The sequence below is a fragment of the Curcuma longa genome, chromosome 5 (assembly GCF_044706935.1).
Source record: "Curcuma longa cultivar G26 ecotype Majalengka, Jawa Barat chromosome 5, ITB_CL_G26_1.1, whole genome shotgun sequence".
Lineage (NCBI taxonomy): Eukaryota > Viridiplantae > Streptophyta > Magnoliopsida > Zingiberales > Zingiberaceae > Curcuma > Curcuma longa.
This window is the reverse complement of record NC_133865.1, coordinates 4,530,245-4,653,616: the sequence shown is the minus strand read 5'-3', so window position 1 is coordinate 4,653,616 and position 123,372 is coordinate 4,530,245. Positions and strand designations below refer to the sequence as shown.

General features: G+C 36.2%; 9 protein-coding genes and 1 pseudogene across 20 annotated transcripts; 4 read left to right on the top strand and 6 right to left on the bottom strand.

Moving 5' to 3' along the window:
* Positions 1-1,865: 1,865 nt before the first annotated feature.
* On the top strand, positions 1,866-3,659 carry LOC141829613 (cytochrome P450 703A2-like). The gene has a single exon (XM_074717127.1). It carries the CDS (start codon positions 1,910-1,912, stop codon positions 3,473-3,475), a length of 1,566 nt encoding a protein of 521 aa, XP_074573228.1. The 5' UTR covers positions 1,866-1,909; the 3' UTR covers positions 3,476-3,659.
* Positions 3,660-12,033: 8,374 nt separating this feature from the next.
* Positions 12,034-12,972, bottom strand: LOC141829742 (uncharacterized; annotated as a pseudogene).
* Positions 12,973-15,403: 2,431 nt separating this feature from the next.
* Positions 15,404-17,037, bottom strand: LOC141829973 (AAA-ATPase At3g50940-like). Its single transcript, XM_074717431.1, has 2 exons — positions 15,939-17,037; positions 15,404-15,852 (listed from the first exon to the last, which is right to left on the bottom strand). The coding sequence occupies exons 1-2, from the start codon at positions 16,935-16,937 to the stop codon at positions 15,475-15,477; spliced, it is 1,377 nt and encodes a 458-aa protein (XP_074573532.1). The 5' UTR covers positions 16,938-17,037; the 3' UTR covers positions 15,404-15,474.
* A 9,525-nt stretch (positions 17,038-26,562) lies between these two features.
* Positions 26,563-28,098, bottom strand: LOC141830135 (AAA-ATPase At3g50940-like). The gene is made up of 2 exons (XM_074717621.1): positions 27,066-28,098; positions 26,563-26,979 (listed from the first exon to the last, which is right to left on the bottom strand). Exons 1-2 carry the CDS (start codon positions 28,062-28,064, stop codon positions 26,596-26,598), a joined length of 1,383 nt encoding a protein of 460 aa, XP_074573722.1. The 5' UTR covers positions 28,065-28,098; the 3' UTR covers positions 26,563-26,595.
* A 14,552-nt stretch (positions 28,099-42,650) lies between these two features.
* LOC141828814 (protein EXPORTIN 1A) lies at positions 42,651-73,491 on the top strand. Its single transcript, XM_074716204.1, has 32 exons — positions 42,651-42,961; positions 43,406-43,522; positions 47,282-47,374; positions 47,478-47,549; positions 47,698-47,805; positions 47,872-47,954; positions 48,983-49,121; positions 49,249-49,317; positions 49,530-49,607; positions 49,734-49,796; positions 49,901-49,945; positions 52,172-52,279; positions 52,361-52,459; positions 53,220-53,423; positions 55,004-55,063; positions 57,610-57,720; positions 58,626-58,723; positions 58,804-58,912; positions 59,278-59,343; positions 63,959-64,057; positions 64,158-64,238; positions 64,317-64,406; positions 67,650-67,735; positions 67,864-67,944; positions 68,041-68,223; positions 69,789-69,855; positions 69,928-70,038; positions 71,746-71,853; positions 71,931-72,068; positions 72,131-72,268; positions 72,350-72,454; positions 72,923-73,491. The coding sequence occupies exons 1-32, from the start codon at positions 42,866-42,868 to the stop codon at positions 73,043-73,045; spliced, it is 3,228 nt and encodes a 1,075-aa protein (XP_074572305.1). The 5' UTR covers positions 42,651-42,865; the 3' UTR covers positions 73,046-73,491.
* A 459-nt stretch (positions 73,492-73,950) lies between these two features.
* On the bottom strand, positions 73,951-79,693 carry LOC141828813 (protein phosphatase inhibitor 2-like). Of its 4 annotated transcripts, none has more exons than XM_074716201.1 (5): positions 79,514-79,693; positions 75,288-75,352; positions 74,704-74,819; positions 74,464-74,622; positions 73,951-74,257 (listed from the first exon to the last, which is right to left on the bottom strand). In XM_074716201.1, exons 2-5 carry the CDS (start codon positions 75,290-75,292, stop codon positions 74,094-74,096), a joined length of 444 nt encoding a protein of 147 aa, XP_074572302.1. In that variant the 5' UTR covers positions 75,293-75,352; positions 79,514-79,693; the 3' UTR covers positions 73,951-74,093. The 4 variants fall into 4 exon arrangements, with proteins under 4 accessions (XP_074572302.1, XP_074572303.1, XP_074572304.1 ...); XM_074716202.1 differs by lacking the exon at positions 79,514-79,693 and adding an exon at positions 79,340-79,506; XM_074716203.1 differs by lacking the exon at positions 79,514-79,693 and adding an exon at positions 78,400-79,318.
* Positions 79,694-84,347: 4,654 nt separating this feature from the next.
* LOC141829438 (adenylate kinase 4) lies at positions 84,348-89,406 on the bottom strand. 2 transcript variants are annotated; one of them, XM_074716900.1, is made up of 7 exons: positions 89,191-89,406; positions 87,305-87,450; positions 87,098-87,217; positions 86,813-86,980; positions 85,505-85,594; positions 84,539-84,654; positions 84,348-84,434 (listed from the first exon to the last, which is right to left on the bottom strand). In XM_074716900.1, exons 1-6 carry the CDS (start codon positions 89,303-89,305, stop codon positions 84,556-84,558), a joined length of 738 nt encoding a protein of 245 aa, XP_074573001.1. In that variant the 5' UTR covers positions 89,306-89,406; the 3' UTR covers positions 84,348-84,434; positions 84,539-84,555. The 2 variants fall into 2 exon arrangements, with proteins under 2 accessions (XP_074573001.1, XP_074573000.1); XM_074716899.1 differs by having other exon boundaries at positions 84,348-84,654.
* Positions 89,407-90,512: 1,106 nt separating this feature from the next.
* LOC141829461 (3-isopropylmalate dehydratase large subunit, chloroplastic) lies at positions 90,513-102,253 on the bottom strand. Of its 5 annotated transcripts, none has more exons than XM_074716931.1 (17): positions 102,144-102,253; positions 101,823-101,974; positions 101,642-101,708; positions 101,438-101,560; positions 101,178-101,348; positions 99,595-99,747; positions 99,443-99,511; positions 99,245-99,361; positions 97,718-97,792; positions 97,515-97,592; positions 97,352-97,447; positions 97,102-97,151; positions 96,765-96,819; positions 96,465-96,596; positions 91,242-91,289; positions 91,003-91,161; positions 90,513-90,903 (listed from the first exon to the last, which is right to left on the bottom strand). In XM_074716931.1, the coding sequence occupies exons 3-17, from the start codon at positions 101,687-101,689 to the stop codon at positions 90,763-90,765; spliced, it is 1,515 nt and encodes a 504-aa protein (XP_074573032.1). In that variant the 5' UTR covers positions 101,690-101,708; positions 101,823-101,974; positions 102,144-102,253; the 3' UTR covers positions 90,513-90,762. The 5 variants fall into 5 exon arrangements, with proteins under 5 accessions (XP_074573032.1, XP_074573037.1, XP_074573033.1 ...); XM_074716936.1 differs by having other exon boundaries at positions 101,438-101,557; XM_074716932.1 differs by having other exon boundaries at positions 101,823-101,968.
* A 2,105-nt stretch (positions 102,254-104,358) lies between these two features.
* On the top strand, positions 104,359-111,958 carry LOC141829990 (argininosuccinate synthase, chloroplastic-like). 4 transcript variants are annotated; one of them, XM_074717456.1, is made up of 11 exons: positions 104,359-104,557; positions 104,650-104,725; positions 105,664-105,713; positions 105,815-105,896; positions 106,021-106,183; positions 107,613-107,661; positions 107,865-108,047; positions 108,745-108,819; positions 108,896-109,081; positions 109,844-109,932; positions 111,176-111,958. In XM_074717456.1, the coding sequence occupies exons 2-11, from the start codon at positions 104,671-104,673 to the stop codon at positions 111,726-111,728; spliced, it is 1,485 nt and encodes a 494-aa protein (XP_074573557.1). In that variant the 5' UTR covers positions 104,359-104,557; positions 104,650-104,670; the 3' UTR covers positions 111,729-111,958. The 4 variants fall into 4 exon arrangements, with proteins under 4 accessions (XP_074573557.1, XP_074573556.1, XP_074573558.1 ...); XM_074717455.1 differs by having other exon boundaries at positions 105,655-105,713; XM_074717457.1 differs by lacking the exon at positions 105,664-105,713.
* Positions 111,959-120,831: 8,873 nt separating this feature from the next.
* LOC141829121 (putative fructokinase-1) lies at positions 120,832-122,347 on the top strand. Its single transcript, XM_074716535.1, has 4 exons — positions 120,832-121,233; positions 121,341-121,673; positions 121,914-122,030; positions 122,139-122,347. Exons 1-4 carry the CDS (start codon positions 120,841-120,843, stop codon positions 122,265-122,267), a joined length of 972 nt encoding a protein of 323 aa, XP_074572636.1. The 5' UTR covers positions 120,832-120,840; the 3' UTR covers positions 122,268-122,347.
* Positions 122,348-123,372: the final 1,025 nt, after the last annotated feature.

Sequence of the window (123,372 nt, the reverse complement as noted above, 5' to 3'; positions counted from 1 at the left end):
TCCACAAAATCATATTGGTCCATTAAGGCTCTAATATCCAACAAATATATCATTTGTTGTACAATGAAGTCAACATTCTGTTTCAAAATTATTATAATTGGAGACCATTGTTTAACATTGCCTTTTGATTTTGGAACATTCATCTCTTACTCGATTCATTAGTAAAGCAATGATGTTATTAAGAACTTTATTTATAGTTTACTTATATACAAAATAATAAGATCATAAATGAAAATTAATTTTAATAATAATAATTTATTAATATTGATATATATTTTTTTACAATTTGACTATCTTTGTAAAGAAGAAGTGTTTTGACATAATGATAAAGTTATTATCGTGTGATCTAATAGTCATAGAATTAGAGATGTTCATATTTTGACATTTATTTATTAGTTGACCAATTACATTTTTTTATTGAGTACATAAAATATATATAATTATGAATAATTGTATTGAATAGAGATATTATGAATATACTTTTGATATAATAGTCATTACGAGGAATTAGAGATGTTCATATTAATGTAAATGATTTAATCTAAGATAAATATAAGATGTTGATGTCTTCAATTTATTTAAAATAGTGGGTATTTAAGGTGTGACAACTTTCTTATATGAATCGCTCAGAACGTTTGCTGTCGCACAAACCATTTTTCTGATGTATAAATTGGATGGTCTATTTGATCTTTACGACTAATTAGTCTTTGTGGCTATATGATCTTTGTAGTTTGATTTGGACAAGTGAGAGATGTTGGTAGTAGGAGTAGTAGAAGATGTGGGTAGTTATCAAAACTATCCATTTACCTCACCACTTACTCCACTACTCTCCCTTTATTAAAGGGTACATGTAAGTTCTTGAAAGAGGGGCTCCTGAATTTTTTTTAGAAGCTGTGTGTCTTTTATAAATCTTTTTGGTCGGTCTGGTCCCACGGAAGGAGGAACATTCATTATGATAGATGGATTGAAGGAGGAACATTCATTTGTTTGATTCGTCATAATAGTTCTTCAGATGATAACCATAAAAAAATAAGATCAACAAAAAATTATTTCTCATTTTTATTTGATAATTTATGTATTCAAATCAACACTTCCATGGCCTTCGATTGAAAGGCGCCGGAGGAGATCGATACAGAAGAGGCGTTCCAATTGACCCTGCGCAAAGAAAGCCACTGCGGGCTATGGCGCGGCCACGTTTGGCGCCTTCCCTGTTTCAGTGACCGACGATTTAGATGGAACGAAATAGCTGAAATAAATAATGGAAAACAATAAAAAACGAATTACTTTGAGATAAATCAATCATATGATATGACGGCCCACCAACATAAAGCTGACTTCTACTGTAATGTAACATCAATTAGTAGTACTGCAATCCTCGTGTTAATTATGAATCATGACTATACTCACAAATTTCATGTCGCAAGGGATCCCACCAAGTCCTTTCTCGGCGCTTTCTTCTTTCATATCGATTTCTTCTACAGACATTTCCTCACAAACCTATTGATCGTCCTTTTGTTTTTAACACAGATGTCCGAAATTCTCCCATAATGTTAGAGTTAAATCCACAGCACAATTTGTACTGCACTGTAGAATTGATCTTCCTTTATTATTGTTATAGTAGACATGTCCTTCCCATCTCATCTAATTTCCTTTTCTATGGGCTCATTCGTGTCTCCGGATGATTGTTCATCTGGTTCATGATTAATGCAGAACAGAAGAACAATTTTAATTTTTTTATTATTTTATTAAGTTAAAATTTAAAGTTATTTTGGTTTGTGATATTAGAGTCGTTAATTTATTTAAATTATTATTATGTCACTCATCTCCACTTTCCCAATCATCTGTATATAAATCTAAATCCAGAGGAGTTCAAGGCAAAGAGCATAGCACGCTTGTCCGAAGCTAAGAAATGGAGATGGTTAATTTCGGAGACATTCCATTCTCAATTCCTCTTGTTCTAATTCTCATGTTAATGTCCACTCTTCTGCTAACGGCTGCTGAGAAGAGGCGTCGTGTCTCCAAGTTGAGGCTTCCACCAGGGCCAGCAAGGTGGCCGATCGTCGGTAATCTGATGCAGCTGGGCCTTCTTCCCCACAAGGACATGGCTCGCTTCTGCTCCTCCTACGGCCCACTTGTCTATCTCCGCCTCGGCGCCGTCGACGCCATTACCACCGACGACCCGGCCGTCATCCGCGAGATCCTCATCCGGCAGGACAACCTCTTCGCATCCCGCCCGAAGTTGGTGTCCGCCTTCCAGTTGAGCTATGGTGGTAGGAACATCGCTTTCGCTTCGATGGGCCCGCAATGGAAGCGACTGCGCCGGACCTGCGTTGAGCACCTCCTCACCGCCAGGCGCTTCGAGTCTTTCGCCAGGAATAGGGCACTGGAGGTGCTCCACCTCATGCGCGATGTCCGAGAGAAGGCGTGCAAAGGCGAAATAATTGAAGTGAGCCAGGTACTCGGCGCCTTCATGATGAACAACGTGACGAGGATGCTCCTGGGGAGGCGGTACTTAGGGGCTGGCCCAGACGAGGCGGCCGAGCTATTGGACCTCACACACCAGTTGTTCTGGCTTCTGGGGTTGGTCTATCCCGGCGACTACCTACCGTTATGGAGGTGGCTCGTCGACCCCTTCGTTGGAATTGAGAAGAAGATTAGGGAGGCTTCCCGGAGGATGGATGGGTTCCTGCAGAGGGTTATCGACGAACACCGGCAAGCCATTGAGGCAAAGAATCTAACAGATGGTGAGCATGGCGCGGACAGGGACTTCGTTGATGTCTTGCTTTCCTTGCCAGGGGTGGAAGAGAAGGAGCGGATGGATGTTAGGGAGATGAAAGCCATAATGTCAGATATATTCACGGCGGCGAGTGATACTTCTGCAGTGGCGAGCGAGTGGGCGATGGCGGAGGCGATCAAGAACCCAAAGGTGCTGGAGCGGGCACAGGAGGAGCTGGACAGAGTGGTCGGACGGGATCGTATGGTGCGAGAGTCCGACTTGGGAGATCTGAACTACCTTCGGTGCATCGTCCGGGAGACCTTCCGGATGCACCCTCCAGCGCCGCTTCTGGTTCACCACGAGTCCACGCAGGCCACCGAGCTCATGGGGTACGACATCCCGGCGAAGACGCGGGTGTTCATCAACGCGCACGCATTGGGGAGGAACAAGCGCGTGTGGGGGGACAACGCAGACGAGTTCTTGCCAGAAAGGCACCTCCTAGCAGACGAGGTGAGGGTCGAGATTCTCCGCAAGGGTGAGCTCGAGATCTTACCCTTCGGCGAGGGGAAGAGGAAGTGCCCCGGCGCGACGATGGGAACGACGATGGTTCTGTTGGCCCTCGCAAATCTCTTCCATGGCTTCGACTGGGAGGCGCCGGAGGAGATCGATATGAAAGAGGCGTTCGGCTTGACCCTACACAAAGAGAAGCCGCTGCGGGCCATGGCGCGCCCGCGTTTGGCGCCTTCTCTGTTCCAGTGACCGACGATTTGGATGGCACGTAAGTAGCTGAAATAAATAATGTAAAAAAATAATAAACGAATTACTTTGAGATAAATCAATCATATGATATATATATGATGCCCCACGTACGAATGTAAAGCGACTTCCACTGTAATGTAACATGAATTAGTAGTACTGCACATCCTCGTGTTAATTATGTGAATCATGATTATACTCACAAATTTCATGTCACATGGGATCTCACCAAATCCTTTCATGGCGCTTTCTTCTTCCATATCGATATCTTCTACAGCCATTTCCTCACAAACCTATCGAACGTCCTTTTGTTTTTAACACAGATGTCCTAAATTCTCCCATAATATTAGAGTTAAATCCAAAGCACAATTTGTACTACACCTGTAGAATTGATGTTATAGTAGACATGTCCTTCCCATCTCATCTAATTTCCCTTTCTATGGGCTCATTAATTCGTGTCTCCGGATGATTGTTCATCTGGTTCAAGAATAATTTTAATTTTTTTATTAAGTTAAAATTTTAAAGATATTTTCGTTTGTGATATTAGAGTCGAGAGTTATCAGTTGGTATCAGAGTCGAACTGATCTTTTATCAGTATGTCATCGACAAGATATCAACACATCGACAACGCTTTTGATTGTGATATAGAACAGTGATTTCGAAGAGGTAATTGACAGATGGTTTGACTTAGTTGTGAATCAACTAACAGAGAAAATGACAGCGATGTTGTTGGAAGTCAAAGTAGAAGAAATTCAGCCCAACGCAATAACAATCACTAGACAAACTCGAATGCGGAGGCAGGTGACAGTAAGGAGGAGGATGTTTATGACGAGGAGGTTCCCTGTAGGCTTCGCATAACAGTTATGAAAGAGGATTGTAGACATTGGGAGATAGATATGAGAATTGAATTTTGAGTTTCATGACAGCTTACAATATGAAGCGTTTCTGGAGCTAGTCTCTCTAGAAGAAATTCTAAATTTTAAAGAGATGACAAATGACAATCGTGTGCCTCTAATTGCAATCAGATTGCGTGAGAGAGCGATTACATGGTGGCAATAACTGAAATTGATCCGAAATAGATTGGGTAAGATAAAAATAATAAAAATGACTAAAATTAATCTTTTATTCTACATCATTCACTATATCAGATGAACCTACTGATCCTAATTTGCCTATTTGTTTGGATTCAAATAAGGAGGTCAACAATCCTTTATTAACTGTGTAAGAAGACATTGTGGAGAATGATGATTATGAAGAAAGTGTAGAAGAGTTCATAGGAAATCCAATGTGTGATGAGGAGGTCATAAATGAAGTAATGTTGGAAGGAGATGTCAAGGCAACATTGGTAGTTTGGCGTTCCTATTTGATGTCAAAATTAGCAGTGAACAATAATTAGCTACGGAGTAATCTATTTCAATCGACGTGTACAATCATTTTTGCTCCACAGGTTGATGCAGTTGGTACTTGCATGAGTGTTTGTCACAATGGGTCTTGGTGTCTGACCTCTTCCGTGCAAAAGGGTTCTGCATTAGGATTAACACCCCTGGTGATTTACCCCTTTCAAAATGTGTGCAACCATCCTGGAGGGACTGCTATGTTAGTGTGTGCACCTATGTGCCAAGACACTCTTATGTATTTATGGATAATTATTTCATAAAGACAAATATTTATTGTTAATCATTTACTTTTCTATATGTATGTGATTAATGATAAAGTCCCATAGATTAATGGTTATATTAATCTGTAAACTGTCCTTGATCGGATAAATATCTAGAGGGGGCATAGATATTTAGATCAACGTTGAGTATGACTAGGTCGAGATAGACTGAGGGATGGATATCCAAGTTACTTGGGGGTGCCTCAAGTTTAGAGGTACACTGGACACAACCCACTTGAGAGAAGATCACATATTAAGCATCATTAGTCATTTCTCTTATGAACAAGTGTAACTAATCTTTTGACTTGAGATTTTCATTTATTCTATGCATAGAGTTATAATCTTTGATGCCGTTAAAAGTAGTCTTTAATTGGATTATAATTTATACAGTTGTTGGGTGTATGACAAAGTGTAGAGAGAATAATATTGAGTTAATATAGGATTCATCGCTCTCTTGGATTAGAGAGTTAACATCCTGGCCGCTTGATAGAGATATTAGTGACTCGAAATTCATGGCTATGGGGGAATAATTTATCATTCAAGAGGAGTCTATTATGACTTGGAAATAATTAAGGAAAATAATTAATTGGTGATGATGCATAGTGCATTGAATTAATTGAGATGTAGTCTAGATGAAAAGATTGAATTACATAGTAATCGATTCATGGTGGTTTATAGTTTATGACTAATATTTTATCATATTGGGTGACTAAAAACTATTGCTAGATGGTTACCTTAGTCTGTGTATGGATTTACACTGCCTTCGTATATAAAACCTAGAGGGTCACTCATATAGCACATAGATATGAACAATATATGTAATTGATTATTTTAGTAGATATCTTTATTTATTATATCTATCTTTTAATGGATATTCAATCTTTATCGTCGAATATTCTATCTAAATATTTTATTATCATCTAGATTATATTTTTATTCAAATTTAAATTATTTGAAGCTATGAATATTTATTAAATTCTTAAGAAAATAAATTTTAAAAATTAAAGATAAAAATTAATAAATTAAACATATAGAAGAAATAATAAAATATTAAAAATAGTTTATCCAACGTCATCATCTTATAAAAATAGCATCAGTTTATATAAAGATTTTTTTTCATTCAACTATTATTATTTAACAAAAATATATTAAAATTAATATCATATCAAAAAATATAATTAATAAAAATGAATTAAACATTGATAATCTAGTATTAATTTAGTCATATTATACATCATCATTCATAAAATAAACTAGATCAGTTTCAACAACTAACTAATCATAAATTTCTTTCCTATAAAAATTTAAAATGATGAAGAGAAATATAAATAATTGACATAATAATTCACTTGACATTGTTAGTAAAATTTGGATTTTATTTGAGATTTGAAAAAAAAAAAGTAATATATATATATAGTCCCGATCAATACATCGTGGATGATTAAATCATCAGTTCACGAACTGCTGATATGCACGCTCCTCGAAAATAGTCACTCGAAGAGATAAAAATACCTAAAAAACACTCAAAAGAGAGTTAGAATAGCGTTGGGAGTAAGTCCCAGTAAACCACTTCGACGCTCAAGTTAGGGTTTTACATGAGAAAAAAGTTTAATGACTTAGAAAAATTAGGATTGATGTGTGTATACCTATGCTCATGGGTATGAGGCCTCTTTTATAGAGTTGTTAATATTTATTTAAGAAATATTTTTCTTATTCTCCGAGCGAAACGGTCTTAGGATTTCATAATCTTAAGAATGAATTGGCTTTATGACTTTATCCCGTATAACACATGGCGGTAACAGATTTTCGTCACATCACAAGCATCCTCAATTAGCCTAGTCGAAGGAGACGTAGTCCGACTAACTAGACTGTGCTGAGTTATCATCGGGATACCTTGATGAGGTGTCATCGCTCTGCCCCATATGGATGAAATGGCCATAACAGGATCGCGAGCTCGGGGCTCGGTGTAAGGGTATGTCGCGAGCTCAGGGTTCGGTGCTCCAAGTCTGTCATAAGACTAAGTCACAAGCTCAGGGCTCGGTGCTCCAGGCTTGTCATAAGACTAAGTCGCAAGCTCGGGGCTTGATGCTCCAAGCTTGTCGTAAGGCAAAGTCGTGAGCTCGGGACTCGGTGCTCCAAGCCTGTCGTAAGACAAAGTCGCAAGTTCGGGGCTCGGTGTTCCAAGTCTGTCGTAAGATAAAATCACGAACTTGGAGCTTGGTATTCCAAGTCTGTCGTAAGGTAAAGTCACAAGCTCGAGGCTTGAGATTCCAAGTCTGTCGGGAGCTCGGAGCTCTATTTTCCCGGCATGTTATAAGGCAAAGTCGTGAGCTCGGGGCTCGGTATTTTGGGCTTGTCATAAGGCAAAGTCATGAGCTCGGGGTTCGGTGTTCCGAGCCTGTCGTAATGCAAAGTTGCAAGCTCGGGGCTCGGTGTTTCGGGCATGTCGTAAGGCAAAGTCGCAAGCTCGGAGTTTGATGCTCTAGGCTTGTAGTAAGGCAAAGTCGTGAGCTCGGGGTTTTTTGTTCTATGTCTGTCGTAAGGCAAAGTCGCGAACTTGGCACTTGAGCTTCCAGACCTGTCGTAACGCAAAGTCGCAAGCTCGGGCCTCTGTGTTCAGGCCTGTCATAAGTGAAGTCACAAGCTCGAGGCCTGATGTTTCAGGTCTATTTAAGGCAAAGTCGCAAGCTCGGGGCCTCGATGTTCCAAGCCTATCGTAAGGCAAAGTCGCGAGCTCGAGGCTCAATGTTCCAGACCAATTTTGAGGCAAAGTCACGAGCACAGGGCTTGGTGTTCCAAGTCTATCATAAGACAAAGTCACGAGCTCGGGGCTCGCTGTTCCAGGCCTATCATAAGGCAAAGTCGCGACCTTGGGGCTCGGTGTTTCAAGCTTGTCGTAAGGCAAAGTCGTGAGCTCGGGGCTCAGTGTTCTAAGTCTATCGTAAGGCAAAATTGCGAGCTCGAAACTTGATGTTCCAGGCCTGTCGTAAGACAAAGTCGCGAGCTTGAGACTCGGTGTTCCAGGCCTATCATAAGGCAAAGTCACTAGATCGGACCTTGGTATTCCAAGCCTGTAATATCTTGGATCATCATGGAAAATATTTGATAATATTATATTTCTAACATTGATGAAATGGTTTAAATATGTCGAAGCCCTTCATTGGCAGTGTCGGTTCATCGTCAACTTCAGGCTTTAGATTCGCTAGTAATGAGAGAGACCACTGGTTTTTGCGTTCTGTCCGCGACAATTTTCGAGTCTAGGGAGGTCGGACCCTGAGAAAAGTAATTGCTGATGGATGTCACTGGTTCGAGACTAAGAGAGTTTTTGGAAGTACCTGAGAGTTTCTAGAAATATTTCAAGTGAACAAATATTAAATGAAGCAATATTATAAGCATTAGTAATCTGATGAATAAATTATAAGATAAAGAGTGTTAAAGAAAATATCCTGATGATCCAAAGAGAAGCTTATGCTGAATATTGAGGCTCTACTTCAATAATGGTAGGAACGACTCCTTGTCTGATGACATTTGCTAGATAGTATATGTCTTGAGCCAACACTGTCACAGTTGCAGTGATAGCCAAATCATTTTTTTTTCTTCTAAAAAATTACACTTCATTTAGATCTTGTAGGGAGTATTCTCCAACTTATTCGTTATATGTGTGGCATCATTTTGGAGCTATAGAAACTGTTAGATTTGAGAGGTGTCCTAAGGCAATCGCCTTACGGTTATACTATTTATTAGATAAATAGTAATTCACTATTTGAGTACACATTCCATATGTGTTTGATCGGATCTTAAACTTGAATACTGAATATCCGCAATACAATTCATAGCATGAGAGAATTTGTGATTGGATCACAACTCGTGAGCATCTTTACATGTGCAATTATGAGTGTATTGAAATTATCCCTAGTCAAGGAATTGATGAGCACGGACGTCATCGATTCTGTCGAGACTAGCACGTTTTGAACTCCTTGGTTAGCCAAGCAGCTGATCTCACTGCTGTCAACATTAGATGTTGAGAGTTAAACGTGGATGCTGATTAAAGGTAACTGGTTCATTGGAGTGACTTGTCTTGAGACTTCATATGGTTCTATATATATGTCAATGAAGATCTCAATGCAGCTTAAGTGCGAGTTTCCTTTGACTTGCGGTATTCAAGTCATCTTGGTCATGGAGGCTTATACTTTAACATCTTAAGTAAGCATCTCTGAGGAGGTGTGGATCCGAGATGATTGGGTATAAGTCGAAGTGTCCGAAGGTGTTTAAATAGCCCATAGAGGATTCACCGCTCCTTGACAAAGGAGACGTATACCTTGTGGCCGCTTGTCAGGATTGTTACTAAAAGTCTTTGGCCAAAGCATTACATGTCAAGAGTACGGTACTCTTGGATACGTGTACGAGTAACTTGAATCCACAGGACAAGAAAGCAGCTTGGGCTAGGTGTGACGTAGTCCGCCTAGTGGGGACTGACACATAGACCATGTCCTGAACCAAGCGGGTATAAGACGGTGAAAGGAACAAGGCACGATTCAGTGTAGCTGCTGAAAGGTTTAGAACTGTTCTGAAATCAATCATTGATTTTTCGGTCAATTGGGGTTCATCTGCAAAAAGGTGGATCTGCCACCTTACCGGCCCCACACGGTCGGCCCCACGACCATCTGTGAGGAGGTAAATTGAGAAAGTGCAGTTGATTACGACGCAGGAGGGTATTGCCTGGCTTCGCCACGTCAATTGGAGTTCATGATATACTACTAGGTGTCACTCATGATCGTTCCGTAATTAATGGTTAATTACGGACGGCCAACATAACCGAGAACCTATTGGGTGACACGCACAACAAGTTCTCCAAAGGATTTAAAACGAGTTTGAGAATTAGATTCTCAGAACGAGAGAAATAAAGTCTGGTTGGACTAGACAATGGACAAAATGATGGAACTCGTCTTACGAAGACGAAACGAACGAAACTGATTTCATTCAAATCAGAGTTCATTTGGTTAGTGAACCAAGTGATTTAGTTTTGAATCAAATTGGATCAATTTGGTTTGGTTTGAACCAAACTCGAATTAATCGGTATATGGGTTTCGGATATCGAGCTACGAGATGGGGTTTAGGATTGGATCCAAACTTAATATAAGATGTTATATATGATATAACATTAAAAAGAAATGAACGGTTGAGATCAAAATCAATTTAATCACAACCATTCAATTATCCATCTTTAGCTACAGTAACCCTAATTTATATGTGAACCGGTTACAAATTTTGGTTTGGTTTTTTTTCACGAGAAAAGGTTTTAGGGCCGGCTACTGTAGCTGGTCTGTCGCGCGACAAAAACAGGGGAGACCCTGTTCGTCTCTTAGCCGAAACCCGCAAGCCACAAAAAGCCCTTTCTTCTCCCTGCCACATGCCTGGTCCTTCTTCCTCGCTGCGAAGCGCCGACGCTTGCCAACCACTGGTGCTGCTTGGCCGCCGGAGAAGCGAGAGATTGGGACCCTAGCCGCGCACGAGGGATCTTCTTCCTTGGGAGCTGAGGTGCGCCGTTGTCACGCTTTGTTCGCGCGAGGTTAGCTTCTTCTCTGCCCCGCGACAAAAGCAGAGCACTGTTCTTCTTTTCATGGTGGCCACGGCGTCTCCTTCTTCCTTGCTGAGATTCACGAGGGAGGGGATCGCGGCATCCAGCTCACAGCGGTGGCTTCCGGTGCTCGCGAGCTGGCTTCTCTGCTCGCGCGAGGTGGCTTCCCTGCTCGCACGAGAGGAGCCTCTGTCGGAGAAACAAAGTGCTGGCGATGGCGACCGCCGTGCGTGGAGAAGGAAGGAAAACCCTAGGGTGGCTGGCTTCTCGTTGTAGCTGTTTTTCCTTCGCCGGATGTTGGAAACCTAGGACACTGCTCGTAGAAAAGAACTGTGGCAGATCTCTCTTCGCTCTCTGTTCTCTGCCACCAAAGCCCGAACTAACCTCTTCTGCCATTGGTTGGTCTCCGGAGGAAGTCATCGCCGGAGAGGAGCTTCTGCCGGAGTTGCTGCCGGAGAAGACCGTGAGAGAGTGGACGAGGTTTTGTTCGTGTGATATTGTTCATGTTTGGCTTTGTGGGAAAAGAGAGAAAGTTTGTTCTTGTTCGGTCATGTAACAAATCTCGTTCGCGGAAACTTACGAAGTTTCCGAAGAATATCCCATCTTCGTCGGAAAGGTTCCGATCAATTTGTCCTGAATCGGCGGTCAATGTTTGACCACCAAATACTACATCGGGAATACGATTCTCGATGTTAGTTAGAAAGCTCCGGAATGATCGTAACACACATTGTTGCGTAATTTTCGGAATAAGGCTTCTCTCGATTCGATCGTCATCAATCATCGGCTAGTACCGAAGACGATGACGCGACTCGTGGCTTCCGAAGCCGTCCAAACGGGAGCTTGGCGTGGATCACCAGTAGAGGCGGGACTCGGACGAGGATCGCTCGATTAATTCAACATGGCTCAACATCGTTATCGCGAGGTACACGTTTAGAATAATTTTATTCTGTAAATTTTAATTGTGCAAGTAGAATAAATTTTATTCAGAAAAATTTTAATTTCCTGCCATGCCTTGTATGCTATTATTTCCTACTATGCATGCGTGTGTATGATAATAATTAGTTTAATTATTTGTTATATTTTTGCTGCGCACGTTTACGAAACGTGTAGACACGTTTACTGAATATTGAGGCTGTACTTCAATAATGGTAGGAACGACTCCTTGTACGATGACATTTGCTAGAGAGTATATGTCTTGAGCCAACACTGTCGCAGTTGCAGTGATAGCCAAATCATTTTTTTTTCTTCCAAAAAATTACACTTCATTTAGATCTTGTAGGGAGTATTCTCCAACTTATTCGTTATATGTGTGGCATCATTTTGGAGCTATAGAAACCAATCGAAAAGCTCATGGGCTCCCTTTAGAAGCTCCTTATTCCCGTTGCAGGAGTGCACTATCCGGGACTGCTCGATGCTGAGTTTGCGTGTGATCCACACGACTTAGAAGTATATATACTGGGAAGGTGGGAGGTAGATCGACCTTGATGGCATCGACCTCTAGCCAAATCAGGACCGACGGACCTTGACTCCCTTGAGGTCCTTGATGCCGCCATACCTGACAACGCTATAGACCTTGGTCTCATAGTAGATTAGACACTCGAAGTCGACATAGCAAGGGCCGTCGAGATCGACAGAGAAGCTTCCGTTGGAACTCAGGGAGAAGGACTTGACCATTTCGGGGAGGAGGCCCGAGGGGAGGCTATATTGAGGGAGGAGATCAAAGATGGTGGTGCCGTTAGAAACCGAGGAGTGGTCTTTGATGGAAGCGAGGGAGAGAAGAAGAAGATAGGAGAGGAGGAGGAGAAAGAAGAAGTGAGAAGAAGATGTTATATATTTGATGTTCGGCGTGAGCCGAATGCGGGTAAAAGCACCGAGCCGACTATTAACGTTTGGACTGGCGTCCAGATGAGACTCGGATAAGGAATCGTCCTAAGGGAAGATTTGGTTCGAGGGAGGATTCGACTTGATGGAGGACTCGGCTCACGTGAAGATTCAGCTTGAAAGAGAGGATTCAGATTGAGGGAGGACTCGGCTCGTGAGAGGATTCGGCTCGGGATTGTGCCTTGGACACCGAGGAGTCGGCTCCGTATTCCATATTCAAAACGCATCCGGATGCAGAGAGACTCGGCTCCCGGATAAAGGGATCCTGAGTCAAGGACTGACTCAGGCCAGCCTTAGGGTCGATAGAAATGGACTGACACGAGAGTCGGGTCGGATGTCAAACCGCTCGATCAGCTCCGTCTGTCTATACCGACAACCACCCATAACAGTTGATTTATTCAAATGGACCATGCAACTTTTGGCGTCCATATAATTGTGACTTGCACTGAACCTATTTGTTGTCTTTTATATTTTGTTTTAATATGGGTTTTGAGGAGAAAGGGAGCTTTGATGGATAAAGTTACTATAGTGTGATCTGGTGGTCACAAATTTGAGTCGTATGCTTCCCTAGGACACTGAATTGGCGGATTTGGTGAAAACTTCATATATCAAGTTGCCCTTTTTATAAGTTCTAAGGAGTTCAATAATAGCAGAATAGTTGTCGATCAACGTAGTTAAACAGATGTGCCTTTTTTTATGACAAGTTATATTAAGATGTTTGGTAATATCAAGCCGACTGTATCTGTGCTTAGTTTTGAATAAAAATTATAATGAATTTTACACGGCATTGGTTGAGTAGAAAAATCAAATCAAAGGGGTGGATTTTCATGGATTGAGACAGCTTGATGGGTGCGTTATCCTTTTGTTTTGTGTTCATCTGTTTGAAATGAACAAGCATAGATATATAAGAGCAAGAGGGTTATGAAAGGATCAGTAAATCTTAAACCCAATCTAGTAAGCATAATAGATGTGCTAGATTGGGCAGTCAGGATGGCTCAGTTTATTAGCTTTCACTACAAGACTTTACGTACCAGTTTCTGTGGATGTAAGCATACATCTAATCCTCTCTCAGTTAAAACTGAAAATGTTTTTACGTAAGTCTGATAATCAGTTCATCCATGAAGTAGTAGATGCTGCATCTCCACTCTGTAGTTCTAATATGGTGTTTAAGCTTAAATCTGCAATATCCTCTCTTCTTCCGCTCGTGAGCACCTTGTCTATTTATGTAGACTGCATGGAAAGACCAAGCAACATCTTTTTAGCGATCTATCTCTATAGATCTTAATACTGTGGATTTAGGTCGCTTCTCTCATGTTTTTCACGGAGAACAATTGACTAACCATAATTTGACTGACTATAGAACAGATATATCGTTTCCTTTTATGAATATGTTATCAACATATAATTACAGGAATACGATTGCACTCCCACTAACTTCCTTATACACAAAGGGTTCGTCGGATTTTATGAGAAATCAAACTCTTTGATTGCCTCATCAAAACGAATATTCCACCGAGTTCCTAACTTGGCATTAATGAAATCTGTTTCCGACTTCATGGTTGTAAACCATTTATCCCTTTCTGAACTTTTCAGAACTTCTTCATGATCAGTAGTTTACTCATGCTCGATGAGTAACACGTAATCTGATTCACTTACGAGAGATCTATATTTCTCCGGAATATTACGTGATCTACTGGATCCATGAAGAGGTTGTGTCTCAATAGGTTCAGTCGATAGCTCATCACTATGAACAATCGGTTGTGGTTCGCGACTAGGTGTCTCATTTATGTCTATTTGAGTCTTTTGAACTTCACGAAGTTCTAACTCAGCTCCCACTGTTTCCTGCAAGAGAGGCTCTTCCAGGAATATGATATGACGTGAAACAAACGCTTTTGTTCCACGGGAGACTATAATTGGTAACCCCTTGTTTCCTTAGGGTATCCAATAGACATTTATCAGATTTAGCATCCAACTAATCTGACACAGTCCTCTTCACATAAGCGGACAACCTCATATCTTCAAGTAAGATAACCGAAGATTTTACTACTCCATATCTCGTATGAAATAAAAGAGACTACCTTGGTCGAAGCTCTGTTTAACAATTAAACAGTTATCTCAAGTGCGTTCCCTAAAATGTTCTTAGAAGAATCGCATGATTTATCTTTAACCTAATCATGTCTAATAAGGTTCGGTTCCATCTCTCAATACCCCGTTACGCTTGGGTGTATACGACGAAGTCTATTGAAACAATATTTCATTGACTCTAAGATAATCCTGAAACTCTTGACTCAAGTATTCACCACCTCGATCGGATCGAAGTGTTCTAATACTCTTGTCAAACTGTTTTCTACTTCAATTCTGAATTCTTTAAACTTTTCAAAATTCTCACTAGACCCATTTTTGACATCCTAATGTTGCCGCGTGTAAGTTGTTCACTTCCTCACTCACTTTATTGATCTTTGTGCCAAAATCATTAACACTTCAATTGTCATCCTCCTTGTGCCCATTCAACCTTGTCACATTGCACACCCATCTTGATAATCGATCATCGTTGCTCCTCTCTTCTTCTGTCGTCTTTGTGCTCGATCATCATTGCCGTTGTACATGATCACCTTCATCTGCTGATTGCCTCCCTTTTGAAAGTGGGGGACATTCTGACGGAGCCGTCGAGGTAAACAAGAGAGAAGCTCAGAGCACCCAATGCGCTTTCCTAGAGTGAACACTCATCGTTTCATTTTGACAAATTGGTCAAGCAATAAATTGTGAAAATACAAAATAAATTTTACAAAATAAAAAAAAAAACATTAAAGTGCTTATGAAAATTGCGTTTTAATTCGTGGGTATATGACCAGTTCGATCTGATACTATTAGTATTAATTGTTACTCTTATTCTTTAATGGCATTATCAGTTTTCTCCTTTCTTTTGATGTGAAGGAGCTTGATCAGCCCCTGGAATGCTTCATCGGCTTCCTCGCTCCTCATGAGCTCCCCCGCAACCTCCGCCGGTGAGACATCCACCTCCTGGATCAGCGCTTCGATCTCGGGGAAGAGCGAGTGGTCGTCGACCGAGTGGTAGTTCGAAGCTAGGATTCGGAAGCCGCAGGGTGTGCAATAGCCCATGTGGATGTGCATGTCCATCCGACCCGGCCGAAGCAACGCCGGGTCCAGTCGATCCTTGTAGTTGGTGGTGAAGACGATGATCCTTTCGTCGGCGGCGCTCGACCATAGCCCATCCACAAAGTTCAGCAGCCCAGAAAGAGTCACCTGTAACAACGATATGATCATTTAGATTTTGTTTCTACATGATAAAAAGAAGAAAAAGGTGTCTCTTTTATATGATTGTCGATTACCTTTTCTCGATCCTCCTCGGCTGCGGGTGTTGTCGTCGTTTTGTCTTCTCTGTTCTGCTGCATCTCCATGGAGCAGTCGATGTCCTCCACCACTAGTATTGACCTGTTCGTCGTCGACATCATCAGCGTTCGTAACTCCGAGTTGGAGGTCACCTCCGACAACCCCAAATCGTAGACATCGAAGTGCAAAAAGTTGGCCATCGCCGCAATCAGCGACGACTTGCCAGTCCCCGGCGGCCCGTACAGCAAGTATCCCCGCTTCCACGCCCTCCCTATCTTCCGGTAGTACTCCTTCCGCCTCGCGAACCGCTCCAGATCTTCCACCACCGCCCGCTTCATCTCCTCCTCCATCGCCAGCGTTGCGAAGCTCCCCGGGTGCCGCAGAGTCGCCTCTCTCCAATTCTGGTACTCGTTCGTGTACAGCTTACGCGTCCGCTCCTCTTTCCGCATCGCCTTCGACCGCTCCAGCACGTGAGGAAGGTACGATTTCAGGCACGCCTCCTTGTGCCGCTTGTGGCAGCTCACCTCGAACGACCGCTCCTGACGCAGCGGCGCCTCCGCCCTGTGGTACCCGAAGTTGCCTTGGCGGCGGCGGGAGGAGAGGGTGGCGTTCTGCTGAAGCAGAACCAGGCGCCACGTGTAGCGCACACCCTCGTGCACGTCGACCACTTCCTCGCCTCTCTCCATCGTGACCCGGAGCGCGTCGGAGTCTTCTTCCTCCGGCCAGCCGACGCGGAGGCGGCGAGTGGAGGAGGCGACTTGGCTGAGGCCGCCGACGTAGATCTCAGCAGCCTTGAACATCTTGTTCGACGCGAAGCCGTCGAACTCGTCGACAACGACGGTGATAACAGAGGAGAGTCGACCAAAGAGAGATGCGAATGAGGTGGACAGATAGTCCCGCAGGTCGTCGGGGATGAGGTCGTTGGCGATGGTGCGGACGAGGACGGCGGAGGCGGCGATGGAGACAGCGGTGGAGAAAAAGGTTTTGGTGGTGGCCATATTTACTCCGCCACCGCCGTCACCTGGAGAGGATTGGAAGGGGAACGTCTACTGGGGAACAGAAGCGAAGCGGAGGAGGTTACAAAGGCGGTGGCGCTGATTGTCTACTGGGGAAGAGAAGCGAAGCGGAGGAGGTTAGGTTATAAAGGCGGTGGCGCTGATTGCTTGTTCAACAAGGATCAAACGGCCATTGTTGACGGTTTGGAATACAAGTTTCCTCATTTTTATTAAAAAAATAATTGGTCTAAGTTTCTGTCGTTTCATAAATTTTTCAATCCATTCTTACAACAGTCCCATGTGGTTGACAGCTCAGCCTCGGTCAGCAATCTTATATCCTCAATTTCATGATTATCTATAAAAAAAATAAATTAAAAAAATTATAATTAATCATCATGAAAAAAATATTATTTTAATTTTATTAAAATTTGAATTTTTATTTTTTTTATAATTTTACTTAATCGTAATCAATTCACCTATGTCCGATTGGTCGCTTTGTTGAAAATGCTGGTGAGATTGGAATATATTGCGTGTGATGTGACTGTTTCAATGGCTAGAGTCCAAGTTGGAACTGAAATTTCGAGTCGATGTGGTCTCTAATTTGCTTCTTTAATACGTTCCTGATCTGCTTCTTTGATACTTTGGAAAACATGAGGGAATAGAGTATGATTGCCTTCGTTAGTCACATTAATATAATATGTAAGAAAGCTATAACTGTATTTTTTTTTATCATAATCAAATTAAATATTTTTTATGTAAAATATTTATTTATATATTTGATGTTCGGCGTGATAATTGTTCGGCGTGAGCCGAATGCGGGTAAAGACACCGAGCCAACTACTAACGTTCGGACTGGCGTCTAGATGAGACTCAGATAAGGAATCGTCCCGAGGGAGGATTCGGCTTGAGGGAGGATTCGGCTTAAGGGAGGACTTGGCTTGCGGGAGGATTCGGCTCGAGAGAGAGAATTCGGATTGAGGGAGGACTCGGCTCGCAGGAGGATTCGGCTCGAGGTTGTGCCTTGGACACCGAGGAGTCGGCTCCGTATTCCATATTCAAAACGCATCCGGATGCAGAGAGACTTGGCTCCAAGATAAAGTGATCCTGAGTCAAGGACTGACTTAGGCCAGCCTTAGGGTCGATAGAAATGGATTGACACGTCGAGTCGGATGTCAAGCTGCTTGATCAACTTCGTCGGTCCATACAGACAACCACCCATAACAGTTGATTTATTCAAATGGACCATGTAACTTTTGGCGTCCATGTAATTGTGACTTGCACTGAACCTATTTGTTGTCTTTTATATTTTGTTTTAATATGGATTTTGAGGAGAAAGGGAGCTTTGATAGATAAAGTTACCATAGTGTGACCTGGTGGTCACAAATTTGAGTTGTATGCTTCCCTAGGACACTGAATTGGCGGATTTGGTGAAAACTTCATATATCAAGTTGCCCTTTTTATAAGTGATGCGGGAAGTCAAGGCGGGTGACGTGGCTCTTCCGTAAGTCTTCCCAAGGTCAAAGCTGAGACCAAGGTGTTGCCCGTGGCCTTTGTCTCATCTCGGCCCACGGTGTTCACTTCGTCCTGGCCCCCCATTGCCACTCTCGTCTCGTCCCCCGACATCTCGGCAAACAACCCCTCTCGGCAAAGGAGGACTCTCGTCTCGTCCCCTGACATCTCGACAAACAGTCCCTCTCGGCAAAGGAGGACTCTCGTCTCGTCCTCCAACATCTCGGCAAACAGCCCCTCTCGGTAAAAGAAGACTCTCGTCTAGTCTCCCGACGTCTCGACAAACGACCTCTCTCGGCAAAGGAGGACTCTCGTTTGGGCCTTCGTTGGTTAACCCTACTTCAGCTGTTCTCTCTGAGTCAACCTCACTTCTGCATACGAACCCGGTCACTCTACTTCTGTTAGGCTAGGCTTTAGCCTCAATTATGACTCCCTGACACTAGCTTTAGGTATTGCTACTGTAAGAGGGATGTGTCAGCCGATAGCGTAAACATTGTTTCTCCTAACATTGGTCCTTGCTACACCACCGCATTAAAGGCGCATCAAGTCATTATACGTGGTCTCTCCCTCTAACCTCGTGGCTTGCATGCACTACCAAAAGGAAGATATGGGGAGTCAGACTCGAGCTTCTTCTACGCGTCTCCCCTACGCACACAGCTAAAAACAGAAGAGACAGAATGAAGGTCCTTTCTGTAATTGTGTATGGGCTCGATGCGTACAGCAGCCGACTTTACGTACGGAACCCTAAGGTTGGTTATAAAAGGAGTAACTCACCACCATGCAATAGGTTGTTGGTGCAATAGTTGCCCCAAGTGCATTGAGTTTCAATGTTTGGCTAAACCATGTTAAAGTTAGGCAATTCTTGTTGATCTAACATGTGTGATGCAAGTTTGCAGGAAAGTCCAAGTGTAATCTTGGCAAGGAAAGTCCAAGCGTGGTCTTGGCAAAGGAAAAGTCCAAGTGGGTAGTCTTGGCAAAAGAAAAGTCCAAGTGGGTAGTCTTGGCAAGGAAAAGTCCAAGTGGATAGTCTTGGCAAGCAAAAGTCCAAGTGGGTAGTCTTGGCAAGCAAAAGTCCAAGTGGGAAGTCTTGGCAAGGAAAAGTCCAAGTGGGAAGTCTTGGCAAGGAAAAGTCCAAGTGGGTAGTCTTGGCAAGGAAAAGTCCAAGTGGGAAGTCTTGGCAAGCAAAAGTCCAAGTGGATAGTCTTGGCAAGGAGAAGTCCAAGGGTGGTCTTGGCAAGGACTTGACATGACGAAGCTGATGGAAGCATCTCAAGCTAGTGCAAGGATGATGGAGCATCCAGGGAAGGCATGAGGCTGTGGGAGATGTTTGAAGGCCGAGGTCTAGGTCAAGAGAAGCTGAAATGTGATTTTTCAGCTTCACCAGTCGACTGGCCCTGCCAGCAGTCGACTGCTCATAAATCAGACGCACACAGAAAGATCAGTCGAGTCAGAGGAAGACAGGAGTCGACTGGACAGTCGACTGGTGTTATGGATAGTCGACTGTTGCCAGTCGACTGGTCTTGGACAGTCGACTGTGATTTGAACGTTGCAGAAAATTAGCAAGCATTTAATGGCATTTAATGCAAGATTTTGTTGCCGATTGAAGGCATCAGTCGACTGGCCCTGCCAGCAGTCGACTGATGTTGCAGAGATTATAAAAGAAGCCTGCACGAGAACAACTTATCTTCTTCGCTATTTTCTTATTACTTTGTGCTTCTTCTGAGAACTTGTCTGTTCTCCATTCTCTGCTTTTTTCCTCTCCTCTCAAACAGTATTTCGTATTATTCTTGAGGAGATCGAAAGAGTTGTAAAGGTTTCTCCGCCTTCGAGGTTTTCGAGAAGGAGAAGATTCATAGTGCATCGGGTGTGTGCGTGCGTGTGGATCCTTGGATTAGTCACCTCTGCGGAGGTGGATACCAAGTAAACAAACCGGGTTAGCGTTGATCTCTCTCTTTCTCTTTTATATTTTTGCTTCCACTAATCTCTGTGCAGAGAAAGATCAAGAAAAATCGAGAAACGCTATTCACCCCCCCCCCCCCCCCCCCTCTAGCTATTCAACCGATCCTAACATAGGCCTGTTTTCTAAAACTCTCTCACAACTTTTCTTATTTGTTCTTGATCTCTTGCTCTTCATCGAAATCCTAACTTGAGCGTCGGAGTGGCTTGTCGGGACCCTCGACGTCAGTCTAACCGCTTCTGTGAGTGCATTTCAGGAACCTCTTGGCATTAGCTCGTTTCAGAAGTCCCTCGTCTGGTCTGGTCATAGGATTGTCTGCGTCGGACGGTTCGTTGACTGATGGATTGACCATCCGTAGTATTTAGCCGGAACAATAAGTTCTAAGGAGTTTAGTAATAGCAAAATAGTTGTTGATCAACGTAGTTAAACATATGTGCCTTTTTTTATGACGAGTTATATTAAGATGTTTGGTAATATCAAGCCGACTGTATCTATGGTTAATTTTGAATAAAAATTATAATGAATTTTACACAGCATTGGTTGAGTAGAAAATCAAATAAAAGGGGTGAATTTTCATGGATTGAGACGGCTTGATGGGTCCATTATCCTTTTGTTTGTGTTCATGTGTTTTAAATGAACAAGCATAGATATAGACGAGCAAGAGGGTTATGAAAGGATCAGTAACTCGTAAACCCAATCTAGTAAGCATAATAGTCTAATAGATGTGCTAGATTGGGCAGTCAGGATGACTCAGTTTATTAGTTTTCACTGCAAGACTTTACGTACCAGTTTCTGTGGATTTAAGCATACATCTAATCCTCTCTCAGTTAAAACTGAAAATGTTTTTACGTAAGTCTGATAATCAGTTCATCCATGAAGTAGTAGATGCTGCATCTCCACTCTGTAGTTCTAATATGGTGTTGAAGCTTAAATCTGCAATATCCTCTCTTCTTCTTCTGTTCTGAAATTTATGCTCTTGATCTCTTGTCTGTAGTTTTAATATGATGTTTAATCTCAATCTGTATATCCTCTCTTCTCTTTTTTTTCTGAAATTTGCAAATTCTCCACCGTTCCCTTTTTGGTGTATGTGGAGTTCAAGGTACTTGGCATTATGATGTTGTTTGATTTTTTTTTTCTAGAAACCTTTCTGAAGCAGCATTAATCTTTTTGATGGAATTTACATAGCTCTCATTTTTTTTTGTCATTGTTTTCAAAATTGGTTGAGCCCATCGCAGATTGCTCCAGTTATTGGTTTTATCCTTAATCTGGAATTCAGCCGCCGGAAGAACCCTCGCTGAAGGGTGCTATTGTGTAGCAGATGCTCGGAAAGAGGGATCATAGCAGTGGGCAATGAGGAAGCTGAAAAGAGCTTGAAAATAAAAATGAGAAAAGCTTGCACCATAATCTCGATCTTGTGAACAAGTGATGATGATCTAAGAAGGATTCATAAAAAGTGATTTTTGAGAGGTGAAGAATGGTCATGCTTATTCATTATAGTTTTTAAAGTAAAATTTAATTTAAAAATGGTATATTTACTTTTATAAAAGGTGGAATTCACTATCCAGCGGTCCCACACGATCAATCCTATGACTATCTATAAGGAAGTAAATTGAGAAGCTGCAGTTGACTATGACGGAGGAGGACATTGTCTCGGCTTCGTCGAAAAAAATATATATATTTACACTCACATGCTTCGTCGTTCATTTCATTGTTTAATGAAAACCGAAGCGCAAGTAATGATTGTATGGAATTATAAATTTGTTCTATTCAAATCATTCCTTCACCTGCAAGCCTTTTCATTTTTCCACCATGTAACTACTAAAAATACTCTCCTCGTTGTTATTGCACTCATCCTCATCCCACTAGTGCTTTGATTAACTCGCTACTCCATGCCATCCAATACCTTCCGATCAAAGATCGTAGATGAATGAACCACATGAGATTAGGTGAAGATGGTGATGAAGGCTTTGACTAAGGAAATGATTTTTGGACTTGAAGGATTGAGAAAATTAGATTGAAATGGGGTTAAGGTGGGCCTTGACAGAGTCACTCCGACGTCCTGTTGTGGTCCCTCCACATGGGCCACACTTGGGCTTAGGGTAAAAGCCCACTTTAATTTGTTTTTAATGTGGAAGGCAGCAGCCGCCGCATGCAAGGTGTGCGTGAGAAACAAAGCAGCAGCAACGTGAGAGAAAGAGAAAGAAAGAGAGAGAGAAGATTTTGCAGATTTTTCCAGCGCAGTCTCGGAAAAACTCAGTTTGCCGGAGTTTGAACCGTTGGATCATCGTCAAATTTTGACAGCGTGTTCGTAACATCTTGGGCATCATTCTGAACGGTGGCGATCGGATTTTGACATCTGTAAGTCTGTCCGAATTTAGAAAAACGAACTGGAGAAATCTAGGATTTCCACAATTTTGTGAGGTTCTTCTTATTCCTAATTATTCTCTTATATTCATCATGGTTATGATAATGATGATTATGCTGCTGTATTGAACATTGGAGTTCCCATTATTATTGTTGATAGTGGAAGATTTAAGTGGCCAACTCGGTCCCGTGGTTTTTACCCAATTTGGGGTTTTCCACGCTAAAATTGGTGGCGTTCTAAATTTCTGTTTGATTTAGCTATTTGTTATTGTCAGATTTGATTGACTGGTTTGCATTGTCTATTTGATTACACAAAGTGGGAAAAAGAATTATTATTGTTCCGCTGCAAATTATCTGATAACAGGTTTATTGAGATCATTCTTTCCCAACAAGTGGTATCAGAGCCAGGTTGATTGGCTTGATATATTTTTTGTGTTAATCAAATGGAGGAATCAAGTAATAACAACAATACTATGATTAAGCTCACGGCTACCAATTACTCAATTTGGAAGTCGCGAATGGAGGATTTATTATGCTGTCTTGATTATGAAGACACACTTTTAGGTGATAAAGGCAAACCTCAAGATATGTCAGATGCTCAATGGGCTAAATTGAATAGAAAGGCTGTTGGTAAAATTCGACAGTGGGTTGATAATAGTGTGTATCAACATGTTGCTAATGAGACCGATGCAAGTGTATTGTGGAAAACTTTGCAGGAGCTATATGAGAAGAAGAATGCACAGAACAAGGCTTTTCTTTTCAGGAAATTGATGTATCTCAGGTACAGGGATGGCACCTCAGTTTCAGAGCACTTGAATGTTTTTCAAGGTATAGTAAATCAGTTGACTGGGATGGCGATACAGTTAGATGATGAGATACTTGCTCTATGCTTAATTGGTTCTCTACCTGACAGTTGGGAGACACTTGTTGTTTCACTTAGTAATTCTGCTCCAGATGGTAAGCTCACTGTGAAGATGGTGAAAGAAAGTATGTTGAATGAAGAAAATAGAAGAAAAGAGCGAGGATTAACTATGCATAATCAAGCTTTAGTTACAGAAAAGCGTGGAAGAAGCAAGAGCAAGACACCAAGAAATTATGATAGTCGTGACAAGTCACGAGGTAAATCTCATAGTAGATACACATTTAAGTGTTATTATTGTGATAAGCCAGGGCATAAGAAGTCTCAGTGCAGGATATGGAAAAGGGAACAAAGTGAGAAAGGTGAAGCGAAGAATGAAGATGTTAGTACAGCAATCGCTACAGATGGTGATGTGACTATTATTTGCGATATTAATAACATTAATCTCACATGTCAGGATTCTCATTGGGTAGTTGATTCTGGTGCATCATATCATGTCACTTCTCGTCGTGATGTGTTTTACAGCTATACAAATGGTGAATTCGGTAATGTGAAGATGGGGAACAATGCAGAATGCAAGATTATAGGCATTGGTGATGTCTACATGAATACAAATACTGGGTGCAAGTTGCATTTGAAGAATGTGAGACATGTTCCTGAAATTCGCTTGAATTTGATCTCCACTGGTATACTAGATGATATGGGGTACCATAGTTTCTTTGGTGAAGGTAAATGGAAGCTCACTAAAGGAACTTTAATAGTTGCCAAGGGAAACAAGTATAGTTCCTTATATGTGACAGAGGCTAAATCTTATGGGGGAGAAGTGAATGTAGCTGGTGATTTGTCTGCTCAGCTATGGCATTTGCGACTTGGACACATGAGTGAGAAAGGTATGCAAATGCTCTCTAAGAAACAAAATATTCCTGGCTTGAAGAACACAGATTTAAAGGTATGTACACATTGCATTACTGGTAAACAACATAGAGTTTCTTTTAAGACATTTTCTCCGTCTAGAAAGACAGATTTGTTGGATCTAGTACATACTGATATTTGTTCTATGGATACTTTGAGTCTTGGTGGTGCTCGTTATTATATTACCTTCATTGATGATCATTCTAGGAAGGTTTGGGCTTATGCTTTAAAGACTAAAGATGAGGCTCTTGAAAAATTTAAGTATTTTCATGCATCAGTTGAGAGAGAAACTGGTAAGAAGCTGAAATGCGTTCGTTCAGACAATGGTGGTGAATATCGTGGGCCATTTGAAGAATATTGCAGAATCCAAGGAATCAAGTTAAAGAAGACAGAACCAAAAACACCTCAGCATAATGGAGTTGCAGAGAGAATGAACCGCACAATTAATGATAGGATTCGTTGTATGCTATCTCATGCAAAATTGCCAAAGTCTTTTTGGGGAGAGGCAATGAGATTAGCAGTTGATGTGATTAATCTTTCTCCATCAGTTCCACTAAACCATGATGTACCATTGAGGGTTTGGTCAGGAAAAGATGTCTCATACAGTTATCTGAGAGTTTTTGGTTGCAGGGCATTTGTGCACATTCCTAGAGATGAGAGATCTAAACTTGACAGTAAGACGAGACAATGCATTTTCATCGGATATGGCCACGATGATTTTGGGTATAGATTTTGGGATCCAGTCAACAAAAAGGTTATTAGAAGCAGAGATGCTATTTTCTTTGAAGATCAGACCATAGCAGATTTTGAGAAGTCAGAAGAGTCAAAGTCTAGCTGTGAAGGAGTTGATACAGGTATGGTGCGTCCACCTATGGTTTCTATTGATAATAATAATCATGTACCTGTTGATGATCCGACTTTAGCTGATGGTGAGTCAGTTCAAGAGAACCCAAATGAAATGCCAGTTGATCATCAGATTATAAGAAGAAGCACAAGAGAGAGACAACCTTCTACAAGATACTCCACCAACGATTATGTGATGCTGACTGATGGGGGAGAACCAGAGACTTATGAGGAGGTTTTGTCTCACGAAAAGAAAAGTGAGTGGTTAGCTGCTATGCAAGATGAGATAGATTCCTTGCATGAGAATCACACCTATGACTTAATGGAGTTGCCTGAGGGCAAGAGAGCATTGAAGAATAAATGGGTGTTCAGATTGAAGACTGAAGAGAATATTTTGCAACCAAGGTACAAGGCAAGATTGGTTGTGAAGGGATTTGGTCAAATAAAGGGAATTGACTTTGATGAGATTTTCTCACCTGTTGTGAAGATGAGCTCTATCCGAGTTGTTTTGGGATTAGCAGCTAGTCTGGATTTGGAGATTGAGCAGCTTGATGTGAAGACTGCATTTCTCCATGGTGACTTGGAGGAGGAGATTTATATGGAGCAGCCTCAAGGCTTTAAAGTTAAAGGTAAGGAAAATCTTGTTTGCAGGTTGAGAAAGAGTTTATACGGGCTTAAACAAGCGCCAAGACAGTGGTACAAGAAATTTGATTCTTTCATGGAAGCAAATGGGTACAGTAAGACTACTTGTGATCATTGTGTATTTATGAAGAAATTTTCTGAAGGTGACTTTATAATTCTCCTGTTATATGTTGATGACATGTTAATTATTGGTTACAATCGGCTCGACAACCATCTATAAAGAAATAAATTGAGAAGTTACAATGAACCACGACGAAAAAGAATATTATTTCAACTTCATCAAAATTCAAACTCTTATCTACTTTTATAATTTTATTCCGTCATAATCAATTCAATTATATCCCTAAATCCTATAATCACCATTATAATAACCAAGAGAGAGAAGCTCAGAGCAGCAATGTGCATAGTGTGCATTGAGTGAACACTCATCATTTCATTTTGACAAACTGGTTAAGCAATAAATTGTACGTCCTTTGTAAAATACCAAATAAAATTTAAAAAAAAAACATGTGTTTATGAAAATTGTGTTTTAATTTGTGGGTATATGACCAGTTTGGATCTAATAGTATTAATTGTTAATCTGATTCTTTAATGGCATTATCAGTTTTCTCCTTTCTTTTGATGTGAAGGAGCTTGATGAGCCCTTGGAATGCTTCATCTGCTTCTTCGCTCCTCATGAGCTCCCCCGCAACCTCCGCCGGTGAGACATCCACCTCCTGGATCAGCGCTTCGATCTCGGGGAAGAGCGAGTGGTCGTCGACCGAGTGGTAGTTCGAAGCTAGGATTCGGAAGCCGCAGGGTGTGCAATAGCCCATGTGGATGTGCATGTCCATCCGACCCGGCCGAAGCAACGCCGGGTCCAGTCGATCCTTGTAGTTGGTGGTGAAGACGATGATCCTTTCGTCGGCGGCGCTCGACCATAGCCCATCCACAAAGTTCAGCAGCCCAGAAAGAGTCACCTGTAACAACGATCATTTAGATTTTGTTTAATTTCTACATGATAAAAAGAAGAAAAAGGTGTCTCTTTTATATGATTCTCGATTACCTTTTCTCGATCCTCCTCGGCTGCGGGTGTTGTCGTCGTTTTGTCTTCTCTGTTCTGCTGCATCTCCATGGAGCAGTCGATGTCCTCCACAACTAGTATTGACCTGTTCGTCGTCGACATCATCAGCGTTCGTAACTCCGAGTTGGAGTCCACCTCCGACAACCCCAAATCATAGACATCGAAGTGTAAAAAGTTGGCCATCGCCGCAATCAGCGACGACTTGCCAGTCCCAGGCGGCCCGTACAGCAAGTATCCCCGCTTCCACGCCCTCCCTATCTTCCGGTAGTACTCCTTCCGCCTCGCGAACCGCTCCAGATCTTCCACCACCGCCCGCTTCATCTCCTCCTCCATCGCCAGCGTTGCGAAGCTCCCCGGGTGCCGCAGAGTCGCCTCTCTCCAATCCAGGTACTCGTTCGTGTACAGCTTACGCGTCCGCTCCTCCTCCCGCATCGCCTTCGACCGCTCCAGCACGTGAGGAAGGTACGATTTCAGGCACGCCTCCTTGTGCCGCTTGTGGCAGCTCACCTCGAACGACCGCTCCTGACGCAGCGGCACCTCCTCCCCGTCGTACCGGTAGTTGCCTTGGCGGCGGCGGGAGGAGAGGGCGGCGTTCTGCTGAAGCAGAACCAGGCGCCACGTGTAGCGCACACCCTCGTGCACGTCGACCACTTCCTCGCCGCTCTCCATCGTGACCCGGAGCGCGTCGGAGTCTTCTTCCTCCGGCCAGCCGACGCGGAGGCGGCGAGTGGAGGAGGCGACTTGGCTGAGGCCGCCGACGTAGATCTCAGCAGCCTTGAACATCTTGTTCGACACGAAGCCGTCGAACTCGTCGACGACGACGGTGATAACAGAGGAGAGTCGACCAAAGAGAGCTGCGAATGAGGTGGACAGATAGTCCCGCAGGTCATCGGGGATGAGGTCGTTGGCGATGGTGCGGACGAGGACGGCGGAGGCGGCGATAGAGACAGCGGTGGAGAAAAAGGTTTTGGTGGTGGCCATATTAACTCCGCCACCGCCACCGCCACCGCCACCGCCACCGCCTCCGCCTCTTGGAGAGGATTGGAAGGGAATCGAAGCAGAGGAGGTTATAAAGGCGGTGGTGCTAATTGCTTGTTCGACAAGGATCAAGCGGCTATTGTCGACGGTTTGGAATACAAGTTTCCTAATTTTTATTTAAAAAAAAATAATACTCTGCTCTCTCACACAATAAATTTCATGATTATCTATAAAAAAAATAAATTAAAAAATTATAATTAATCTTATATGTTCCCGTCAATAGTAGCTTCTGGATGCGCGACCTTTTCTCAGCACCACTCCGGAATGAAGGTGGGTGGAGACACTAAGGATCACCGGGGACTTGCGAATACAGACACCGTGAGAAGGAAGGCCGGGATGACCGGCGCGACCACTCCGATGCCTAAGTCAGCTTCTGGAGGTGAAAAGGAAGTTAAAGGAAAGTGACTAGAGAATAGAGAATGCATACCTCCCCCGCTGAGGGGGGTTCTCCTTATATATCGGAGACGAACACCGTACCACGGAGAAAGTGAGGTGAGGGTTACTCCTGGGGTGAGGGCCGTACGAGTAGGGGAGTGGCGCGCGAACTGCGGAGGACAGGTGATCGTACTTTCCGTGACGGAGACGTACTTCGGACGACGGATTGACATACCTGGCAGGGGAATGTCAAACTACAGTACAAACGGATGAGTGGTCGATGGGATAGGGAAGCATGAGGTGGGGGGATTGGCTCGGGTGACTCGAAGACGTTGACTGGCGGCCTGGCGAGGAGTCGGCTCGGAGATGTTACTCGGCAAACTGATGAGTAGTCGACTCGGTAGTGTTATCTATCGGGCTGGTGAGGAGTCGGCTCATCGATGTCCTCCGAATCCTTTAATGACGAACTGGCCTTTCGGACCCGGGTCGAGCCCCTTCAGGGAGCTACCCAGGGATTCGAATTCGGGTTGCAGGGCCCCGGTCGTACGCTTGAAGACTGTTGACTCGGTTCGGGTGCCCCTCGCGATCCAATCCGCCTCCGTATCCTTACGACCGTAACATTATATTTTACTGAAATTTAAACTTTTGTCTTCTACTCTAAATCTGCTCGATCTATATTTGGGGGCGTATTTTCCCCGTCTATATTTGGGGGCTTCTTTTCCTCAATTCAATTGGTCATTTTGTTGAAAATGTTTGTTAGATTGGAATATATCGCATGTGATGTGACTGTTTCAAGTAGCCGGCGTGGGGCGGGTAGAGATCCGTAGAATTAGAACTGAAATTTGGAGTCCACGCGGTCTCTAATGTGCTTCTTGAATATGATTAGGAGTGAATAAAACTTTAATTAAATACTGATTGAATTAAAAAATTTAATTTGATTATTTTAAATTTTTAATTATTTTTTAAAATTAATTAATTCAGTTAATTCATTCGATTTCGATTTTAAAATTTCTTATTCGATTAAATCGAATAAACTGAATTATTCAAATTTAAAAAAAATAATTTATAAATTTTAAGTAAATAAATTTATAAATCCTTAATTAATTAGTAAAATTTTTATAATATTTAAAAAATTCAGTTAATTCGGTTAAAAATCGAATTAACCGATAAAATATCGGTTTGATTTGTTCGATTTTTATTGGAAAATTTGATCGATTCGAAAATAATCAATTTATTCGATTTACGATTTATTCAATTCGATTTAATTCGATTTTAACCGAATACTCATCCCATTCCTGATCTGCTTCTTTGATACTTTGGAAAACATGAGGGAATAATAGAGTATGATTGCCTTCGTTAGTCTCATTAATATAATATGAAAGAAAGCTATAACTCTATTTTTTTTCATAATCAAATTAAATTTATTTATATATTTGATGTTTAGTTAGATAATTTTATATTTTAATTATTTTTAAATTAATATAATTTTTAATTTGACTTATCTATTTAAGAGTTTGAGTAAAATTATGTGAGGAATTGAGTTCATGAAATTGACTGGGATTTGTCTTTTTTTTTTTTTTAGTAAAATTATGAATAAAGAGGCTTGGAGATAAGAGAGTGATGAACATAATGCCATATTCTCATTTGGCTGTTTCAAGTGGCTAGCGTCGGGGGCGGGTAGAGAGCCGTCCAAGTTAGAACTGAAATTTCGAGTCCACGGCGGTCTCTAATTTGCTTCTTTAATACGCTCCTAATCTGCTTCTTTGACACTTTGGAAAATATGAGGGAATAGAGTATGATTGCCTTCGTTAGTCACATTAATATAATATGTAAGAAAGTTATAACTGTATTTTTTTTATCATAATCAAATTAAATATTTTTTATGTAAAATATTTATTTATATATTTGATGTTCAGTGTGATAACTGTTTGGCGTGAGCCAAATGCGGGTAAAAGCACCAAGCCGACTACTAACGTTTGGATTGGCGTCCAGATGAGACTCGAATAAGGAATCGTCCCGAGGGAGGATTCGGCTTGAGGGAGGACTCGGCTCGCGGGAGGATTCGGCTCAAGAGAGAGGATTCGGATTGAGAGAGCACTCGACTCGCAGGAGGATTCGGCTCTGGATTGTGCCTTGGACACCAAGGAGTCGGCTTCGTATTTCATATTCAAAACGCATCCGGATATAGAGAGACTCGGCTCCCGGATAAAGGGATCCTGAGTCAAGGACTGACTTAGGCCAGCCTTAGGGTCGATAGAAACGGACTGACACGAGAGTCGGGTCGGATGTCAAGCCGCTCGATCAGCTCTGTCTATCTATACCGACAACCACCCATAACAGTTGATTTATTCAAATGGACCATGCAACTTTTGGCGTCCATGTAATTGTGACTTGCACTGAACCTATTTATTGTCTTTTATATTTTGTTTTAATATGGGTTTTGAGGAGAAAGGGAGCTTTGATGGATAAAGTTACTATAGTGTGATCTGGTGGTCACAAATTTGAGTCCTATGCTTCCCTAGGACACTGAATTAGCGGATTTGGTGAAAATTTCATATATCAAGTTGCCCTTTTTATAAGTTCTAAGGAGTTCAATAATAGCAGAATAGTTGTCGATCAACGTAGTTAAACATATGTGCCTTTTTTTATGATAAGTTATATTAAGATGTTCGGTAATATCAAGCCGACTGTATCTGTGCTTAGTTTTGAATAAAAATTATAATGAATTTTACACGGCATTGGTTGAGTAGAAAAATCAAATCAAAGAGGTGGATTTTCATGGATTGAGACAGCTTGATGGTTGCGTTATCCTTTTGTTTTGTGTTCATCTGTTTGAAATGAACAAGCATAGATATATAAGAGCAAGAGGGTTATGAAAGGATCAGTAAATCTTAAACCCAATCTAGTAAGCATAATAGATGTGCTAGATTGGGCAGTCAGGATGACTCAGTTTATTAGCTTTCGCTACAAGACTTTACCTACCAGTTTCTGTGGATGTAAGCATACATCTAATCCTCTCTCAGTTAAAACTGAAAATGTTTTTACGTAAGTCTGATAATCAGTTCATCCATGAAGTAGTAGATGATGCATCTCCACTCTGTAGTTCTAATATGGTGTTTAAGCTTAAATCTGCAATATCCTCTCTTCTTCTTCTGTTCTGAAATTTATGCTCTTGATCTCTAGTCTGTAGTTTTAATTTGATATTTAGTCTCAATCTGTAATATCCTCTCTTCTTTTTTTTCCTAAAATTTGCAAATTCTCCACCGTTCCCTTTTGGGTATACGTAGAGTTCAAGGTACTTGACATTCTGATGTTGTTTGATCATTTTTTTTCTAGAAACCTTTCTGAAGCAGCATTAGTGTTTTTGATGAAATTTACATAGCTCTCGATTTTTTTCATTGTTTTCAAAATTAGTTGAGCCCATCCCAGATTGCTCCAGTTATTGGTTTTATCCTTAATCTGGAATTCAGCCACCGGAAGAACCCTCGCTGAAGGGTGCTAGTGTGTCCCCAACGGCTCCACACAGTCGGCTCCACGATTATGTGTGAAGAGGTAAATTAAGAAGTTGTTGTTGACTACGATGAAAGAGGGCATTGTCTCAGCTTCGCTGAGAAAAAAAATATTTACACTCGGTGAGAAATGGTTGTACTTCGTCGTTCATTTCATTGTTTAATGAAAACCGAAGCGCAAGCACGAGTAATGATCGTATGGAATCATAAATTTGTTCTATTCAAATCATTCCTTCACCAGCAAGCCTTTTCATTTTTCCACCATGTAACTACTAAAAATACTCTCCTCATTATTATTGCACTCATCCTCATCCCACTAGTGCTTTGATGAACTCACTACTACATGCCATCCAATACCTTCCGATCAAAGATCGTAGATGAACGAACCACATGAGATTAGGTGAAGATGGTTGTGATGATTCGGCTTTGGCTAAGGAAAGGATTTTTGGACCTGAAGGATTGAGAAAATTAGATTAGAATGGGGTTAAGGCGGATCTCGACAGAGTCACTCTGACATCCAAGTTAGTAAGAGATTCTTTTATATTAGTATTGATCTTCACATTTCCTTTGCCCACACCGTTACCAACCACATTTCGATCGTGGGGGAGGCAGTTACGTTGCCCCATGTTCTTTGCTTTTATCGTGATGCAAGTAGAATAGTGCTACGTCCTCTTACATTTTTCATATTTGGTGCAAGAAATAACCAAGTAAATGGTCCCAGGATGTAGTTGTGTGTGAAGGAGTTAACAGGCTCAGTGTGAGGGGTGTCGATGCGGCCGAAATGAGGGTTGTTAGCCGAACTGGGAGATGTTGGACGTAGCTGCAGACGAGTTGAGGGTGGTCGATTGAGGTGAGGATTGTCGATCAAGCTGAGAGATATCGAGCGCAACTGATATGAGAATTGTCAGCTGAGCTAAGAGATGTCGGATCTGATCAAATTGAGGGTTATCAAGTGTGACTGAGTCACTCTAAGTTCCTTGGGTATTGAGAACAAACCCGACTAATTTGATTCTCTAGATTAGATTTGGCTTTGACTGAAACAGATTGACTTTGACTAGTCCGATTTTTGAATTCCTAATGTTCCTCACGCACTTTATTGGTCTTTGTGCCAAACATCATCAACACTTCAATTGCCATCCTCCTTGTGCCCATTCAACCTTGTCACATTGCATACCAACATCTTGATAATCGATCATCGTTGCTCCCCTGATCATTGTTGTCTTTGTGCTCGATCATCATTACCATTGTACATGATCATCTTCATTTGTTGAGCTCATATTTGCCAACATGATTAAAGCATATGGTTCCTACAAGACGATACAGGTGTCGATTTCTAACATATGCAAAAACTCCACTAATTGTATAAGGTGAAATCTGCCATCCAACGATCCTACACAATTGGCTTGACAACCATCTATAAAAAAGTAAATTGAGAAGTTGCAATTGACCACGATAAAAAAGAACATTATCTTGACTTCATCAAGATTCAAATCTTATCTACTTTTACAATTTTATTCTGTCATAATCAATTCAACTATCTCTAAAATGGTGTGCTTAGTGTGCATGCCTTTGTAAAATACAAAATAAATTTTTTAAAAAACATGTGTTTATGGAAATTGTGTTTTAATTTATGGGTGTATGACCAGTTTCGATCTGATACTATTAATTGTTACTCATCAATGAAAGCTATTCCATAAAAAAACATGTCCACACGCGGACACAAGCATCGTCCCCTGCACTAGCCAAACTGTTCTCATCGATGAAAGCTATTCCATAAACCCCTCCTTGGTGAGCTCCTTTGATAGTGATCCGACTTGATGCAGGCTTGCCTAATTCGTAAATTATAACACAAGTGTCCAGTGAGCTAGTGGCAATCAAATGGCTATCAAGAGACCAGGCTAGACAATTTATTCGTGCAGTATGACTGTATGGTACAGCATGTTGTTCAGCTTCACCTGTATACGACAAATGTTATGGTAACAGGTTTTCGCAGCATATGCACGACAATGAGAAATCACGAGTGGGAGAAATTGACGAACAGAGTAGAGTCAACAACACAGCAAAATCAATTCACCTTACAAAAAAACTGTGTATGTCAAAACTTCAAAAGAAAAATGCACAATATCTGATGTCATAATTGTGCCTCAGAGAGTTGGAACTTCTAGTTTGTTGTACAAATTAGCTCATGATAAAGAACAAGATTAATATGGCCTACCTCCTACTAAGAAGAATCAATAAATTAAACAAAGAGACAAGTATCTTAGTGATTTTCTGCTTTGGAAGCCATCAAATTGTTTAAACTATTGAAATGGATAGTAAACCCAAATTGTTTCAAAGAAAATGTATTATTTTATTCAGTAGAACATGTAGCTTTCAAACCCATACTAGAAATGTGAGCCATGTGGGGAAAGGAACATAATGGTTGGAAGATGTAGCTGCCTTTCATTATATCCGTTACTGTTGGTCTGCCAGTTTGAGTGTGTTTCTTTCCTGAGATTTTATCAACTTCAACGAATCCGGCCAAGTTGCAGGAATCCACATGAAAAGCATATGCAACATTTGCATGAGAGCCAATAGTGCATGTGACCAAACATGAACTTAAATATGAAAACAGAGTGGTTTCTCCAGATTTGTCTACCAAACCAGTATATATCATGTTTTTGAAAATATATCATTTTCTGTCCAGCATAAGTAAAATTAAACCACAGCAGTCTAAAATCCATATCAACCTATCATGAAAATACAGCAGTTGCAAGTATTTAATTAAATTGTAAAGAAGAAATCAATCTTATGTATTATATAAGCTAAATAGACAAACAAATAAATCTTTAAGCAATGAAGCAGTGAAGTAATGGTTGTGAAGTAAACTGGCTGATTCTTTGAAGTAGCAAACAAATAGCAATGAAGTAGCAATGAAATAAACTGAAATAATGGTTGTTCATCAAATAAATAGCAAACAAATAGCTGATTATCGCAATAAATAGCAAACAAATAGTAAACTGAAATAATGGTTGTTCATCAAATAGCAAACCAATAGCAATGAAGTAAACTTAAATAATGGAGCAGTGATTATCGCAATGAAGTAACTAGCTGATTCTTTGAAGTAATGGAGCCGTAATTATCAAATACCAACTGAAATGAAGCACCAACAGCAACTTTTGATGCGGGGATGAACGGAAAGAAGCACCAACCGACGCGCAGCTCACCGGAGGATCAGGACAGAAGCTTTGATGCGGGGATGAACGGAAAGAAGCACCAATAGAAGAGGGCTCGCCGGAGGATCAGGAGGTAGGCAGTAGGCTAGGCTAGGGTTAGGGTTAGGGCTTGTAGGGATGAACGGAAAGACAGAAGAGGCTCGCCGGAGGATCAGGAGAGGCTTCGCTCGCGATCAGAGCTGGGAGAGCAAGTTTTTTTTTGCTCGCGATCGGAGATGGGAGAAGAGGCGTTCGCTCGCGGGAGAGGAGGCTCACGATCAGACGGGAGAGGGGGCTCGCTCGCGGGAGAGGAGGCTCGGGATCAGACGGGAGAGGAGGCTCGCTGGCGGAAAGCTTGCGGAAGGAGGTTTTCGCCGGAGGATCAGGAGAGGGGAGAAGAGGCGTTCGGTCGCGGGAGAGGAGGCTCTCGATCAGACGGGAGAGGGGGCTCGCTTGCGGAAGAGGAGGCTCGCTCGCGGAGAGGAGGCTCGCTGGCGGAAAGCTTGCGGAGAGGAGGTTTTCGCACGGGAGAGGAGACTCGCGATCGGGGACGGCTGCTCGCGGAGGGTTGAGGGTGTAGGTGTAACGCCCGAAAAATCTCAAAAATAGTTTTAGAAATATTCTATGATTTTTCTGGAATTTTAGAATATTTTTCTGAAAATTTTTAGATTAGCGGAAGTAGCAAAATTAAATAGGAAGAAAAAATATCCAAGGCGAGATTCGAACGCACAACCTATAGGAATCTACAATTCTTTAGATATTTCCAATAACCAAAAACCCAACAATTCCGTTCCAAAAAAGAAGGAACCGAAATTTAATTATAGGCGAGTTAGTTTAAAATAAATAGGAAGGAAAATGTCCAAGGCGGGATTTGAACCCGCAACCTTTAAGAATTTGCAACTCTTAAAATATTTCCAATGACCAAGAGACCCAGCAAGACTGTTCTAAAAAGGAAGGAACCGAAATTTAATTATAGGCCAGTTAGGTCTACGAATCACTTAATATAAATAGGAGGCTTAAGAGAGGGTTTTGATTATCTTCGAAAACCCTTCCCTCCCCTCTCGCCCAGAACGCCGTCGCCCTCTTTTCTCCTCTCTCGGCGCCCCAAACTCGAAGAACGAGGAGTCCGTTGCCCAAGATCACAAGGAAAGTTTTCGGAGAACTTCTTCTACAAGGACGCTCCTCTCCGCGGTAAGAACGCGTAGATATAGGAAGATCACCGAGAAGATCTTCTTCTCTAACGGAAGAATTGTAAGGAAATTAGCGCAAAAGGTAAGTACATCTCTCACCTGCAGTATGGAAGTAAAGCATGATAAATGATTGATGAAAGGACAAAGATATAGTAAGTAAAAGTATAAGAACTTTATGATATGTAAAGAAATGTATTTTACTTTTAAGAGGCGAGTATCGGGCCAAAGGTTCGCCCACAATGAATTCCGGGCCAAAGGCATTAATATAATAGGTAAGAAAACTATAACTGTATTCTTTTTCATAATCAAATTAAATATTTTTATTTAAAATATTTATTTATATATTTGATGTTTAGTTAGATAATTTTATATTTTAATTGTTTTTAAATTAATGACTTAATCTATTTAAGAGAACGTCTGAGTAAAATTGTGAATAAAGAGGCTTGGAGATAAGAGAGCGACGAACATAATGCCATATTCTCATTTGGCAATGCAATTTGATGAAGGTTAGTATTATATTAGCAGCAGATTTATATTATTGTAATTTGTTTTTGTAAAAAAAAAAATGGTATTGTCGGTGTGATATTTGATCAATATTTATTGATGAAAATGAGAATCGTGAAGAAGGAACGTTTGTTAAAAAAACAAAAAAAAATAAATAATCGGTGCAATCGAATTTAATTGATAAAAATTAATGTGAATGTGAATGTTTGAATAAAAAGTTAAATAAGTTAAGATTCATCATATATTTTTGACAGTTAGAAATTTAAATGGATCATGATTGATTGAATATTTAATAGTCGAAAATTTAATAGAGAGTTGTCAAGTGGAAAAGTCTAAGTGGAGTCATGTTTGATTGAAAATTTAATGGTTGAAAGTCCAATAAGAAATTGATAAAAGCGAAGTCTAATTAGATCATAGAGAACTGAACACTTGATAAATGTGAAATCTAAGTGGATCAACGTTAACTCGACACTTAATAAAGATAGAAGTCCTTACAAGTCATGAAGGATTGAATGTTTGATGTAATAAAGAACATTCAAACATGTCAAGGAGAATAAGATATTTGGCAATGGTGAAGTTCAAACAGGTCAAGAGGACCGACCGAATGTTTGACAATGACGAAGTCTTTGTAGGTCAAAATTGATCAGATGTTTGACATGAGATGAGAAATTCAAACAAGTCAATGAAGACCAAATGTTTGACAATAACGAAGTTCTGACAGGTCAAGATTGACCGAATGTTAGGCAGATAAAGTTTCAATATGTTGAAGTCAATTAGATACTAGATAAAGATGAGATTTTAGTCAGTCAAGGTTGACTTGTACTAATTATACAAGGAAATTTCAGAAACATTAGAGCCCCTTGCATAAGGAATTTTGGTGTGAACGATGTTTTTTAACACTATGAATACTTTATCAGTTGACTGATGAACAATATCAATCGACTAATATGAATAGTATTTTTTACTATAATATTTTTTATCTGCAAACTAGAGGGTTTAAGGGGTTTTGTTGTAGATCAATTGATTGATGAGTTAAATCAATCGGTTGATGGTACTATAGCAACAAATTAAAAGTTTAGAACTTGGCTGATCAACTCGATTGGTTAAGATTAACCGATTGAAGACAATAATAGTCAACTATTAGCACTGTTTGTAGTGAATACAAGATTTCTGGATCAAATTGAGAACTCAACTAATCGTCATCAATAGATTGACGGAGACCATCAATCAACTACTTGCTACTATTCGAGTGAATAAAATATTTACAGTTTGACTGCTACACTCAATTGATTTAGGATCAAATGATTGATAAATAGTAATAATCAATTATTGTGGTGAAAGTTGAGTTGGAAAAAGCAGTTCTGCAGATGTAATATTCAAATTCAACAAAGTAATTGACTGATAGACGATATCAATTGACTATTAGGTGAATAGCCCCGACTTATCTATAAATGAAGAGTTTCGTGGCTTGCATCGCTCCAACAAAAGTTGCTCTGCCTTTAAAGAGTTTTGGTTAAAATTATTCTTGTAGGAAAAAATGATAACGTTCATCCTAAGCACCCCTCATTGTCGGACTTATAACGATTTGAAGGGAGGTAAATCACGGTGATTAAGAGAGCTCTTCAGGTGGAAGAGATTTTATTTCCTAAGAAATTATTTTCTTGAAGATTAAATCTTTACTCTCTTATGACAATTTATCACTTGAGTACCAATTTAACTATGCCCACGAAGACTATTCTAAGATGACGAAGCATTGGTCAATTTCTATGTTAAGTATTGTATGTATCAAATTATACATGAAATATTTTAATAAATTTTAAAAGAAAGGTAATCTTCTAACCATATGAATAATTAATTTTTTTATTCATGTTTTTTTACCTAATAAATAATAGAAAATTTATAATTATTAAGGGCATCTCTAGTGGGGGATATTTGTTAGAGTGATTTGGAGAAATATCCCCATGGACAAATATCCCCTATTATGGGGGATATTTCAGCGATGATTAGAAATCACCCGACACAAATTTGTGCCCAGTGATTTCTAATTTTTTTAATCATAAAAAGTTAAAAATATAAAGTAGTATAGGTCTAGTGGTTTTTATTCGTTAGATTTTATTTTATTTTTAACTTTTCGAACATTGGCTTCCAACAGAAATATTAAGTTGGGTAACGTATATATATATTTTCTATATATACATCAACTTCTCTTCCATCCTTCATCACACAAGAAACCATTGCATACCAAAAATTTAGAGAGTGATGGATAAAAATTTCAATCATTATTTTAGAGATTTGTTAGATTCTCCAAATATCGATGAAAATTCAAGCGGAGAAAATTCTTGAGTTCATCCTAATCTCTTCGATCCTCAATTTTAATTCCCCCCACAACACCCATATAATTTTCAACCTTTTTCATACCCATCACTATATTATCAAAATTTTCAAAGCTATCCAAAATTTTCAAGCAGCGACCATTGAACTCCAGTTTATACATGTCCCTTGGAATATTGGCAGAGTAGCTAATATTCCATACAAGCTCCATCTAAGGGAATTAATCCGCTTCACTCACCAAGGATTTAATCAAATGAATTGAGAAGGGCTAGTGTTGATGCAAGTAATAGCACAGGTGAGGGGAAAAAATACCTTATGCAGTCTCTTATTCACAATTTCCTTTATTCTCAACAGAAAATAGGGCTTGACAATATTATTTTAGATCAAGCAATCGAGACGAGACGGACAACGAATTCGATGGAGATCATAACAAGCGAATACTATGGAGAGTAACAGATGATAAGCTTCTTGCAACAGCCTACACAATCATGAGCGAAGATCCAGTAGTTGGTAATAGCCAGAAGAATGTGTCTTTTTGGAAACGGGTGGTGGCATACTACAATACCAATCGAGAGAGAGGAGCTAAAAAGAGAATTGCGGATAAAGCAAAATCACATTGGGCTTTAGTGAAAAAGATCGTGAACAGATATAATGGAATTTACAATAAATGGTACAATGATCGACTAAGCGGATGGAGTGATGAAGATTTGATGGTGCGAGCTTATGAAGAATACAAGAGTACTTTTAAATCTACTTTCCAATATGAACATGTGTGGAGGATTGTGAAAGATAGTCCAATGCACGCTCCTCAATCTTCAGGGCGACAAGCTACAAAGAAAGCAAAGATATTAGAATCATCAAGTACACATACTGACTCTTCTAATCCTAACACAACTATTGATGTGGATGATAGAGAAGTTTGATCTCGTTTGATTGGACAGAAGGCAGCAAAGAGAAAGGGCAAAGAGAGAGTGAGTCTAATTGATGAATTGAATCAGGCTATGCAATAATCAGTAACACATTTGGAAGAATATAATAACAGTAAGAAAGTGAACCAACTCATCTAAACACATCAACTTCTCGTAATGGACACACGAGGCATGATAGATGAACAACTTTAGAACCATCTAGCAATATGTGAGCAGTTGAAGAAAAGATTGAATATGTAGGGGTTTTGTTTGTTTTATTACTTAATATAGTTTGTCATATCTATATTTTATTAATTTAATGTTATTTGTAATTATTTATTTAGTTATTTTAATTTTAAATTTATGAAATATTTGTATTCCTATATTGTATTATTTAAATAAAATATTAATATTAAATTAATTTTTATTTAATATTAATATTTTATTTAAAAATTATAAGTAATTTTATTTAAATATAAATTAATAAATTGATATTGAACCCATAAATATTTTGTTGATGAAATATTTAATTATGAAATTTAGAAATGAGATATTTGATAGGTGGGAACCATAAATATTTAGTTTGTGGGATATTTTATTATGGACATTAGGATATTTGAGAGATGAGATATTTAATTGATGATGTAGATATAGAGATCACAAATATTTGATGAAAATATCCTTAATGGCCAGTTTATTCTTATATATTTTTTACCATTTTATATGAAACTTTATCAAAAAAATAGATGAAATTAAATTTCTTTATACTTATATTTGCTTTAAAAATAAATAAAAACATTCAATTACTTCTCTATTTTCTATGTTTTTGAACATTTTATATGGAAACTTATAAAATAAATAAATGAAATTGAATTTCTTTATACTTAACAAAAATAAATCATTTTCTATTGTTTAGGGTGACGATCATAATTAAGGGATATGAGACTGTCAGAAGAGAGGATGGGAGTGATGGGGCAGGGCACCGAGAGGTGAGATTCATATGAGTCGAGTCTGGGCTGAGACGGTGGAATCTGACTGACGGAGAAGAGTCGACTCAGGGTCAAGAGTCAGTCTGAGGATTCGGACTTGGCCTGAGTGAGGACTCGGACTCGGCCTGAGGAGTCTGCTGAGGACTCTGCTTGAGGACTCGGCCTGGGGAGTCTGCTGAGGACTCGACCTGAGTGAGGACTTGGACTCGGATTGGGGAGTCTGCTGAGGACTCGGCCTGAGTGAGGACTCGGACTCGGCCTGGGGAGTCTGCTGAGGACTCTGCTTGAGGACTCGGCCTGGGGAGTCTGCTGAGGACTCGGCCTGAGGAGTCAATTGAGGACTCGGCCTGAGTGAGGACTCGGACTCGGCCCGGGGAGTCTGCTGAGGACTCTGCTTGAGGACTCGGCCTGGGGAGTCTGCTGAGGACTCGACCTGAGGAGTCAACTAAGGACTCGGCTTGAGTGAGGACTTGTTGTCGAACATGTCAATCCATGACAGGATGGATCAATTTATTAGAAATTCATCATATGATTGAGTAAGACGGGTTGATTCATCAACTTGATGGGTTGAGAAATCTCCGACCCAATTCAATCTAAGATGAGTTACGGATTAGATGGATCAACTCATGAGTTTGTAAAAAAATAAAAAATATTAAAAGTTTTAAATTTACATTATAATTTAAATTATTTAAATTGAAAATTTTAAATTTGAATTATAATTTAGATAGATTAAACTCATTAATTTAATAAATTTTTTACTTTATTTTTTTAAAAAATTTTAAAAATAATTTTTTTCAACATGTGGATTAATTAAGTTCATCACAGATTGATTTGGATCGCAAGTTTAGATGAGATTTATCTGAATCTATTTTAAAATAGATAAATAAAATTTTAATATAATCTATCTAAATTATTTGATATCAGTCCGAAAGGTCCGTTTAAATCGACGACTATATCCTTATACGTACAACTGGTCGTTCGGTCAGAGCGGTCGTGTGCCAGACCGCAGTCTCAGAGCATAGTTGTAGTTCCTTGAGCTCCCAAGGTTGAGGTGTCATGAAAAAAAAAAAAAAAAGTTAGCATGTGGAGCCGCTCTCAATTTCTGCTATTTTTTAAATAAAAAACTTACGTGGCAATGGCTGCTAACGATGGAGATTACAAAAACACTTTACAAAGGCTCCTACCGTTGGAGATGCTCTCGCGTGGCAAATAAATCTGTATGCTGAAATGCCCAGATTACCCCCGGCTCGGCGCCTCCAAAAAGGACGCCCCCGTACGGAGTTATGCCGGCCCCTTCCACAGGCCACAGCGTTTTCGTATTTCGCAGTTCCCACCAAGCCAGAGTGGCTGTATCGTAATTAGCTCCCAACGCCCTGCCTCTTTCCTTCATCACAAAACCCCAAGCCCAAGGCCGCTCCCCCAATCTCCCACGGCCACTCTATTTCGCCTCGAGTCCGCTCTCATTCGTTTTGGCGACCACCGAAGACGCGGACGAATACAAAGGGAGATAGTGAGAGAGAGAGAGAGAGAGAGAGAAGGCGAAAAGGGTAGGGAAAACCTTTCGGCATTCGAATCCAATCCGCGCGCGAGGGGGAGACAAAGAGGAGAAGGGCTAGGGTTCGGGAGACTCCCTTGCTCGTTGTTCTCTTCACCACTCCGCCCGTTTCGAGATTGCTCAACACTTCCAGGGCTTCTAATTGTGCGCTTTCTGAATTTGTTCTGGTTGGATCTGCGGTTCGGTGTGATGGCGGAGAGATTGAGGGATTTGAGCCAGCCAATCGACGTGCCCCTTCTTGATGCGACCGTGGCCGCGTTTTATGGAACGGGATCCAAGGAGGAGGTTTGTTTGCTCGCTTGTGATTAGTGTTGTATTTGTTTGTGTTTGTTTTTCTTTTTTCTTTTTGGTTCTCCGTCGTGTGAGTTTTTGACGGAGTTGCTGCTCCTCTTGTGGGTGTGTTTGCTACTTTATCTTTTAGTCCAACCAACTTAAGTGTAAAGGAATTTCTTCTAGAATAATGCCACTCGTTTCTTGTTTTCCTTGCAACGGTCTAGTACATCAGTTGTTTGAACTGTGCATTCAAATAAATTTGCATTTTATTGTGAGGATTTAAATCTGAATAAACGTGTTATTGAAAAAGATGCTTTGTTTACGCTTGCAGTCTTTTGAGTACTGCAATGAGCAATTGTTCTAGTTGCTTAGTTAACTCATCATTCTATTCTAACATAAACATTGACTTGTATTAATAATAGAGCTGATTCATGATTGTTTGTTGGTTTTTCACAGAGGTCAGCTGCAGATCAGATATTGCGAGAATTGCAAAACAACCATGACACCTGGCTACAAGTGGTCCACATTCTACAAAATTCACAAAACTTAAATACCAAATTTTTTGCCCTACAGGTTAGTAGCAAACTGTTGTTTGCTTCATTTTTTTCATATGCTTCTTAAGATGGTACAAAATTAGACTTGTCACATGTTGGTGTCCAACTCTGATATGTTTATTTCACGTTACATATTTCTCAAGTTAATGAAGAGTCTACACCATCTAGTTACAATTTTAATGTTTGCTTGAATATTCTTATTTTTGGTTTTGTTAGGATAAGATAATATGGTTTGAAATTCTGTGTTGTGCTGGGTGGCATAGTCAAAATGTTCTAAATCACCAAAACTCGATGCTGATTGGCACAGATAATCTCTTGTGTCATCTATACCGATTAGTATTGTACTATGCTGACACAGAATTATTTTAACTGCTTTTTCTTTCATGTGATGTTATCATAGAGCAAAGCTTAGTTTGACACACTTCTGCAGCCGTGAATGGTGCTAAGAAAAGCAGCTATAAATAATGGTCTTAAAAACTCAGAAATCCTAAAACTGACTCCAACTTAACCATCCTCGGTTTTGGTTTTAAATCTTTGGTTGATTATATTAATTTTACTTTTAAGAATTGGTACAGGTCTGCTTTCTTTCTTCCTATCCCAGCTTGACAAGGATTAATGTTTTTTTTTTCATAAACCCGATCTAATCTAATCAATTTTCATACAAGTAGAGACTTTGACCTGAAATTGACTTGGACCAATTCCATAGATATAAAAGAAACTTCACCAAAAAGTCAGCCAGTTAAACTCAACTTGAAACATAATGTGGAACCTGATTCAACCAGGGCGTCCTGCTTTCCTCCAGTCTCAACTGAGATTGCTTAGATTTGGACTAAACCTGACAGCAGCTGCAACTAATGCTAATTGGAGTCAGTGGGCAAAACAATGCATATAATATCCACAGGGGCAATCTTTAAAAAATAAAGCTTGCAATCCATTAAAAGCACTACACATGTTGCTAGCACCATTATACCCTTGACTTCGCATATTATGAATTTCTAGATTATATCTAGTGAGGACATCACATATTTCCTTTTTAAGTGTTGCAATTGTGTTGTCATGAACATGCACAATTTGGAAAAAATGCTCCTGCAAAAAAAAAAAGAACTAAATGCACTCGAACTTGGTGTGAAGATGCTGACTCAAAGGTGGCTTTGTCCTTGACAGAGAATATAGGTGCTTGATCTGCAACCCTTCTTGGAGGGGTTTCGCGCCCATGTTCGAGTTGGGGAGAATGAAACGAGTTCCTGGAGGAGCTCTGTGCCCATGTCCGAGTCGGGGAGAATAAATAAGTCGACCCTTCCTGGAAGGGCTCCGCTCCCACATCCGGGTTGAGGAGAGAAAGTGATGACTCTATCTGGGATAGAGGAATTTTTGGAAGTACTTGAAAATTTCTAAAGTCACTTCAAGAAGACAAATATTAACGTTAGCATTCAATAATGCAAGGATTAGTAAATGAATAAATTATAAAAAGGGTTAATGAAGAAATCTTGATTATTCAAAGAGGTCAAAGTTAGGAGAGTAAGTATCGATCCCAAGATCTAACACTTGGAAAAGATATAAATACCTATTATAGCATCAAACCATATTTCTGAAGAAAAATTTCCTTTTTATCATAATTTAAATCCCTGTCTCAATCAACCACATGTGGCTATCTGAACTCCTCTTGAATTAAGTACTTGCTTGCAACAAGAGACCACCGATCTTTTTCTCATGAGCACAGTAATTCTCCTAGTTGGGAACTTCATATGTGGACATGAACAAGAGACAGTAAATCAATATTTTAATGCACATGATGCAAGCACATGATTGTTGATTCCTCTTCAATGGATAGCAGGTCTTTGAGCAACAAAGATGTCAATAAATTGATTATATTCTGAAAAGCTTCGTGCAATAAATATTTGTCTTGCAAATCCCATTAAATTATATATCAATACTTGTTTTAGTATTGAAATTATAAATGCACGTTACGAACAATTCATAACTAAAAAGATTGAAAACGAAAATCTAACCAAACATGATGCTTGAATTTTGAGTTTCACTACCAACAACTTCTTAAACCGGCGAACAGACGAGACGACCAAGCCGATGGAGCAACCTATGCTAATATGGGCAGTATTTGATTCACATATGGCGTAGAACATCTTTTCCACAACCTTGTATAGAGAACCTACAAACTAGTAGATTTTGCTATTCTTTGTTTGGAAACAACATTACCAGCTTTACCATATGCTTTCTTCATGGACAATGGAACAATAAAGGCATTTAAAGAAAATTAGTAAATGGAAGAATTTGTCACCGTCTCATCAATAGCATGAGTATTGTGCCCTCTGACATTCTACTTATCATTTCATCATCATCTAGCAAGTTATCTCATGTATCTCATGGACAGAGCACGTTTACCTCATGGATAATGAAATCCCTTTAGGTGTTGTCGAAGGCATCTATGAAGTCTCCAAAGATGTACGCCATGAATGGGATGGCCATGTCGCTTCCCTAGGTGTCGACCGTCCTTGCAGGAAGGGTGTTGCGCGACGGGGTCGGGTTGATGAGTGACCCTCGAAAGAATCGGAAGAGGCATGATCCTTTCTCTCCTTAGCTGACATGATCTTGATCGCAACAACATCTCCTTGTCAAGAATTTCCCGTTGAGATAAAAAGAATGATCCAGAAACACTTGGTAGCAGTGCCAAAACAAGTATGCAAAACACCGCCGAAGTTTTTTGGGCATCAGCAGACCACTGTGAAATTGCTCAACTAATACCCATTGATGAGCGAGAATTATCAAACATTGTTGAAGTGGATTGTGCTTCTGATAATTCCTTAAATTTGTATTTCTGTAAGGGTCATGCATCTACTATAGGTGCCAAAGGCTTCTGGTACCACCTTGAGCCTGATACCCTGAACTTCCAGTAGCTTCGTCAAACTTGTGCTGGATTTTTACCACAAGAGTATTATAAACAACGATCACAGTTATTCCTGAAATTGCCACAAGACCCACAGAATTATAAAAAATAGTTAAAGAAATGAAAAGGTGTGATATCATAGCTCATGCTTGTTGAAACCAATAAGGATATCCTTGTGCATAGTTTGTCAAGTAATTACCATTATGCTTTTTGAAACTGTGAGCACGTCTAGTCGGAAATAGTTCTGGGAAAAATTGGCAAAAGTATAGTTCCCTGGAAATTTATAATAAGCTAGGAAAGCTTCTGCGATATGGTCTCGATAGTTGAGATGTTTTATATATATTTACATGGTGAGAGTTAAAATGGCTAAAACAGAAATGGTTAATGAGTAACAATTACCATAGTGTAATGGTTACTTTGCGTTTGAATTATTATATATAACTAATCTAAATAATGAACGTACAATTTCTTTTAAATATTCAATAAGTAAAAATAAATATACCTGTAATCTTAAAATAACCATTACTAGTTTTGATGATAAATTAAGAACATAAATTTGTGAAGTACCATCTCAAATATTCATCTAATTGATTAAACTAATATTTAAGAATAATATGAGGTTGCTGATATGGGGCATAATGAAGTTAAAATATTATAAAAATGCTAAAGTGCATGTGAGATGCACAGATGGTGCTTTCCTACAAAATCTTTATGAAGTCCCTTTTGGATGAAATTATTTAAAACTAGTCAAATTAGCTTTTGTGGACAAATCACATTCACACAACTTAATTTGAAAACTAATGTGCATTTCCAGGTATATTTTCATGCAGTACTGAGCCTGTTAACCAATGATTTTCTCCTATACCCATCTCTTAGGTACTAGAAAATGTCATTAAATACAGATGGAATGCCTTACCAGCTGAACAACGAGATGGAATAAAGAATTACATATCTGATGTCATTGTACAGGTAAGTATCAATTTGTTTGTGAATGTCTGTTTTCTCTTCTTCACTTGCCATTTTAGTCCCAACTGTTCTTAATTGTTTATGTCACTTTTGAACTTTTAATCAGCTTTCTAGTAATGAAACCTCTTTCCGGAAGGAGCGATTGTATGTTAATAAGCTTAATGTCATATTAGTGCAGGTAATCCACTGATTCCTCACTATTATATTTTCCAATGTTAGTCTTTTTGACTGTTGCTTTCCATTTTGATAAAGGATATAGTTGGTGAACTGGCCGTTATTTCTATATTCCCCTCATTTCCCTCAATCCCATGCATTTTTCCATGCAGGTTGTAAAGCATGAGTGGCCAGCCAGATGGCAGAGCTTCATTCCTGATCTTGTCTCAGCTGCTAAGAGCAGTGAAACAATTTGTGAAAATTGTATGGCTATACTAAAGGTATATAGCTCCTTAATAATTGCATTCTGGCAACTATGAATACTAAAAAGGTTGCCATTTATACAGCTTTTGAGTGAAGAGGTTTTTGATTTCTCGAGAGGAGAGATGACTCAACAAAAAATAAAAGAACTAAAGCAGTCATTAAATAGGTATGATTTATATGATCTTTGTTTGGCTTCCTGTTTGTCTGTTGTATAAACTCGTATTATGGTAATAAAGGGTATCTTGTATTACCTCTAAAATGGGAGACAGGAACTATTGATTAATATGATTGTTATTTTTATGTTCTGATTGCAGTCTCTTCTTATTTGGGATCTCTGTGGTACCAGTCAGGAGGTTATTGCTTCCTGTACTGGAATTCTTAAAATTGACAAATGTTAATCTGGATCAGCTCTGCCAATCTGGGTTTGTTTCGAGGGACCAAACATCAAATATCAAATATCAGCCTATATGCACCATGAGGCTCATGCTATTACCTAATTCTAAAACTTTTAAAAATATAGAACAAACAATGTTGGTGAATTCATTTAGGGTTTAGAATACCTTAATGTACAGGACATTATTTAGTGGTTTGAGCAAATGTTGAGAGATGAACTGCCCCTTTATGGGTGGTCTCCAGGGAATGATGATTTGGTATTCTTGCGGTGTGGCCTTACACGCAACCAAATAGAAGGAGAAGTTATATATATCTGATTCCAAATTATTGTGATGCATGGAAATAATCTTGGTTTAATATGCTAACATGTTTAGTTGTTACTGAAATCAACATTTCAAACAAATATTTATTATTGTAAATTAAAAGCTAAAATAAAGAAATTGCGATGGAATTGCATTCAAATGTTTTTATCCATTGTTTGGCCTACCAATTAAGATGCTTCATTTGGTAGACTAAGATCTTTAATCACATAAAAAGTTGATATTTATTAACTCTTGAGTTCAGTTTACACTCTTACACATAGTCTTCTCCTTTACTTGGGATATCAATTTTGAAATTACTGCTTCAATGAAACTCTCCTTTGTTCACTGCATGATTAAGGTTATTTCATTGAATGTTGGAATGACTGATAATCGAAATTCTATTTAATTTTGCTTGTCATTCTGTTGCAATGATGTCATGTTGTTTTTTAAAAGTTTTACCACCTTATATTTTGTAATGAAATATACCTTTTCTTTTCAGTGAATTTCAGCTCATCCACGAGTTGTGCTTATACGTGCTATCAGCCTCTCAAAGAACAGAGCTTATCCGAGCTACTTTGGCTACGCTTCATGCCTTTCTATCATGGATTCCACTTGGCTATATATTTGAATCTCCGCTGGTTTGTTCTTTGATGACCACTACTGTTTTATTCATCAATGTTTTTTGTCATGTGGTAGAGGATGCAACAAAAATTTTCAAAAAAGTTGAGGTGAAAATTACTATAATATTTTGATAATATTTTTCAGCTGGAGATACTTTTGAAATTCTTTCCCATGGGATCGTACCGGAACCTTACTCTGCAGTGTTTGACAGAGGTTTGTGCCTTATATAATTTCATCTTACACTTAGTTTATGGTGTCTTTATGCTACTATCTAGTAAAGGAATAGTTAATCTTCATCCATGATCAAACAATATTTAGGCTAGTGTCATGAATTTGAATATGTAGTAGTGATTAGGTGGTTATCTTCACGGCTACTGATAATTAGATTTATTTTATAATGGTATCTAATTTCTCCTAATTTATAGGTTGCAGCGCTTCAGTTTGGTGACTTTTATGATCCACAATACGTGAAGATGTATACAATATTTATGGCACAATTACAGGCATGTTTGTTTTAATGGTCTTTTTTTATTTGTTTTTCTTATACCTTTGATTTCTGTTTTTTTTGTGTTGTCTATTCATTCTCACATTTTGTGGACAGTGATAGTCTTTACTATTTTAACATGTAGACTATTATCCCTCATGGTACAAATTTCGCAGAAGCATACACCAATGGTTCTAGTGAAGAGCAGGTATATCTTTATTTCCACAGGGATTAGTTGTGTAAATTTTTTTGCGCTAATAGTTTAATTAACTATTTCTGTGGACAAACTATGCTAACTTTATCTAATTGTAGGCTTTCATTCAAAATCTTGCGCTCTTTTTTACTTCATTTTTCAAGGCAAGTTTGTTCCTCTTTAGCTCTGACTTCTTGAAGTTGATTATTTATTCCAGTACTCAAATTGTATATATATAGCATAAGGATGGGAATGTTCTATATCATCTCTTTTAATACAAATTTCTTGGAAGGTGGTGGCTTTCTTTGTTTGTTTAAAAACGTATTTGAGCTAACTTGATTGTGTTCATTGATTATTTACATCTAGCTACAAGATTTGGATCTCTGATGAATAGGGCAAACAAGTTGCCATTAGAAAGGTTACACAATTTTTTCAGATTAAGCTTGGTGTCAATTTCAATCTTTTGAGATTGTTCTAATTTGGTCATTTTTAACTTATCTCTCCCTTCGCCTTTCTCACTCCCCCCCTCTCTCTCCCTTATGCTTTGTTTACTTAACCCTAAATCCTCAGGGTAAAGGAAATGTATCCTTTACTTATTTACCTTAATTGAGGAAGCTGAGTGAGATCAATCCATTAAATTGTTTATTTAGAACAAAGGAAAGAAAGCTAAATTGTTTATTGTCCAAAATACCCTGTCATTCCTAAATACTCAAAAACCTTTATTTTTTTATTCCTTGAAACACATTCAACGAATGACATAATTTGAAACATTTTTTATATATTTATTCGTCAAGTTTTTTCTTAATTTATATTTACCAAAAGACATTTGATATTTGCAAACTAGATAAATTTAAAATTAAACGGAGTTTAGGTGCAATTGGACCCGTTGGTTCACTTTGTTTTTTTGTTGATAGAGATTGTTGTCCGTCTGGTAGAAGACGTTGAAGATCCTTGGCGGCTGGATGCGTGGCTGTGCAGCATGGTTGGAGAAAGAGGAGAAGAGGAGAAAGGGTCGGCGGAAGAGGATAATAGGAGAAAGAAAAAAAAAGATGATAAAACCTAGGGTAATAGGGTTATATAAATTGGTGATTTTATTATGATAGAAGGAGATTTATGTAATTGTTTTTTTTTTTTAACTTTCCTTCCCCTTTCTTTCCACCGAATTTGGTGGACTTGAAATTTTCCCTCAAAATCATCCACGGAAGGATGATTTTTACTATACATCCTAAATTTTTGATAAAGTAAATAGGGGAAAACTTTCGACAAAGGAAAATTTTCTCCAATTTTACTTTCCATCCTTCGGGGGGGGGGGGGGGTTAATGACAATTTTGATCCTTCAACGTTCTAATTGTTAGTACCGATGGAATCAAAATATCTCCATAATGGTATGATATTGTCCACTTTGGGCCTAAGCCCTCATGACTTTGTTCTTGGGCTCTTCCAAAAGGCCTCATACCAATGGAGATACTTTCCATCCTTTTAACCCCATGATCTTTTCCATGTACTTTAGATGTGGGACTATGTTTGCACCCTTGCAACCCAACAATCCCCCCCTCAAACAAAGGACCACATGCCCCCCCCCCCCAACGTTGTTTTGATGTTTGAATCTTTTTTGCCCCTCGGTCCACCCGACCTACTAGGACTTCCTACCTAGCCGCAGCTTCTAATTTCTAGTCGCAACTTTGATCACCTACTAGGACTTCTCACCTGGTTTTCTCTTTCAGATCGGGAGCACCCACTTTCTTTGTTTAAGGTTCAAACCACATGGTCCATGGTAGTATGCGGTCTCGCTCTGATACTACTTGTTAGTAACATATCTCCACAATGGCACCATTGGGCCTAACTCATTTCCTCTCCCAAAAGGCAATTATGCTGGTGGGACATTGTGGCAATTTTCCATTTGCTTGATGCTTGCACCATTGGAACATTTCCTGCAAGCTCCATTGTGGCAATCATTTGTTTGCTGCAACATCAAGTCTGTTTATCTCGTTTGTTCAATGCTTTAAATCCCATGAAAGATTAGGAGATTTGAGGTGCAATTGGAGATTTAAAAAATCATTTAATCCGCAAACCAAGTGGCAACCTAGTAGGTGGATTTAGTTGGAGGACATCAGAGCAACTAGGACTAATAAAAGGATCACAAAGACAAAGTGGAATATTCAATGTTGTAACTCTGACCAAATTAGATTTTCATTCAATGATATTAGTTTAATTAGTTTAACATTTTTTCTTGCTATGTGCCTTGTAGAACTTCTGTAAAGTGTGTATACTGGAATGAGACTGTATATGCAGTCTTCTAACCAAGACTTTTCATTGTTATCTCCATGTGTCAGTGAAAACAACTTAACCAAGTTGACTACTTTCATGTAACTCTCTTTTTCTCTTTTCAGTCTCACATTCGTGTACTGGAATCAGCTTCTGCAAATAGAGGTGGACTATTGATGGGTCTTGAGTATCTTATTGGTATTTCATATGTTGATGACACTGAAGTTTTTAAGGTATCACAAATTCATACTCACACTTGGCAAAATTTTTGATGTGAAATCTTATATTGTTCAACCTTTTGAATGTTTATGCAGGTTTGCTTGGACTATTGGAATTTACTAGTTCTAGAGCTGTTTGAAGCGCATCACAACTTGGAGAACCCTGTTCTTACTGCAAGCTTAATGGGTCTTCAGGTATCCTTACATGCATGTATAGTTAACCATCTTTTATTCTTTATTCTTCACCTATATATTTTTTAATATATCCCTTGAAATATTTATAAAAGCAAGGTGCATCCATCTGTTCATCTCCATTTTTATAGCATACTACTGAAAGATCTTTTGCTGAGGTACCTAGGTCTGTTTCCTATGATGTAATTTACAGTTATCAAAACCTGTAGATGAGTATTTCAAATAGATATTCTATTATGTTATTTTAAGAAAATTCTGCAAAAGTTATTGTTTGTTCATGTTTAAATAGTGTCATCCTCACCTCTAAATAAATGCTTGGCATTTTTTGCATCTAATGCCTAAGGATTTGTTCTGTCATTTTAAGAAAGATTACATTTTGAACTAATGGGACAAGGTTTGCCTACTCCTTTACGTAATGAATATTTTAGATTATTGAAGCAGGCTTGAATACTTTTTGTAACTTACATGACACTTACACCAGCATCTGTACGGATGATGGTAGTTAAATTACAAAGACATTCCACAAATGATCTTTAAGCATCGATCATGTTCAGTGTGCTTTTGTCATATTGTTCAAGTATCATTGTGTTCATTCCTTGCATTCATCTCCCTGCGATCTGTTCACCATGACTATCACAAAAAATCTCTTGGTTAGTTTTTAATTTCCATATCTTAGTTTATATCTTCTTTCACATTATCACATTGTTAAGTTGCTTACACTTTTTGCAATCCATTTAACAATGACATTCACTTTTCTCTTTAGCCTACGCTCATGCCAGAGGTGGTTGATGGCCTTGCTTCTCCTCTTATTCAGAGGCGGCAACTTTATTCAGTTCCATTGTCCAAGTTAAGAACACTCATGATTTGTCGTATGGCTAAGCCAGAAGAGGTTTTGATTGTTGAAGATGAAAATGGAAACATAGTTCGTGAAACTATGAAAGACATTGATGTTCTTGTTCAGTATAAGGTTTGTGGTGGAATTTTTGCATGGAAAATTTATTTTTTATAGTACCCTTATATGCATATACAGTCCTTTGCCTCACACTGGTGCCACTATCATATGCATATATTAGTCCATATGCTTTCAATTTTCAATTTGATTGTACAGAGAATTATTATTTACTAATTCTCAATGATTAAGATATCATTTAATTATCAATAGAGACTGATGGTAACAAACAGTTCGACACTGTTATTGAGGCCAGAACACCTGCTGAAATCTAAACATTATGTCGAAGGTGGCCAATGAAACTTTTATGCCACAAGATCTCATAGTGGATCTTAGAGTGGTCAAAATGACCTTTTACAAGTGTGAAACCTTGGTTGCGAGCAAGCTTCCATGGTTAGTGAACTTACATGGTAGCATGAAGATCTTGTTCTTCTTCCTCTCAGTTCTGCTGATGGGGCTGATACTATCTTGTACCTACATACGTATGCTGGTGGCAACAAAAACCTTTACTTCTTTGCCAACAATTGGAACCAGAATCACTACTTCAAACCTTCATTCAGATAAGTTAGAGGAAATTTAGGTGGCAAGCAAGCTCCAGTGGATAGTGATTGCAAATGGTAGGATGAATGTTTCCTCTCATCCTCTTGATTGGGGCTGATTGCTATCTAAGTATATCCTCCTGATTAGGGCTGACACGATCTATTACCAACACAGTTTGCTGGTTGGCAACAAAACCTGCCATCTTCCCACCCAGTATTCTGTCTTTTGATTGGGGCTGGCACTATCTTGGCACTTCCTTCTTTTTGTGAATGACTTATCTGGTACCAATCCACAATATGCTGGTTGGCAACAAAATCTGTCTGCCTCATCACCAGAATCGTCTGATATTTTGAACCTTGATTTTACCTAACTTATATTTTAGAATAGACTCGATGTGATTCAGTTGCATCTTCCAATATGACTACTGAATTGCTGCTGCAAAGTAATACAGAGTTAGTGAAATTTTATGAAGATTCAATCATGATTCAATTCGTAGTGAACAACTTCGAGTTTACACAACTGTTGCAGCCTTTGCACGTCATTTTATCCATTAATTTTTCTTAGTATTTCTTTTCCCATATTTTGTTACCCGTAATAGATGTATATTACTTGTGTATTAATTTTTTATTAAGTTAATAATAATTTAAGCCATATCTTGATGAATGAGATTCAATTTGAAATATTTCTTAATGAGGAGTAGTTATGCATCAACATTTGACCACATATTGCATATGGTAATCCCACCACATTATGTCAACATACACTTTTAAAACCTTGGTCATTTTGTTCCCAGTTTGAAATTGCTTTTGTGCAATTGCATTTCAGTCTAAAATTTATGTTTCTGTTTGCTTGAATTTTCTTTCAAAAATTGATTTCTGATTTAATGAGTTCACAATAGTGAATATTCTCTTAATGTTCATTGAATATGTGTTAAATTTTTAGTATCAAAATGCAATGGTAATGCAGAGGGGAGAACACTCATTGCATACTTTGTAGTATACGGTATTTTGATTTCTGTAGTTTAACTTTGTTTGAGATTGTATGATTCATTGTTGCAGATAATGCGAGAAACATTAATATACATGTCTCACCTTGATCACGAGGACACAGAGCAACAGGTACAGCTTACGATTCCTTTTTGTCATCTATTTTGTTTGAGAACCTATTTACTATGCATAATATCTAAGTCATAGCATGTCTTAAAATTGATGGTCACTTATGTCAATCGATCTTGGTCTATGGACTCCATAAGTAATCCAATCTTATGTTCATACATACAGTATGGCCAAACTTGGTGAGCTATAAAGGATACTTTTGTAGGAGTGGATTTTTGAATTTGGTACCATGATTTTCCATAACATTATAATTAACACGTACTTCCCTCTCAATTCAACTTGAAACTGTGAAATTTGGCTATATTTATTTTGATCATTTAATCAAATTCCATATTAATTTTTTTTATCAAAGGGCATATACAACTTGAGATTTCATATGGTGTAGAGATCAGATTGTTGGTTATACTTCCATTTTGTCACAATTACTCTATTACATTTTTCTTTCCTTTCATCAGATTATCCTCCAAAGATTTTTCATTTTTTGAACTAATTGCAAATAGAATAGGGTTTATTTGTAAGCCTATGTAACCTAGCGATCTAATGTAAAATTGATAAGGCAATATACATAAAGGTATAAGGAATGACCTTAAGGAAATAGTCTTTATAATTTTTCCTCGTTAGCATGGTTGCAGGGCACAGAGCTTTATTGAGCAAATTGGTGCAGTTCATGTGCAAGGCTATGAAACTGATGAAACTTTCATTCCGTTGTTGAGAATTGCAGGATTCTGCTCCTCGTGGCACTAGATCTAGTTGAGAACAGCTTACTGACGTTATTGAATTTCAGTGATCTGTTGGTTTCATTCCATTCACCTCAGCTTTGCTCGACCTCGCATCTCATCCGTGCAATCTTTTCATCCTCTGCGCAAAAAACTTTTCTCCTCTTTACTGTGCCACCTCATTTCTTTCGTCTTTGCACTATTTCTCCTGTGTTTTTTTATTAACAATGTCATCCCTTCGATCCAGTTGCTATTTGGCTTTGTGATCTATTTGCAATTCTTTTCATGTTTGCTTCTATGCCACTGATTTATGATGTTTTTACTCTTGGTGCTTTGGTTGATTAGAATAAAATTTTTGGTGCATTTTGTAGATTTTGCTTTCATCTTAGTTTTTGGCATTATCTACAAAAGATGGTTCCTACTTACAGAGTCTTAAGTATAAAATTTTCAACTAGGTAAATATTTTCAATTTCCATTCCCTATTCAAATCACAAAGTGTCTCTACTCCTTTTCCTTAAGTCCATTCTGATGTGTGGAATACCTAGTTGTGTCCCTCTGTGGTTGGGTTTTAAGTATTTTGTAGTGTTCTTCGATGATGATTCACACATGCCATGACTTTTCCTCATAACAGAGCAGTCTGAAATTTTCTCTATTTTCTTTAGTCTAAATAAAGTTTTTTAACCCTTGTCCATGCATTGGAAAGTGAGAATGCTAGAGATTACCTCTTTAGGACTTCTCAATCTTTCTTTTCTAGTCAATTTGGTCAACAACAGTGATCTTGCTCTTATAAATCTCAGCAGAATAATGTGATTGAGAGGAAGAATAAACATTTCTTTGAGATTGCAAGGGCAATACGTGCGAGGATTCCTTTGCAATTTTGGAACAGTCATTATGACATCACGTCATCTTATAAATCATGCATTTTTTTTTTGTTTTTTCATGGTCATGTTCTTTCAAATCCTTTCCTTCGTGATACATGATACATTATACATATACTCTTCGACCATGTATATTGGGGTTCACTTTTTGGTTCATGTCTCATCTTCATGGGTGCCTTAAGTTTATTGTGTGTCTTTGTTGAGTATTATATGTTGCAGAAGAAGAGTTATGGTTGTTATTCTCCTGAGTTTATAATTTTTGTTACTATTGTTGTAATTTTCTTTTAGTCCATTCCTTTTCTCTTCACCTATCCTTTCATTTCTAAGATGATAGCTTAGATACTTCCCATGCTTGCTTTTTTATTTATTATACAATCTTCTGCTCCTTAGGCTTACTCATTAATCTATTCCACCATCTTAGAGATTTGGCCATTGCACATGGTAGATGACCACATTCCAAGCCAGTTGCGATTGCCCCATTATAGCACCTTGGACCCTTACCCCTTCACATTCTTATGCTTCTTTGGCTTTACGTTGTTTTTCCTTTACAAGTTTGGAATCTGATAAGATTTCCTAGATGAGTTGATGACATCTCCTGTTTGTTCAATATGTTCAATTTGTCTGATTTAAAGCTTGGTCAGTCCGAGAGGGAACACACAGTTATATGATACACCTGTCTATGGTATTGATTAAATTGATATATTCTCTCTAATGGCTTCAATTACTTCCTGTCCACCTCTTCCTTTCATTTGTTGCTATCTAATACTGGCGAACACTTCAATTAGATGTTAAAATGATCTTCATGGTGTCTAGATGAGGAAGTGTATATGGAGAAACTTTGAAGTCTTCTTGTGCATAAACTGAAGCAGTCTTTGTATGAGTTGAAGCAATTTCCAAGTTTGTGGGTTGGTAAAATTGTTTCTATATGATAACATATGTACATTTCTCATTGCAGATGTTGAAGAAGTTGAACAAGCAATTGAGTGGAGAAGAATGGTCGTGGAACAATTTAAACACATTATGCTGGGCCATTGGATCAATATCAGGATCAATGATGGAAGAGCAAGTATTCCCTCTCTTTTGGTATCATTAGAAATTACTTATATCTTTGATACAAATGTGGGCTGCAAGTGCTTTAGAAAGTAATTTAATTGCTCTTTAGCATTTTCAAAATTTGCTTATTTATATTGATACTTGGCGCAACAGTAAAGTTATTGCCATGTGATCATGGTCATGGGTTCAAGTCGCGGAAACAACCTCTTGCAATACATGGTAAGGTTGCATACAATAGATCTAATGTGGTCCGAGCCTTTCCTAGAACCTCACATTGGTAGAAGCTTCGTGCATCAGGTTGTCTTTTATTTTGATAAGTCACACTGATCGTTAAACTTTGAAATTGTCTCCCAATAGAGATTTAATTTCCACTTTCATGTCCGATTTTTATTTTGATTTGTTTATTTTGGTCTAACTAGGTTTGTGATGTTCTAACTAGTCAGAACATTGTATAGTGTTACATATTGCTTTTATTCTTAGAGAAGTACTATATTATGTAATTATAGGCTCATGCTTGTTAATAGAGGTTAGGCATGTTCTTGCAGAAGGTATTAAAGATCATAGGCATGTTCTTGCAGAAGGTATTAAAGATCATTCATGCTGTTGTAAACAGTGTTCATCTTCATGCAGACTGATAGAAAATATGTTTTTGTAATTTTCAAACATGATTGTTCAGAGCAGAATCTAGCTTGCAGTAAACCTGGGATATATTTTCCTGATTAAACCACATAATGTTGTATTTTTGTCATTACTAATTTTGTTTCATAGAATTCTTAGGAATAATTGGTCAAGTTTCTGTTTAGATGGTTGAAATTGCTTTGCATTTTTACCTTTTTTTGTTTAATTAATACTTTTGTCATGATTTTCTTTATACAGATTAACTACTTATCTCGTGTCTAATATTTTTGATCATGACAGGAAAACAGATTTCTAGTAATGGTCATTCGTGATTTATTGAATCTTTGTGAAATTACAAAAGGAAAAGATAACAAGGCTGTGATTGCGAGTAATATAATGTGAGCAAAGTTCTTTGTTGTGTGGTTTCTTGGTGTCATATATTTGGTTTCTTTACAATTTATTGTGTTTTGAATTTTAGGTATGTTGTGGGACAGTATCCACGGTTTCTCCGAGCCCATTGGAAGTTTCTCAAAACAGTAGTGAATAAGTTATTTGAGTTTATGCATGAAACTCATCCAGGTGTTCAGGTAATTGATTTGCTTGTTACTATTTAGTTTTACTATTTCTTAAATCATTGTCACAGCATTCTACACCATAGGTTTTTTTATTTGACTGGTGAATGTCAGGTTACAGCTTAAGTAAAAATCTTCACTAAATATGACCCCTTGTAATTTGCACAACTAGATATTGATGTTGAATATGCTCTTTAACCTACATAAGTCACATCTACGAGGCATGGTGCTAATACTGATTTTTAATTATTCTGCTTTTGTCTGGAAAAATGGGTAAATTTAAGAATATGTTTTTGGATGAGATTTTTTATTTTAAGATCTCAGCTGGGGCCTGTTGGTTAGTGGTCCTGCTGAAGCTGTTGTGAATTTTTTGTTTCCAGGACATGGCTTGTGATACTTTTCTGAAAATTGTCCAGAAATGCAAGCGCAAATTTGTGACCACCCAGGTAACTATGCTTATTAATAACTAGTTCAAGTAGTATATTTACATTTTTGTGTTCTTCAGATCTGTTTGATCCACTTCTATTGTAATTTTGGGCTAGTTGTCTGAATAACATTCAAATGATAATAATGTTATTCAGCTGTGTGACACATTTGGATGACATGGTCTAGATAAAAATATATCTTAAGGGATTTGATCATCTGTTAAACCACATGAATCTTTTTATTTTTTGTCATTATTTCTGCTTCTCATTGTTGTCTGTTACTCTTATTCCTTGTCATCCCTCTATTTTTTACTTTGGTCTTTTAAAATTTTTTACAATATATAATTTTAAATTTTTAAATCACTTACTGTGCTGAATATCTGACTTGCACATTGAGCAGTTCATAACTTAGTATTGTTGAAGTTAAGATTTATGAGAACTTATTGTTTGGCCAGTTAGATTTAGGACAGTTTTTGATAGTTAATTTGCATTGAAATAATGAAAGTATTCTTAAAATTAATGAATATTTAAAATATAAATTAACAAGAAACTTTTAGATTAAAAAATATCATAAATTCATTTGCATAAAGAAACATATCATATCATCTGACCAACATGCAGAATAAGTACAAGAAGTGGAACCACTATACTGAACTGTTTAGTTAAATTCTCCCTACTTTTCGTGTTGAGACACAAAATACTATCCTTCCTCTCTTAGGTAGCACAAAACTTATGTCCATTAGTCTAGTTTGGAAGCTTATTCCTCCACAGTCACTTGTGTGAAGTCTCTTTTCTCAATAGCCTCCCTCCAACATCGTGAAATAGCCATGATAGTTATTTGGATCCACACTTGTAATAGATACTTATATCCAAGATTGATAACATAGCTTTATACAATGATTTAAGCCTTAATTTTAGTAGATGCTCCATAGTAATGGATTGTGAAGATTGCAGCTATTGATGGTTGAAAAGAGTTTTGTCCAATTGCATCCTAGATACCCTAATTACTCCATTGACCATTTCATTAATTAAACAGGGAGAATATTGAATTATAATTGAAAATAAATTTACAATCAATATAGTATAACATATAAACATGTTATTATATATGATGCAATAAATATTTTGCAAATAATCGATAATATCTTTTTATTTAATTATATAATAATACAATATAATTTATTGTATAAAATATATTAATTCTATGTTAATAATAAATATATGAATCAACAATGAGGTTCTAAAAAGTAACTTATATTTGTTTTCTACTTTTCATGTTAACTTTCTCTTTTTGTTATTTTCATGATATGATTTTAAAGAAGTTAATTTGCCAAACACATTGTTCAATATCATTTCCTACTTGTATAAAAAATTGAAGTTGAAATAAGGGTAAGGAGATCCATTGAAGCAGGGCCTAACATGTGCATTTGATGTTCTTGATATAAAAGCCTACCACCTCAGTTTAATATTTCCTGGACAAAATGATGCGTATAGAAATCATTGAAATATGAAATTAGACGGGATAGTGGAATAAATTCTTGTTAGATTATCAAATATACAATATGGTCTTTATAATTAAGTTTTACCCGATGTGTAGGTAGATTATGAGTTACTTGTATCTACAAGTTTTAAGTATCTAGGATTGATTTTGTAAAAGGATGAAGCGGTCGATAGAGATGTTTTACATTTGATATAAACAAGATGATTGAAATAAAGGAGATGTTAGGTGTTCTTTGTGATCATAAGGTATCCTTAAAATTTAAAGGGATGTTCTACAAAATGGTAGTTAGATTTGTTATGTTATATGCAGTTGGATGTTAGGTTATGAAGCAAGCACTTAGCAGAAGATGAGAATTGCACAGATAAAGATGTTAAGGTGGATGTGTGGACATACGAGGATGAACATCAAAAGGGAGCCTAAAGAAGACTTGGTTAGCAATGATAAAGTAGGATAAAATTCATTTATATATATATAATGATGATGATATATTAGGGATTGAGCCTAATGACGTAGGAGAATTTATATAGCCGATCCTACTTAATGGGATAAAGACTTGATTGTTGTTGTTGCAGTTGGTTGTCAATTTGTGGCTATGTTGATTTATTCAAATGGACCATGCAATTTTTGTCTTCCATGTAGTTGTGACTTGCTGCACTAGACTTGTTTCTTGTCTTTTATATTCTGTTTCAATATAGAATCTGAGAAGAATAGCTTTGGCGCAATGGTAAAGTTGTTGCCGTTTGACCTGGTGGTTACAGGTTTGAGTCGTGGAAACAGCCTCTTGCAATGCAAGGTAAGGCTGCATACAATAGACCCTTTCCCAGAATCCCGCATTAGCAGGAACTTTGTACACTGGGCTTAACCTTTGTATAGGTTCTGAGGAGTTTAGTAATAGCAGAATAATTATCCGTCAATGTAGTTAAACAGATGAGCCTCTTTTTATGATGAGTTATATAAGATGTTTGTTAATATCAAGCAGACTATATCTGTGCTTAATTTTGAATAAAAATTATAATGAATTTTACACTGGCATTGGTTGAGTAAAAAATTAAATTAAAGGGGTGAATTTTCATGGTTTGAGATTGCTTGATTGGTACATCGTCCTCTTGTTGTGTTTCATGTGTTTTTTTATGAAAGGATTAGTAAATCTGAAACCCAATCTAGTAAGCATAATCAATGTGCTAGATTGGGCAGTCAGTATGACGCAGTTTATTTAGCTTTCACTACAATACTTTACCTACCAGTTTATGTGGATGTAACATACATCTAATCCTCTGTCTCAGTTAAAACCGAGCATGTTTTTACCTTAGCCTGATAATCAGTTCATCCATGAAGTTGTAGATGCTGCATCTTCACTCTGTAGTTTAATATGGTGTTTAAGCTTAAATCTGTAATATCCTCTCTTCTTCTTTTGTTCTGAAATTTATCCTCTTGATCTCTAGTCTGTAGTTTTAATATGATGTTAAGTCTCAATCTGTAATATCCTCTCTTCTCCTTTTTCTCTGAAATTTGCAAATTCTCTACCGTTTTCTTTTTGGTGTATGTAGTTGGTCATGTTCTTTATACTTGTGCAAATGAAGAGTTCAAGGTCTGATGTTGTTTGATAATTAATTTTTTCTAGAAATCTTTCTGAAGCAGCATAAGTCTTTTTGTTGTAATTTACATAACTCTCATTTTTTGTCATTGTTTTCAAATTTGGTTGAGTCCATCCCAGATTGCTCCAGTTATTGGTTTTATCTTTTATCTGGAATTCAGCCACTTGAAGAACCCTCACTGAAGGGTGCTAGAAACATAAAATTGTCCTGAATAACTACAAATATGGAGGATATAAGAGGAATTTAGGGAACGATAGTTGAATCAGCCGAATTTCCTAAGAAATTAGATGTGATTTTACTCAACTTGGCAGTTTCAATATAGAAATTCTGCCAATGTGTAGCAGATGCTAGGAAAGAGGGGTCATCCTAGCAGTGAGCAACGAGGAAGCTGAAAAGAGCTTAAAAATAAAAACAAGAGAGAAAAGGATGCACCATAATCTCAATCTTGTGAATGAGTGATGATGATCTAAGAAGGATTCATAAAAAGTTATTTTTGAGGAGTGAGAAATGGTCATGTTTGGTCATCATATATTAGGGTTATTTATTTATTATTAAAATTTAATTGAAAATTGGTATGTTTACCACTCGGTGACAAAATGCTCTTCCATGCACTACTATATCATCAGCATGCTATTTCTTTCCCCTAAAAAATATCAGGCTGGTTAGTTGCATCTATTTGTGGTTGGCTGTTAAGTGTGGGTCACAACATGCTAGGGTTTAATTATTTATATTCAGGATTTTTAGATTAATTTTGTAGTATTAATATTTAGGATAAATAGTACTAATATTTATAAGTTTAACATAATGTATTGTACTTATACATAATACAAAATAAATATTCAGTATTAGCAACTATTATTTTTGGAATTTCACCATACATATGATAATATGAACTAATAAATAAATAAATAATTTAATGTATAAAATTTAAATAAATTATTTTGCTTTTTTGGATTTTTAAACTTTTATATTAAATTATTATTTTGGTGATTTCAATCATGCAATCAGAGACAATCATTTACATTCATGGCCAAGCCCATTTTAGTTCTATTTGCTATATTTTTTATAAAAAAAAAAAAATATATATATATATATATATATATATATAGAGAGAGAGAGAGAGAGAGAGAGAGTGTGTGTGTGTGTTGTTTTGTTAGCCAAATATGATCACTTTGCAATGTGATTAAGTGATTAATTTAAACCACTACTGGTTTTTATTTTTCTTCACTCCTATTATACATGTTGCTTAGCTTCTATTTGTTGATCACAATGGTGATTGGACTGTTTTTCTTTCCAACTCATGATGCTTGGATATTTATCTTGATAATTGTTGGTCATTTAGGTATAAATTTCAAAACACTACTTTCTCAGCCAAATCCTGATGTTTTTAGAAGAAATTCTAATTAGTAAATTTGCATATATAATTTTCCTGGAACTAAACAATTTTTCTCGTGTCCTATACTCATTAATTTTTCCACCAATATCATAAATTTAGAAGCTTATCAAAATCTTATGGAGGGAATTTTGTTGGATGATGCAGGTGGGTGAAAATGAACCATTTGTTTCTGAACTTTTATCTAGTTTATCAATTACTGTTTCAGATCTTCAGCCTCATCAGGTTCACTCGTTCTATGAGTCTGTAAGTATTTTATTCTTCCCTCATAACTTCTTTGTACTATTGTGAATGTATATTTTATTTTTTTTCTAGATTCATTAATTTTCTATTATTCTAAATGCAGGTTGGTCATATGATTCAAGCAGAACCTCTTCCTGCCAAGAGGGACGAGTATCTGAGAAGGTTAATGGATCTTCCAAATCAGGTAATTACTAAGGTCTTATGGTATGTCTTGAAATTCTCTTATCACATTAATGGTCTTTATGTGATGATAATTTTTTAGAAATGGGCTGAAATCATTGGGCAAGCTAGCCACAGTGTAGATTTCCTGAAAGATCAAGAAGTCATAAGGACAGTTCTTAACATCTTGCAGGTACACAATCATAATCATAGATATCATTTTGCATACGACAATCTGATTATTTGCTAATATTAGGTTACTATGCTTGTTTAAAACTATTACTGTTGGTTATTTTCCATCTCTTATATGGATGCAACATAATGCTCAATATTTCTTGTTTGACATAACTTATTTTGGAATATAATTTTTTTAACCATATTCTAGTTGAATTTGATGTCATGTTGCTTTCGTATTTTATTTGTTCACTTTGTCTTATACAACAACAACAACTAAGCCTTATCTTAGTAGGTGGGGTTAATTATATGAATTCTTTTACTCCTTTTCTATTCCTTATTATATCATTATCTGTAGTTAAATAAAATTTATTTTATTTTATTATTGCTAATCAAGTCTTCTTTGGTCCTCTTCTTCCTCGTTTAACATGTATATTTATCATAATTTCACATTGTCTAATTGGAATTTTATTAGTCATGTAAGTACATATTTGTATCTTCTAAAACACGTTTTTCTAAATTTTTCTCAACGGACGCAATCTCAATTTTTTTCTCTGATGTTCTCATTTCTTATCTTATCCATCTTCGCATGTCCACTTTGCCTTATACTATTTGTAAATTAATTAATCTAGAAATTTAGTAATCATATTGTGAAGTTTCTACAAAGAGTGAATAAGAAAAAAAAAATCAGAGATGAACCTTTTTTTAAAAAAATCTACATGGACATCAATGATGGATGCTATTGTTTAATTAGTCAAATAATTGAGAAAAAACTATATAAGAACTGGATACGACTTTTATTCACTAAAAATGATCATGATAGTTCCTTGTTACTCTAGCGTCTTGCAGAAAAGTAATGAGCAGGGTTACTAGTAATTCAGACTGTTCAATCAAAAATACTTGGGCAAGTCAACTTGACCAAAGGATTGAAAATTTGAAACCTAGAAATTTGTAAGACTATGGTGTGTCTGGCTGTTTTATAGTTAAAATGCTGGGAAGTAAAGAAAGGATGCATACCAAATTACTGTAATTTGCATGTGTTTGGATGTGTGATTGTTAGGAGAGAAGAAATAGAAATGTTATTTTATGTGAGCAATTATGTGTAGCATCAATGGATGATAAAATGGGAGAAATAAGGGATGGATAATTGAAGTCCTATAGATTTCATAATTTCATTAATTAGAGTTGAAGATCCTAGGCAGAAAGGAAGAGAGAAAGAACAGAAAATAATTTGAAGTACTTAACAACTAACACATTAAAATCTTCCAAGTGATTGAGACATTATTAGTATCAGATTTATATAGTCGATTATAAACAATTGGGATATACAGTTTGTTTTTGTTGTAAACTGATGATTTATGCCTTTAGATTCTATCAAAGCACACCAAGAATGGTTCTGACTTAGCACCTGATAAGGAATCATCTGTGAAGTTAGAAAAGCTGAATGAGGCTGGTGACAAGTTGAAATTGTTTTTTTTATTCACCAATGCCTGACCAAGAAATGAGTTGATGAAATCTCATGGTTGTCACCTTAGCAGGGATAGCATTTTTCCATTCTTGGTGTTAGGAAGTAAAGAAAGGATGTATATCATAAGATACATGTGTCTGGATGTGTGATTTCTAGGAGAGAAATAAAAATGTTATTATATCTCAGCAATTGTGCAGCATTAATGGATGATAAAATGAGAAAATAATGGATGGGTATGTTTCACAGCTTATATTCAAAATTTAATTAATTAGAGTCAAAGATTTTAGAGGGAAAGAAAGAGCAAAAGAGCACTCAAAATAATTTAAAGTACTTAACAACTATCAAAAAAAAATGATCCAAGTAAAATGATCCAAGTATAGTTGATTCTAAACAGTTGGAGGGTAAATAGCTTGTTTTTGTTGTAAACCAACGATTTACGCCCTTGGATTCTATTAAATCCCACCAAGAAAGGCTCTGACTGAGCATCTTTTAAGGAATCAAATGTGAAGCTAGAAAAGCTGGAAGAGGTTGGCGACAAGTTGAGATTGTCCTTTTTTGTGACCAATATCTGACCAAGAAATGAGCTGATGAAACCTCAAGGTGCTCTTACCAGGGATAGATTTTTTTTCTTTCCATTCTTGGATGATTCATCCTGCTATTGCTACTGCCTATAGTTGTTCCATAACAGATGGTGTTTAAATAATTTACTCATATGCATAACAATAAAAATCATATATCAGGTGGAACATTGTTGGATACATCAAACATTTTGATTTTCTTTAGGTTTCTACTAATACGTATGATTCTGCATTTCAATTAGCCTTTGCTCACTTATTACTGAATTGACAGGAAATGGAAATTAACAGAAAGAAAAAAGAAAGTAAAAAACGAGAAAAACACTACTTGACTTTCAGACTAGTTATTGGATTCTACTATCATGGTCGTCATAATTTGGTCTATGCAACCTAATATCTGCTAAATCCATATTATTTGGAAAGCTCTGGTCATAATTTGGTCTATGCAACCTAACATCTACTAAAATTTAAAAAAACACAGCCTGGCGCACGAAACTTCTATTAATATGGGGTCCTAGGGAAGAGTCAGACCACATTGGATCAATTGTATACAACCTTATCTTGCATTACAATAGGTTATTTTTGTGACAACCCCATGACCATAAGGTTACAAAGCAACAACTCTACCATTGCACCAAGGCTCTAGTAAATCTATATTATTTGGAAAGCTCCAGAACCTCTAGACTGTGTTTTTTATTGTTCATTATCAATGTTGAGATCTTTCACTAATGCACCTCCCAACTGCTCTATTTCATTCATTCTCTTTCATTGAACTACAACACAAATATACTGTGGGAGAAAGTCAGTTATAGCTTGTGTTATACAAAGCAATGGAAGGAATTTTGCATTTCTTTAATTATCCCTTGTACTACATGATGTATGACCTTGCAATTTTCATATCATTCGGGCCAGAAGTAATTGTTGTTTGATTCCAACATTGATATTCACTATTAAATGCCCATTAAATTTGTGATCTTTCTGTAAAGAAACTTTTTGGGCAATCCTTATTTCTTGACATTTTATTTGATAGTAACATGTATTTTTCTAGTGGATATTATAACAGATCTGTACTCTTGCATTTTACATGTAGAAAATGACTATGTTAGTTACATACAAATAATTCATATATAATTTCATGATGCTCGTTAAATTTTGTTATTGCATGATTGAAGTTCATATCACATGGAAACTAATCCTATTTTTTGATGGTGCTTGGCAGACAAATACTAGTGCTGCTAGTTCTCTTGGAACATATTTTTTCCCACAAATTTCCCTCATATTTTTGGATATGCTTACGGTCTACAGGTGCATTTTAGTGTTTTCACTTTTCTGTTTTTTGAGGTCTTTCGTGTTTTACCATACAGGAATGAGTATTATAATCAATTTTCTCCTTAAACTATACTAACATGTTCATATCTGACTCTTCTCCACAGAATGTACAGTGAATTAATATCTAACAGTATTGCTGAAGGTGGTCCTTTTGCTTCAAAAACATCTTTTGTTAAGCTTTTGCGGTATGCGCCAATAGTTTGCTTGTCTTGTTGCATTAGATTTCCTAATCATTCAAATTCCGAAGAATTAGTCTTTTTTTTTCGAGTATGTTCTGTCAGATCTGTAAAACGGGAGACACTCAAGCTGATTGAGACATTTATAGACAAAGCTGAAGATCAACCACACATTGGCAAGCAGTTTGTGCCACCTATGATGGATCCTGTCCTTGGTGACTATGCCAGAAACTTGCCAGATGCTAGGGAATCTGAAGTATTATCACTATTCGCAACCATTATAAACAAGTATGCATAACTCTACATTTTGTCTGCATTATTCCTTGTATGTTATCTGGTTTTCTTTCAATGGGCAGTTCTACTTCGTGTTTTTTAGCCAATGATTCTCGAAGGTTTAGCAATGAACTGTAGACCTATTTCTTCTTTCCACGTGTGGAACTACTTTTGCTATGTTATAGTTTGAGCAGGGCATTCTTTTCTGTCCGATAAACTTCTTATTTACAAGACATTTATCTCCAGGGGGTTTGTTTAGTTTTTTTAGATAATCAAGAACTGCAATCAGTTTGTTAAATTGTATGGTTAAACTACGAGAACACTCATATGGACCTCCATCCTAGTTTGGTATGGCTATTATAAAGTAAGGTTTGTATCTTTTGGAATAGTTCAACTAAAGAATGAGCTAATTGAACTGTTTCATCTATGATGTCACAGTCCCAAATCTTTTTGGTTTGGTTTTGATCACTTTTTTACCACTTATTGTTCTTCATCCCACCTCTTTTTCGGTTATACTGTAGCTGTTCAATATTGGGCATCATCGGCTTGTACTAGTGCATAATGTTTACAGATCAATAACTAAATTACATGATGGAAAATTATCCTCCAAATCCTGCTGGATTATGGATTATATTATTTTTAAGGAAATTGCATACTTTTCCTAGCACTTCTGATCTTCCAGTGTCCTGTCCTGTCGAATTTCTTAACGGAATAAAACAGATATTGTTGCATTTGTGGGGGCAACAAGCCTTCATTGTCACCTCTGTTTTGGCATCTCTATGTACCACATCTGCTAACCACTACCCACCCTTCATTGTGGGGCTTCTTAGTATACACTACTACTGTTTTGGAAGAAACTAAAATTGGTTGAATTTGATTTTGACCACCATACCTGACCTTTTCTGCAAAATTTCCATAACTTCCAGAAAATGTTAATCTGCCATGCTGATTTCAAGATTTCTTTTAGTTTGCACAACAATCTAGAATCTTCAATACAGCTGATTAAAAAGCTGGCTGGCCCACCACGTTATAGTCAAACTCCTGCTACACAATGTTGACTGTTGACTTGACAGCTTGTTACAGGGGTAAAGTAAAAGCAAACTTGAAAATCTTGGTGTGAAAAGGGTGGTGGGATAAAATTTCCCAGAAGATATTTTGTCATCTTCTTCTGTACTGTAGTGCATCACAAAGATGTTTCTGCTGTGAACACAAAGATGTCCCATAAATCTATTCCTTTTAATACTGCAAGTAAAAAGTATTTCTTGCATCAAAACTTTATGTATTTTTTATATAAATCATTCGGTGATCTCAGATAGTGTGGTGTACATGTTGCCATGGTCTCTATGTTTATATTAGACATGTATCCTTCTATCTCTTATGCCTTTAACAGATTTGACTCATCCAACTATAGAACTTATTATTGACTTTTGAGCATGGGTTGGTTGTTCACCTAGATTAGCCTGCCGTTTTGTAGTTTATATTGTTGCTGCCTTGTGTTAAAATTTGTTGGCTTGTCACAAATGTATTTGAGCAGTTACTATCTGATTTTGTACTTTCTCATTTGAATTGGTTTCTTGCAGGTATAAAATTGTGATGATGGAGTATGTACCTCGCATATTTGAAGCTGTATTCCAGTGCACTCTCGAGGTGCATATGCACTTAAAATGTATGTCATGATTATGAGATTTTCTCTTCTGTGAGACCCCCCTTGTGTTGCAGATGATCACCAAGAATTTTGAGGACTATCCAGAGCATCGTCTTAAGTTCTTCTCTTTGTTACGTGCGATCGGTACCCATTGTTTTCAAGCTTTAATTCAACTATCAAGTCAAGTAAGCCATGATTTTTATTTGTTTATCTAACTACTTTGTGCATTGAATATTCACTAACATGTATGTATGCCATTGTTATATAATTTGAGTGTTTTTATTTTGTGTCAAATATTACTTATCTTATAACAACAACTAAGTCTTATTCCACTATATGGAGTCGACTATATAAATCCTTCTACGTCACTATGTTATATCTTCTATTATATCATCATCTATACTTAAATAAATTTTATCTTATTTTATTATTGCTAATTGTCTTTTTTGATCTTCCTCTTTCTCGTTTGATGTGAGTATTTATCATAGTTTTACATCGCCTATCTAGAATATTTATTGATCGTCTAAGTATATGTCTGTACCATCTTAAACGTGTTTTTCAGAGTTTTCCCTCAATAGATGCAACTTCGATTTTCTTTCTAATGCTTTCATTTTTTATTATGTCCATCATCTTATGTCCACACATCCAACTCAACATCCTCATCTCTGTAATTTTCATCTTTTGCTCATGTGCTTGAGTCATTGTCCAACATTCAATGTCATATAATATAATAAGTTTAACTGTCGTTTTGTGGAATTTTCTTTTAAGTTTTAGAAGTACTTTACAAAAATGATCTTAAATATTTAAAGTTCTCAGTTTTAAACAACTCGCCATCTCCTATTTTAACAATTATTTCATTACGTTTAATATTGTTAAATTTAAATTTCATATATTCTGTCTTTACTAAATTTAAAATTTTTCACTTTTAGTATTTTTCGTTAAAATTCTCATTTAATATTTACTCCTTTACATGTCTCATCTACTAAAATGATATCATTTGCAAATAACATGCACCACAGTATTGTCTTGAATGTGTTCAGTGAGTTCATCCATGATTAGTGTAAAAAAATAGAGACTTGGAGCTGATCTTCGATGTAACCTTATCTTGATTGGAAATGCTTCAGTTAATTCGTCTGAAGTCTTTACTTTGGTCGTTATATTCTCGTACATATCCTTAATTAGTTCAATATATATTATGCTAATATCTTTCTTTTCTAGAATTCTCTATATAATTTCTCTTGAGACTCTATCATAAGCTTTTTTTTAAGTCAATGAGTATCATGTGTAGATTTTGCTTTTGTTTCTAATACTTTTCAATTAGTTGTCTGAAAAGATATATAACTTCTATTGTCAATCTTTCAAGTATGAATCCAAATTAATTGTTCATTTTCAATCACCATGGTCTCCTTAATCTTTTTTATATTACTCCTTCTCAAAGTTCATGGTATGACTCATTAATTTAATACCCCTATAGTTTGAATAATTTTGTGCGTCTTCCTTATACCTATATAAGAGAACTAGAGTACTTAAGTCATTTATATTTTATTTCCCTAAGCACTTTCATACTTCTATCAGAATATCATATTATCCAATGATTTTTTATTTTGCATCCCATTTAAAATTTGATCTAATTCTGAAGTTTGAATTCTACGATAAAAAATTTAAATTTTTATACTCATTTAACATACTTAAATTACTTAAGTTGTTCACCTAAACGTTCATTAAAAAGTTGATGAAAATATCTTTTTCACCGTTTTTTTATTTCTCCATCATTTATTAGTACTCTATTACATTCATCTTTAATATATCTTATTTGGATAAGATCTTTTATCTTTTTCTCTCTCATTTTAGATCTTATCTTATGTTTTATAATTGCTTTTGTTTCATCTTAGCAATTGAAACTTGTGATGGATTCAATCATTTGGGCTTTTCGCCATACTGAGAGGAACATTGCTGAGACTGGCCTTAATCTTCTGTTGGAGTTATTGAAAAATTTTCAGGTCAGAATTTCCAGATCAGGTCATCTTATGATTTGGGCAGTATATATTAACAATTTAATATTCCTGTGTACTGACAGGTTTCGGAGTTCTGTAACCAATTCTATAGAACATATTTTTTGACAATCGAGCAGGAGATCTTCGCTGTCTTGACAGACACATTCCACAAACCAGGCTTCAAGCTACATGTTTTAGTGCTTCAACATTTGTTTTGCTTGGTAAAAAGAAATTGCTTTCTTATTAGCCCTTGTCTTTAAAATTTAACTTGGTTAAATTTCAGGTTGACTCTGGTGCATTAACCGAGCCACTATGGGATTCTTCTACAGTTCCATATCCATACCCAAACAATACAATGTTTGTTCGAGATTACACCATAAAACTACTGGGATCATCATTTCCAAATATGTCAGTTGCCGAGGTAGAGATAGAGTTCTTTTCGTCTCTTTAATCTCCACCTTTTGTATACTTTTACTGAACGTGTTTTTTTGTTCTTGCCCAGATAACTACTTTTGTTGGTGGATTATTTGAGTCAAAAAATGATCCTCCAAACTTCAAGAATCATATACGAGATTTTCTTGTCCAATCAAAAGAATTCTCTGCTCAGGTATTTTTGCCTGTTTGTTTAAATTTGCAGTTACTTTATCTTGATGGGCCAATTAGTTAATTTGATGTATTGATAGAGGTCTGTTCCTATTCTATACCTGAATAGCCCTTGCGAACTTGGTAACTAGTTTTTGTTTGTGCCTGTTGTTCAGAATGCAAAAACTGCAGCATCTAGACTGTACTATGTAGGGCTCTAAACTCTTGTCCAATGACTGAAATTCTTGGGATTTGAATCCTAGGATTTGAAAATTAAGGCTTAGTAACAGTTCAATTTAAATTATTTGGCAAACATTTGCCAAAAGATTATTGCAATTTGGTCAGAAATAAGTAATTTTTTAAAGAGTTAAACTTGTAAATTTATGCAAAAAAGTAGGTATGTAAAATCAATCATGTGCATATACACATTGAAGGGGACTGTATGAAAATGCCTGCACGTCACTAATAATTTTTTTTTATCTTGTTTCCACAGGATAACAAAGATCTTTATGCAGAGGAGGCTGCAGCACAGAGAGAACAGGAACGCCAGAGAATGTTGTCCATTCCTGGGCTCATCGCCCCTAACGAGCTTCAGGACGAGATGGTGGATTCATAGTAACTCATATAACTTTTCAATGCTAATTTCATAATTATTATCTGTTTTCCAAATCTCAACGAATGCCTCACACTACTTGGCTAATTCTCTGCTGGTGGTGATGTGAGGATGTCTATTTCTAATTTGACGTCCCTTTTTGCTGATTTTATTTTTATGAGAAGGTAGAGGAAACTCTAGCTTGCCATAGAGAGCTACTTGGACTGGTGATATTTTCAGGCTTGCTCCATAATCTGGTTGAGCCGTAGCTTCTTGGTAGAATGTATTTTACTAGTATAGGGCTAGCATGGTGTGTAGCATACCTCGGCTTAATGTATTTAAGTATAGGGGACTTGATGTTTTCATCCCAAGTTTTTTTCATAGAAGAATCATTGCCTAAAATCTCTTATGGTCAGCCCTAACAATGTCATGTGAATTACATTATTGCAGCTGGATCTTCGATTTTTTAATTATGGAATCTAAATAATTAACAAGATGAGTAATTACTTCTGTAAAGTGCAGTTCACAGGTTGGCTGGTGACCTATATGTGCTAACCCATTTTGATCTTGTTTGGTTGTGGTTGTTTTCCAACATTTAATGTTCCAGGTGTGGCCAACTTATTTTGGCTAGTCCTGTGGGTTTGCGTGGCATAGCCAAACAGATTCCCTGCCAAACAGTGATGGTATGCTGCGATGGTATAGATGTACAATCTGATACTAAAAAGCTAGCACCAAACACTACTACAGCAGAGCTGCACACTGACAGAGCAAAGGTCAAGTGTCACCATCAATTCTCACACCTTTTCTTGTATCAGACAGTACATGTTTAAGAAACCTTAGGATTAGCAAAAACTTAAACAGAATCAGTTGTGAGATACAGATTGTAGCTGTAGTTCAGTACGAATAAGCTTTAAATGCACATGGCGATGTTAACACACTAATAAAAATCATCTCATATGTTTAACAGATAGTAACAATCTCAAAGAGAAACACCTGCTCAAACTTTGAACAACACAATGGAAAGTTTACCAAGTTGTCTGAGAAATAATACTCACTCGGATGTGTCATGCTATCAAACACTGTCATTGGTCGTGTTTTCTTTTCCAGTGTCATCTTTAGTTGGCACAATATCTGGGAGGGATCCTGACCGCATGAGCTCCCTTACCTTTCGAAATTCATCGTAGTGAGCCTTGCGGTGCTCCTTGAAACTTAGTCTTGATTTATATATTTCAGAATCTGATAGGAAATGAATAGTAAGTCACATAGTTCACATACCAATAAGTCTCTTAATCTACATGCATTCAGATGTTATGTGTCATAGGGCATGAAAAAAGTTTCACTTTTCTTTATTGTACCATGCCCTTGTTTTTTTTGTTTTTTTTGCTACTCCATAAAGTCTATGCAACTATGTGATAATAAATATGAAATTAGTAATTGTGAACCTTCATCTTGCTTCGTGGCACCAGATTCAACTCCCATAGATGGCTGGCCCCCATTCTCTGAAAATTGTTTGCTTGGAGAAGGCAAATCATCTGAAATAGTTCCCATTGCTTCTTGGTCATCCAAGCATTCATCAAAAGCTCTTCTTGGTGATGAAGAACCTGCATGCACCTGAACTTTATGATTTATGCCCCATGGAAGTTGTCTGAATATAATATAATCGTCGAGGTCTGAAGACCTACCATCATCGTCCACCATAGGATGATAGGGCGTTTTAGGTTCAGTTATTTTCTGCCTCACTGGTTTGTTGGTTTCAATTTCATGCAAGTTTTCCTCATTCCATGTCACTCTAGGCTGACTGAAAGATGTATAAAATGTGCAACTCAAGCTTTATATTATCCAAGATGGAGAAATACATGCATCTGTTTCAGAAACAAAAATGGTGGCAGCTAACAATTTCAAATAAAAAAATCTGCATAATTTCTAGATACTGAGTCTTGTAGTAGAAAAAAATAAATTTTGCTTTGAATGATCATGAAGCCAATTTCCTTGTAAAATAGACAAGAAAACCTAAAAGATCATGAATTATAGGGTTTGTGAATTTTCAAGCCAATTGGATTAAGATCAACTAATTTAGGAAAACAAATTTTGGAAATCTTGTTTGTACAGACATCTAGAATGGCGAAGAAGACGAAGGAAAAGCAAAATGGCATGCATTAAAATATTTTCACAATTTTCATGCCACTTGTAAGTTGTAACAACATTTAAGTGGAATAGAAAAAAAAATATTACACATGATAACACCAGGCAAATTGCTAGTACTAACCTCATTGTTCAAAATAATATATTTCCTTAGCTATCAGTGAAATTCCTGATTGCTCTATGATTTCCCTGTGTATGTAAAAATAATTACAAGTTAAAACTGTTAACTTCAAATACAAATCTTGAAGCAAAGAAATGATTATTACAAGTAGCGCAAGCTTAAATTTTAAAGCATCGATTCATGAATGCATATAGCAAGGCTGCGTGGTAACTTTAGCAGGGGGGAAAAAATTGCAGCACACTTCCTTGAAAAGAAATGTCATGACAGGCCATTCATTAGAAAGTACATAATCAAACAAAATTCACAAACTTCTAGTGGTAAGTTGGAAAATACTTGTAAAGAGGATGTGGAAATTATAATTAAATTAAATTAAAATATTTTTGATAGTTATAGTCAACAGATCCCACAAATTATCTGATCTAGGTCAATGCCAACTTGTGCCAGTATGAAAAAACTGTGGAATAGTGGGTTCCATTAGAGAAGGCACAGCAAAAGATGAATTTGTGCTACTTATCAATAGTTTCCATCAGTCCCAAGCCTTTACCAATTTCCTTCTTCAACATGTAGATCATCAGGAGTTCACATCTGGTTCCTAATTTGTTCCTGCTTATTCAGCCATTCCAAAGTGAACTCAAGAAACCCAATTTGGACTGACATGGGACCCAAATCCAACAAATCCATGTCTTCCAATTCCAAATCAGGCATACTTGACGAGACCAAAGTAGCCTAGAAACCTATAAGATATTCATAATTGAATTTGCAAATACTCCTAGAATTGTTGACTCAGCAGAATCAACATCTTGTATACATATGATAAAGAATAATTGATCAATACAGTCGAGCCTCTTAACACTGTGGTCAGAAAAAAAAAATCTATAATACACATAGCAGTTATAACATTTTAAATGCTCGAGATTAGAAAACCATAATTACACTTTTATTGATATTTGCTAAGGAATAATGTTAGTAACCAATCCACAGAAGCTTGAAAGTAGAGAAATCTTCTGCGTGAACACTTCAGATATAATTTTGGATGGTGCATAAACTCTGAAGTTTGCATATGTGCGCACAATAGTGGTAACAGTATGCGTTTCATATATGTAAACATGTTACATATATAGAACAACTTTGAAAATTCGGACCATCTGATATCCATGTTTACAGATTTAAAAGGATATAAATTTTTTACACGGAAATGTGGTTCTGTAAGGCCAATCAAATCAAACATGAGTATCTCCATGACTCCATCCTCACATAAACAAGGAGTCTAATTAGCAATGCACTGTGAACATTTGAGTGAATCCAAAGCAAAAGAGTTTATTTGATTTATAATCAGGCAACCGACTATATAGCACTATCAAATGAAATGAACCCAGATTCTTATTGTAATGGGAAAATTCTTGTGCTTAATCGCAAGGCAATCCTTTCTACCTATGTTTATTATTCATCAACTTAAGCTTATTCTAGGTCCATAACACTCTCTCCCTCATATGCTAGAACCCCTTAAGGATTTATTTAGAAAATCTACTAAAAATGAAGTGGCAGCTTGATTATCGCAGTACAATTTCATAGGCTCTATAAAAGCATGTTTCAATTCGGTCACACTTATTGATCTAAATGTTATATTGTTAGGACCATAGCCTTATACTTTGCCTCTACCACCTGATCTACCATTATGGTCTATTTCTCTCTTTCAATAAATTAGATTATCTTTCAGAAAAGTATAAAAGTCCAATGTGAATCATTAATCTACGGGATAAGATGATGAGATTGTGGTAAAAGCAAGCATCTCCATGTACACATACAACATGAGTGGAATGGGCTCTAATTTAAGACAAATAGTGTGTAGGGACATACTTGAGAAGTTTGCCAAACCAATCCTACATCATCTTGACATTTGAAGTGTTCTTGAAAATGTGTTTACAATCATTTGTAAAAGCCTATATTCAATCAATATGAGTGCTATTTCAATGTCTAACTGTCATGGAAGAGATTATGAATTAGTCATAAGCCCAAGATACATTACTCGTATACAGATTCCTAGCCTATGTCCAAATCTCATAGCAAAAGAAGAAGCAACAAAAAATGCTCATAAGGATAAGATCAATGAACAACCAAACTTGAACCATTGCAACCCACGAAGCATAGTTCTTCTGTCCAATTTCTCTGTAGTAATCATTATGGAGCAATTGAGGCTCTAAAGGCCAATGGTAGGAAGCATCAAGGAGGTAGCCAAAAAGTCTGGCATTTTGAATTGAAGGTAGCCCTTGAATAATGCCCTCAAAAGCTGGAAAATTGATTTTGTTGTGCGAAGGAGAAGAGACCAAACTTTTGTTGTCTAACCAAGAGAAGTAAAGAAGAATCAAAAGATTTTGCTATCTAGCCAAGAGATCCAAATCTTACACCTCCTCAAAACCAAATAGGAGCAGATTGCATCATGTCACTCTACAGTTTTGGTTGAGCACCAGCACCTGGTCACCAGGTCCAGTCAAGCAGCAACAGAAGAATGATTGCAAGCAGAAGGTGGCTAGCATTGCTTGCACATGGAGAGGGAAGCGAGCTCAAGAAGATGCCACCAACATGGTGTTCAATTACAGATGGAACAACTGCAATCTGCTCTACAATACCACATATAGGTACTCTCGTGCATGGCACGAATTAGATGGTTGGCATTCAAATGATAGGGGAATGCAAGGTAGGAGATCAATTTTGCTTTGAGACCATGTAATGGGAGCATCCGTAGGGTTAAGTCTCCTCCATCTATGTTTATGATTCATCACTATAAAATTACAAATAGATCCCTAATATTATATGGTATCTACACTTAGGTTTCTAGATCCATAACACTTATATTAAGTTTGACAATATGAAAATAACAATGGGAAGAGTATCCTCCCTTTAGCACTTCAACCTGAAGTCATTCTGCATGAACAAAAAACTTTCAGTTCTTATTATGGAAAACATGACATCTATTTCACATTGCTTTTTTTGAGCATTTGTGTTAGCTGTCTCTAAATCAGGAATAAATGCCGGTTAACATGGGGATGTTAGATGCTTGTAAAAAAAACAAAGAAGCTATTATCAAGTAGACATTGCCAGTTCAAATAAAGTCCACCTGCTAAACCCAAATGGGTTGTTTATCAAAATGGTTAGCAGACCTCTGAAAAAAATAACAATATTGCATAATTATTATGGAGATAACATAAGCACCTGTAAAATAATGAACTTACTTGTACGTGTCTAGATAATTTATTCAAAAGGAAAATTTTAAGTGAGAAACAATATTGCATAATTATTATGGAGATAACATAAGCACCTACAAAACAGTGTATTTCTTTCAAAATTATACTCCATTATGAAAGATAGATTGCCAAACTAAATTGTGAGCATAGAACCGAACTGTAGGATCATGAAAATTAGTAAAAAAAAATGTATACTAGAAATAGATGATGGAGGTGAAGGATTATTGCGATTTCATTATTTTCATCCAGCATTTTACCATGTAAAATAGGTACCCTTCATTACAAACATTCTATAACTAGATTGAATGCACAGGCAACAAATAAAACACATTACAAGCAGGAAACCCGCATCTCTGATAGAATTAATTACTTATCACTGCTTCTGTAACACATTTCCAGGAAGGTACTAATAAAATAAAAACAATTAGATTAAAAAAGAGAGATGTGACTACGCATAAAAGAAAGCCTTCAACAGTTTTATTCCTGGAAGTGATAAAAAAGACATCGACAGGCCTATATTCAAGAGCGCATGAGCTATCCAACTGAAGGAATGCAAGACTAATTGTCCCGAATTCAGCAAGAACAGTTCAAGCCTATTTTAGAATTATCCATGGATGAAAGAAAATATACTTTTCATCCTACATGATGCGTAGAAAAAACAATCCTCGATAACAGTTTAATTTATGCAGATCATAATAACTGCCACAGAGAGCATATTAAGCAAAACTGGACCAGAGGAATGCGATATATGTGTATATATATTTTTTCATCATACATGAAGCATAAACACGAAGAAGTAGGTAAACCAGAAACCTATCCAGATTAATTTGAGCATGTTGTTTCTCGTCAAACAAAGATCCATCAAAATAACGCTTTTCCCCCACATGAATCTTGGAAAAAAAATCTAATTCTTAGTGATTCTCGAAGGAAACATAAGACAATTAGACGATGAAGCCGACGAACCAAAAAAAACAAGGGAGAAATTACCTGAGCGAGGAGGGGATGCAAATGGAGGGCAATGATAGCCAGCTGGTGGAACTATTTGTAGATCTGGAGATGCCAGTTCTTGAGAACAAGTGCTGTCCGCGTAACCGCGTCGTCAACGAGAGGCGAAACAGTGCCTAGTGCCGGCTGGCGCAGCTCAGAGCCACGGACGACTGAAGAAACAGGGAACGGGTCAATTCTCTCGAACTACTCTCGGGGTCCTTAAATAAAATAATAATAATAATATTTAAGAAAATTTAATTAAGTTTTAAATTAAAAAAATATTTAATGTATTCTGACATTATTTTAATCAAAACTCAGTTAAATAAAAATAAATAAATTTTAAAAATGATGCATTTTATGTTTCAACTTTTTAGACACATTTAATGGAATTCAAAATAGAGTTAGCACATAGATAAGATTAAGATGACTAATGATTCTTTTGAAATATTATTGAGCCAATATTGAATCATGTTTTGACACTAAATATTTATCGAAGCCTTTTTTTTTTGAATTACTTTTCCTATAATTGATATGTAGTGGTAAAAGATCATTTAGTATTCTTAATGTCTATTATGAGTAAACGTGGATCACATTGGGAATTTGTTTAGGATGGAGTGATGGTTGCATGCAATATACAACTGGCTAGAGGAGGGGTGAAAGGTTAAAATTCTAAAAATGGATTATTTTTTTTTGTAGACATAAAGGATCTAAGTATTAGATGTTTGTGAGATGCTCCTAAATCTAAATTGTATATGTAGTGAGAACAATCAGAATGAAATTACATAATGCTAACATAGGTTTTACATTGTTTACAAACTTTGTTCATGATGGTCTCTTTTCTGTTTACTCGGGCACTTCCTCTCCTCAAAGCTGCAATCGCCTCTTGCTATCTGAACTCCAATGGCATGGGAGGCAAAGTAGGTAAAAGTTGGTCGATTGCACATCCATTTCAATGAAGTCAGCAATGAGTGGAAGAATAGAATCCTCACATAGATATGAGATAAAAAGAAAACGAGTGCTAAAATAGAAAAAGAGCTTAGGAGAGAAAAGTCACCTGTGCTGGTGAAAAGAAAATTATATCTCTCTTTTACTTTCTCCAGTGACTAAATAGCCGACGGAAAAGGAATATCCATGTCGGATGTTACGCACTCCTCTATTATCATGACAGAAATTGATTAGGAGACCAGATCCAACCATCATTATATAAAATATCATATGACCCTAATCTATTCTCACGATGGATGATTAGGAGATCATATCTAACCACAATTACAAAAACTTCCTTATAAGTTGCTATATGTCCATCGGCTATTTGTCAGTCGTGCGATTAGGGGACCAGATCCAACTGTGGTAACCAAGAGTCGAACGTCGAGTACTAGATGGGCCAATTAGTTGGTCCTAGGTTGTGTCTTCCTCGTCTGAATGAGAGTGGGTGCTCAGGCATGCCAATTTGTTTTCGTACTTGGGCCTACCACCCCTTAGTGCTCGGGCATGTACATTTGAAGATGTTAGTTGGTGCTTGGGGATGCCAACCAACCCTTGGTGCTCGAGAATATCCATTTGAAAATGACCCTAGTGCTTGGTCCTACCTCGTGTCCAAGAATTAAGCCAAAGTGCTTGGGGATGTATGATGTTCGACAATCAAATCTGATTGATCGAAAAGTGAGATCGGCTACTCGAGAAATGACTCAAGTACCATCAGCTCCTATTGTAGGGCCTATTGACTTATCTAGTGAATCACTTCCATAAATCTACTACCAGTGGCTCTTATACAAGAGGTGATGGAGCAAGTCTACAATCCAAACCTTTTGGGATGATTATAATGAAGTTTGCTTTTCAAATAGAAATGAGGTGTAAAGCTAAGAAGAGAAGATTACTCAAAAACTTGTTCATTAAAGGCTTCCAACAAGAATCGTAAACACTTTGAGAGTTTGAACACTTGAGGAATTGGTACAAAAAAATACACAATATTTTCAACACCCTTGCCTTACCAAGCCAAAAAAATCCTCCAAAGTTTATACAAATGTTGCTTGAATGGGCACATTTTATCCACCTTACCAATAAAATAAGCTCTATCAACTGCTCTAGCTAGCATAGATGACCATTGAACAACCAACAACTATATATACCATTAGATGATTATAAATTCATTTCATTTGGTCGCTTGACTATTTTTCAAATATAATCTTTATGTTCACTAAGACTCTTACATCCAACCAACTCCATAGTTTATTAAACTATCCAATTCATTGAGATTCCCCTACATCATTTCTAAGTCATAAACTACCACTAGAGACCTATTATCCCGTATGATGCGGTGGAGATAATAGGGAGCATGTGGCAGGACTTGATTAGCACAAGGGCCATGTGATTAATCTAAGACTTGGTCAACATAAATTTTACGTGATGTGTCAACAGTCTTCGACCCGGCGAGCAATTGGATCTGCAAGCACTTAACTTGTCGACCTACAAGCAGTCTGACTTTTCGACCTCTCAACGTCCCAACACATGAAGAGGCATGGCAGTTATCAATATGAAGGGACATTATGGTTACAAGGGTACCTTGAAAGATGTGTGTCTCTTGAGTTTCTCTCCATAAGGCGAATCTCTTGAGCTTCTCTCATTATTTAAAGAAGCAAAAGCTTATTTCGCTCACCTCAAGCAGTTTAGCATAGTCGCCCCACAACAAGATACAAATAAATAAATCAGATGTGCAATAGGCCCCTTGGAGGGAGGGCATTCTACAGCTATCAGTCCTATGAATAGAACCTGTGCCCAAGGAAGCAAGTCTGCCTTCTAGGAACCAATTGCACTACGCCCTAGGGGAGGAGGACTCAAAGGAGGTATCATGATCATATAAGCTCTTCTACTTTTACTCAGTTCTTTACTCCCTTTCATCTTTTATTATATTCTTTTGAGACTCCATGATGATTTAGAGATCGGAGAGATATCACCAAAATAATTTATATGTGTCCTTTGACACGTGTTATTCTCCGCAGGATCAATTACACCACATTACAAGAAAAAAACAAGGAAAAGACTTCAACATCATCACTTTTTAGTCCAAAGTAGGCTCCTATGGTCGTGTCATCGTGGTGAGGCTTATGTCCAAAACACCGTAGATGGATTAAGACTTCAATTAGACCACCATATAGTTTATTATTGCATAGTTAAACGCATCATCTCTAGACGATATTGCTTAAAAGAAAAAAAAACAAACTCAAGATTAGGCATCATTTATAATTTCTTATAACTTTCATAGTTTCCCGTGTCTTCATCCACCCTAAAGACCTCTGATACCTCATCGTGATAAATACATTATCAAATTTTTAAAAATCATGTCAAAAATTCTAAATAAGGATGCAATACATCATCGTTATTTAAGATTTATTTGACACTTAAAATTTTGACTAGGTCTATTTGACATTCAAGGTTTTGACAAAACTTAATTGAAAGTTAAAATATTTTATATAATATCGAAAATCGAATTCAGGGCCCTAAACAATCACAAAATGCATTATTTTAAAATAAATTGTTTAATTCTCAACTACTCTTTTTTAATTTTCTTTTTTTGTGTGTGTTGAATTGCTAAGTAGGCATTAAAAGAATAATATAAAAGAAATAAAATAAATTATATGTGAAATGAATATGTAAAATTATTTTTTAAAATAAAATATTAATGTGCTAGAATAGTTATATATGCCTTAAAAAAAAGATACAATTAGACAAATAATTCAACAAAATTTATAATATAATTATATAAAGTTTCCACCGGAGCTGTATAACTAACCGTCTAGGTGAGTTATACAAATTGAACTTAATTTGTTTCTAAACTTCTATAGTTTGTAATAGTTAAGTTGGTTACAACGGACTTACTGAAGTGAATAATGATTAAATATTAACGAAATCGAAACAATGCTCTCTTCTGTTGTGATCAACTGTAGCTTCTCAATTTAATTCCTCATAGATGGGCTGTTAGTATAGCGAATTTCACGTTTTGCTAAAGTAAGTAATTGATGGATTAACTAAAATAATAGTTTATAAGTAAAAATACTTTAAAATTAATCTTTAATATTAATCACTTTTTTTTGGCATAGTCTGTGTGTGAATGAAATTCATTGATGGATAATGGACGTTGCAAAATTCGAAAGGCAGATCCATAAATTTTTTATATTATTTAAATAATAAATAGTAAATTAATTTAAATAAACTTGGACAAAGTTTAATTAAAAAATAAAATCAGAGATAATCTCATGATACTCTCAGAAGTTGAATTGATTAGTACGAAACAGAATTACTGAAGTGGATAAGGATTGAATCTCAACGAAAACAAAACAATATCTTCTCGATAATGGTCAACTGCAACTTTCCGATTTTACTTTCTCATAGATGATCGTGAAATCACTCGTGTGAAACTGCTAAATGATAGATTCTATCTTTTACTGAAAAGATAACCACGAGATAATAATGATAGTGAAGGATGATGATAGATCGTTTTGAACAAAAAAAAAATTGACAAATTTCAATTTAAATATTCCTAAGAACGAGAATTTCATCCTACATAAATTTCTGCTACTAGAAAATCCTGTTCCATAATATAATGCCTAAGAATGAGGTGCAAAAATATAAACCACAGGGGTGACTGATTTTATGCCATCTGATGTCCACAACTCACCAAGTATCATTAAAAAGATTACTATTGCAGCATTATTGACCAAATACCACAGTTATGAACAAAGCAAGTTACCAAGATATTTTCATTTCAAACAATCTAGAGAGACACAAAGAAAGGTGAGAGCATAACGAGATAAGGCTTTAAACTTTGAAAGGAAAGTAGTAAGGTTGCAATAACTTAACCTGAAATCTCCAATAAAAATACAACAGAACTCTTCGTTCAAGATAATTGTTTATTTCGATGCAACTGCAAATGTTTTGGCCGAATACGAGAAAAACATAATCAGGAAGTTTGAAAAGGGAAAACAAAAAAATCTGAATTATCAAAGGAACATTGAAGTTAACAGAGACCAGCGAGAGGATTTCTCTCAGGAAAGAGCCTTCTGCACCTCGACGGTGACTTCTTTAGGGGGTTTCTCGGCATGAAGTTGAGCGACAATGCCCTTTTTGCTGTAGTAATCAATGACCTAGAAATGCACAAAGATATTTCAGAACAGCAAACAAAATTGCCTATTGAGATCATTAGCAAGGTCGTCAAATTGTTTTTCATAGCACAGAACAATTTAGTGAGTTTAGGAACATGAATCGTAGTGAATCATGAATCATAAATTTTTACTAAAATATTCTAGAATAGGCTCAAAATGGTTTCTTTCTCATTTAAAATAATTTGTTGCATCCTGTACTTTATGTGATAAGGAGACATCTCATTTAATAACATAATATGATTGATCAAGTGCATTAACTACGATTCAGTTTGTTAATTGAAATCAAACTTTACAAAAAATATATATATATGTATAGGACAGTCATCGTGGTTTAAACATTGTCGACAGAATAAAATGAGGAAGAATATTGTAAACACGAAATCTATACAGAATTTGCATAGAAATTGACTGGTAACAACAATTGTAAAAAATATGTTGAAGCAGAGGCTCAGTCAATGCATTCATTTTTCCTTTCATTTGGCTCCATGAGAAGATACCTCAACTGGACAATCAGACAGCTCAGATGGAATATATGAACAGAAGAATGCTTGCAAACCACTACTGGAGGGATGGCTAGAAAGAGGAGGATGCAGAGTATAAATTGGTGGTTTGATGTTGGCAAGAATGTTCTACTTTTAGATAAAATGAATCTTCATACCTACACTAAGACAAGTACATGTGCACAAGAAAATAGGCAAACATGTAAATAGAAGCCGAACTGAATGACTTAAAGATGCAACTGTGTGAACTCCTGTAGTCTCCCAAGTTACATGAACAGTGTAAAAAAAAAACTAGAATCAAGAGCTTTTAATGAACAAGGGAGAAACCATACAGGTTCAGTTTGCCTATGAAAAGATTCAAGCCTTGACTTGAGGACTTCAGCTGTGTCATCCTTCCTCTGAATCAAGCGTTCTCCAGATACCTTCAAAGAAAAAGAATAAGAAAATAAAAAGCATGACAGAAACCGAATTAAGAAGTTATTCTGTAATGACATAGTGAGAAATTTAAAGATGTGAGACCACAACTTTAAACATTAAAATCCATTTAAAAGTGGTGGGAAAAAAAACATAATGAATGAACAAAGAAACTATAATCAAGTGAAATTCTAAGGCAGGTTTGAGGATGTTACAATGATATATCAACAAATCTGCTAGTATCCATGATCAGAAATGTTTAAAAAATAAAGTAATTTTTTTCTATAAATAAACAGGTAAAAAAATCTCAGGAAGGAATAATGAAATGTGCAGCATTGAGTTCATCAAGACGATCACTTTAAGATGAGAGGGACCAAGGGATTTCTGAATATAGAACTTGGACATGACAACCAGCATTATAATCTGCCTCCTACAAACTAAAAAATCATGACTGCTAAGCCAATAAAATCAAATGATGGTCAACTTTGTTAATTGAGAAATTTGAGTCATCATATTACTAGGGTCAAGAATTTCTGGAACCAGTTTTAGTTGTCATGAAGAATGCTTGAATATCCAGGACACTCCTAATCATTAGAACAAATTAATGGTGATGTTCCTCTTTGCTGGTTGCACACAGTCCAAAATGGTTCATACAGCAATGTTTAACCTCAGAATTCCCAGTAAGATTTTACTGTAGAAGTGGTAACATCCAATTTGGAACTCTATTAGAACTATAAGAGAAAACACCATATGCCTGATCACTAGCAATGTGGCCACAAGTGAGAAGTTCAATAAGAACTAGAAGCATGGATTAGACTAGAGGTTCAAATACAATGATCAGATTCACTAGATGTGGCCATGCTAAGTGGAAGAATTGGATTGAATAGTACAAATATCCAAACAATGTAAAAAAAAAGAAGTAATCTTCTTCATAGAATTAATGTTTGAAAGAATTAAAGTAAAACTAAAAGAATGAGAGATATATGTCACACACACTATCAGGGCGCTCAAATATAACTCTATAACTGAAAAAAATGACTAAAACCCTCTGAAAAGATATTAAAGAGCTCCATTGAACTTCTATGGCTTCATGCAAAGAAATTTGGCCCAAACTCCACGCAATTAAGAAACACGAAAAAAAATTATATGGAATGTAGTCTTGTAGCAGAACTAAATAAGTCCATTGTGGTTGAGCAAAACTATAGAGTAATGAACCATTTGCTTACATCATCGACACCAGGAACCTTTGGAGGATTAAACTTTGTATGATAAGTCCTGCCACTAGATGGATGAATCCAACGCCCAGTTATTCTTTCCTCCAAAATGGCATCATCAATTGCAAAGTTCAGCACCTTGTCAATCTTGGTACCTTGCTTTGCTAGCATATCATCAAGCTGCAGAAAGAATAAATAGGTTGAAAAGGGAAGAATAAAAGCGAAAAAAGTGAAACACAGTGAAAATTTCTCTACAGACAATAAATTCAGAACTGCAGACGAACAAGGAAAAATTACCTTTTCTGCTTGAACTACTGTCCTTGGGAATCCATCAAGAATGAAACCTTTCTGGCATGATGGCCTTTTTATAGCCTCATCAATTATCCCAACGACCAAATCATCAGAAACAAGATCTCCCTAGTATACAAAGAGCCAATGATTCAATAAGTAACAAGAATAACTAACCTTTAATCATACCAATTTTTTATAACAAAAGAGGAATACCTTATCCATAGCTTCTTTAGCTTTAATACCTAAAGGGGTCTTAGCAGCCACAGCAGCTCTCAACATGTCACCAGTTGCCAAATGACACAAGCAATATTCATCCTTAATAACAGGAGATTGGGTACCCTTTCCAGAACCCGGTGGACCTGCATGTTAAAATGCCATGAAGACAATCAGCAACACAATCTTGTTTATATCCATAAAGAAAGTTCAGGTTTAGCATTATGCAAGCAGTTCCAATAATTATTAACTATGATTACAAGTGCAAATAGAACCTGACATGTTAAAAAAATAGAGGAAGAAAAATACAACAAAATAATCACAATAGTATATCCATAACATTTCAGAAGGATATTCAACAACGAAAGGCAGAAGGCATAATGTGGAATATCGTTGTAACATTCAAAACAACAACACGAGCATCTACCAATAGATTCAGTAAACCCAGTGATGCAGCACAAGAAGAGATATTGTTGGAAGGATTGTGGAGTAGGAATCTGAAATTACCTGGACAAGAAGTGTAGAAAGATTGTAGAAACTTAGGTATCACACCTAAGGGTCCCTAGGCATCACACGGAGATTGCATCAAACAAGCTAAGAAAAAAAAACTCAATTTCTATTCCATATTCCATCATTCCAGCAACATACATATTTGTACTAGTAGATGGACTCATAGTAATGATAAAGCACTCATAAAGACTAGAAACATAAAGGACTCATAAGATGATGCAATTTTGAAAGTTAAAACACATTGGAATTGCTGAAAAATTATAGTTGATTTTTGGCTTTCAAACTTTCACTTCAAACCTTTAGAATTGTTTAACTTTATACCATTTCCAAAATAGGCTCATCATTTTCCAAAGTATTCTAAATTAAAAGTTGAGCTTTGGACTCGTTATTTCTGGCGCAAAGGTAAGTTATATGTTGTCAAGTCAATTTAGCTTTATCTATTGAGTAAAATATTACTGTTGTAGATACTGGTTAAAATTCATAAAAATTAACAGTAAAAGGCAGTTGCTTAAGTTCCAAGTTGAGTAAGCAACTGGATAGTTGTTAGAGATGATTCTAAATCACAAAGGTAAGTAGAAGAAGAAACAAATGCAATAAGAGCGATATCGAAATATAAGTAAGACCAGCAAAGCAACAGAAACTTTCTTGAGGTCACAAACCAAAACATACCCCAGTTAGAGACTATAAATTTAATCATCTTACCTAGTAATCTCACACATTCATCTCCACACTTACATGTGAGCTTAATTTTTAATACATGTTTCTTAATTGTTCAACACATAATCCATAAAGTATGGTGGATTGCAATACAATTTTATAAAATTACCCTCACATGACAATATAGTTCTTCTCAATTTCAGTCATTTATTCTTAATCTGATTAATGATATTCCTATGTATATCTCTAACGAGGAAAATCAGCCCTTAACTGAAATATTTCGTGGAGATTAAATAATCAACCTAAACAGACATAGAAATCAGTGCAGTTATGCACATGATAAGGCTGCTACACCAATCTTAACCTTACGGCAATCTATGGGATATCAACCTCCCCTTCTTGAGAAAGCTAGCAACTTTTTTTCCTTCTCATCTAGCAAGAGTTTATCTACGGGCCAAGTCACGCTAACATAGGAACAACTATGCATCTGATAATGATGGAAGACACATAAGATCCATGAAAATGGCAAGTACATCTCAAGCAAACCTTTTTTGTTTTTGGTAAATACTACGGTGAAATTTTAGCTGCAATTGTGAGGGGAGCGAAAACAAGCTTAAAAGTCGGATCCACTCGAAAAAGTGGAAAGCGACTAGCACACTGGTTCTAATTCCAAAAGAAATGAAGTCCAAAAAGACGTTTGTTTAGGAAGGAGAGACTACCTATGAGGATGAGGCGCTTGTCGGGCTTCGACGCGCATTTCATGCGGCGGAGGAGCTCCGTCATCAGATCCAGCGACGGAACGTCCTCGAGAACCACTTTCCCGCCGGTCGCCATCTTCGCGATCTCCTTCCTGCTCCTTCCTACGAGCGATCCAGTCTACGGCAACGAGACGAGGCGAAGATATCGATCCGAAGCACAGTCTGTTATTAACGCCGTCGAAGATTGGCTTTTCCGTCGAGGGTTTTGCTCTCTAATGTTATCCCGCCGGTTCACAGCGGACGGCCTCTATAGCTTCTTATCATCACCGTTCATTGAAAGTGAAGTGCCAATATGAGCGTTGGATTAGAATGCTTAGATGTTGCGAGGGTAAGAATAACAGAAACCGCCGTTCAATTGGAAGTTTTTTTATTGCTCCTTTCAATTGTTGTCTTATTAATAATAATAATAGTAGTAGTAATGTTTTATTTATACTTGAAACGGAATCCAAATAAAAAAGCTATTTCAATTGTTGTCAAAATAACACTATTTTTTTATAAAAAAAATCAAAAGAATCTTCAATTTTAATTTTTATCTTGAAAACAAGATGGATGGTAAAAGTAGTCTGAGTTAATTACAATAGAACATAGTTATAGAAATGAACAAAAATTCAAATCTTAACAAAATCGAGACAATGTTCTTTTTCATCGTGACTAACTATAATTTTTCAATTTACTTTCTTATAAATGATCATAAAATTGATCGTGTAAATATGTAAAATTGCTTAGTAACAAATTCCACTTTTTATTAAAAAAAAATCACTATTAATTTTATCAAATTATTTTTGACATCAAAGATTAAATGCCTTGATAAATCCCAATTAACCACATTGACTATCTCTAGGAGTGATCGGTTCGACGCCCCCGGGGCATAGGTGAGTTGGTTACGATGCAGCAGACTTACAGAAGAGGGCAAGGGTTCGAATCCTGGCGAAGCCAGGCAATACCCTCCTGCGTCGTAACCAACTGCACTTTCTCGATTTACCTCCTCACAGATGGTCGTGAGGCCGACCGTGTGGGACCGCTAAGGTGGCAGATCCACATTTTTGCAGAAAAGGAGTGATCGGTTCGACCCTACAAAAGTTTTCATCGACCACCAGGATAAATCAAGAAAATGACCAACCTAGACACCCAGCATCTTTTGATTGCGCTTTCCATTTTAAAAAAAAATTATACAAATACACCGTAGTTGGGGATCAAACCGCAGGTACCTAGATGACAACCTGAATATCCTACTGTGGCACTATTGCTGGTGCTCGATTTATCACCAAACAGACGCATCAATGGAAACTGAAATAGGTAGCAACGCAAACCTACAAATCTTTAAAAACCTCAGACAGCATAAGGTATCTAACAAACCAATCCCAAAAACTTCAAGGTCAAAGATTTCCCTCAAAGCTTATTCTTAGCAGACCGCTGTTTCTATATTGTTAAACAGGGAGGCATTGTACGAGTCACATAAGACACGACCCAAAACGTAATCTGAAACCAATTTCCTGTGAAGACATTCAACAGGCATGGATTTATTCCCCCTTTCTACATGAGAAAATCTCTAGGATCACTGACGTATCCAGTCAAAGCCGAAGCTGCAGCTGTATACGGCGAAGCCAGATATATCTGCCCTTCCTTGTGGCCCATTCTGCCGGGGAAATTTCTGTTCGTGGTGGATACACAAACCTGCATGAAGCACAACCAGGAACAGGTTGGAAATCATAAGAACCTCCTTCCCGGGCATGAATCAACATGAAACTTGAGGTTGTTATGGCAACAACTTACCTGTGGATCGTTCATCCGAGCATATGTATCTCGTGGACCGCCCAAGCAAGCTCCGCAACTTGGACTAGTTGGGGTATCACAGCCGGCTTCCTCAAATATCTGAGAGCAAGTCTTCCCACCAGATCCAGGTACAGGGAGGCTATAAATATCCATCCATACCTGCAGAAGTTTAAAGGATAGGCAACTCGGTGAGCCTTTGTTAACGTGAGTCCTAATCTTGATTGGTGCACTCATGCTACCTTTTGTGTGGCAGGAACGAGAAATGTTGGAACTTTAACCCTTTTTCCCTGGTAATAAGCATGAAAATGACATAACAGATTAAGGTTTTCACAAAGAATGCAATCTAGCTCAGCTGCATGAATTCTGATATCTGGAGATATTCGAAGCAGAAATACTACAAGAGAATTATATGCTGAAAAGTTTTGAAATATTATCCACCTGTAAATCACTATTTTCAAAGCATTTTTCTTGGCAGGCTATCCTCTTTTTTTTTTTTGTGGAAAACTTAAACAAGTTATCTCATTACAAAAAAAAAATGTGCTTCAGTTTCAGAGTGGATCATGATTTGCAAGGCAGAAATATTTGATCTTTTAAGGTCCAAGCAAAAAAAATTTCTTCACATCATAAATTAGCATTCCCAGTATCTCAATAATAAATCAAGGCGATAAATCCTGACTCCAAATAAAATTATTCATGTAAAACACCATATCCATTGTCATCAATAAAATTTCTGAGGCTCTAACTGAAAAAAAGAAACATTTTTGTTGTGCAAGAACAATAGAGAGCTCTGTTTCATATATCCAACAAATGCCAAACGATCGGTGTTAAATGCTATCTATTGTAAATATTACAAATAGGAAGTTGATCAAACATTCCATCAGACTTAATATTGCTAGCAAGCAGTAGTCATCATCTCTTTGGGCAAAAGCTTCAATTTTTTTGTTTTTTCCATTGCTATCCAGTCCCGTAAAATAAAACCAGAAATTATTACAGATACTAGATGTAAATATCAAACAATATCACCATTTTCTTCAGTCATCATGCTTGGTACTTGAAAGGAACTTCTAGTAAAAGGTTGTCCCAATATGTATATTTGTTATGTCAATATGATTTTCATCAGATGATTTTTTGAAAGATTTTTTCCAAAAAATTTCTATATCTTAGTTTACCTGCTAACTAGTTTCTAGAAGGAAAAATAAAATATGGTAGAATACTGTGGACAATTAGCCACAACAACAATTCCAAGAAGCTCATTTTAGAACATAAGTTTGTGGTTTGTAAATAAATGAAGGCCTTATCTATCCCAAAGTCTGTTTTGCTTTCTCCAATCTACATATTCATAATTCATTGGCTATTAACGATCGACAATGAGTTAATGATTAACAAACATCCGCAGCTGAAGTAATACCAATGGATTTTGATTCCACTATAAAACTTTAGCCATTTTGTAAATGAAAGATAATGAGTTTTCTACAACAACAATCAACTTTTAACTATGAGGTCGGCTATATAGATCCTTCTACGACATTGCACTTTGTCACCTACTATATCATCACTTATATTTAAATAAATTTTATTTTATTTTATTGTTACTAATCAAGTCTTTTTTTATCTTCCTCTTCGTTGTTTGATGTGAATATTTGTCATAATTTCACATCGTCTAACTGAAGCATCTATTGGTCATCTATGTATATATCCGTACCATCTTAAACGTGTCTCCTGAATTTTCTCTCAATATGTGCAATCCCGACTTTATCTCTAATATTTTCATTTCTTATCTTGTCCATCCTTGTATGTCCGCACATCCACCTTAACATCCTCATCTATGCAACTTTCATCTTCTGCTCATGCGCTCGAGTCATAGCCTAACATTCAGCTTCATATAACATACCAGATCTAACCGTCGTTTTGTAAAACTTTCCTTTAAGTCTTAGAGGTACTTTACGATCACAAAAAAATCTGACGTTTTCCTCTATTTCAACCATCTCGCTTGTATTCTATATAAAACATCCTTCTCAATCCCTCTATCCTTTTGTAGAAATGATCCTAAATATTTAAAACTCTCAGTTACAGATAACTCATCATTTCTTATTTTAACAATTGTCTCATTATGTCTAATATTCAAGTGGACCAGTAGGCCTAGCAACAAATCCTGGGAGCCGAGTATCAAGGCTAAACGGGAAATTCAACAAGTTTAGAGGACTTGATTGGCAGGTAAATTCTCCCGAGTGGAATGGGTAAGGATGCGTTCCTAGTGTGGAAACAGTATGCGTCAGTCTAATCCAGGATTTCATTGGAAATCCAAAGTTAGACCCACAGGGTAAGACTTAGGTTGCTTGCGTGTTTGTATGTTTGTTTTGCAGGAACCAGGAGCTGGAAGTAAGATGGAGAAAGCATAAGTGAAGCAAATAGAGGCAGCCGAATCAAGTATGAGGTCAACTCAAGTCAAACCTGAGTCAACTGGATCCAGGCGCCTAGAAATAAGTCAAACCTGAGTCAACTGGATCCAAGCGCCCTAAAGATTTCCAGGCATCTAGACAGTCCAGACACCCCTATTCTGCTTCCAGGCGCCCCTATCGAGAAGACTCAGCTCGGATAAGATCGAGGAAATCGGATCAGATCACTAAACTTAAATTCTATATATTTTATCTTTATGCTACTAAACCTAAAACATTTCACGTCTAGCATTTTCCACCAATATTCGAGTTTACCATTTACTCCTTCATGTGTCTCATCCACCAAAACAATATCATCTACAAATAATATACACTATGATACTATATCTTTGATGTGTCCAGTGAGTTCATCCATGATTATTGTAAAAAAATAAGAACTTAGAGTTGATCCTTGATGTAACCATATCTTTATGAGGAAAGCTTCAGTTAATCCGTCTGAAGTCTTCACTTTTATTATTACATTCTCATACATATCTTTAATTAGTTCAATATGTTATGCTAACACCTCTCTTTTCTAGAATTCTCCATATAATTTCCCTTGAGGACTCTATCATAAGCTTTTTCTAGGTCGATGAATACCATATGTAAGATTTGTTTCTGTTTCCTATACTTTTCAATTAATCGTTTGAGAAGATGTATAACTTCTATTGTCGACCTTTCAGGCATAAATCCAAATTGATTTTCAATTCCCTATACTTTTTTTCTTAGTCTCTTTCCTAAAGTTTTATTGTATAACTCATTAGTTTAATACTCACATAGTTTGCACAATTTTGTATATCTCTTTTATTCTTATATAAGGGAATTAGAGTACTTATCCTCCACTGATCAAATATTTTTTTAATTTTTAATATCAGATTGAATAACTTTATAAGTTATTCAATACTTTATTTCCCTATGCACTTCCATATCTCTATTGGAACATCATCTTGTCCAACTATTTTTCTATTTTGCATCCCATTTAAAGTTTATTCTACTTCTGAAGTTTAAATTCTACAATAAAAATTTAAATTTCTATACTCATTTGACTTATTTAAATTACCTAAGTTAAGTTGATCACCTAAACCTTCATTAAATAGTTGATGAAAATATATCTTCCATCGCTCTTTAGTATTCTATTGCATTTATCTTAATACATCTTATTTGAATAAGATCTTCGTCTTCCTCTCTTTCGCTTTAGCTATTTTGTAAATGCTTCTTTCCTTGTATTTAATTTTCGATATAAATGTTCAAAAGTTTCATTCTTAGCTTCATTCACTGCTTTCTTGATATTTTTCTTGACTACTGTATATTTTTTAAAATTTTCCTCGTTCTTACAAGTATATGATACATTATAGACTCTTCGTTTTTCTTTCATTTTCTCATTCCACCACTAAGATTCTTTACTTCGGTAATACACGTCCATTTGATTCACCAAGTACACTCTTGGTTACTATTTTCAACTTTGATACCATCTTATCTCATGTCGTATTCGAGTCTCCATATATTTCTCCTATTACTTGTACTCTTATCCTCTACTTAAATATGTTTTGTTTTCCATCTTTTAATTTTAGGAGTCGTACATATTTTCCTTCTATTGATACTATGCTTGAGGCGTATATCCAACACTACTAACCTATATTAAGGTAGTTAAGTTTTCTCGAGGGATGACCTTGTAATCTTTACAAATCTTTTTATCCTTCTTCCTAACCATAAGAAAGTTAATTTATAATTTATTATTTCCACTTTTAAATGTAACCAAGTGTTCTTCACTTTTCTTTAAAAACGTATTAGCTAGTATAAGGTCATATGATATTGCAAAATCCAATATAATTTTTTCTTCTTCATTTCTTGTTCCAAACTCATAATAACCCCATGCACCCTATCATATTCCTCATTTTTCACTTCTACATGCTTATTTAGATCTCCTCCTATTAAAATCATTTCGATTGACAGAATATTTTGTAATACCTCATCTAGGTCGTCCCAAAATATAGATTTGGTATGTTCATCTAATCCTACTTGAGTTGCATATATGCTAATTATATTAATAGTTTCTTTTGTCATCACTATCTTAAGAATTATAATCCTATCCTCCTTTTTAACTACTACTACTTCATCGTTTAGTGAATTATCGACAACAATACTTATTCCATTTCTTATTTTACTTTTTCATGTATACCATAACTTAAAATCTGAATTCTCTATCATCTTTGTCTTCTCTCCTATCCATTTTGTCTCTTGTACACATAAAATATTAATTCTTCTCCTAATCATCGTATCCACTACTTCCACTATTTTATCAGTGAGTGTTCCTAGATTTCATATTCTAAACCTTAAACAATTAGATTTTCTATAATATTTGTTCTTACCTAACCTATGGTATGAAAACTCTTGCATATTTAACACTACACCCGAGTTCTCATGGAGATGTAGCAATTCTTGCCAAGACGTTACAATCGGACCCTACAACGCGTTTCTTACGGTAAACATCCTAACATTAGCACAATAGTTTGATGGATCCATTCATTGAATATTTGTAAGTCTATGTTGGCTGGCAACCTAATGCGCAACCCTCGTCCTTTTTCAACCAAGCTTGGGACCGGCTTTGGCGGGGTTGACAAGTTTTCTAACTGAAGGGAAATAAATAGACAGTTATGCAGCAGAAACATCAATTTAGAATTTTTGAATAAAAAACAGCTCCTTTAACATTATAGTATGAGTTTACATGCAAATCAAAAGGTACAGCAAGCAGCTTGTGCAATTTATTGGTCATCTTTCACGCATAGGATAGTTTACTCGAGTCAGATTTCAGAGTTATTTAGCTGGATTTCTATGAAGTTGATGGAACTCAGACACAAGTCATTTTGACTTCCACCCATCCAAATTCCAAAATAACCATCACATTAAAAAAAATTACACGAATATGTGATCTATGGCACGGAGAGACAACTTTAGCATTTTGTTAAATGGCACTTTTCATGGATCTAAATGAAATAGAGAAGCTAAACAAAATATAAAGGGCCTTACTGAAGCTAGGAACACTTTAGCCGCGGCTAGGAAATCCTCTGTCTTTCCGCCTGTGCAAGAGCCGATGTAGACTCTATCAATTTTCACATCCTTGCATTCTCTTGCTAAAGCACGATTATCAGGAGAATGTGGCTGGATATTAGCAGCACAAGGTCAAGAATGGTTAGCAGGCTGAGAGAATGATGAATTAACACTACAAAAGTAATAAAATTCTGTTGTGAGAAGATTCAAAATCAACATCTAAATTAACCATGAGTAACAAACAAAGAAAATGAACAATTCAGTACATCAACTACACACCTTTGCAACCAATGGTTCCAACTTGGAGACATCAATTCTATATTCTTGAATAAATCTGTGAACACATTTGGACGTATCAGTTACCAGATTTTAAATATCTTACAGCATCAAACTAATGTGATCCACGTTTTAAATTAACCTAAAATACAGAAATCGCAGACACAAATTAAGTCACTGGAACCTTTAAGGTCAAGACAGAGCTTAAATGAACCGATAAAAGAATATATCTGGTGATTGGTTTTATAGTAATACAATGTGTGGAAAAAAAGTTATGGAGCGTCATGTTTCAAAGGACAAAATAAGACCAATATGTTAACAAACTTAAATTAATAATCACCTGGCATTGTCATCACTGTATACTGGCTCAAAGTTCTTGGAAGTTTTATCCTGTGAAGTTAATAACGAGTGAGTGGAAAATTATCATTCAAGAAAATGATTTTGAACTTGCAGAACTTGAATAAGATAGCAGTGCTATATATATATATATCAAAGAACAAAATCCAAAAAACAATTCACAATCAACTCGCTAATAGCAATTATGTAGTTAACTTGAAACATTGAGCATAAAGAGGAGTAAACTTCAGAACCTCAAGATACTTGAATGTAACTTCATCAGCAGGTACAACCCCGTTCTTACCGCCAGCTTCAACAACCATGTTGCACAATGTCATCCTTTCCTCCATCTTGACGAGAAAAAAAATCCATCACTTCCACCCAAAATCTCTTAAGACTATGTGAAGTAGGACTTACATTTAGTCCTTGAACAGTAGATCCAACGAATTCCATTGATTTATATGTTGCACCAGCAACAGTTATTTCGCCAATTATCTGGACATCAATAAGAAGGTTCAAAAGAACAAACAAGGGGAAAAGGGAAAACATATCTCAACTATTGCTAGGACGAAAATAACAACAGACGTGGACATATCAAGATGCAAAGTAATTTAACTTACTTGTAAAATTAAATCCTTGGCAAGTAAGTAGTTTGGCATTTCTCCATCCAGTACAAACCTCAAAGTAGGAGGAACCTGAAATTAAGTAGTCAATAACAAGCTAATGTCAAGGAATTATTAAGCAATTAATTTCATTGTTAATATAAGGAAAAGTACTAAGGCAAACCAACATTGTCTAGATGAGCAACACTATGCAAGAATTTAACCAGACAGCATCTATAAAAGAACTCAGTGTTATGTTTGAATACAGCTTGTTTGTATTTATTTCAAATGACAACTCTTGTGTAACAAGGTAAATATATACATAACCAAGATCAGCTCTGACATTTATGCACGAAGTTCGTGAACCCTTGGCGTTATGATCATGCTCATGACCAAACTTACTCATGATAGGTCAACAGTGGTGGTTGACCAAGGTCAAAGAAATCATAAATCTATGCATCCTTAACATATATGCTTATTTACATAATCAATGCTTCCTAGAGTTATATTTGAAATTTTATCTTATCTTTATACAGATATAGCCGAATTAGGCTTGACAAAATATTCACCTATTAATCAAATAACAAATATACTTAAAGGCTTATTAACAAGATAAATACTATGTTTGCAGACACAATATTAATCATCAAATACTTAGTTTATGCTTTTCTTTAAATAAAATAAAGATATCTTACATCAAGTTCGGCTACCATTGAAATTTAGTGCGTACCAATCAGCATCATGGATCTACAAGAGGCCAGAGGGGGAACAAGGGTGGGGTCACACATATGTGCGATGCTATCTCTGAAAGCATGTGGGTGCACAGGGCATCAGTAGCAAGCGCTGTCGTGCGGAAGAAATGTCGACGACAAGGCAAGTTATTCAAAGGGGAACAACAACAAGATTGTGAACAACATGCAATGACGAAAACCAAGCAGGGTCACACAAGTGCATGGTGGCTCAACTAGGATTTGGCGCTGCGGAGGCAAGCCAACTTCAGATGTCAAGCTCCATGTCACATGAGAGTGGAAGGGATGAAAGGAAGGGGTTTAGGGATGCGAACAGAAAGGAGAAACTCACACCGGAGACCAAACGAAGAATTCAACTCAGATATCGATTGACGCAACATGAACTAAACATGTCATCAAAAAATTTGAACTCACAAAAATAAAATAATTATGCCGAACATTTATCAATAACATGAGATCCTAACCACTTTTATAAGCTAGAAATAGAACGACCTAACATATTCTTTGTAAAAATATAAGTTGGTTGTCTTAAAATTCTAACAAATTCCTAATAATTATAAACAATCTTTTTTTAAAAATAACAGAAATAAAATAAAATACTACACTATATCATGATGTTGAACCAAAGTAGGAGAATTGTTTGCATAAGTGAGCATTAATACTAAATCCTACTACCCTATTATCATAGTTCCTATAACCTGTAGCTTCTATTCAAAGTAGAAAATAGATACACTGGGTAACGTTAAGTATAATTTCTGAATACAAATATGTTCATCTAGTAAAAGAGTTTTGAGACCTTCAGCAGAAGTTTCCCAGTTCCCATCACAAAACCTGCATCAGTATTACCAATTCCAGTAGCAAATTGCCCAAAAGCACCAGCATTACATGTGTGGGAGTCTGTGCCAAGTAAAACCTGTGAATCTAATGATTTTTAGAGCAGATAGAAACATATTGCCAACTGCACATTGGATGAATATCCAAAATTAATACGCACCTCTCCAGGCCTGCAATGGCCCTCTTGTGCAAGTGCAATGTGACACACACCCTTATAATCTGGATTAGCCTGTATGTTTAAAGAGAAGTATAAACATAGGAGCAAGCTTAGTGGCGAAGAGTTGAGATTCAACAAATTCAAGATAGCTAGACCTTAAAGTTACTTAGATCTATGATATCATAAAAATATTTAATATTCTGCTCCAAGCAAAAGTCCCGCAAGATATCCACATTTCTGTTTGCACGTTCATCACTAGTAAATATGTAGTGATCTGGTATTATAACGATCTTTTCACGATCCCAAACCTGAGATTGACAATTCAACCAATGTTAAAAAGTGAGAGGATACATGTCATCACAAATAGGTAAATGAAGAATCAAGCAATGAATACAATCCCCGAGTTATCATCGAACATAAAGTGAAACAAAAAGTTACACTTCCAAAATCTACACTATACATTTTGAGAACCATATAATGAAAAACTGAAACTTGGAAACTTTAAAGCATTATTAGTAGCTACTGAAATAATTGTATAAAAAAGCAAAAATTGTTAACCTGAAATTCTGCAATTTCTAGTAGTTTGCTGCCATCCACTATTTGCCAATGTATTCATATTTGTTCCAAATCATACACTAGATTATAACAAAGATTGTTAAGAAAAGAAGGATAACATTCCTATGGACTTGATAATAAATTGACAGGATCCTTGTTACCAAGGAATCAAGCATACTGCATGCTGAATGTTTTACAGGCAAAAGATGTCAGGTCAACAAACTCTGTCGCCTCAAGATTTGTTGCTCTAGGTTCTGTTTTAAGTATAACAGATTCAATTAATAAACTATTCATTTTAAATATAGTATGTAGGTAGGAGTTCTCTTATGGGCTCTCCTCTCAATGAGATTAAGTGAAGGGGAAAAAAAAGACACCTGTGTTAATATCAGGCATCTTCTGTCGAGAAAATGGACCAGGGATCCTGGGAGATGAAGGAAATCATTTCTTTGAACGCTTGTAAATAAGATGGGCATAGCCATTCATGTCAATGTTCAAAATCAGCCTAATCCAATAACAACTTTCCTCCCTTGTCGCTGTACAATGTACTACGACCTTTGCTGAGGGTGAATGACAACAAAAAATGTTGAATGATTTTACAAGGAACATGACAACAAAAAATTTCATTAGATCAACTTCCTGATATTTAAATACTTCTATTTATGGTAACTTCGCACGGCACAATTTACAATTAGGATAGAATAATATAGTACAACAAACTGAATGCAACTGCTAAGTATAATTTTGGTAGAATGGATCCTCTGGTAGTTTCATGGCTTAAAAAAACCAGCATGACAACAAATTATCATGGAATGAGATCTTATATTATCATTTCTTTCCCTACCAAACAGCAAAATAGAACATCCCTTTTCTAGTTAGTAACTTCTATTAATTTATTTTGGTTTTCTTGTTCTACAGCTCAAATAAAAAATGGAAGAGTTAAGTCGATACAAAATTCAAAGAGGCTTACGTCTATGGTTAAGGAAGTAAGCAACATAGTTATATTGGAATGCATCAATATAACTATATTAAGGAATCACTGGGTATTACTAGATATATTACTCAAAAGAAAGAATCGGCACAATAAGAGCAGTCGTCACAAGCATACGTGATACTGTCACAAGCATACGGCTTTTGGGAAAATTAAGAGAATATAAAATACCAAACAAATTACAAGTCATCTTACCTGTGCATTCTGACCAAATTCTTTCTTAAAGATCCCAATCGTCCCAGGGCCACAGACATCATGAGTCATCAAGACATCAACATTCACCCAAACATTTTCTCCAGGTTCCAAATGCGACTTCTCTGATGCTCGCGCAAGGATCTTCTCCGTCATTGTCATTGCATGCTTAACCTGAATAGACGAATGTAACGAAATAAGAAATCTTATCACAGAGAAAAAGAGCATTAGAAGAACTCAAGAGTAAGAAACGAATCCCCAACTGAACCGCTGGCCGACGGAGATCGGGGAGATTGTGCCGGCGCCATAACAGCAAGAACTCTGTTCAAGGAGTGCCTTCGCGAACGATGAGCTATCGAAGAGCACGGCGCAAGGCATATTTCCTTCTATATCGAAGAAAAAGTAATAATATCATATATATGGCAATTCGCACCAGTATGCTACTTAAGCCTGTGAAAAAAAATTACCTTTGCTCCAAAAATCGCAGAGTTGGAAGCATTAAGCAGCGACGCCATCTTCAAAGATCAAAATTTTCTGCTTCCAGCAAACAAAAAAAAATTATCTAGGAATACTAACTCAGAATCAATCGGCAAAACGCAATAACAAGTAAAGCAATATTCTTTGAAGACGAAAAGAAAAACACTTCACCGGGATGATTTCAGCGGCGGAATGAATGGATCCGAGAAAGCGATCAGCTGAATCAATGAAAGGGAAGCAGCAGGGGCGGAGCCAGGATTCTTCTGAAGGGTGGGTCAATTTTTTTTTAAAACGTTACGCTAGCAAGCGAGAAGACTCTGGAGCTTCCTCGCACACATCCATAAGAAAACCTTACACTAAAAGAAAAATACACAAAAAAGGAAAGGAAACAAGAGAAAAGTGTAGAGCATGCTTCGTGCGAGAAGAAAAAAACAACAACAACAAAGTGGAATTCGATAAGGAAGAGACACCTAAGCCAGAAAAATGACTCACCGGAGAAGTACTTGCAAGCAACGAAGAGATAGGAACCGCTCGAGCTGTAGCGGGAGCTTGAAGCACCGCTCGTCGGAGATGGAAGAGGAATCAGAGGTGGGATTGCGAACCCTAGCGGCGGAGAATACCCTTATCATGCGCCAGTGATAAATCAAATTATTTTTATATTTTTTATTTAGTTTTAATTCAATCATTTAATTCGATTTCAATTTATTTCAATAAGATCAATAAAATTAAGCTAATAATGAATTGCATAAATACCAAAATGCTTTAATCTTCACTAATTCTAATAATTAATAATCAAAATAAAATAAAATCGAGTTAGAATTTTTAAAAATAAAAAATAATTTAAGTTTAATATTATTAAAGAAAGTTTTGCAGGGTTCCAGAGTTCATCGGACGGAATCTCACTGGGTTCCGGAAAAGAGACGGCGATTTCAAAAGCGCATGGAAAATCTAGAAGCAAATGGGTGTCTTTCACGAAGACGAATGCCTTTGATGCTGTCTCTAGCATCGTTGCCACCGTCTGCTCCGCAGTCCCACGACGATCACGACTGTGGGACTGTGGGAGGAGAAGACGGTGGATCATCGGATTTTTTTTACCGAGTCCTAAGACTGGGCCATGGCCTTTGGTCAACTAATAGCTCCGCCCCTGGAAGCAGAATGGCGGCGTGTAGGTCGCTTGCCACGACGCCCACATGTTTACGGATTCCGAGACGGTTGGAACCGGTAGATCCGCTCCGAAGTTAGCCAGCCGAAACCCTAGAACGATCCACTCAAGTTGACCAACAACCCGTATCCAACCCGATAATCCGTACCCGACCCAAAAACCTCCATCAAATTGTGAGGCTGATTTTCCTAAGAATGGCAAAAATAAATATCCAGCAATTATAACGGTTTAGCCAAATAAAAATTACAACACTTTTATTAACAACTAGAATGCATAAGTAACACTGTAACAGGTAAATTTAAAGTTTAAATTTGCATAACAGATCAATTAAAAAGGATTTAATTAGTCGACCAAACTGCTTTCTTTTTCTGTGAACTTCGTAACATCAAAGGATTCCCGTTCAAGCTGTCTCTTTTAAGAAATCTAATAACTAAATAATAATAAAAGTAGTCAGCCAGAGTGAGAATGGCAACACAAAAGATTAAGTTAGCTGTTAATTATATTAAATATTCTGAATGAATAAAGATAGTCCCAAGACAAAATCTTGAATATTAAATTTAGTGTATATAATTTTAAAGTAAAGAAATGATATATAGCATAAAAAAATCTAACATAAAATAAACATGACACACTGCATACAGTAGATCCCACATCTATACAGTGGGACTCACAGGCATGTAGTTAAGTGTGTCATGTTGATTTCATATTAAATTTTTTATGTTACATATTATTGCTCATAATTTTATTTTACATCTTAAGAGATTATTTTGATGATATAAATTTAAAGGGTATTTTTTTTAAGTTTAAAGGGTATTTTTTTGATTTAAAGGGTATTTTTTATGTTACATATTATTGCTCATAATATATATATATATATATATATAAGTTTAAAGGGTTTTTTTTATTATAAAAGATTTTTATTTTGATTTTTTTATAAAAAAGCATCTCATTATATTATTTAATTATATATAATTATTTAATTATCTTTGAATACTGTTTAATATTATTATATGATGTATAAATAAAAAATCATGATACATTATTATATCAATTACAATTTTATAATTATTATAACATATTTAATCGATTCATAAATTAGATATGAGATAATAATATTATAGTTGGATAATTATACATGAATAAAAGTGAAATATTTTTTGATAAAAAATAAAAATGGGAGGTTTCTTCCCTGATTTATAAAAAAAAATGATGTCTTCATGATTTTTACCATATATATCTTTTACTTATTTATATCATAAACTTTTTAAAAATATTAAAATAAAAGTCTATATTTATAATTTGCTATTTAAAATACACCTGTGTATATTACGCTGCTAATTGTTTTGCCCCGCGTAAAAGATGAGTAAACTGTAAACCGGCCATTTATATTCCACAATTCAATACTGAGAATAAAAAAATATTTTAAATTAAAAAAAATAACTGAGATATTTTTAATGGTAAAAATTAGAGTGCTTTTGTTTATATTCTCCCAGTTAATAATTTGTTATTATTAGTAATATTCAAAAACCCTAGCGTAGCCTGTGTCCTCCAAGTGGCGGTGAACGCTTCTCCCGACTTCGTCGCTGTCAAACTCTCCTCCCCTTTGGATAATCCTAAAAGCACGGTTTAGATGCTTTCCCATTCTTCTTCTCCTCGCATCTCGATCTCGCCCGATTCCGATTGTTAAACTTGGATTTGACTGTCAGTTCTGGCCTTACAACCATCTGCAAGTTAACTTTTTTTGGTTCGTATTGTTATTTTTTTGGCTCTATTTTCACAATGTGCAGTTCCAATTCTTTGAAATTCTAAGCTCCCTGGCGTGCTTCTTTCTGACAGAGTGAAGTTTAATCAAGAACGATGGCTCAGATGCATGCAGTCGGAATTTCTTCATCTCCCGATATTGCTCTCCATGGTAGACCAAAATTTCCACGACAATTTATAATATTATGCTTTTCAACGAGTTTTGGTCGTGTCACCATTCACCTTTTGTATGCGGAGTCCGATTAACGATTGAAACTTAATTATCTTGTTTGTTGAAGATGTGTCTCGCAGAGGAAAGTTTTTCCATTTATGTGATGCTGGGATTCAAAATGAAAATGAAAGTTCAAGGATTTGAGACCAATTTGTAAGTTGAGCTCTAATGGCAAAGGGATTTAAGAAAGATTTTAGACAGCCTAAACTAAAATGTATGTAGTGTATGTTTAGCTACTCACGGGATTGATGGTGAGCAATTTTATTCAGCAGTAGGGAGCAAGAAAAAAAAGTAGAATATATGTTTACACAATACGGATACCGAGGCAGATGCATGGCATTACTAGAAAAGAAGTGAAACATACTTTTGTGATTGTGAATAGTTTGGTGTTACACCAACACAAAAGTGAGGGAAAACTAATTGCAATGAAGTTGACATGTCAAAGAAGACATGTTTGCCTTTGAAAAATGAAATCATTATAGAGTAAATTCTATATAGTAAAACTTGTAATAATACTTCTTTGTAAAGAAATTTCACTTTTCTCTAATTATTCAGATCCAAATTGTTGTTGCATTCATCTAGTTACTTGTTGATTTTATACCTTATTCAAGTAGTGATATTGCACTAAACATGGTTTGATGGCTTAAAAAATTGAAGTTGGCGGTTTCTTGTTGTTCCAACTTGTACAATCAATGAACTTGATGCAATACATGCCCCTTCTAAATTTTCTATAACTGCAATGATACCAGTTCTTTTGCTTTGATAGCCATAAATAAAGCAAGTTAATGAATTATGGAGTAAACTTTGATAAGTATCAGACCTTCTGCCACCAATTGTGTTTTGAATTTCCAAAATTATAATCCTTAAAGGGTTTTCAGTTCATCAAGGTAATTTTGGCTGCCACAGGAAGTGCTGGTTCTACAAGGAGGTATTAGGACCATTTATATTAATGCTTCATTTTCTGTTCCTTAGATTTCTATTTTTTGTAATTAAAGTAACATGCTAATAGTTAAGATAATATGTTGGTAGATCAATGCAAGAGCAATTGGATTCTGTGCTAAAATATCCAGTCACTATCACTTGCAACAAAAATGTGCAGTTAGGTGCCAAGGTATCAAGGATGCCTTGAGCTTTTTCTTGTATTTGATCTGAAAAGTGTTACACCATGTCAGTTCTGTAATCATCTCTAGTCTGTTGTTCTCTGAATACATTTTATATTATGTTTGCAAGTGCAGGTATTCTGAATGTTACGGGTGGTGGCACACAGGAAGATGTAGTGCATTCCAAGAAGACTGATGTCATGGGTAGCAACAATGGTGGACTGCGTGGTAAGCTGAACAAGGTTGTTTTAGCTTATAGTGGTGGTTTGGACACCTCGGTAATAGTCCCTTGGCTAAGGTATGACACTTTTCTTACATGAAAATGGATTTTGGTGTTGTTCTTGCTTTTATATATTCCATAAGTACATTTGGCTCCTTGAAGTATAATTTTTTTCTTTCCTGATTCTTTCATTACATCAATTAGTCATAAACAATCAAAGGACTGCTTTGCCAAGTATTAATATTAGTTTAATGTGCCATGATGTTTGTCTCCTTGTTGATGCAGCATGAATGGGATGGGAAGTCTATCTGCTTCGGCATTCACTGTAGATCAAGGGAAACAGGAGATAATTGGTTGGCTGTTAGGAGATTAATTAATTGAAAGAAAGATGATGAGGAGTTCTTTAGATGGCAGGGTGTTTGTATAATGGGTTTCTATTGATCAACAGCAGAGGTCTATGTAAGTGGGCAGAAGAGGATAGATTTCTCATTTTAGATCGTCCATTGTAACCCGAATAGGACAACACACATCATCAAGGAAAGGGTGGAGGGATCATGTGGTTGTGAGCATTTTTTTTAAAAAAATTGCTTTTTTGGATATGTAAAGGGGAAGAGAGGTAGAGAAGTACAGTGAGGCTTAGGAGTGATAATATTCTCTCTCTTAATTAATTAATTTATTTAGGTTGAGAGTGGGAGGTAATGGTATGAGGACTTTTTTCAAAACGCAGAATTCTTTGTTGGGTTTACAGGAAGGAAGTGGATTTTGATGGTCCTTTGGTTGTTGTAAAAGGGGTGGGCAATTAATTAAGTGTTGGATTTAATGAGTGATGAGAAAGAGAGTGAAGGGGTGATTGGGATTAGAAGGCCGTTTCATATAATTTTACAAAGGAAAAACTTGTGTGGCAGTGTAGGATGATGGAAAGAAATTGGATCACAAGTAAAAAAACATGGTTGGGCTTGATACTACTTGATGTAACGTGAGTGGGATGAGATAACTTTTTGTGCCTAAGTCAGCTAATCTCAAAGGGTTGTGTTCCTCACTCAGCAATCTCACAGAAGAGGGAATAGTTTTAGAGAAATTAATAATTTAATAAAAAATTTGAATCAAAGAAAAAAGGGAGTTGAATATCTTATATAGACCCAACAATAGCCCATTATATAGACCTAATAATATCTTAGTCTTCTAAGATCCAGTGCAACATAGACTAGGTGAGCTATGAAAAATAAAAATAATAAAAATAATAAAAATGCTACTTTTTTTAAGTAAGAGCAAAATAATATGGAAATTAGACCAGGACCCAGCTTATTTCATTGTACTGGTTTGTTTTGAATTGACCCATAATTTTGCATCACTTGTACTTCTAAGTGCATTTGTCTTGGATGTTTAAGATAAAACCAAGATTACTGCATTCTTGTTATTCCAAATCCATATCTTACACTGATTTTTTCGATCTCTTTGATATAATTGTCCCACAATCATCTGATTGTTTACCATCCCTGACTTGCAGGGAGAACTATGGATGTGAAGTTGTATGTTTCACTGCTGATGTTGGTCAGGTATGTGATCAACATTCCTTATTCTGTTTCTCGTTATGGTAGATGCATGTGCACTTTTTGTTCTTCACTTCAAGCTAACAATTGATTGCTTAGTGCTTGATTCATACATTTTTATTGGTCGTTTTATATGAGTTGAATGTATTTGCTAATGTCAAAGTGACTGATTTTCTTTCATCTTATCTGCTAATTCTTCTTTCCACCAGGGTGATTTAGAGATGGATGGTTTGGAGGAGAAGGCTAAAGCTAGCGGTGCAAGTCAACTTGTCGTGAAGGATTTAAAAGAAGAATTTGTTAGGGAGTACATATTTCCTTGTTTGCGAGCTGGTGCAATTTATGAAAGAAAATATTTGCTTGGAACATCAATGGCACGACCTGTTATTGCTAAGGTGGTGCTTATACAGATACATACAGTTTTGAGTGCCAGTAATAATAGTTTTCTCTCAAGCATCAGTTTCTTTAATCACCTGCTGGATATTTATCATTTTTCACTACATATTCTTTATTTGTCATTAGTTGTGCCTCCATGTTATGTTATTTTTCATGGTAGCTAAACGGTGTTTTGAATTTCAAGGCTGGTTATGTTTGGAGTGAAGAACTTGGCATCTAAATGGCTGAAACTAGAAATATGTTCCTGTAGGATGATTTTATTAACTTCTCTCTCTCTCTCTCTCTCTCTCTCTCTCTCTCTCTCCAGTTAGGGAGACTCATGCCAAGAATCTGTATGACCCAACTATTCATACATAGAAGCAACAATGATATCAAACAGGGTAGGTATTCTCTAATAGTTCTGTATTTTTCTTGTGTCTAATTGGTGGTGCTATGGCATTATGAGCTTGGCGTAATACAATCAGACTTCTACTAAACTGCCTCTATATTTGGTTAGACGATGATATCAAAGAAAGTAAGTTTATGAAATATGAAGGTATGAACCATATTGCTGATGATGAAGAATCTACTTAAATTCACAAGATGGCAAATAATTTCTGGTGCTGTTGTAAAGTAAAAAATACTTCCAACTTATATTTTTATGATGAACTCTACACTGATTGTGGATAAGACAAATAATGTTATTTATAACAATAGGCAATGGTTGATGTTGCCAAAGAAGTTGGCGCTGATGCTGTTTCACATGGATGCACAGGAAAAGGAAATGATCAGGTAAATGCTCACTAAATTTAATCTTTGTGTTTCTGTAAATGTATGCCTACAACATCTTTTCCAATTAACTTTGCAGGTTCGTTTTGAGCTTACTTTCTTTGCTTTAAACCCTGAACTTCAAGTTGTTGCACCTTGGAGGGAATGGAACATAACAGGGCGTGAGGATGCTATTGAGTATGCAAAGAAACATAATGTTCCTGTTCCAGTTTCAAAAAAGTCTATTTATAGCCGAGATCGGAATCTTTGGCACCTTAGCCATGAGGTACATAACTTCTACTGTATTCTTTTCACTTGTTAACTGGAATGGCATTGAGGATGTTTCTACAATGATCTGAGTTTCTGGTCAATGCTTTTTTTACTAGTTGGATACAAGTGGTGCGATAGTATAATCTTAATTTCTTTTTAGTTTCAAAGAATTTCTTTGATTGAGACTACAACTTAAATGAACAACTCTTTTCATATTCATATCTGATTTTTTTTTTTTTTTTTTTGCTGATATGTAATTGCCTTCTGTATGCTGTTCCATTTGTTTTATGTTCAGTTGTTGGCATCTTCTGAAAATAAAAGGAGGTTGGAATTTTGATAATTATGTAGGGTTGTGTGATTCAAGCAGCTCATTTCTTAGTCATATTGTATATAGCTGAAGTTCTTAGTTCCTAGGTCTCCTAAGAACTAAGAGTTTCACACCAGCATCTCAATCGTTGTAATAGTAGTTAGCATATTGAAATTGAACTGCTATTTAGATATAAATTTCCAGATTTTATAGTAATCTACTATCATCATCCCGTTTAGTTCAATATTTGTTGTCATTAAGCATGTCAATGGAGGCCATCCACAAGTTTACAGCCTTTCTTATAACATATAATTTACTTGAATATTTTTTACTCCAAAGGATCATTCATTATGTTTTTATCTTTAAACAGGTGTATATTTTAAATACCTTGAATATGTAAAGAACATAAAACCATGTATATGTGTGTTCATTCAACTATCTCCATGTGAAATTTTGTTTATGGTTGGAAAGGGTGACATTCTTGAAGACCCAGCAAATGAGCCAAAGAAGGATATGTACATGATGACTGTTGATCCAGAAGATGCACCTAATCATCCTGAGTAAGCATGTCCTCCTCTATACATGCACACCTTTCACTTCCTGTTTATATTGCAACTATTTACTTTTATTGTGCATAGCAGTTTCCTTTTAAATCAGTTGTGATTAAACTTGATATCATGAAATAAAATCTATACTGCTAACTCTTGCTTTTGATTTTATAAAAAATATCAAAGCCTTTCAGAGATCTCTTTTAGACTCTGAATATATCGCCACCTTGCAGTCAGATGTCCATTCACACTTTAGTGTTAAATTCTTATGAAACTGTGTTTTCTTCAAGGTAATTGTTAGATTTTCTTTGCTTAACATTTTACACTGTTCCTATGATCTATTTGCAATCTGCTGGCACCCAACTTTTAAAGTAAGGTAGTTCCTGCAAATCAGAAATTTTGATTTTGATTTTTTATTTTGTTTACAATATTGAACTCCTCCATGGCCCCCTAAAGATACTCGTCTTTATATCGTATTGTGAAATATAGTAGGAAATTTAGCAGCCATGATCCTCATTTCAAGATAAGCATGAAATTATGTTTGATGTTCTACTGACTAATTATCTACACAATTAAAAATCATAGAGTTCCTCATACATGAGCCTTGTTTGAACTGCAGAATCAAAATGTCTGCATGAGAAGAACGTTAAAATACCAATTTCAACTTGTGTATCATGTATTTGGCTGCTAGTTTACTATGGTGTTCATATGCAACACTTATTTTCAGTTTTATTGACAAAATTGGAAATTTGGTAATATAGTTTAGGTTTCATAATCTTCAGTTTCTAATATAGTTGCCTCTGCCAGCCATTTTTTCTTTCATCCTTGAATTTGTGTCATAACTTATGGCTCAATTTTATTGTTCTTGCTCTTCACCAGCTGGTTCAATGATGGCATAGTATCCCTGTAGCCAAACCAAATAGTTAAGACTCGCTACTAGTTTATTGTTCAATCAGCACCAGCCAAATGTTTACTTCTCCAGTGGATTGAGATGTAGAAGGAATTGGAGATATTTCATCCAACATTTTCACTCAACAATCATGAATATTTTATTTGTTTTAGATATATTTGCTGCTAGACTTATTACAGAAAATAACTAATATCAATAAAACCTGCAGTAATTAGCCTGCAGGCATTGATTTCATTCCTCAGTGCTATTAGCTTTGTTTCTAAAACATGCAACTGATTTTCACACTTCATGTACCTTTGGTGTTCATTTTAATCGATATAACATCGTATCTAAATTCTTTTTCAGATATTTGGAGATTGGAATTGAATCTGGCCTACCTGTTTCCATCAATGGCAGAAAGCTTTCCCCTGCATCCCTCCTTTCAGAACTTAACAAGGTTGGCGGAAAGCACGGCATCGGACGAATAGACATGGTCGAGAATCGCCTTGTTGGCATGAAGTCCAGGGGTGTCTACGAAACCCCTGGCGGAACAATCCTTTGGGCAGCTGCTCGCGAGCTTGAATCCTTGACTCTCGACAGGGAAACCATTCAGATGAAGGACTTGCTAGCACTCAAGTATGCTGAACTGGTGTATGCTGGTCGTTGGTTCGACCCTCTCCGCTACTCCATGGACGCCTTCATGGAGAGGATCACAGAGACCACAACTGGATCAGTCATGCTCAAGCTGTACAAGGGTTCTGTCACTGTCGCATCGCGGAAAAGCCCACATAGCTTGTACAGGGAGGACATCTCTTCTTTTGAGACTGGAGCAATCTACAACCAGGCCGATGCTGCTGGGTTCATTCGTCTCTATGGACTTCCTACTAGGGTGCGGGCAATGCTCGAGAAGGGCTTGTGATGTTTTTATCTCCTCTGCTGGTAGCAAATAGCAGTGCATCAAATGCTCAAAAAGTTTTGATGTGGTAGTGTGTTTGCAATCTCCAAAGTGATAGACTGAAGGCAAATTATGATAAGTTATGGTTTAATCCTTTGTTTCATTCCTGTGCCGGCTCTATCGACGCAGTTTGTGAACTTCTTGTTTGGTGTTTAATAAAAATCTTTGATGCAGCGAGTACATTTGAACTATTAGTTTGGCTTATTCTGTGTTGTTAAGATGGCCATGTAGTTGAATATTATCCTGATTTTTGAGTCTTGGAGAGCTCTTGTTCACTTAAAAGACTGTTCGTCGAATTGATAAAAATTTGCTTTTATTTTGATCCATGAAAAATAAAGTCGAGTAGGCTTTACAATACTGATAAATTTAGAGTTTAAAGATAAATCACTCATCCTTTCCCATTGTTCATGTTGAGATCCGCTTCTGCATGCACTGTTCCTTTTCAGCACTTCACTTGAGCTAGCTTGAGCAGGGAGGGAGACGCGAAGCTTCTGGGACTTGCGCTCAAGAACATCGTGAGAAGGAAGGTCAGGGGTGGCTCTGGCGCGACCACTCTGATGCTTAAGTTAGTTCGTGTGGAAGGAGGAAGAGGACCAAAGCGAAAGGAGAAGATTTGTGAGATTACATACCTCCCTCCAGCACAGAACCAACCTTTATATAAGTCTAGGGCGTCCTGTCACATCATGGGTGTGACTGGAGTCTCATCACCGTTATGAATGTGTCAGAAAGCAGGGTATAATCAGTGCATATGTCCCATTGCTAACTTGTATTTGAGAAGTCATGTCACGCACACTTGTCAGAGAATTGCTATGATGAGTTGCAGGGGGGACATTCACAGTCGTACGATGAGGGAAGTGATCTTTGGGAAAGAGGAAAAAGTCTGCATTAGGCCAAGGGCAGAGCCGGGGGACCAGCATGACTTGCGTCTAAATGGGTCGATTCGGCTCGGCTCGGGAGTGATGTCGGTGTGAGGCCGAATTGACTTGAAGCGGCCTCTTTCCTGGATAATCTGGTTCGGTCCCCGCGTCGACCTGATGGATTCGGCGCGGGGATTCAACTCTGAGCGTTCGAGAGAATGAGACTTGATCCGCCTTCGCATGACGATGAGGAGTCGGTTCAGTTGATTCGAAAGCGAAGGACCTTATTGAGAGGACTTGGCCTCCTAGGGGAAGACTCTCATCGGATTTTGACCCGATTCCCCTGATTCAGCTGGCAAGACTCGTCTCGCGGTTGGGGTTGCAATGCCGGGGGATTCGGCTCGATCTAGTCTCTATGACTCATGCGGTTGGACCCGTTAGTCACCCTCGGACTTGACTAATCGTGACCCACTTCTTACGACCATAACACCCATTCTTGTCCTCTAATTCATTCATCATTCTGCTCGTGCATTTACCATGTATGTCTACTCCAACTCCAACTCCACTTTTCGAGTACTGTGCAACTCCGACTTTGTTTCCCGCACGTACGCTTGACTCTGAATTCAATACCCAAGCATTTTAAGACTCTGACTCTACTTCCTGAGCACTGTACAACTTTATTTCCCGACCACTGTACAACCCCAACTCTGTTTTCCGCATGCCATCTTACAAAACCCAACAACCACACCTAATGTCAAACGGATCAACTCATGACATAACAGGGTGAGGTGGGCCAACCTACCAATTTAGCAGATTAGGAAATTTCCAATCCAACTCAACTCAAGACGAGTTGCGGGTTAGGTGGGCCAACCCACGAACCTGTTAAAAAATAAAAAAATATTAAAAATTTTAAATTTGAATTATAATTTAAATTAATTAAGTTAAAATTTTTAGATTTGAATTATAATTTTTCAACTTGTAATTTGTAATTTAAATGAATTAAATCTACTAATTCAATGAGTTTTCTATTTTAATTTTAAAATTTAAAATAAATAAATAAATTTTCTCAATCCACGGGCCAATCTAAGCCCACTGTGGATCAACCCATACGGATTGCGGATCTAGGCGGATCAATCCATCTGAATCCATCTTAAAATGAATTGATAAAATTTTAATCTAATCTGTCTATATTATTCAACGAGACAGACCAATCAAATAGATCTAACCCAAATTGATAGTTATAATCCCACCCGATCTTTTTCTGTACCGTCTTAACCTATCCAGTCCATTTGTCGTAATCGAAAATTATAGCATCGATCGTTAGAAAAGCAGGCTCGTTCACTAAAGGACAAATAAAAAAATATTAAAATGATTTTTTGTATGATAAATATACGTGAGTACTTGTTGTCCATCGTTGTTTTAGTTAATCAACATGCATGCATGTTTTCCAATGTATTCTAAAAACAAAAACAAAATTAAAACAAATGCTAGCAATTAGTACATGCACAAATAAATAAGGGAGATTAAGGATAATGTGAAAGTCAGTAATTAAATTATTGTTAATTCCCCTTCAAGTTGAGGCTTATGTTATGTAAGTGAATAAGTTAAAGCTAAAATCATTTAAAAATGATTATTTGTAATTGTCTTGAATTTCTACAAAGTTCATGAATAATAATTATGAGATGGGGAAGTTAGAACATCTATATCTCAACGGTTATGCATTAGAATTTTGTTCAGAATTAAAATTATATTTATATATACCGTATTTAATATATTTGAAACTTTTGGTAAATGAAATTCCAATATGTTATCTATGTATTTCAAAGTGTCCTAGTTTTGTTTTATAACTATTAGTTACTTTTCCTCATATAAAAATAAATAAATAAGATAAATAAATTTGTAATTTGGTTGATATTTATTTAAAAGGTGTTAATTAATTTGGATAAATAGGATAATTAAATCAGTAATTAATTTGAGTGATATTTATTTTAAAATCTAGAAATAAATCGATTTTTTTTTAAACATTGAAATTTTGAATTAACAAACTTTCCAATTCGATGGATTATTTTGATTTAATCGATATTTTATTCACCCCCGTAACTAATATATAAAGTTGATGAAAACAAACCAGGAGGCAGTACTGAACATTTTAATTATAAACAAATAATAAAAGATTAATATAAACAAACAAAATTAAAAAAAACTAAACCTGAATTTTCTTATTAAAATATAAAAAGTTAAAAGATCAGACTTGTTCACTAAAGGACACAATATTATTAAAATGAATTTTTGTATAATATATGTGAGTACTTATTGCCTCATGCATCATTCTTTTAATTAATCAACATGCATGCGCGCGTGAACATAAACAACCGTCTTGTGACAGATGTCATCAGCAACAAAATTAAAACAAAGGTTACACAAATAAATAAGAGAGATTAAATTAATGTGAAGGTTAGTAATTAAATTATTGTTTTTTTCCTTCGAGCTGATCAGGCTTATGCAATTGAATAAGTTAATGCTAACACCATTTAAAATCATTATTTGTAATTATATTGAATTTCTAAGTTAGAACATTTCATCTGTTGATGCATGAATTTTGTTCAGAATTAAAATTATTTTTTACCATATTTAATAGGTTTGAAGCTTTTGGTATATTTATTTATATCAAAGTGTCCTAGTTTTGTTTTATAACAAGCTAGTAATTACTTTCTCATTTAAAAATAAATAAATAGGGTAATTAAATCTATAATTTGGTTGATATTTATTTAAAAGGCATTAATTTAGATAGGTGATAAACCAAAATGAAGATAAATTTTAGTCAATTGATTTAAAATAACTCAAACAAAATATTTAAAAACTATATCCTAATTAGGTTGACCACATAATTAGATCTATAAATATCTCAACGATAACTTTCAAAATTAAACCATCCCTAATATATTTTATTTATAAAATTAAAATTTACTTATTAAAATTATTATAAGTTGCTAATATTCGGACAAATCAATTAAATACATCCCATATATTTAAATTGGCATAGAAAAAATTATTAATGAACATTTATTTTAGTTCCATTTTTGAATGAATATTATTTTTAAGAAACAAAAACTACTCAATTTGAATATTTTTAATTAAGTTATAAGGAAATAATCATGTGAAAATTTGCTTAGAATTTGGATCATTAAACTTTTGATGACATATATGTTAGAAATCAAAATCATACAATGTATTTATAAAAATTGAAAAATTATAATAAATATCGTTATTAAATTTAATTAGGTAAGATTATTCAAATTCTAATTAATAGACACATTCAAACTATATATTTTCTATATTTTTATTTAAATAAATAAATGACTATATTTAAATTTTTGTAATTAACTTCGTCAGAAATTAAGAGATAGATTCTCTTTATTCTAATAACAAAAGGTAGATTATATTTAATTTATTTAAGATGTAATGTTGTATATCTAGTAACTATAGATTTTGCTGGACTGAATGGAATAAATCAAAATCATTTTTTTAATAAATTAAATCAGCCGAACTTTATCATTGAATTCAATGATAGTATCAAGATAGTTTCAACATGCCAATAACTGGCAAAGACATAGGAAGTAAAGACTAAGTTTACTAAGATCGAACATAAGATTTATGCCTTCTTCCAGCATACTTTGCCATGACAAACATCAATTATATAAGAAGTAAAGACTAAGTAATAAACAAACAAAATTAAAGTGATTAGATTTGATTGGGTATCCACTTGTAAAGTAAATCATCCAATATATAGACATGAAATTTATCATCCCTTTCACAACCAAGCCTGACCAAATTTGCATTACTGAAATAAACAGTATCCAATACTTACTGAAATAAACAGTATCCAATACTTACGTAGCTTTCTGCATAGCCTTCATGACTGCTGCTCCAGCTCTCAGTCATCCAAATTGTGTTATCCGACACAACAATTGTATCATTGATCCAACTACAAAGTTCAACAGTTTTATATAAAATGATTAAAGCAGATAATAATGAGGTAAGAATGTACAATTCAACGCAAAGCTTGTAAAAAGTAAACCAAAAGTATTTAATAAGCAAAAGTTAGCATTTACAAATTTGAAAGGAATATTACGGGTATCAAGTCGCAACTGCAGGGAGAGACTTTGCTCCATGACTTGCTTCAACAAGCTTGAACTGGCAGTTCGGCGGAGGAGAGGCCGCGCGGAAAAGAGGGACGCGCGGAAAAGAGGGACGCGCGGAGTTCGCCGGAGGAGAGGGTCGCGCGGAGAAGAGGGACGCGCGGAGTTCGCCGGAGGAGAGGGACGCGGAGAAGAGAGAGCAGCCGGAGAAGAGGGAAGAGGAGAAAACCCTAATCGGACTAATCGAAGAACGAGGCGCGGGGAAAAAAAAAAGGGGGTCGCCGAAGGGTTAAGACGCGATTTTAGAGACGAAATTAGAGACGGAATTTTATTCCGTCTCTATAATTAGCGACGGATTAAAACATCCGTGTCTAATTAGAGACGGATTAAAATATTCCGTCGCTAATTAGAGACGGATATTAAAATTTTCGTCTCTAATTTGAGACGGAAATATTTTTCCGTCGCAAATTTTATTATTAGAGACGGAATATTAAATTCCGTCTCTAATAATAGAGACGGAATAAAATTCCGTCTCTAAATCCGTCTCTAATTCAAGGTTTTTTTGTAGTGGAAATCAAATAAATTGAACCAATACAAAATTGATTAATTAGTCATACTTTTTTTATTATTGTTGTATAATCAGCCGACTTCAACAATCAATCAAGAGTTAAATCATGATTTAAGAATTTTTTTAAACACTTATTTAGATATATCAATTGACTCTCTTTTCAACAATATATGAAATTCACCGCTCAACGGTTCCACACGATCGGTTTCACGATCATATTTATGTGGTAGTAAATCGAAAAATTTCAATTAACCACTACGAAGAGATCAATTGACTCTCACAACATAGCATTCTTCGATACTAGTTTGGTTTTAATCGATTTTTAAATTTTTAAATTGATCGAACTTGATAAAATATATTTTTTTAATGAAATTCTGAATTACCCAAGCTAAATTTCTGAATTTGATCGGTTCTATCAATTATTTTGGTTTATTTGATATTTTGTTATTAGACCGATACTAATTAGGTTTAACTGATTTTGAATTTTAATATTGAAACCAAACCGAATAAATTATTTTTTAAAAATAAAATTCTGAGTTAATCAAATCAAACTTTGAATTTGATCGGTTACTTTAACATTTTACTCACCCCTATAACCAATGAAGTCGACAAGAACGAACGATGACGAACTAAACATTTTATAAACAAAGAACACGAGATTAATATAAAGTAACAAATTTGTACTTGTTGCGCATCATTCTTTTAATTAATCAACATGCATGCTTTCCTACGTAATCGTATGATAGATGTGGTCAGCAACAAGATTAAAACAAGGTTAACAATTAGCACACACAAAAAAGGGAGAGATTAAGGATAAAATTAATGTGAAGGTCAGTAATTAAATTATTAATTTTCTCTTCAAGTTCATGCTTATGCAATTGAATAAGTTAAAACTCAAACCATTTAAAATCATTATTTGTAATTGTATTGAATTTCTGCATAATCATGAATAATAATTATGAGATGGGGGGAAGTTAGAACATCTCACTATTGATGCATTAGAATTTTGTTCAGAATTAAAATTATATTTTACCATATTTAATAGGTTTGAAGCTTTTGGTAAATAATATTTCAATATTTTATTTATTTATTTTAATGTGTCCTAGTGTTGTTTTATAACTAGTAGTTACTTTCAAAAATAAATAATTATATAGGATAATTAAATCGGTAATTTGGTTGATGTCTATTTGAAAGGTGTTAATTTAGATAAGTGATAAATCAAAATGAAGATAAATTTCATTTACAAAACTCAAATAAAATATTTTAAACTATATCCTAATTAATCAGGTTGACCACGTAATTAGATCTGTAAATATTTCAACATTAACTTTCAAAATCACACCAATATTATATATATATATATATATAAATATATATATATAATAAAAACATATTTATTAAATTTATTATAAGTTGCTAATATATGAACAAATCCATTAAATGCATCCCATATATTTAAATTGGCAAAGAAAAATTATTAGCAAACATTTCTTTTATTTCCATTTCTTTTAATGACAAATATGTTAGAAATTAAATTATACAATGTATTTGTAAAAAATTGAAAAAAAATACAATTATTAAATTTAATTAGGTTTGATTATTCAAATTCTCATTAACGGACACATTCAAACTATATATTTTCGATATTTTAGTTCAAATACATAATTGACTATATCTAAATTGTTGTAATTACCTTCATGAAAATGAAAGGTAGATTCTATTTAATCTGAAAAAAATACAATATTCTATAAAAAAAACTGTAATTATCTTTAATTTATACAAAATTTGAGTGATAATTATATATAGTATTGGGAAGTTAGAACATTTCAAAGCATTAGGGTTTTTTAGAATTAAAATTATATTTTATCATATTGAATATGTTTGAAGCTTTTTTGGTAAATGAAATATAAATGTGGTTTTATTTATCTGTTTCAAAGAGTGTCAATTTTGTTTTATAGCTAGTAATTATTTTCTCATTTAAAAATAAATAAATAGGGTAAGTATATCGATAATTTCATTGATATTTATTTAAAAAATATTAATTCAGGTGATAAATCAAAACGAAGATAAAACTAAGTGTTTTACAAAACTCAAACAAAATATTAAAAAACTATATTCTAACTCAGTCGACCAAGTAATTAAATCTATAAATATCTCAACATACTTTCAAAGCCACACCAATATATTTATTTATAAAATTGAAATATATTTACTAAATATATTATAATAATTTTCTAATATTTGACCAAATCCATTAAAAATTTACATTTTAAAAAATACATCCCATATATTTAACTTGGTAAAGACAAATTATTAGCACTTTTTAAAATAAATTTGGGTGACATTCCATTGTGTTGGAAAGAATATTATTTTTTTTAAAATAAAATATGGTCAATTTTAATATTTTTAAATGATAAGTAAATAATTATAGGAAGATTTGTTTAGAATTTGGATAATAAATCTTTTGATGACAAATTTGATAGAAATTAAAGTATATAATGTATTTGTTAAAATTAAAAAAATTTGTTGCGAATAGCATTATTAAATTTAAATTGTTATGATTATTCAAATTATAATTAACAGATACATTTAAACGATATATTTTCTATAATTTTATTCAAATAAATAATTGACTATCTAAGTGATTACACGAAGGTGGATTCTATTTGTAATTATCTTGAATTTCTACCATATTAAATATGTTTGAAGTTTTTTGGTAAATTAAATATTAATGTTGTTTTATTTATTTATTTCAAAAAATTCTAGTTTTAATTTATAACTAGTAATTACTTTCTCATTTAAAAATAAATAAATAAGATAATTATTTCGGTAAGATAAGTAATAAAGTGAGATGAAGAAATTGTAGTAAAGTGATTAACAAAACTAAAACAAAATATTTAAAAACTATATCGTTACCCACATACTCAGATCTATAAATATCTTAATATTAACTTTCAAAATCACACTAGTATATTTATTTATAAAAATTAAAATATATTAAATTAATTAATTACAAGTTGCTAATATATATTTAACATAAATCCATTAAGAACTTACATTTTAAAGAAATACATCCCATAAAACAATATTATCACTTTTTAAAATAAATTTAGACGGCGTTTCTTTGTACCCATTTTTTTGAATAAATATTATTTTTAAGAAATAAAAACCTGGTCAGTTTTAATATTTTTTTAATGATAAAAAATAATTATGTGAAAATTTACTTAGTATTTTGATCATAAATCTTTTGATGATGACAAATACATTAAAAATTAAATTATACAATGTATTTTTTAAAGTTGATTTTTTAAAAACAAATATTATTATTAAATTTTAACAGACACATTCAAAGTTTCTATTTTCTATATTTTTTTCAGATAAATAATTGAATAGATCTAAATCGTTATGTTACCCTCTCTCTATATATATCTTCTTGTTGCTGCCTTCTGAATCCGTTCTTAGAGATCGTTCTTCTCTGCTTTCTGCATTTGATTTGGATCTCTTCTTCTCCAATGGCAAGCGGGAAGGATCTCATCGTGAGCTTCGGCGAGATGCTCATCGACTTCGTGCCCACGGTCTCCGGCGTGTCATTGGCGGAGGCGCCCGGGTTCATCAAGGCCCCAGGCGGCGCCCCGGCCAACGTGGCCATCGCCGTGGCTCGCCTCGGAGGGCGCGCCGCCTTTCTCGGAAAACTCGGAGACGATGAGTTCGGCCGCATGCTGGCCGGCATCCTGCGCTCCAACGGCGTCGACGACGCGGGAGTTCTGTTTGACACCGGCGCTCGCACGGCTCTCGCTTTCGTCACCCTCCGCGACGACGGCGAGCGCGAGTTCATGTTCTATCGGAACCCTAGCGCCGACATGCTCCTCGAGGAAGGCGAGCTCAACCTCGACGTCATCAAGAGCGTAAGATTGCGCTAGCGCATTGGATCTGGCCATTTCTTCCGGTCGATGACCTAAAAAAACCCTACTTCCACCCGCTTCACATATTTCTCCATCTGATTTCTTTGCAGGCTGCGGTTTTCCACTACGGATCTATAAGTTTGATCACGGAGCCGTGCAGATCGGCTCACCTGAAGGCCATGCAGGTGGCGAGGGAAGCAGGGGCGTTGCTCTCCTACGACCCCAACCTCCGATTGCCGCTGTGGCCCTCGGCGGAGTCGGCGAGGGAGCAGATCATGAGCATCTGGGACCAAGCCGACATCATCAAGGTCAGCGACGTCGAGCTCGAGTTCCTCACAGGAACGGATTCGGTGCAGGATGACGTCGTATTGACCCTCTGGCGGCCGGAGTTCAAGCTTCTGCTGGTGACCCTGGGGGAGAAGGGATGCAAATACTACACCAAGGTATGCTCTTTGAATCATGCTTCTCCTTAACTCCTACCGATTGTTCGCGAGAAAGATTCGCTGGAATTTGGATCACAGACTTCTTCCAATTTGGGGGTTTTCAAGAACCCCCAAAAAGGTTGCATCTTTGGATTCCTTCGCACCTTTTCGTCCATTTTCAGCATCTGATGAACTACTGAATTGCTCGATGGAGCGAACTCGGAGAATTAATGGAGGTTTCATTGATTTCACTGACCGCAGGACTTCCGAGGGACTTTAGATGGCTTCTCCGTTAACGCAGTGGACACCACCGGAGCAGGAGACGCATTCGTCGGCGCCATGCTCAGCAAGGTCGTCGCGGACCAATCTGTGCTACAGGTGAATCGATCATGGAGTAGAAGCTATTTGTTTTATTTCATTTGAACTAAATCTTTGCTGCGACACTCGTTAATCCCTTCTCCTTTGTGGCTGCCGCGGTGGATTTAGAGCGAAGGAAAGCTTAGAGAAGTTCTCAGATTTGCCAATGCGTGCGGCGCCATCACCACCACGAAGAAGGGAGCCATTCCTGCTCTGCCAAACGAAGCCGAGGCGCTGGAGCTTTTGAAGAGAGATTGAAGTGTTTGGATCCCCACCGTGTTGCTATTTTAGTTCTTTGTTGGAGTTTCTGATGTTTTATTTTCTGATTTTTTTTCATATTTTTCGCATAATAAATCAATTAGAGATGTATTTTTGATATTTTAATTCCCTTGGAAACAACCCGTTCCCACCTTTCAAATTAAAAAATATCTCCACTGACATATATTTTTAACATTAACACTAAAAAAATATAAATCCATTGGTTGTTAAAATTAATCGTTTTAATAAATATAATTAAAAAAATACACATTGTGGAGTGTTTAACACCAATGGGGTGTTAGAGCACCTCTAACATTCATCTGCCAATGTAGGGACATTAAAACACTTTTCAAAGCATTGAAATGTTAAAAAAGAATATGAGTGTTGTTATAATAAATATGTGGCAGTAGATCCCATATTCTTTAATAAGGTGGAGGATGTTATAACGCCGATGTATTGTCGATGTTCTTACAATTTATCAAAAATATATTAAATAAAATCCTTAAATACTTTCGTTGTCTAAAAATATAAATGGTTGTGTCACTGTGCTGAAATTTTGATACAATAGATTGCGAATCAAACTAAATCCAAATAATTCAATTATAATTAAATAGATATAACAAAATAAGATAAAATAAAAATGGCCTAACACTTCCATTTCCACGTAATAACTCGGCAATCTTATTGGCAATCTTGTTATTAGACTTTTCTTTTCTTTTATTAATTTCTCTAGTTTATTGGCGAACAATCAGAGTCTATCCATAATAAGCATCAAATTATAATTTTCATTAATGTAATTATATAAATGTTTATTTCCTTCAATAATAAATTATTATTCTAATTGAATAATTAGAGAAAATAGATAAATCTTGTATGAATTTTAATTATTTTATTCCAAAGCAAAGATAATATCCAGATTTACTATATGTTCATTGCATTGATACATTTTTTATGATTTATTATTTTCTGTAAAGAGATTAAAATTGTATCATCTTTTAGATTGATATCTAATTATGTATAAATTATGCTTTAGATTTGTTTAATAGATATATCAGAAAAAAATCAGAATTAATCAGATTTAAAATATTATATATTATTTTAGCTT

Coding starts and splice junctions, on each gene's coding strand:
- LOC141829613 (XM_074717127.1), top strand. CDS start 1,910: ATGGAGATGGTTAATTTCGGAGACATTCCATTCTCAATTCCTCTTGTT.
- LOC141829973 (XM_074717431.1), bottom strand. CDS start 16,937: ATGGCCACCACCAAAACCTTTTTCTCCACCGCTGTCTCCATCGCCGCC. Junction 15,853..15,938: donor CCGAGGAGGATCGAGAAAAG/GTAATCGACAAT, acceptor TCGTTGTTACAG/GTGACTCTTTCTGGGCTGCT.
- LOC141830135 (XM_074717621.1), bottom strand. CDS start 28,064: ATGGCCACCACCAAAACCTTTTTCTCCACCGCTGTCTCTATCGCCGCC. Junction 26,980..27,065: donor CCGAGGAGGATCGAGAAAAG/GTAATCGAGAAT, acceptor TCGTTGTTACAG/GTGACTCTTTCTGGGCTGCT.
- LOC141828814 (XM_074716204.1), top strand. CDS start 42,866: ATGGCGGAGAGATTGAGGGATTTGAGCCAGCCAATCGACGTGCCCCTT. Junction 49,318..49,529: donor CTCTGCAGTGTTTGACAGAG/GTTTGTGCCTTA, acceptor CCTAATTTATAG/GTTGCAGCGCTTCAGTTTGG. Junction 72,455..72,922: donor CAAAAGAATTCTCTGCTCAG/GTATTTTTGCCT, acceptor TTGTTTCCACAG/GATAACAAAGATCTTTATGC.
- LOC141828813 (XM_074716201.1), bottom strand. Junction 74,623..74,703: donor TCCTATGGTGGACGATGATG/GTAGGTCTTCAG, acceptor AGGTGCATGCAG/GTTCTTCATCACCAAGAAGA. Junction 74,258..74,463: donor TGCCACGAAGCAAGATGAAG/GTTCACAATTAC, acceptor ATTTCCTATCAG/ATTCTGAAATATATAAATCA.
- LOC141829438 (XM_074716899.1), bottom strand. CDS start 89,305: ATGGCGACCGGCGGGAAAGTGGTTCTCGAGGACGTTCCGTCGCTGGAT. Junction 86,981..87,097: donor CAGTAGTTCAAGCAGAAAAG/GTAATTTTTCCT, acceptor TTCTTTCTGCAG/CTTGATGATATGCTAGCAAA. Junction 84,655..85,504: donor TTCATAGGCAAACTGAACCT/GTATGGTTTCTC, acceptor GTGCATTTCTAG/GTCATTGATTACTACAGCAA.
- LOC141829461 (XM_074716931.1), bottom strand. CDS start 101,689: ATGGCGTCGCTGCTTAATGCTTCCAACTCTGCGATTTTTGGAGCAAAG. Junction 97,448..97,514: donor CTACTGTTCAAGGACTAAAT/GTAAGTCCTACT, acceptor TTTCTCGTCAAG/ATGGAGGAAAGGATGACATT. Junction 96,597..96,764: donor TGGAACCATTGGTTGCAAAG/GTGTGTAGTTGA, acceptor GCTAATATCCAG/CCACATTCTCCTGATAATCG.
- LOC141829990 (XM_074717455.1), top strand. CDS start 104,671: ATGGCTCAGATGCATGCAGTCGGAATTTCTTCATCTCCCGATATTGCT. Junction 104,726..105,654: donor TCCCGATATTGCTCTCCATG/GTAGACCAAAAT, acceptor TAATCCTTAAAG/GGTTTTCAGTTCATCAAGGT. Junction 105,714..105,814: donor AGTGCTGGTTCTACAAGGAG/GTATTAGGACCA, acceptor ATATGTTGGTAG/ATCAATGCAAGAGCAATTGG.
- LOC141829121 (XM_074716535.1), top strand. CDS start 120,841: ATGGCAAGCGGGAAGGATCTCATCGTGAGCTTCGGCGAGATGCTCATC. Junction 121,234..121,340: donor ACCTCGACGTCATCAAGAGC/GTAAGATTGCGC, acceptor ATTTCTTTGCAG/GCTGCGGTTTTCCACTACGG. Junction 122,031..122,138: donor CGGACCAATCTGTGCTACAG/GTGAATCGATCA, acceptor CGGTGGATTTAG/AGCGAAGGAAAGCTTAGAGA.